Below are 144,179 nucleotides of genomic sequence, written 5' to 3'. Positions count from 1 at the left end.
CCAATGGCACCCGCCTGTACGATGACAGTCTGGAAAATTGAGATATTGTTATCCCATCCTCCCCTGCTTCCACCTCTGTTTCTGGGACCACCACCTCTTCAGACAGACTATTCAAAGTGTGCTCCAGCATGTAGATAATAGGAATAATGATGCTGATGATGGCATCATCAGCGCTAACCATCTTTGTAGACATTTCAAAACTCTGCACAAGGGTGCAGAGGTCCTCCATCTGTATCCACTCCACAAGCATGATTTTCACTATGTTCGGACTGCGTTGGCTCAGGCTATGCAAAAGAACATACCACACCTGTGTTCGTTGCTGCTGCCTAAGTCGCTACATCATGTGCAGAGTGGAATTCCACCATGTCGGAACATCGCTAATCAAATGGTTAACCGGTAGGCCAAAAGACCTCTGGAGTGAGGCAAGTAAATGAGCTGCGGGATGCGATCGTCAGATATGAGAACACAGCAACTCTACTTTCTGCAGCAGCACATCCTGACCGGAATAGTGGAGTAGAAATTGCTGCACCACCAGGTTGAGGATGTGAGCCATGCAAAGCAACTGTGTGAGATCGCAAAGGCATAGGGCCACCACCAGTTTTGCACTGTTATTGAACATGGTCTTCCCTGGCATCAGGTTTTGTAACAGCCAATGCTCTAACTCGACCTGGATATTTCTCCACAACTCTTGAGCTGTCTGACTGTGATCTCCAAGGCATATTAATTTAAACACTGCCTGATTGCGGTGAGCCATGGTTGCACAGTACAGATGTGGGGGGATTCTATCTGCTCTTTTGGAGCACGTGTCAGATTAAGGGAGAGGTTGAGGGCACAGGTGGAGGCACTAGAGGAGGTGGAGGTGGCAGAAGCAATGGAGGAAGTGTTAGATGCAGAGGTTTGGCCCACAAGCCTTGAGGATTCAAAGACTTGTGGAGCAGCCACTTGACCACCTGCCCCCACAGCCACCAAAGTCACTCAGTGCCCAGTCATTGATATGCTGCAACAGCACTCACCGATCCTGGAGTTAGACAGTCCTTTATTCAAGCATGTGAGAAAACATCTTCACGGCTCAGGGGTGTGCAATAATAACAGGAGTGTGCAGGGGTCGAGGATGGCCGTTTCGCGCTGTGAATAGCTGATGGACCCGTAGAAGTGTTATTCACAGCACAAAACGGCCGTCGTTGACCCCTGCACACTCCTGAATAAAGGAATGTCTAACTCCAGGATCGGTGAGTGCTGTTGCAGCTTCTTTGTGATTCACATGCTATTCAACTCCATGTTCCATGCAAGCACCTCTGATCAGCTGTCGGGCATCTGCCGTTGAAGTACACATCCAGATCTCCATGGTTCCTTGGGCTGTGCTGCTCACCTTTTTTATTTTTCTTATTTGCTTTACCAGTCATTGATATGTAATGCCCCTGCCCATGTTTGCTCGTCCAGGTGTCAGTGGACAAATACACCCTGGCAGACATACATTTTTTCAGGGAATGGGTGAAGTTGTCAGCAACATACTGGTGTAGAGAAGGCACAGCTTTCTTTGAGAAGTAATGGTGACTGGGCAACTGGTATTAGGGGACTGTAACTGCCATCAGCTTTCAGAAACCATCTGTATCCATCAGGTGGAAAGACAGCATTGGGGATTTCAAGATTTGCTGTCTACTGACACCTTGGTTTCTAGTGTTTTAGTTCATCATCCCTTAGTGTGTAGTGGTTTAGTTCTCCATCACCTGGTGTGTAGTGGTTTATTTCCCCAAAACTAGGTATTTAGTAGTTTAGTTCTCCAATCCCTGCTGTGTAGTAGTTTAGTTCTCCATCTCCTGTTGTGTAGTGGTTTAGTTATCCAACTCTAAATGTTTAGTACTTTATTTATACAATCCCTGTTGTCTAGTAGTTTAATTCTCCATCTTATAGTGTGTAGTGTTTTAGTTCTCTATCTCCAAGCACCCTGCAAGCCTTGGGGATTTCAAGACTTGTGGATCAGTCCCTTCTCCGCCTGCCCCCAAAGCCACCAGAGTTTCCCAGTGCCATGTCAGCTAAATTTAATGCCCCTGGTCAGAGGTGTAGCTAGGGTTTTGGTTCAGGGGGGCGAAACTTCTGAGTGGGCCCCTAACCAAGTAACCTTGATTACAACTCGGTGACGCTCCCTAACAGTGGACGAGAACCTCAGCAGATGACCGCGCTATTACTGAAGATAATCTCTATATAACGATCAATATGGATATTACCGCCATATGGTCAGTGGTAAATACCAGTCCTACAGAACATATAAGAGATCACAGTACAGTTGCAGAAAGTGTATTACCGCTGACGTTCTTTCTGATGGAATCGTTCACTTTCCCCGTCGTTTCCATCTGGCCCAGACCTACATGACAACTTCTTCCAGCTACAACTCGGCTGCAGAGAATACAACAAAGACACATTTCACTTCTCATATTCCAGCCCGATCACCATCTATCTCCAACCTGCACAAACTCCTCATTTTACTGATACCCCAATACTGAGCCAGTGCTGCAGTAAGTGTCCCTATTACTGGACCTGATACCCCAATACTGAGCCGCTGCTGCCGTATGTGTCCCTATTACTGCACCTGATACCCCAATACTGAGCCGCTGCTGGCGTATGTGTCCCTATTACTGCACCTGATACCCCAATACTGAGCCTCTGCCATATGTGTCCCTATTACGGCACCTGATAACCCAATACTGAGCCGCTGCTGGCGTATGTGTCCCTATTACTGCACCTGATTCCCCAATACTGAGCTGCTGCTGCCGTATGTGACCCTATTACTGCACCTGATACCCCAAAACTGAGCTGCTGCTGCCGTATGTGTCCCTATTACTGCACCTGATACCCCAATACTGAGCCGCTGCTGCCGTATGTGACCCTATTACTGCACCTGATACCCCAATACTGAGCCACTGCTGCTGTATGTGTCCCTATTACTGCACCTTATACCCCAATACTGAGTCACTGCTGCCGTATGTGACCCTATTTCTGCACCTGATACCCCAATACTGAGCCGCTGCTGCCATATGTGTCCCTATTACTGCCCCTGATACCCCAATACTGAGCCGCTGCTGTCGTATGTGACCCTATTACTGCACCTGATACCCCAATACTGAGCCATTGCTGCTGTATGTGTCCCTATTACTGCACCTGATACCCCAATACTGAGCCGCTGCTGCCATATGTGTCCCTATTACTGCACCTGATACCCCAATACTGAGCCGCTGCTGCCATATGTGACCCTATTACTGCACCTGATACCCCAATACTGAGCCATTGCTGCTGTATGTGTCCCTATTACTGCACCTAATACCCCAATACTGAGCCGCTGCTGCCGTATGTGACCCTATTACTGCACCTGATACCCCAATACTGAGCCGCTGCTGCCTTATGTGTCCTTACTACTGCACCTGATACCCCAATACTGAGCCACTGCTGCCGTATGTGTCCCTATTACTGCACCTGATACCCCAATACTGAGCCGCTGCTGCCGTATGTGACCCTATTACTGCACCTGATACCCCAATACCGGTCCGCTGCTGCCGTATGTGTCCCTATTACTGCACCTAATACCCCAATACTGAGCCACTGCTGCCGTATGTGTCCCTATTACTGCACCTGATATCCCAATACTGAGCTGCTGCTGCAGTATGTGTCCCTATTACTGCACCTGATACGCCAATACTGAGCCGCTGCTGCCGTATGTGACCCTATTATTGTCCCTGATACCCCAATACTGAGCCACTGCTGCCGTATGTGTCCCTATTACTGCCCCTGATACCCCAATACTGAGCTGCTGCTGCCGTATGTGACCCTATTACTGCACCTCATACCCCAATACTGAGCCGCTGCTGCCGTATGTGTCCCTATTACTGCACCTAATACCCCAATACTGAGCCACTGATGCCGTATGTGTCCCTATTACTGCCCCTGATACCCCAATACTGAGCTGCTGCTGCCGTATGTGTCCCTATTACTGCACCTGATACGCCAATACTGAGCCGCTGCTGCCGTATGTGACCCTATTATTGTCCCTGATACCCCAATACTGAGCCACTGCTGCCGTATGTGTCCCTATTACTGCCCCTGATACCCCAATACTGAGCCGCTGCTGCCGTATGTGTCCCTATTACTGCCCCTGATACCCCAATACTGATCCGCTGCTGCCGTATGTGTCCCTATTACTGCACCTGATACCGCAATACTGAGCCACTGCTGCCGTATGTGTCCCTATTACTGCCCCTGATACCCCAATACTGAGCCGCTGCTGCCGTATGTGTCCCTATTACTGCCCCTGATACCCCAATACTGATCCGCTGCTGCCGTATGTGTCCCTATTACTGCCCCTGATACCCCAGTACTTATCCGCTGCTGCTTTATGTGTCCCTATTACTGCACCTAATACCCCAATAGCAAGCTGCTGCTGCCGTATGTGCCCCTATTACTCCATCTGATACCCCAATACCGAGCCACTGCTGCCGTATGTGGCCCTTTTACTGCACCTAATACCCCAATATTGAGCCGCTGCTGCCGTATGTGTCCCTATTACTGCACCTGATACCCCAATACTGAGCCGCTGCTGCCGTATGTGACCCTATTACTGCACCTGATACCCCAATACTGAGCTACTGCTGTCGTATGTGTCCCTATTACTGCACCTGATACCCCAATATTGAGCCGCTGCTGCCGTATGTGACCCTATTACTGCACCTGATACCCCAATACTGAGCCGCTGCTGCCGTATGTGTCCCTATTACTGCACCTGATACCCCAATACTGAGCCGCTGCTGCCGTATGTGTCCCTATTACTGCACCTGATATCCCAATACTGAGCCGCTGCTGATGTATGTGTCCCTATTACTGCACCTGATATCCCAATACTGAGCCGCTGCTGCCGTATGTGTCCCTATTACTGCCCCTGATACCCCAATACTGAGCCACTGCTGCCGTATGTGTCCCTATTACTGCACCTGATACCCCAATACTGAGCCGCTGCTGCCGTATGTCCCTATTACTGCACCTGCTGTGTGGTTTTCTGTGCCATCTAAATTCTAAAGAACCCCTCTATAATATAGTTATTCTGGGTGCAAGTGCCCTAGAAAACATTGCCCATATTTTGCCGCCTAGAAAGTAATATTGCCCTGTGTGCCCCTTTGATAGCCATAGTACCCTGAGTTCCCCTATAACAATAAGTGCCCACTTTACATTTAATAATGTCCCGAGTCTCACCATGTACAGCTCCCCTATACACAGCATGATGCTCTCTTATATACAAATATGCGCTTATAGTGTTACTACACATGGTACATACCTAATAATCATAAAATATTTCTGGTACCACAGATAGGACTATATCACACCCTATCATCAAATCTCAAAACAGATGACATACGGTGGCATTAGAGTATAAAACGTAATACTTTATTGATTAAAACATAACAGACCAAAAGGTATGAAGACAATAAAACGAACAAGAAAAGCTGAGTAGTCACAAACACAATGGCAAGAGACAGGCTAGGGGAAGGTCCCAAAATATAATTCAATAATAATAAAGGGGACTGAGTACCCATATAATTTACCACTACAAACGGCAGAGAAAGTGCTCACATGATGTCAGAGGCAGATGGTGAGGACATCGGCACCAGACCCAGCAGCATATGGATTAATGGTCATAGAAATAGTATAAGTGGCCAGAAAATATAAGCCCAAAATAGGTGTGCTGCTGCAGAGTGCACCGACATCAACACCAGCAGCCAGCCCAATGACTGTAACATATACATAGCAAGATCAATAAATAAATAAATCACCGTGAAGCTTACCCACCGCAATGCAGGGACCTTCCATGAGCCTGCCCCACGCCCCTTATGTAAATGTAAATGCGACTTTCAACCCAATTGCTCGAACGATCAGCACGAAACCAATAACTATAAAAATGGGGCATAACTAATGTTTTCGTTAAATCCTATTGGGTGGACAATGTTCAGTGTCCAGATCCACCTGGACTCAATCTGGGCAAGATGTTGAAATGTGCCCCTTCCACGTATTCCCACCTCTAATTGATCAATGCCTCTAACTTTAAGGAGCCTTTTTTTTTTGTCATTTCTGTGGTAGCTGACTGACTCAGCACTCCTCCCATCACCATGTGGTTTTTAATTGCATCTCATCACACTTGGTCCCGGCTAACTCATATGTAGGCTTTGCTGAACAGAAGTGTCCACATTCACCAAGGCATACAGACATTGTCCTTCGGTAAGTGTTCACATTTGGACAGGGGGGTCAGGGACCCATCAGTTTATGAGACCACCTTGACGACGGTTGATGGGCTCACACTATTTGATTATATCAAATTCTGTGCAAAGCGTCTCTTAAATATTTTCCTAATGTTCAAAAGCCATTTTGCTATTCATATTTCATATATTTCACATTAGACATGCTTTTGCACGATAGAGTGCAACCTTTTTTGTATATTTAAGGAGCCTTGCATCACAATTGTGAAATTTTCTGAAATGGCGGGGCAGTGTTTTCAAGAGAGAGACATCATCGGCATCAGCCGCCGCGGTAATGCCCCGTACATGTTATCTAACACGTATTTTTAATAACCTCATGGTCATCCCAATAAAGATTTTGTTACACGGGCACACCGCATAATATATTATGTTCTTACTAATACATGTAATGCTCTTTCTGATTGTAAATTCCCGTGATCCATCTGAGTTAGATAAGACTTGGGTGCGTTCAATGTTGGGGCAAGCCACGCAGTGGCCACATGGACTACATCCCCACCTAGATGGTATAGCATCCAAGAAAGTCGTCACTGGTGTACCAGTACAGTGACTCTGCACTAAAATGTCCCTCAAATTTTTTGCACGTCTCATCGCGATACCCACATTCTCAGGGATAAACCTGGATACCACGGGGTCCGCTTTAAGTACATGCCACGATTTTTCCAAGATCTTACGCATGCGTGGAAATTGGGAGTAATAATTCATCACAAAACGGACGATATCCCTATTGTGCCTATTCTTGGTATCGTATAGAAGGGAATGCCGAGATTAATGTCTAGCTCTATTAAAGGCCCTCTTAATGCTACGATTACTGTAGCCTCGCGCCAATAATCTCCCCTTTAAATCCTCTGCCTGGGCCAAAATGGCCCTCTCCGTGGAACATAATCTTCGCAAACGGAGAAACTGTCCTGTGGGGATAGCTCGTATAACATGCCCTGGATGGGCAGAGGAGGCATGCAACAATGAATTCGTGGACGTGGGCTTATGAAAAATGTCGGTCTGCAATTCACCATAGTCATCCCTCCTGATCATAACATCTAGAAACTCAATAGTATCCCTAGTAAATTTATAGGTCAAAAAGATGTTGAGATAGTTGGTATTCAATGTCGCCATAAAATCCTGCAGACATTTATTGGACCCCTGCCAGATCATCAAAATGTCGTCAATGTACCGCGCCTAAAACAGGACGTGGCCCATTGACGATGGATGATCCGGCAGGGAGAGGTTCCTCTCCCACAGCCGCAGGAACAGATTGGTGTATGCCGGAGCAAACGGCGCACCCATAGCCATCCCCTAGAGCTGCAGGAAAAAGGACCCCTTAAACACAAAGAAATTATGGGTAAGCGCGAATTCCAGTAATTGTAGAATCAAAGTAACAATTCCACTGGGTAGATGGGACATACCCAGAAAAAAATTAACAGCACGCAACCCATCTTGATGTCTTATGTTGGTATACAATGATTCAATGTCAGCAGTGATCAACGTCTCATCCTCTTCCAAATGTATGCTGTCAATCCGTCTCAAAAAGTCCCCCGTATCCTTCAAAAAGGAAGGCAAACTCTCAACCAAAGGCTGCAGTTTGGAATCAATCCACTGATTTACCTTTTCTAGATAATTACCCCTCCCAGAAATTATAGGTCGCCCAGGGGGCATCTGCATGTCCTTATGAATCTTAGGGAGCAAGTAAAATGTAGAGATGGTCGGTTCTGGTACCATTAAAGCCATCGCCAGATCGTTAGTAATTGTGCCATCATCTTTTGCTGCAAGAATAATATCCTTCAATTGACGGGAATAGGCGGACAAGGGGTTAAACGTAAGCTTTTTGTAGCATACTGGATTATTTAACTGGCGATAGGCCTCTTTTTCATATAATATTTTGGGCCAAATCACCACGTTTCCCCCCCTTGTCCGCTGGTTTGAATACCACATCAGGAAGATTCCTAAGGACATGCAAACGCCCCCTTTCCTCCCTTGTGAGATTGTCACTTTGCACAAAACGTGGGATGTTCAAAAATTCCTTAGTTACCAATTGTACAAATAAGTCCACACTCGGGCACGTTGAGAGGGGGGGAAATTTTTAGATTTTGGACGGATAGATAAAGGGATCATACCTCCTTCAGGAGTATTATGCTCGATGGCAAGTTCCTCCAGTGTACGTAACGCTACTTGTTCTTCCTCTGTACAGAATAACGCAGCTAGATTACCATCGAAAAAATGTTTTTTAAACACCAAAGCCCTAGCAAAGAGATGGAGGTCCTTCACCGCACCAAAAGTATCAAAAGGTGCCGACGGGGAGAATGATAGACCCTTTTCTAATAACACCAAATCCACCTCGGTGAAGTCATGTGAACTCAGGTTAATTACATTGTTATTACGTTTCTGTTGTGAATTCTGTGGCTGAGTTCACTTCTGTGGTCACAAGTGGTATTGCAGTCTCTGGGCTTCCTCCTTCAGGTGTTTTGGTGAGCTCGTTGGCTGCCTTGCTATTTAGCTCCACCTGAGTCTGTCTTCCTTGCTCCTTGTCAATGTTCCAGTGTTGGATCTGAGCTACTGCATCTTTCCTTGGGCCTGCTGCTCTGCTAGATAAGTGCTTCTAGTTGTTTTCTGTTTTTTCTGTCCAGCTTGCTATTAACTTTTGCTGGAAGCTCTGAGAAGCAAAGGGGTGCACCGCCGTGCTGTTAGTTCGGCACGGTGGGTCTTTTTGCCCCTTTGCGTGGTTTTCGTTTTAGGGTTTTTTGTAGACTGCATAGTTCTCTTTGCTATCCTCGCTCTGTCTAGAATATCGGGCCTCACTTTGCTGAATCTATTTCATTCCTACGTTTGTCTTTTCATCTTGCTAACAGTCATTATATGTGGGGGGCTGCCTATTCCTTTGGGGTATTTCTCTGAGGTAAGTCAGGCTTGTATTTCTATCTTCAGGCTAGTCAGCTCCTCAGGCAGTGCCGAGTTGCATAGGTAGTGATAGGCGCAATCCACTGCTGCTTATAGTTGTGTGAGGATAGATCAGGTACTGCAGTCTACAGAGATTCCACGTCTCAGAGCTCGTCCTATTGTTTTTGGTTATTGCCAGATCTCTGTATGTGCGCTGATTACTGCACGCTGTGTTGCCTGTTTGCCAGCCAGAACAGTACAAGGAGCCTCACCAATGATTCCCAATAGAGGGAAAAAAGAAATCCTGACATCATTTTTTTTTCTTAGCTCTGTCTTCAGTCTTTTTTTTTTCCCTAGACATTAGAGTGCTTCAGGACACAGCTGTGGACATGGATATTCAGGCTCTGTGCTCCTCAATGGATAATCTCGTTGTAAATGTACAAAAGATTCAAGATACTATTGATCAGAAATCGATGCTAGAACCAAGAATTCCGATTCCTGATTTGTTTTTTGGTGACAGAACTAAGTTCCTGAGCTTCAGAAATAATTGTAAGCTATTTTTGGCCTTGCAACCTCATTCTTCTGGTAATCCTATTCAACAGGTTTTGATTATTATTTCTTTTTTGCGCGGCGACCCACAGGACTGGGCGTTTTCTCTTGCACCAGGAGATTCTGCATTGAGTAATGTTGATGCATTTTTCCAGGCGCTGGGATTGCTTTACGATGAGCCTAATTCAGTGGATCAGGCTGAGAAAAATCTGCTGGCTTTATGCCAGGGTCAGGATGATGTAGAAGTATATTGTCAGAAATTTAGGAAGTGGTCAGTACTCACTCTGTGGAATGAATCTGCACTAGCGGCTTTGTTCAGAAAGGGTCTCTCTGAAGCTCTTAAGGATGTAATGGTGGGATTTCCTATGCCTGCTGGTTTGAATGAGTCTATGTCCTTGGCCATTCAGATCGGTCGTCGCTTGCGCGAGCGTAAATCTGTGCACCATCTGGCGGTATTGTCTGAGAGTAAACCTGAGCCTATGCAGTGCGACAGGACTATGACTAAAGTAGAACGGCAAGAACACAGACGTCTGAACAGACTGTGTTTCTATTGTGGTGATTCTACTCATGCTATTTCTAATTGTCCTAAACGCACTAGGCGGTTCGATAGCTCTGCCGTTATTGGTACTGTACAGTCCAAATTCCTTTTGTCCATTACCTTAATGTGCTCTTTGTCATCGTATTCTGTCATGGCGTTTGTGGATTCAGGCGCTGCCCTGAATCTGATGGATTTGGATTATGCTAAACGTTGTGGATTTTTCTTGGAGCCTTTGCGGTGTCCTATTCCGTTGAGAGGAATTGATGCTACACCTTTGGCCAAGAATAAGCCTCAGTACTGGGCCCAGCTGACCATGTGCATGGCTCCTGCACATCAGGAAGTTATTCGCTTTCTGGTACTGCATAATTTGCATGATGTGGTCGTGTTGGGGTTGCCATGGCTACAAACCCATAATCCAGTATTGGATTGGAACTCTATGTCGGTAACCAGCTGGGGTTGTCAGGGAGTACATGGTGATGTTCCATTTTTGTCTATTTCGTCATCCATTCCTTCTGACATCCCAGAGTTCTTGTCGGACTTTCAGGATGTATTTGAAGAGTCCAAGTCTGATGCTCTACCTCCGCATAGGAATTGTGATTGTGCTATCGATTTGATTCCTGGTAGTAAATTCCCTAAGGGTCGTTTATTTAATTTGTCCGTACCTGAACACACCGCTATGCGCAGTTATGTGAAGGAGTCCCTGGAGAAGGGACATATTCGCCCATCGTCGTCACCATTGGGAGCAGGGTTCTTTTTTGTAGCCAAGAAGGATGGTTCGCTAAGACCGTGTATTGATTACCGCCTTCTTAATAAGATCACTGTTAAGTTTCAGTATCCCTTGCCATTGATTTCTGACTTGTTCGCTCGGATTAAGGGGGCTAGTTGGTTTACTAAGATTGATCTTCGTGGTGCGTATAATCTGGTGAGAATCAGGCAGGGAGATGAATGGAAAACGGCATTTAATACGCCCGAGGGTCATTTTGAGTATCTGGTGATGCCGTTCGGACTTGCCAATGCTCCATCTGTTTTTCAGTCTTTTATGCATGACATTTTCCGTGAGTATCTGGATAAATTCTTGATTGTTTACTTGGATGACATTTTGAGCTTCTCAGATGATTGGGAGTCTCATGTGAAGCAGGTCAGAATGGTTTTCCAGGTACTGCGTGCTAATTCCTTGTTCGTGAAGGGATCAAAGTATCTCTTCGGTGTGCAGAAAGTTTCATTTTTGGGGTTCATCTTTTCCCCTTCTACTATCGAGATGGATCCGGTTAAGGTTCAGGCCATCCAGGATTGGACTCAGCCGACATCTCTAAAAAGTCTGCAGAAATTCCTGGGCTTTGCTAATTTTTATCGTCGCTTCATCTGTAATTTTTCTAGCATTGCCAGACCATTGACCGATTTGACCAAGAAGGGTGCTGATTTGGTTAATTGGTCTTCTGCTGCCGTGGAAGCTTTTCAGGAGTTGAAGCGTCGTTTTTGCTGTGCCCCTGTGTTGTGTCAACCTGATGTTTCTCTTCCGTTCCAGGTCGAGGTTGATGCTTCTGAGATTGGTGCAGGGGCGGTTTTGTCACAGAGAGGTTCTGGTTGCTCAGTGTTCAAACCATGTGCTTTCTTTTCCAGGAAATTTTCTGCTGCTGAGCGTAATTATGATGTGGGCAACCGAGAGTTGCTGGCCATGAAGTGGGCATTCGAGGAGTGGCGTCATTGGCTTGAGGGTGCTAAGCATCGCGTGGTGGTTTTGACTGATCATAAGAACCTTACTTATCTTGAGTCTGCCAAGCGCTTGAATCCTAGACAGGCCCGTTGGTCGTTATTTTTTGCTCGTTTTGATTTTGTGATTTCATACCTTCCGGGCTCTAAAAATGTGAAGGCGGATGCTCTGTCTAGGAGTTTTGTGCCCGACTCTCCGGGGTTATCTGAGCCGGCGAGTATCCTCAAGGAAGGAGTCATTGTGTCTGCCATCTCCCCTGATTTGCGGAGAGTGTTGCAGAAATTTCAGGCTAATAAACCTGATCATTGTCCGGCCGAGAAACTGTTCGTCCCTGATAGGTGGACTAGTAAGGTTATCTCTGAACTTCATTGTTCGGTGCTGGCCGGTCATCCAGGAATCTTTGGTAGCAGGGAGTTGGTTGCTAGATCCTTCTGGTGGCCATCTCTGTCACGGGATGTGCGTGCTTTTGTGCAGTCCTGTGGAATTTGTGCTAGGGCTAAGCCCTGCTGTTCACGTGCCAGTGGGTTGCTTTTGCCCTTGCCGGTCCCGAAGAGGCCTTGGACACATATTTCGATGGATTTCATTTCTGACCTTCCCGTTTCTCAAAAAATGTCGGTCATTTGGGTGGTCTGTGATCGCTTTTCTAAAATGGTCCATCTGGTGCCCTTGGTTAAATTGCCTTCCTCCTCTGATTTGGTGCCTTTGTTCTTCCAGCATGTGGTTCGTTTACATGGCATTCCTGAGAATATTGTTTCTGACAGAGGTTCCCAGTTTGTCTCGAGGTTCTGGCGAGCCTTTTGTGGTAGGATGGGCATTGACCTATCTTTCTCCTCGGCCTTCCATCCTCAGACTAATGGCCAGACCAAACGAACCAATCAGACCTTGGAAACATATCTGAGATGTTTTGTTTCCGCTGACCAGGATGATTGGGTGTCACTTTTGCCGTTGGCTGAGTTCGCCCTTAATAATCGGGCCAGCTCGGCTACCTTGGTCTCTCCATTTTTCTGCAATTCTGGGTTCCATCCTCGTTTCTCTTCAGGACAGGTTGAGTCTTCGGACTGTCCTGGTGTGGATTCTGTGGTGGACAGGTTGCAGCAGATCTGGACTCAGGTAGTGGACAATTTGACCTTGTCCCAGGAGAAGGCTCAGCTTTTCGCTAATCGCAGACGCCGTGTGGGACCCCGACTTCGTGTTGGGGATCTGGTTTGGTTATCTTCTCGTCATATTCCTATGAAGGTTTCCTCTCCTAAATTTAAACCTCGTTTTATTGGTCCGTATAGGATTTCTGAGATTCTCAATCCGGTGTCTTTTCGTCTGACCCTCCCAGACTCCTTTTCCATACATAATGTATTCCATAGGTCGTTGTTGAGGAGATACGTGGCACCTATTGTTCCATCTGTGGAGCCTCCTGCCCCTGTTTTGGTGGAGGGGGAATTGGAGTATATTGTGGAGAAGATTTTGGATTCTCGTGTCTCTAGACGGAAACTCCAGTATCTGGTCAAATGGAAGGGTTATGCTCAGGAAGATAATTCCTGGGTTTTTGCCTCTGATGTCCATGCCCCAGATCTTGTTCGTGCCTTTCATGTGGCTCATCCTGGTCGGCCTGGGGGTTCTGGTGAGGGTTCGGTGACCCCTCCTCAAGGGGGGGGTACTGTTGTGAATTCTGTGGCTGAGTTCACTTCTGTGGTCACAAGTGGTATTGCAGTCTCTGGGCTTCCTCCCTCAGGTGTTTTGGTGAGCTCGTTGGCTGCCTTGCTATTTAGCTCCACCTGAGTCTGTCTTCCTTGCTCCTTGTCAATGTTCCAGTGTTGGATCTGAGCTACTGCATCTTTCCTTGGGCCTGCTGCTCTGCTAGATAAGTGCTTCTACTTGTTTTCTGTTTTTTCTGTCCAGCTTGCTATTAACTTTTGCTGGAAGCTCTGAGAAGCAAAGGGGTGCACCGCCGTGCTGTTAGTTCGGCACGGTGGGTCTTTTTGCCCCTTTGCGTGGTTTTCGTTTTAGGGTTTTTTGTAGACTGCATAGTTCTCTTTGCTATCCTCGCTCTGTCTAGAATATCGGGCCTCACTTTGCTGAATCTATTTCATTCCTACGTTTGTCTTTTCATCTTGCTAACAGTCATTATATGTGGGGGGCTGCCTATTCCTTTGGGGTATTTCTCTGAGGTAAGTCAGGCTTGTATTTCTATCTTCAGGCTAGTCAGCTCCTCAGGCAGTGCCGAGTTGCATAGGTAGTGATAGGCGCAATCCACTGCTGCTTATAGTTGTGTGAGGATAGATCAGGTACTGCAGTCTACAGAGATTCCACGTCTCAGAGCTCGTCCTATTGTTTTTGGTTATTGCCAGATCTCTGTATGTGCGCTGATTACTGCACGCTGTGTTGCCTGATTGCCAGCCATAACACGTTTCCTTGACTCCACCGAAAATTCATCTCGTCTATATGGATGGAATACAAACTCCCTCTGATTACGTGTAGACATAACCGATCTAGTAGACATGGAAGAACCTGATCTCTCTGAAATATCACTGGCCGATGAGATAGAAGTCTGTGAAGGTGTACGTCTGATAGGGTCTCCTTGCTGTCCACCCTTCCTCCACTAATACACTTTCTTGCCATCATAATCCCGTAAATCTCTATTGAGCTTGGTGGATTGGGGATTTGGACTCATTAGACCAAAGCACAGATTTCCACTGGTCTAATGTCCATTCCTTGTGTTCTTTAGCCCAAACAAGTCTCTTTTGCTTGTTGCCTGACCTTAGCAGTGGTTTCCTAGCAGCTATTTTACCATGAAGACCTGCTGCACAAAGTCTCCTCTTAACAGTTGTTGTAGAGATGTGTCTGCTGCTAGAACTCTGTGTGGCATTGACCTGGTCTCTTATCTGAGCTGCTGTTAACCTGCAATTTCTGAGGCTGGTGACTCGGATAAACTTATCCTCAGAAGCAGAGGAGACTCTTCCTCTTCCTTTCCTGGGGTGGTCCTCATGTGAGACAGTTTCTTTGTGGCGCTTGATGGTTTTTGCCACTGCAATTGGAGACACTTTGAAAGTTTTCCCAATTTTTCAGACTGACTGACCTTCATTTTCTAAAGTAATGATGGCCACTCATTTTTCTTTACTTAGCTGCTTTTTTCTTGCCATAATACAGTCTATTCAGTAGGACTATCAGCTGTGTATCCACCAGACTTCTGCGCAACACAACTGATGGTCCCAACACCATTTATAAGGCAAGAAATCCCAATTATTAAACCTGACAAGGCACACCTAACATAGTAACATAGTTAATAAGGCCGAAAAAGGACATTTGTCCATCCAGTTCAGCGTATATTCCATCATAATAAATCCCCAGATCTACGTCCTTCTACAGAACCTAATAATTGATAGTAACATAGTTAGTAAGGCCGAAAAAAGACATTTGTGAGGTGAAAACCATTTCCAGTGACTACCTCTTGAAGCTCGCCAAGAGTATGCAAAGCAGTCATCAAAGCAAAAGGTAGCTACTTTGAAGAACCTAGAATATAAGACATATTTTAAGTTGTTTCACACTTTTTTGTTAAGTATATAATTTCGCATGTGTTACTTCATAGTTTTGATGCCTTCAGTGTGAATTTACAATTTTCATAGTCATGAAAATACAGAAAAATCTTTAAATGAGAAGGTGTGTCCAAACTTTTGGTCTGTACTGTATATGTATATTTCATAGAGCATTAGGTAGCAGAATAGACAATAATTCAATTATTCAAGGGATATGAGACATGGTTTACATACACTAAACCATTGCATATCCGTTATATTTTTATATGTCCCTCACTAATAATGTTAGCAGTGTGTGTGTGTAAAATTTTGAAGCTGTAGGTGTTAAGTTAAAAGATTAATTCATGGAAAAACTGGCGTGGGCTCCCGCGCAATTTTTTCTGCCATAGAGGGAAAGCCAGGGACTGAGGGCAGATATTAATAGCCTAGAGAGGTACCATGGTTATTGGCCTCCCTGGCTAAAAACATCTGCCCCCAGCCACCCCAGAAAAGGTGCATCTGTAAGATGTGCCTATTCCGGCACTTAGCCTCTCTCTTCCCATTGCCCTGTGGTGGTGGCATATGGGGTAATAAGAGGTTAATGTCACCTTGCTACTGTAAGGTGACATTAAGCCTGGCTGATAATGTAGAGGTGTCAATAAGGCACCTATCCATTATTATCTCCAATAGAATGAACGGGTTAAAAATACACACACATTAAGAATAAAGTCTTTTAATGAAATAATGAAACACACAGTTTTACCATCCTTATTACACTCTCAATACAAGCAAAACCCTTGTTCTTCTGTAAAAAATAAAAAAGCAACAATAACCCATACCTGTCCACTGTACAGTCAAGTCCCACGCTGCAATCCAACTCAAGGGGTTAAATAGTTTACAACCCAAAGCAATGCTAATACTACCGGCCTGGCTGTAAACCACGAATGAATGAATGAAAAGCTGCCTGCGCAGCCTCCCCGCCTGACCGGACATGAACTCATTAGCGTGGGAAAGTTTCTGAACAGTTTTCCACGCTGTCAGTTCACCTCATGTCAGGCAGGGCCGACTACCACTGACGTCACCACAATGTCCAGCACAGCTCAGATCCGGTAGTGTGACCGCCCTGTACAAATCCTCAGTTACTGTGAGGACAGTGGTTGTGGGAAAGCAGCGATACCCCTCAGTATGACGACAACATCTACTCAGACGTAAGATGGTGCCGGAATTTTAATGTGATCAATGCGACCTCGCTCGCTGTGTCGCATTTAAAAATTACATAATAATCTGTCCCTGTTCAGATAGGCCCAGGGCACAGGGATGTACTATTACGACAAATATCAGAAAGGAGTAAAATTTAACAAATATATGTCAAATGCTTTGATTGCTAAAATCTCCGCAATGTAGAGACTAAAATATATGAATAATAAAAAAAAATTCTGCTCTGCAGCTACGATTACATTGTGTTTTCATCTTAACATGAAAAATTTGGTGAGATGTCCTCTTTAAACAGGCTCTTTGCCATCACTGGTGGTCTAGTTACTATTATATGTCAATTAGTCAAATACATTGAGGACTCTGTGGCCTTTGAAATGATCAAGTACAGTATACATAAATAGTTGCCTTTTGGAATGTGATAGCTACATTTCTTCATGATGGAGGATAAAGTATTGTATGTTTCTCTATGAGAATCTACTACCTTTCTTTTGGCTTAGATACACTGTCTTTAGCAGCAAAATATAGCTGGAAAAGAACCTTGAATTTGAAAGAATTTACATTGCTACTTTATAAACTTTTTAAAGCTTCCACCTTTTCATCTCGCATTCCTGGGAGGTCAGATGGAATAGCCAGATGTTTTTGCACACAGAGACTTTTAAGAGTTCCAGGGTCACATACTTGACCCCAATCAATCACAAAAGTAATTTGTGAATTTTAATTTTATGGCTGCAATAGAAAGTGCTTCCTTCTTCCTAAAATCACATTTGAAGACACAAAGTGACACCTTTCCAAAAGTCTACCTTTTTAAGACCACCCCTGGATCTTAAACAGATTTTCAGTGACACACATATTAGCCATAACAATAAAACCACTTTCCTAATATATTGTAGTTTCCTCTTTTTCTGGCCTAACATCTCTTAACATTTTAACATTTGCAGAACAGACTACACAAGAACCTGCTCTGTCATATCTGGCACAAAGACTTTAGTAGTGTATTATTTAGGTCTTGTAAGCTATGAGGTGAGGTTTTCCCAGCACATCTTACACATGTTTGATGATATTGACATCTGGAGTATTTGAAGGCCTTGTCAACATTTTAAATTTTTTAACATCTTCCCCAAAAGATTCCTGAACAATCTTTGCAGTATATGAGCATTAGGCCGGGGTCTCACTTGCGTGTGCAATAATAGAAACTCGCACGAGTCTCTCTCATCAATACCCAGCACTGCCGCCGGCACTCGGGACCGGAGCGTTCAGCTACATAGAAATACATGCAGCCGCACACTCCAGTCCCGAGTGCCGGTGACAGTACCAGGTATTGATGCGAGAGACTCATACGAGTTTCTCGCATTGCACGAGCAAGTGTGACCCCAGTTTAGGGAATTCTAAATTAGGGAATATAGTTGTCTAGAAGGAGCGAAGACATAAGCAAACCTTTCATGGTTCTTTTTGGATTTGCTGAACAGACCTCCATTCGCCGAACAATTCGATGAACATACTTAAATGCCACTAATTCAATGGGAGGCAAAAAGAAAATGCATAGACAACACCTTATGGGGTGACAAAAAGCTTCACAAACAGGTTAAATTAGGGGCAGTCACTAGCAAAAGTGGCATCAATTCACATACAGTAGAAATTTGCAAATGGCAAAGCAGCAGTCAGCCCAGGGCCATGCATGAGATATCAGGGTCTGGGCCAAAATTTACAGCTGGGAAGTAAAGTTTTAATGAAGAGCTGGTGGTTAAGGGTAAAGTATAAGCCTTCTTAGCTGGGAGACCTCACATTTCATGCAACAACTACAACTTTTTTTTTTTATTATTCCAGCCACACTCAGATGGTGCAAACATCGGTTTTATAGAGCACTATTGATAGAAAAATATAAGAATAGTAACATAGGTAGTTGACTGATCATAACATAGGTAGTTGACTGATCAATTGACCCAGAGTACAACCTGTTATAATGGCACACGCAGTCAGCCAAGTGTAATGCATGAGGTATCGGGCTCTGACCCAGAATTTGCAGCTTGGAATGGAAGTTTTAATGAGGATCTGGTGGTTAAGAGAGTGATGTAAGCTTTCTTAGCTGGGAAACCTCACACCTCATGCAACACCTCCAATTTTTTTTTATTACAGCCACACTCAGATGGCCAAAACATCAGTTTTAGAGACTGCTATTGATAGAAAAAAGTAAGAATGTTAACACAGGTAGTTTACTAATCAATTGACCCACAGTAGAACCTGCTATAATGGCACACAAGCAGTTAGTCAAGGGCCATGTATAGTGATGGGCAAATCCCCCGATGATTGGGATCGGCGGGTTCGCACAAGTTTTTTTTGTAAAGTTCGAGATTGGAGCCAGAGATGACGCAAACTTGCGTCTGAACCCTGAACTTGGATTTTACAGAGATGGGATGGGGCTGTAAAAAAAAGAATAAAAATAATAATAAACGTTATAATTATACTTACCTGTCCAGCGACGTGTCCTCCCGTCCCACTGTCTAAAGGCCGCATCTGCTTCCTGGGCCGCTCATTACCTTCCGAAACCGCTGCACAACCTGCCCTACCCTCTCCTAGTGTTTCATCACCCTTCCCCTGCAGACTGTGAGCCCTTGCGGGCAGGGTCTTCCCTCCTTATGTACCCGTGTGCCTTATTTGCTCATGTTTAATGTACTTGTCTATATTTGCCCCGTATTCACATGTAAAGCGCCATGGAATAAATGGCGCTATAAAAATGTATAATAATAATAATAATAATAATAATATTCACTGCACTCGGCAATCTTTGGCTTTTTCTGGCAGAGTTCATTCGGTGATCATGGGTCATCCATGACTTTTTAACATATACAATTATATTTTACTTTTAACCGTGTGTGCACCTGTATGTATGGTGTTACCACTTACCAAGCTTTAACCCCTTCCCGACCTTTGATGCACCATATGCGTCATGAAAACCTGTGCCATTCCGACCTGTGACGCAGCATATGCGTCATGGCCGGATTGGGCTCCTGCAGGCCGGGTGAAAGGGTTAACTCCAATTTCACCCGGCCTGCAGGGACAGGAGGAGTTATACTTTAGCCCAGGGGGGGTGGCTTCACCCCCCGTGGCTACGATCGCTCTGATTGGCTGTTGAAAGTGAAACTGCCAATCGGAGCGATTTGTAATATTTCACCTAAAAAACTGGTGAAATATTACAATCCAGCCATGGCCGATGCTGCAATATAATCGGCCATGGCTGGAAACACTGATGTGCCCCCCCCACCCCACCGATCGCCCCCCCAGCCCTCCGATCTGTTGTCCGCTCCCCTCTGTCCTGTGCTCCGCTCCCCCCATCCTGTGCTCCGCTCCCCCGTCCTCCTGTCCGCTCCCCCCGTGCTCCAATCCCCCCCCTGTGCTCCAATCCCACCCCCCTGCAGTCCGATCCACCCCCCCATGCTCCAATCCCACCCCCCTGCAGTCCGATCCACTCCTCGCACTCCGATCCACCCCCCCGCATTGCGATCCACCCCCCCGCACTGCGATCCACCCCCCCATGCTCCGATCCACCCCCCTGTGCTCGTCCCCACCCCATCATACTTACTGAGCATCCCGGGGTCCGTCCGTCTTCTTTCCTGGGCGCCGCCATCTTCCAAAATGGCGGGCGCATGCGCAGTGCGCCCGCCGAATCTGCCAACCGGCAGATTCGTTTCAAGTGCATTTTGATCACTGTGATAAAACCTCACAGTGATCAAAATAAAAAAAATACTAAATGACCCCCCCCTTTGTCACCCCCATTAGGCAGGGACAATAATAGAATAAAGAAATTTTTTTTTCTTCCACTAAGGTTGGGATTAGGGTTAGGGTTAGGGTTAGGGTTAGGGTTAGGGCTAGGGTTAGGGCTAGGGTTAGGGTTTCGGTATGTGCACACGTATTCTGGTCCTCTGCGGATTTTTCCTCAGCGGTTTAGCACTGCGGATTTATCAAATCCGCTGCGGAAAAATCCGCAGAGGACCAGGATTTATCGCGGATTTACCGCGGTTTTTCTGCGCATTTCACTGCGGTTTTACAACTGCGGTTTACTATTGGAGCAGTTGTAAAACCGCTGCGGAATCCGCAGAAAGAAGTGACATGCTGCGGAATGTAAACCCCTGCATTTCCGTGCAGTTTTTCTGCAGCATGTATACAGCGATTTTTGTTTCCCATAGGTTTACATTGAACTGTAAACCGCAGCATTTTCCGCAGCATGTGCACATACCTTTAGAATTAGGCTACGTGCACACGGTGCGGATTTGGCTGCGGATCCGCAGCGGATTGGCCGCTGCGGATTTGTAGCAGTTTTCCATCAGGTTTACAGTAACAAGTAAACCTATGGAAAACCAAATCCGCTGTGCCCATGGTGCGGAAAATACAGCACGGAAACGCTGCGTTGTATTTTCCGCAGCATGTCAATTCTTTGTGCGGATTCCGCAGCGTTTTACACCTGTTCCTCAATAGGAATCCACAGGTGAAATCCGCACAAAAAACACTGGAAATCCGCGGTAAATCCACAGGTAAAATGCAGTGCCTTTTACCCGCGGATTTTTCAAAAATGGTGCGGAAAAATCTCACACAAATCCGCAACGTGGGCACATAGCCTTAGGGTTAGGGTTGGAATTAGGGTTGTGATTAGGGTTATGGCTACAGTTGGGATTAGGGTTAGGGGTGTGGGGGGGTTAGTGTTGGAGGTAGAATTGAGGGGTTTCCACTGTTTAGGCACATCAGGGGTCTCCAAACGCAACATGGTGCCACCATTGATTCCAGCCAATCTTGTATTCAAAAAGTCAAATGGTGCTCCCTCACTTCCGAGCCCCGACGTGTGCCAAAACAGTGGTTTACCCTCACATATGGGGTACCAGCATACTCAGGATAAACTGCGCAACAATTATTGGGGTCCCATTTCTCCTGCTACCCTTGTGAAAATAAAAAATTGCTTGCTAACACATCATTTTTGAGGAAAGAAAAATTATTTTCTATTTTCACAGCTCTGCGTTGTAAACGTCTGTGAAGCACTTGGGGGTTCAAAGTGCTCACCACATAACTAGATAAGTTCCTTGGGGGGTCTAGTTTCCAAAATGGGGTCACTTGTGGGGGGTTTCTACTGTTTAGGCACATCAGGGGCTCTGCAAACGCAATGTGACTCCCGCAGACCATTCCATCAAAGTCTGCATTTCAAAAGTCACTACTTCCCTTCTGAGCCCCGACGTGTGCCCAAACAGTGGTTTACCCCCACACATGGGGTATCAGCGTACTCAGGAGAAACTGGACAACAACTTTTGCAGTCCAATTTCTCCTTTAACCCTTGGGAAAATAAAACAATTCTGGGCCAAATAATTATTTTTGAGGAAAGAAAATGTATTTATTATTTTCACGGCTCTGCGTTATAAACTTCTGTGAAGCACTTGGGGGTTCAAAGTGCTCACCACACATCTAGATAAGTTCCTTTGGGGGTCTAGTTTCTAAAATGGGGTCACTTGTTGGGGGTTTCTACTATTTAGCCACATCAGGGTCTCTGCAAACGCAACGTGACGCCCACAGAGCATTCCATCAAAGTCTGCATTTCAAAACGTCACTACTTCACTTCCGAGCCCCGGCATGTGCCCAAACAGTGGTTTACCCCCACATATGGGGTATCACCGTACTCAGAAGAAACTGGAAAACAACTATTGGGGTTAAATTTCTCCTGTTACCCTTGGGAAAATTAAAAAATTCTGGGCTAATAAATTATTTTTGAGGAAAGAAAACGTATTTATTATTTTCACTGCTCTGCGTTATAAACTTCTGTGAAGCACTTGGGGGTTCAAAGTGCTCACCACACATCTAGATAAGTTCCTTTGGGGGTCTAGTTTCCAAAATGGGGTCACTTTTGGGGGGTTTCTACTGTTTAGCCACATCAGGGGCTCTGCAAACGCAACGTGACGCCCGCAGAACATTCCATCAAAGTCTGCATTTCAAAACATCACTACTTCCCTTCCAAACCCCGACGTGTGCCCAAACAGTGGTTTACCCCCAAATATGGGGTATCAGCGTACTCAGGAGAAACTGGACAACAACTTTTGGGGTCAAATTTCTCCTGTTACTCTTGGGAAAATAAAAAATTGCGGGCTAAAAATCATTTTTGAGAAAAGAATTTTTTTTTTAAATTTTCATGGTTCTGCGTTATAAACTTCTGTGAAGCACTTGGGGGTTCAAAGTGCTCACCACACATCTAGATTAGTTCCTTTGGGGGTCTAGTTTCCAAAATGGGGTCATTTGTGGGGGATCTGCAATGTTTAGGCACACAGGGGCTCTCCAAACGCAACATGGCGTCCGCTAATGATTTGTTGTGAATTCTGTGGCTGAGTTCACTTCTGTGGTCACAAGTGGTATTGCAGTCTCTGGGCTTCCTCCCTCAGGTGTTTTGGTGAGCTCGTTGGCTGCCTTGCTATTTAGCTCCACCTGAGTCTGTCTTCCTTGCTCCTTGTCAATGTTCCAGTGTTGGATCTGAGCTACTGCATCTTTCCTTGGGCCTGCTGCTCTGCTAGATAAGTGCTTCTAGTTTGTTTTCTGTTTTTTCTGTCCAGCTTGCTATTAACTTTTGCTGGAAGCTCTGAGAAGCAAAGGGGTGCACCGCCGTGCTGTTTGTTCGGCACGGTGGGTCTTTTTGCCCCTTTGCGTGGTTTTCGTTTTAGGGTTTTTTGTAGACTGCATAGTTCTCTTTGCTATCCTCGCTCTGTCTAGAATATCGGGCCTCACTTTGCTGAATCTATTTCATTCCTACGTTTGTCTTTTCATCTTGCTAACAGTCATTATATGTGGGGGGCTGCCTATTCCTTTGGGGTATTTCTCCGAGGTAAGTCAGGCTTGTATTTCTATCTTCAGGCTAGTCAGCTCCTCAGGCAGTGCCGAGTTGCATAGGTAGTTGATAGGCGCAATCCACTGCTGCTTATAGTTGTGTGAGGATAGATCAGGTACTGCAGTCTACAGAGATTCCACGTCTCAGAGCTCGTCCTATTGTTTTTGGTTATTGCCAGATCTCTGTATGTGCGCTGATTACTGCACGCTGTGTTGCCTGATTGCCAGCCATAACAGTACAAGGAGCCCTTCAATGATTTCCAATAGAGGGAAAAAAGAAATCCTGACATCATTTTTTTTTCTTAGCTCTGTCTTCAGTCTTTTTTTTCCCCTAGACATTAGAGTGCTTCAGGACACAGCTGTGGACATGGATATTCAGGCTCTGTGCTCCTCAATGGATAATCTCGTTGTAAATGTACAAAAGATTCAAGATACTATTGATCAGAAATCGATGCTAGAACCAAGAATTCCGATTCCTGATTTGTTTTTTGGTGACAGAACTAAGTTCCTGAGCTTCAGAAATAATTGTAAGCTATTTTTGGCCTTGAAACCTCATTCTTCTGGTAATCCTATTCAACAGGTTTTGATTATTATTTCTTTTTTGCGCGGCGACCCACAGGACTGGGCGTTTTCTCTTGCACCAGGAGATTCTGCATTGAGTAATGTTGATGCATTTTTCCAGGCGCTGGGATTGCTTTACGATGAGCCTAATTCAGTGGATCAAGCTGAGAAAAATCTGCTGGCTTTATGCCAGGGTCAGGATGATGTAGAAGTATATTGTCAGAAATTTAGGAAATGGTCAGTACTCACTCTGTGGAATGAATCTGCACTAGCGGCTTTGTTCAGAAAGGGTCTCTCTGAAGCTCTTAAGGATGTAATGGTGGGATTTCCTATGCCTGCTGGTTTGAATGAGTCTATGTCCTTGGCCATTCAGATCGGTCGTCGCTTGCGCGAGCGTAAATCTGTGCACCATCTGGCGGTATTGTCTGAGAGTAAGCCTGAGCCTATGCAGTGCGACAGGACTATGACTAAAGTAGAACGGCACGAACACAGACGTCTGAACAGACTGTGTTTCTATTGTGGTGATTCTACTCATGCTATTTCTAATTGTCCTAAACGCACTAGGCGGTTCGATAGCTCTGCCGTTATTGGTACTGTACAGTCCAAATTCCTTTTGTCCATTACCTTAATGTGCTCTTTGTCATCATATTCTGTCATGGCGTTTGTGGATTCAGGCGCTGCCCTGAATCTGATGGATTTGGATTATGCTAAACGTTGTGGATTTTTCTTGGAGCCTTTGCGGTGTCCTATTCCGTTGAGAGGAATTGATGCTACACCTTTGGCCAAGAATAAGCCTCAGTACTGGGCCCAGCTGACCATGTGCATGGCTCCTGCACATCAGGAAGTTATTCGCTTTTTGGTACTGCATAATTTGCATGATGTGGTCGTGTTGGGGTTGCCATGGCTACAAACCCATAATCCAGTATTGGATTGGAACTCTATGTCGGTAACCAGCTGGGGTTGTCAGGGAGTACATGGTGATGTTCCATTTTTGTCTATTTCGTCATCCATTCCTTCTGACATCCCAGAGTTCTTGTCGGACTTTCAGGATGTATTTGAAGAGTCCAAGTCTGATGCCCTACCTCCGCATAGGAATTGTGATTGTGCTATCGATTTGATTCCTGGTAGTAAATTCCCTAAGGGTCGTTTATTTAATTTGTCCGTACCTGAGCATACCGCTATGCGCAGTTATGTGAAGGAGTCCCTGGAGAAGGGACATATTCGTCCATCGTCGTCACCATTGGGAGCAGGGTTCTTTTTTGTAGCCAAGAAGGATGGTTCGCTAAGACCGTGTATTGATTACCGCCTTCTTAATAAGATCACTGTTAAGTTTCAGTATCCCTTGCCATTGATTTCTGACTTGTTTGTTCGGATTAAGGGGGCTAGTTGGTTTACTAAGATTGATCTTCGTGGTGCGTATAATCTGGTGAGAATCAGGCAGGGAGATGAATGGAAAACGGCATTTAATACGCCCGAGGGTCATTTTGAGTATCTGGTGATGCCGTTCGGACTTGCCAATGCTCCATCTGTTTTTCAGTCTTTTATGCATGACATTTTCCGTGAGTATCTGGATAAATTCTTGATTGTTTACTTGGATGACATTTTGATCTTCTCAGATGATTGGGAGTCTCATGTGAAGCAAGTCAGAATGGTTTTCCAGGTACTGCGTGCTAATTCCTTGTTCGTGAAGGGATCAAAGTGTCTCTTCGGTGTGCAGAAAGTTTCATTTTTGGGGTTCATCTTTTCCCCTTCTACTATCGAGATGGATCCGGTTAAGGTTCAGGCCATCCAGGATTGGACTCAGCCGACATCTCTAAAAAGTCTGCAGAAATTCCTGGGCTTTGCTAATTTTTATCGTCGCTTCATCTGTAATTTTTCTAGCATTGCCAGACCATTGACCGATTTGACCAAGAAGGGTGCTGATTTGGTTAATTGGTCTTCTGCTGCCGTGGAAGCTTTTCAGGAGTTGAAGCGTCGTTTTTGCTGTGCCCCTGTGTTGTGTCAACCTGATGTTTCTCTTCCGTTCCAGGTCGAGGTTGATGCTTCTGAGATTGGTGCAGGGGCGGTTTTGTCACAGAGAGGTTCTGGTTGCTCAGTGTTCAAACCATGTGCTTTCTTTTCCAGGAAATTTTCTGCTGCTGAGCGTAATTTTGATGTGGGCAACCGAGAGTTGCTGGCCATGAAGTGGGCATTCGAGGAGTGGCGTCATTGGCTTGAGGGTGCTAAGCATCGCGTGGTGGTTTTGACTGATCATAAGAACCTTACTTATCTTGAGTCTGCCAAGCGCTTGAATCCTAGACAGGCCCGTTGGTCGTTATTTTTTGCTCGTTTTGATTTTGTGATTTCATACCTTCCGGGCTCTAAAAATGTGAAGGCGGATGCTCTGTCTAGGAGTTTTGTGCCCGACTCTCCGGGGTTATCTGAGCCGGCGAGTATCCTCAAGGAAGGAGTCATTGTGTCTGCCATCTCCCCTGATTTGCGGAGAGTGTTGCAGAAATTTCAGGCTAATAAACCTGATCGTTGTCCGGCCGAGAAACTGTTCGTCCCTGATAGGTGGACTAGTAAAGTTATCTCTGAACTTCATTGTTCGGTGCTGGCCGGTCATCCAGGAATCTTTGGTACCAGGGAGTTGGTTGCTAGATCCTTCTGGTGGCCATCTCTGTCACGGGATGTGCGTGCTTTTGTGCAGTCCTGTGGAATTTGTGCTAGGGCTAAGCCCTGCTGTTCACGTGCCAGTGGGTTGCTTTTGCCCTTGCCGGTCCCGAAGAGGCCTTGGACACATATTTCGATGGATTTCATTTCTGACCTTCCCGTTTCTCAAAAAATGTCGGTCATTTGGGTGGTCTCTGATCGCTTTTCTAAAATGGTCCATCTGGTGCCCTTGGTTAAATTGCCTTCCTCCTCTGATTTGGTGCCTTTGTTCTTCCAGCATGTGGTTCGTTTACATGGCATTCCTGAGAATATTGTTTCTGATAGAGGTTCCCAGTTTGTCTCGAGGTTCTGGCGAGCCTTTTGTGGTAGGATGGGCATTGACCTATCTTTTTCCTCGGCCTTCCATCCTCAGACTAATGGCCAGACCGAACGAACCAATCAGACCTTGGAAACATATCTGAGATGTTTTGTTTCCGCTGACCAGGATGATTGGGTGTCATTTTTGCCGTTGGCTGAGTTCGCCCTTAATAATCGGGCCAGCTCGGCTACCTTGGTCTCTCCATTTTTCTGCAATTCTGGGTTCCATCCTCGTTTCTCTTCAGGATAGGTTGAGTCTTCGGACTGTCCTGGTGTGGATTATGTGGTGGACAGGTTGCAGCAGATCTGGACTCAGGTAGTGGACAATTTGACCTTGTCCCAGGAGAAGGCTCAGCTTTTCGCTAATCGCAGACGCCGTGTGGGACCCCGACTTCGTGTTGGGGATCTGGTTTGGTTATCTTCTCGTCATATACCTATGAAGGTTTCCTCTCCTAAATTTAAACCTCGTTTTATTGGTCCGTATAGGATTTCTGAGATTCTCAATCCGGTGTCTTTTCGTCTGACCCTCCCAGACTCCTTTTCCATACATAATGTATTCCATAGGTCGTTGTTGAGGAGATACGTGGCACCTATGGTTCCATCTGTGGAGCCTCCTGCCCCTGTTTTGGTGGAGGGGGAATTGGAGTATATTGTGGAGAAGATTTTGGATTCTCGTGTCTCTAGACGGAAACTCCAGTATCTGGTCAAATGGAAGGGTTATGCTCAGGAAGATAATTCCTGGGTTTTTGCCTCTGATGTCCATGCCCCAGATCTTGTTCGTGCCTTTCATGTGGCTCATCCTGGTCGGCCTGGGGGTTCTGGTGAGGGTTCGGTGACCCCTCCTCAAGGGGGGGGTACTGTTGTGAATTCTGTGGCTGAGTTCACTTCTGTGGTCACAAGTGGTATTGCAGTCTCTGGGCTTCCTCCCTCAGGTGTTTTGGTGAGCTCGTTGGCTGCCTTGCTATTTAGCTCCACCTGAGTCTGTCTTCCTTGCTCCTTGTCAATGTTCCAGTGTTGGATCTGAGCTACTGCATCTTTCCTTGGGCCTGCTGCTCTGCTAGATAAGTGCTTCTAGTTTGTTTTCTGTTTTTTCTGTCCAGCTTGCTATTAACTTTTGCTGGAAGCTCTGAGAAGCAAAGGGGTGCACCGCCGTGCTGTTTGTTCGGCACGGTGGGTCTTTTTGCCCCTTTGCGTGGTTTTCGTTTTAGGGTTTTTCGTAGACTGCATAGTTCTCTTTGCTATCCTCGCTCTGTCTAGAATATCGGGCCTCACTTTGCTGAATCTATTTCATTCCTACGTTTGTCTTTTCATCTTGCTAACAGTCATTATATGTGGGGGGCTGCCTATTCCTTTGGGGTATTTCTCCGAGGTAAGTCAGGCTTGTATTTCTATCTTCAGGCTAGTCAGCTCCTCAGGCAGTGCCGAGTTGCATAGGTAGTTGATAGGCGCAATCCACTGCTGCTTATAGTTGTGTGAGGATAGATCAGGTACTGCAGTCTACAGAGATTCCACGTCTCAGAGCTCGTCCTATTGTTTTTGGTTATTGCCAGATCTCTGTATGTGCGCTGATTACTGCACGCTGTGTTGCCTGATTGCCAGCCATAACATGATTGGAGCTAATTTTCCATTTAAAAAGCCAAATGGCGTGCCTTCCCTTCCGAGCCCTGCCGTGCGCCAAAACAGTGGTTTACCCCCACATATGGGGTATCAGCATACTCAGGACAAACTGGAAAACAACATTTGGCGTCCAATTTCTCCTATTACCCTTGGCAAAATAGGAATTTCCAGGCTAAAAAATAATTTTTGAGGAAAGAAAAATTATTTTTTATTTTCATGGCTCTGCGTTATAAACTTCTGTGAAGCACCTGGGGGTTTAAAGTGCTCAATATGCATCTAGATAAGTTCCTTGGGGGATCTAGTTTCCAAAATGGGGTCACTTGTGGGGGAGCTCCAATGTTTAGGCACACAAGGGCTCTCCAAACGCGACATGGTGTCCGCTAACAATTGGAGCTAATTTTCCATTCAAAAAGTCAAATGGCGCTCCTTGCCTTCCGAGCCTTGCCGTGTGCCCAAACAGTGGTTTACCCCCACATGTGAGATATCAGCGTACTCGGGAGAAATTGCCCAACAAATTTTATGATCCATTTTATCCTATTGCCCATGTGAAAATGAAAAAATTGATGCGAAAAAATTTTTTTTGTGAAAAAAAAGTAATTTTCATTTTACGGATCAATTTGTGAAGCACTTGAGGGTTTAAAGTGCTCACTATTCATCTAGATAAGTTCCTTGGGGCATCTAGTTTCCAAAATGGGGTCACTTGTGGCACACGGGGCTCTCCAAACACGACATGGTGTCCGCTAAAGAGTGCAGCCAATTTTTCATTCAAAAAGTCAAATGGCGCTCCTTCCCTTCCAAGCCCTGCCGTGCGCCCAAACAGTGGTTTACCCCCACTTATGAGGTATCAACGTACTCAGGACAAATTGGACAACAACTTTCGTGGTTCAGTTTCTCCTTTTACCATTGGGAAAATAAAAAAATTGTTGCTAAAAGATCATTTTTGTGACTAAAAAGTTAAATGTTCATTTTTTCCTTCCATGTTGCTTCTGCTGCTGTGAAGCACTTGAAGGGTTAATAAACTTCTTGAATGTGGTTTTGTGCACCTTGAGGGGTGCAGTTTTTAGAATGGTGTCACTTTTGGGTATTTTCAGCCTTATAGACACCTCAAACTGACTTCAAATGTGAGGTGGTCCCTAAATAAAATGGTTTTGTAAATTTCGTTGTAAAAATGAGAAATCGCTGGTCAAATTTTAACCCTTATAACAAAAAATTTTGTTTCCAAAATTGTGCTGATGTAAAGTAGACATGTGGGAAATGTTATTTATTAACTATTTTGTGTCACATAACTCTCTGGTTTAACAGAATAAAAATTCAAAATGTGAAAATTGTGAAATTTTAAAATTTTTCCCCAAATTTCCATTTTTATCACAAATAAACGCCGAATTTATTGACCTAAATTTACCACTAACATGAAGCCCAATATGTCACGAAAAAATAATCTCAGAACCGCTAGGATCCGTTGAAGCTTTCCTGAGTTATTACCTCATAAAGGGACACTGGTCAGAATTGCAAAAAACGGCCAGGTCTTTAAGATCAAAATAGGCTGGGTCATGAAGGGGTTAATAAAGGTATTTTACTTTTATGATTGTTCCTATTCTTGCAGCACGGTGGCACAATCTGCTGTTTCACAACATTTGTCCCACAGTCACCTGTCACTAAATGAACAATCACTATTTATTTTCTTAGATACTGTGCCTGAACAACACTGTTATGCCTGTTGATTTTTAAGTGGAAATAGAGCCTTCTGATTTGCAACTGATACACAGTTTTAGAACAAACAATTTGGAGTAGGTAATTGTGCCTAGTGGCTGCACCACTATATTATCGGCGGTGCCGCAGGTGAAGCGAGATGTCTCCGATCCGGTCCCGCAGAAGGGCGATGCACTGTCTCATTGCGATGACGAATCCTTCGGGTCCTTCGGCACGTGATCTCCTGATCCGGGCACACGATTGGGTAGAGATGAAGGTCGGTCGGCACAGTGGAAGAAGCAGAAAGTTCAGTAGACAAGGCCACAGGGAAGCACACAGTCCAGTGGACACAGCCACGGGCATGAGCCAGTGCTTGGCAGGCACCGCAAGGATGGGACTAAGTGGGGCCTCCACAGTGGTGAGCGGAGTCAAGGTATGCACTCTATACTGGTCACTACCTGGTGCTGATGTCTCTCTGGGCTGAGGGTAGAACATGTCGGCAGTCTTGCTAGCTGGGAATACTGGCGAAGCTAGCTGGCATGGGTCCGTCGAGAGAGAGTCAACTGTCTCACTGCTCACAAGCTTGTCTCCTGTAAAGTGTCCCGTCTCACACTGCTATTTATGTTGGACCCACCCCCACCAGTCAGGTGTTCAGAACTGTGGCAGTCAGGAACCTCTTCCCCCTGGAATATTTGTGACAGTCCCGTCAGTTCCAACCCTGACACGCAAGAGGGACCACTGACTCGGTACACCTCCCTACATAGACACACCCCCATCTCTCATCAAATTCATCACCCCAGTCCCCCACTCATTATACAGCACCACTATCATTGCCAAAGTAATAACAAAAGCATTAGTGGAAACTCAATGATTTACAGTGACTGACTTTTGACAATTTTGAGTAAAAATGCTTGTGAAAGTGAACACGAATAAGAATGTTCTACGTTCTTGTGAGTTTGAGATTGGCAAACGTTTTCTGGACAGGTTCACTGATCTCTGATGTAGTGTACTTTGTTTTCATCAATGATCACATAGGTGATATTGCTATGTTTCAAAATAACAACTTCATGAATTTAACATTCCAATAATTTTTTAAACAAGTTTTTAGAGGGTTATATAGCAACAAAATGTACTTACGAAAAAGTTATACTGTGAGGATAATCAATATAATACCGATACATTTTTGACAAATTTTTCAGAGGCTTTTATAGGACCAAAATGTACCCAACATCAAGGCATACTATATGGATGGGCACTATAATACCTATACATTTTTAACAGGTTTTTTGAGGGTTATTTACCACTGAAATGTACCCAAGTACACATTATACTCTGTGGAGGAGCAATACCAATGCCAATACATTTTTGAATAATTTTTTTGAGGGTTATATACTACCGAAATGTACTCAAGAACACGTAATACTGTGTGAGTTAGCAATATAATACCAATACATGTTTAACAAGATTTTTGAGGCTTTTAGAGAAACAAAAAATATGCCCAAGAGGATGTAATACCCTATGGATGAGCAATATAATACAGATACAATTTTTAACAAGTTTTTTTGAGGCTTTTATAGCATTAAAATGTGCCCAAGAAAACAATACCCTAAGAGTGAGCTACTTAGTACTGATACAAGTTTTTAGAGGCTTTTATAGCAACAAAATGTACCCAAAAACATGTTATACTGTGTGGATGAGCAATGTAATACCAGTGCATTTTTTAACAAGTTTTTTAGGCTATTATAGCAGCAAAATGTACCAAAGAAGATGTAATACACTATGGATAAGCAATATAATGCGATACATTTATTAACAATTTTTTGTAGCCTTAGATTCCTCTGAAATGTACCCAATAACATGTAATACTCTATAAGCGAGTAATATAATACCTATACATTTTTAAACATGGTTTTTGAGGGTTATATAACAACAAAATGTACCCAAGAACATGTAATATTCTATGGATCAGCAATATATTAATGATAAATTTGTGAACAATTTTTTGGAGGGTTATATTCCACCGAAATGCAACTAAAAAGAAGTAATAAACTGTGGATGAGCAATATAATACCAATAAATTTGTTACAAATTTTGGGGGGTTATATATATGCTAAACGTACTCAAGAACATGTAATACTGCATTGATTGGCAATATGATTCCGATAAATTTTTCAACAAGTTTTTGAGGTTTATATACGAATGAAATGTACCCAAGAACACTTGATAGTGTATGGGTGAGCAATATAATACATTTTATGAACAATTTTTTTGAGAGTTAGATTCCACCGAAATGTACCCAATAACATGTAATACTTTATCGATGACAAATTTAAAAAATGAAGAATCCAGCTCAACGAGATAGTGAAAAAATCGCTTCTTTATTCACTTGGAAAATGTGCTCAGTGGAGGATAAAAACATCAGCAATAACAGAGGGTAAAATGCAATATCAACACGTTTCTGGTGCCCAAGCACCCTTAGACACCAAGCACATTTTACAAGTGAATAAAGAAAAGATTTTTCACTCTCTTGTTGAGCTAAATTCTTCATTTTTTTAATTCCTCCATGCCCTGACACAGCGGTTCGAGCTTCCAAGGATGTTGATTATGGTGAGCTGGACTTTGTTTCATGACAAATTTAACCCTGTAAATGTTTTAAATGTTTTTGTTGAGTGCTACATTTTCACTCCAGAACACAGAATAGTGTATGATTAATAAATTGAATCAATGAAAGTTTTTTAACGATTTTTGAAGCGTTATACAACACAAAAAAGTAAAACAAATCACGTAATACTCAATGGATCAAAATATATAATTTTTTTCAGCCCGCACCTCCCAAAAAATGCATCTATAAATTTAACAACTGACTGTAGAGTCTTACTCCCTGTCTACTGATTGGATTCAGTCACTCTCTCTGCTCCTACGACTCTCTCTCACTCCCTAGGATAAATGCAGATTATATGTGATACAAACAGCAAAGTTAATGCTTAGTCCTTAGAAGAGCTGTTAATATGATGGCTCCGCTTCAGCAACTACAGGCCTCTGATTTGTTATACTTTGCACACACAGGACTAGACAAGCACTCTCTCCCTCCAATATGAAGTGTCACAGAGCTGTGCATTAGCGTCAGTGTGTGAGTAGGTGGCGCCTGTTCTTTAATAACCCCTCATGATCTCAACCAGCCAGCCAATCACAATAATGCCACAATCAAGATGGCTATGGCATTATAGTGATGCACAGACAATGCTTATTAGCTGTGTAACAGGTGCCAAACATACAGGGTAGGGATTCGAGTTTACATAAAGCACCGCCCAATACTCACCAAGTAATGTGCACATCCGAATACCATGATACTTCAGTGATGACTGAGTATCATTGAGCACATTAGCTCATCCCTGTCATCCATAGACCTCTGAAAGCACGGAATACTCTATGGGTGAGTAATTGAATCCAGCAATTTTTTTTTACTCTTTTTTGGAGTGTTATACAGTGGGTACGGAAAGTATTCAGACCCTTTTAAATTTTTCACTCTTTCATTGCAGCCTTTTGGTAAATTCATAAAAGTTAATTTTTTTCACATTAATGTACATTCTGCACTCGATCTTGACTGAAAAAAAACAGGAATGTGGATTTTTTTAGAATTTAATAAAAAAGAAAAACTGAAATATCAAATGGTCATAAGTATTCAGACTCTTTGCTCAGATACTCATATTTAAGTCACATGTTGCCCATTTCCTTGTGATCCTCCTTGAGATGGTTCTACTCCTTCATTGGAGGCCAGCTGTGTTTAACTAAACTTATAGGACTTGATTTGGAAAGGCACACACCTGTCTATATTAGACCTCACAGCTCACAGTGCATGTCAGACCAAATGATTATCATGAGGTCAAGGGAACTGGCCAAGGAGCTCAGAGACAGACTTGTGGCAAGGCACAGAACTGGCCAAGGTTACAACACAATTTCTGCAGTACTCAAGGTTTCTAAGAGCACAGTAGCCTCCAAAATCCTTAAATGGAAGAAATTTGGGACCACCAGAAGTCTTCCTAGACCTGGAGTCCAGCCAAGCTGAGCAATCATGGGAGAAGAGCCTTGGTGAGATAGGTAAAGAAGAACCCCAAGATCACTGTGACTGAGCTCCAGAGATGCAGTAGGGAGATCGGAGAAAGTTCCACAAAGTCAACTATCACTGCAGCCCTCCACCAGTCGGGCCTTTTTGACAGAGTGGCCCGACGGAAGCCTCTCCCCAGTGCAAATATAAAAATATATATAAAAAATATGTAAAAAAAACTGATCATTACATCCAAGCATAAATCAGGTCTGAACAGATGCTCACCTAGAGTCGCCAACCTATATACAATAGCATGCAAACATAAAATATGAAATCTGAATTGTATTACTGCACTAGAAATATGAAAAATTGGGAATGCTTAGCACATAAATTGGCCAATTCATGTGTACCTGACAGCCACGTTAAGGCATTTCTCATTCCCAGGACCTAATGCCAATCCTCTCTTAGACAGTCTACATTTCTCTGGGAATCTAATTTGAATCCTTTCTTGGACTTAAGTCTATATCTCTGTGGAGGGGTAGAATACTGCTGCAACAAAAAACACTTAAGGCTAAATGGCGGAGTGCTCAGTCAGAAGACTAATACAAATATCAAAAAAACTGACCGTCACATCCAAACATAAATCAGATCTAAACAGGTGCTTACCTAGAGTCATCAACCCATATACAATAAAAAAAAAACTAAAAACCTATAAGGCAGCACTCTGTGGCGCTATAGCATGCAAACATAAAATATGAAAATTGATTTGCATTACTGCACTAGAAATATGAAAAATTGAGAATGCTTAGAGCATAAATTGGCCAATTCATGTGTAACTGGCAGCCACAATAAGGTGTCTCTCGTTGCCAGGAGCTGATGTCAATCCTCTCTAAGGCTAGTTTCACACTAGCGTTTCCCTGATGTGCGGCGGGCTGCGAACTTCCTCGGTGAAGCCCTGCCCTCGGCCGCACCTCCGCTGCTAGCTCCGCCTACATCTGCATGCGGCCCGCATACGGCCTGCATACCTATATTTAATAGAGCAAAAGAAACAAAGTAACTGAACAGCTCTGTCCAAAAGCTTATTTTTCATGAAGCCGGTATGTGAATCTTAGTCCAAAACAGCCATAATGAAGGAGATCACGGGTGCAACTCCATTGTGAATATAGTGTCCCATAAGGCAAAAAAAGAAAAAAACTGGAATGCACTCACCAATCTTCTATGAGTAGCAGCTTTATTTAGTCCTTCATGAATAAAAATTCATTAACGGGGGAAGAGGAGTGGGGCTCGAATGAGCATTATCCCGTCTCCCGTTGCCAGACAAGTTTGCTGGTGACAATAAGCTGTGTGGGGGATTCGTGAGCCAGTGTGCTATACATCTTGAGCTCCTGGCTGCACGTTTTCCCACGGAGCGGTCTAAGGTGGGATTTTTGATATCCCTCCTGTTGGACAGGGCATTGGTGTGGGCTATGCCGCTGTGGGAACGCGACGATCATGTGGTGCAGAGTGCTCAGCGGTTCTTGAGAATTCTGAAGCAGGTATTATTGGGACCTTGTGTCACCCATGATACGGCGCTCCAACTGCTGGCATTGACACAGGGTTCAACCATGGTCAGCCATTTTGCTGTCCATATCGGACTTTAGCATCTGAGCTGGAGTGGCCGGATAAAGACCTCATCCCTGTATTCTGTAGTGGACTAGCTGACCATGTGAAGGATGCCTTGGCCACTAGGGAGATTCCTGTCACACTGGAGGAGCTAACAGCAATATCTACCCACATCTACCTTCATTTTAATGAGTGAAGATTGGAGCGAGCCCAGTGTAGACAGAGGTTTCGGCTGGCTCCCACCTTCACCAAACATCCAGAATCTCCAGTCCAGGCATCTGAGCCACATGAGACCATGGAGGTGAGATGAGCGGGGTCTAAATCCTGGACTGCTCATGCACTTAAGGTCTGTCCTGTCTGCCAGCAGTTGGGACATTATGCCAGAAAATGTCCCCAGTGGTCGGAAAAACTTCAGCATCTAGTGGTTGTAGGAGGAGGTACACTAGACACAGCATTTTTCTCCAAATTGTCCTTCAAGGGGACAATTACCATAGGCCCATCCACTCATATGGTAGAGCTTTGTGTGGATTCTGGGGCGGAGGGCAACTTCATGTCTTCTGCCTTTGCTCAACGGCACACAATACCCCTTTTGATGCTCGCCAAAGCAGTGACCGTACGAGTGGTGAATGGGTCGACAATGCCCTCACAGATAACAAACCAGACCATCCCATTTACTCTTTTTATGTCACCATCCCATCAGGAGATTATCTCTTTACTTGTGATTCCCAAGGGAATTGATTAGGTCCTGTTAGGGATATCTTGGCAACGGTACCACTCCCCTCATATTGAGTGGTCCACAGGGAGATTTTTGGGATGGAGTGAATCTTGTGAGGGTAGATGTCAGAGGGAGTGCGTTCAGGTTGCTACTACAGAGGTACCTGCATATCTTTCCTCTCTCCCCAAGCACTATTGGCCCTATGTGGACGTGTTCTCCAAGAGGGCTGCGGAGACTCTTATACCTCACCGCCCCTATGACTGTCCTATTGACCTCTTGCCTGGTGCTGAGCCTCCCCGGGGTCGAGTCTATCCATTATCTCTCCCGGAGACAGAGGCAATGTCTCAGTACAACCAGGAGAATCTGGCAAGAGGCTTCAATAGGAAGTCAGAGTCCCCCGCAGGGGTTGGGTTCTTCTTCGTGCAGAAGAAGAACAGAGAATTAGGTCCCCGCATAGATTACAGGGGGTCTTAACGCTGCCACTTACTTCTGAGCTCTTCGATTAGTTGCGGAGGGTGAGGGTATTTACTTAGCTTGATCTGCGGGGTGTTTACAACCTGATTCGCATGCGTGAGGGGGACGAATAGAAGGCGGCATTTAAAACCAGGGATCGGCACTATTAATACCTTGTGATGCCCTTCAGGCTCTGTAATGCTCCTGCCGTTTTCCAAGACTTTGTGAACGATATCTTCCGGGATATGCCCACCATCTCGATTGTAGTCTATCTGGATGATATTCTCATCTATTCTCCAGATATAGACTCCCACCGTAGAGATGTTTGCAAAGTCTTCGACCTCTTACGGTCAAACTCCCTCTATGCCAAGTTGGAGAAGTGGGTGTTTGAATAGGAGTCCTTGCCTTTCCTGGGCTATATCATCTCCGCCTGGGGGTTGGCCATGGATCCTGCCAAGCTACAGGCTGTGATGGACTGGCAGGAACCCCATTCTCTCAAAGCGGCGCAATGGTTTATGGGGTTCAGAAACTATTATCGCCAGTTCATTCCCCACTTCTAAACCTTGGTAGCTCCCCTGGTTTCCCTCACCAAGAAGGGAGCTAATTCCAAATTGTGGTCGGAGGAGGTCTCTAAAGCCTTCCTCTCTATCAAGTCACACTTCGCTAGCGCTCCCATTTTACATCACCCCAATGTTACTAAACCATTTATCGTGGAGGTGGATGCCTCTTCTGTCGGTGCTGGAGCAGTCCTCTTTCAGAATGATGCTCAAGGTCGGAAGCATCCTTGCTTCTGCTTCTCCAAGACCTTCTCACCAGCAGATAATAATTATTCCATAGGGGACAGGGAGTTGCTAGCCATGAAGTTGGCCTTTTCGGAGTGGAGACACCTCCTGGAGGGGGCTCGCTATCCCTTCAAAGTATTCTCTGACCACAAAAATTTGGTATATTTACAAACTGCCCAGTGGCTAAACTCTCACCAGGCCAGATGGTCCCTGTTGTTCTCTCGGTTTCACTTCACCCTCCATTTTTTCTTTCGGGGAGAAGAACACTCATGCCGACGCTCTCTCCTGCTCCTTAGTGTCATCAGAGGAGGAGCCTCGGCTTTTTGTCCCTTCTGAGAGCCTAAGAACTGTGGCCCCAGTTTCACTAGAGTCTGTGCCTCCAGTGAAGACTTTTGTTCCGCCTAATTTGCGACCGGAGGTTCTCTCTTGGGCCCAATCTTCCAGGCTGGGTGGACACTTTGGGACTAAGAGGACATCTGAGCTTCTGGGGAGGACTTACTGGTGGCCGCATATGGCCCGTGACGTCGGAGACTATATTCGGGCTTGTGTCTCCTGCGCCAAGAATAATTCCCCTCAACAACTGCCTGCTGGGTCACTTTAACCCCTGCCGGTGGCGGACAGGCCCTGGGAAATGGTCGGGATGGATTTTGTGTTGGGCTTACCCAAGTCCCATAGCTGCACCATTATTTGTGTAGTCACCGAGCACTTTTCCAAAATGGTGCACTTGGTGCCTCTTCCACTGCTACCTTCTGCAAAGGCCTTGGCGGCGTTGTTTATTAAACTCATTTTCTGCCTACACGGTATGCCAGACAAAATTGTCAGTGACCGGGGTCCCCAGTTTGCATCTCGGTTCTGGAGAGAGCTTTGTCGTCTACTCAGAATCGAGCTAAATCTCTATTCAGCATACCATCCCGAGATGAATGGGTTGATAAAGAGGGCCAACCCGTTCTTGGTCACATTCCTGTGACATTTTGTTTCAGCTAGGCAGGATAACTGGGCATCCTTGCTACCTTGGGCGGAGTTCATGTTGAACAACGCCATAGCCAACTCCACTTCTCTTTAATGATGGCCAGCATTCGCAGATTCCGGTACCCATGCCCGTGTCTATGCCCGTGTCTTTCGCCGACTCCAGGAAGGCAGACTGGGTGGTGGAGGCACGTGACATTTGGGACTGCACACAGGATGCCATCCTGGCCTCCAAGAAGAGAATGAGGGTCTCGGCCGATGCACATCGTCGCCCAGCTCCGACCATTGCTCCTGATGACTTAGTGTGGCTCTCCGCCCGTAATATCAGGCTGCAAGTTGAGTCCACTAAGATTCCGCCTCGTTACTTAGGCCCCTTCAAGGTTTTGGATCAGGATAACCCTTTGGTATATCTTCTGGCCCTTCCTCAACGCCTGGGTATCACTGACTCCTTTCATGTCTCCCTTCTAAAGCTCGTTCACATGTCCCAGTTTTCTGAGTCATCTGCCGGGACATCGGGCTCATTCAACGACAGTTATGAGGTGAACGCTATCATGGGGTGTATGGTGGTATGTGGCCAAAAAGCGAATTTGGTGGATTGGAAGGGTCATGGACCAGAGGACAGGTCCTGGGAGCCTGTTGAGAACATTTGGGCTCCGCAGCTCATTGCTGCCTTCAAGCATAGTGAGACCCTGGGGGGAAGTGTTAGGTGTCAAGTTACCGCCGCTGCAAAGGGGGAATCTCGAACCATGTTTGCTGTAGTCTCCCATTCTTCTCCAGCTGCAGTGGAACCTGCTCAGCAGAGACATCGATCCCAGTGCAGGCTCAAGCTAATACTGTGCATTTGGTTACTGATGCCTTTCCAGGCTCAGCCCTTGTAGCCAGCACTTATCAGTGGTGATCAGACATTTCAGGGACCATGTCCTGCTTTTCCCCTACTGAGCATGCCCACAGGTTGACCTCTCATTGGAGGTTGGGGGTCACATGCTCAGGTCCTGTAGCTGCTCCTATTGGATCACTAGGAAGATCCTGGAGAGCTACAGCTATAAAAGGTTTGCATGGCTGCACGGCCATGCGCTAGTTTAAATCAGTTATTGTGTGTGTGTGGATGTATGCCTGTTCTGGTGAAATCTCCAAATCATACCCATCCTTCGTGATGATTAATACTTGCGAATGTTGGAGCTGTCTAGCGACAGTTAGTGCCATCCAGCACCAGGCACAATCTATTGCATCTATCAGTAGCATTAGCCAGTGCGGCACCGTGCGCAACCAGTGCGCTTACTTGTCCCTAGTTAGGGCGGTTAGTGATGTCCACCAGAGCGACACTGCGCGCACCCAGTGCGCTTAATCTATTTTAAGCTTAGTTTTCCCCTGACACCACTGTAGTGGTCTGCGAATGCATCTCATATAACCTCTTATTTATGTTTGGTGCGTTCCACCAGTCCTAACAACGTGGCAGCCACATTAAGGCGTCACTCGCTGCCAGAACCTAATGCCTATCATCTCTTTGGCCCCTTTCACGTGTCTGTATATTTCCGGTACGGTGAGAAATCCGTGTGTGTACTAAGTGTTGCAATGGTGTGCCACCCATGCGCCGCATCAGTACTACACGGACAGCAGCTGGGGAAGAAGCGCTACACTAAGAGCTGTTCCCGGCGGCTGGTGCAAAAGCCAGCTGTCATCATTCTCCAGTGCTCTGCCAGTTAGCAGAGGTGAATGTTGAGCATTATATTAAAGTCCAAACGACAGCAGGTGGTGGCTTTCGGGACTGTTACCCCTATCATCCGACACCTGCTGTCGCTAATAACAGTGAAAGTAGGTGTGCTGGACAGGGTATTCCACAGCCGCCGGCTGCGATCGTTCAGAAATAAATTAATGAAAAACTCGGTTGGTTCCCTCCTATTTTATTAACCAACCAGACAAAACTCACAGCTGGGGGCTTCAACCCCTAGCTTTCAGCTTCTGCAAGGATGGTTATAAAGAATAGAGGGGTCCCCACGCTGTTTTTTTAAAGTATTGAAATAAATCATTTTAAAAAATGGCATGGGGTCCCCCCACTTTTGACAACCAGTCTTGCTAAAGCTCACAGCTGGGGGCTGCTATTCTCAGACTGGTAAGGGGCCATTGATATAGGCCCCCCTAGCCTAAAAACAGTAGCCCGCAGCTGCCCAGAAAAGGCATATCTATTAGATGTGCCTTTCTGGTGCTTTTCCTGGCTCTTCCCACTTGCCCTGTAGCGGTGGGAAGTGGGTTAATATTTGTGGGGTTGATGTCACTTTTCAGTTGACATCAAGCCCACGGCTTAGTAATGGAGAGGCGTCTATGAGACACCTATAAATTAATAATCCTATAGTTGTAATGTTAAACAAAGACTAGGCCAGAAAAAAAGTATTTCATTTGAAAAAATATCACAGACACCTTTATTGTTCTAAATTAAACCATACTTATTGCAACACCTAATTTCCCAATGCCCTCGATCTCCTGTAATAAATGTAAAATAATAAACCAACAATATACCAAACCTGTCCGTTGTTGTGTCCCACGCTGTAATCCAAGTCTGGGGGCTAAATAGTTTTCAACAAGGACAGTGCCAAGATGTGACCATCCCTGTTGAAAACCGCTGCTGAATAAGCTACAGAGAGCGCAGCATCATTCACCAGCGGTGACATCATCACAGCCAGCCTGAACTGAGGTGACCTCTGGACCATGGGAAAAAGACGATGACAATGTCACTGCTGGTGAATGATGCTGTGCTCTCAGCAGGCTAATTCACCAGTGGTGAATTAGGTGTTGCAGTAAGTATAGTTTAATTTAGAACAATAAAGGTGTCTGTGTAATTTTTTAAAATAAACTTTATTCTGGCCGTGTCTTTATTTAACATTACAACTATAGGATTAGTAATGGATAGGCGTCTTATAGATGCCTCTCTATTACTAAGCCGTGGGCTTGATGTCATCTGATAGGTGACATCAACCCCACAAATATTAGCCCTTTTGCCGCTGCTACAGAACAAGTGGGAAGAGCTGGGCAAAGCAGTAGCTGAGTAGCTGCGGGCTGCTGTTTTTAGGCTGGGGGGGGGGCTATATCAATGGCCCCTTACCAGTCTGAGAATAGCAGCCCCCAGCTGTGAGCTTTAGCAAGGCTGGTTGTCAAAAATGGGGGGACCCATGCCGTTTTTAAAATTGTTTATTTAAATGAACTAAAAAGACATCGTGGGGACCCCTCTATTTTTGATAACCAACCTTGCAGAAGCTGACAGCTGGGGGTTGCAGCCCCCAGCTGTGAGTTTTGTCTGGTTGGTTAATAAAATAGGGGGGACTCACGTCGGGTTTTTCATTCATTTATTTCCGAAAGATCGAAGCCGGCAGCTGTGAAATACCCCCATCCTACGCACTTACAGTCACTGTTATTAGCAACAGCAGGTGTCGGATGATGGGGGTAACAGTCTCAAAAGTCACCACCTGCTGTCGTTAGGACTTTAATATAATGCTCATTATTCTCCTCTTCTCACCTGCAGAGCAGGGGAGAATGATGAGAGCCTGCTTCAGCACCAGACGCGGGGGAACAGCGCTTACAGTAGTGCTTATTCCCCGGCGGCCATCCATATCACACGGAGGACATCAAAGTGTGTTCTCCGTATGCACGTGTATGGGACATTTTGCTTTTTGTGCTGATGACAAAAAACAGACATAACAGCATGTTTTGCCAGTGGACACACAGTCTGTGGAAACACTCATGTGAATATACCCATTCATTTGAATGGGTCTACATGTATGTGTCTCCAGTACATGTGAAAACTTTCATCACACGTACCGGAGCACAGACATGTGAAAGGGGCCTTAGACAGTCTACATTTCTCTGGAAACCTAATGCGAATCCTCTTTTGGACTAAAGTCTATATCTCTGTGGAGGGGTAGAATCCTGCTGCAATTAAAAGCACCTAAGGCTAAGAGGCAGAGTGCTCAGTCAGAAGGCTAATACAAATATAAAAAAACTGACCATCACATCCAAACATAAATCAGGTCTGAACAGGTGCTTACCTATAGTCGCCAACCCATACACAATGAAAAGCAGCAGCTATAGCATGCAAAGTTAAAACAAGAAAATTGAATTGCATTACTGCACTAGAGCCTTGCAATGAGTAATGCCAGCTACAGATTCCATCAGTACCTTCCCAGCAAGAGGGCCAGGTACTGAATTAAACTCTATAAGCTGTGTGAGAGTACCTCAGGGTACCCCCACATGTTTAGAGTTTATGAAGGTAAGGAAATCCGGATTGAACCCCCTGAATGCCCCCCTGTCCTGGGAGTGAGTGGGAAAATTATGTGGGATTTGGTGCACCCAATGATGGATAAAGGTTATCAACTCTACAAGGATAACTTTTATACCAGCATCCCTCTCTTCAAAACCCTCTCTGCGTGAGGTACCGCAGCCTGCGGTACTGTCTGCAAAAATCAGAGAAGCCTCCCAAAACGCAAATTGGGCAGATGCTCAGAAGGGGTGACAGTAGAGCCCAATGTAGCGACCACCTACTGGTGTTCAAGTACAAGCACTAGACGGATGTCTTTTTCTTGACTGCCATATACTGTGATGGCAGCACCCTCGGCCCTGTACGAGGTACCTCTGCACAGGTCAGCAAACTGGACTGTGTACTGGAGTACAACAAAAACATGAGGGGCATTGATACAGTGCTTTGAGAAAGGCTAAGGTATGGTATAAGAAGCTGGCAGTGCACATCGTACATAGGGCAATGCTCAACGCTTTCCTGCTGTCATGATGTGCAAGCTACACAGATGCGGAGCACCTTCAGTTCCCGAAGGCAGTGATCAAGTCCCTGATGTTTGGCACTCAGGAAGGAGAGAGCCCCAGTTCTTCTGGAACTGAAGGTGCTCGTATCGTCGTACCAGGTCAACATTTCCCGGGGGAGGTCCCTCAAACTGGAAAAGAGATAAGTTGCAAAAAATGTGTCAAGTATGTTACGTAAGGGGTAAACACAAGGACACCATTTATCAATGCGTCTCCTGCCCCAATAAACCTGGTTTGTGTATGAAAGAATGCTTCAGACTGTACCACACCTCCATGCTCTACTAAAATCATTTATGACTTACACAACTAACATATGACAGCCTGACAAACACTACACAACAGATTTATGACAACCTGACGAATACTACACAACTGACGTATGACAACCTGACGAACACTACACAACTGACGTATGACAACCTGACGAACACTACTCAACTGACGGCTCTCCTCCTTTAAATTTTGGCACTTTTTATAGCATAAATCAACATGCAGGGATTGTCTGCCATGCACTGTAATACCGCAGACATCTTTGTTGTGGTATTACAGTGATTGGCTGGCTTCACAGCGTCATCAGGTCTAAAAGAGATCTGGCGCCGCCCTGCTCACCGCATTTTGCTCCAGACTCAGCTAGTATAGGGAGAGATGCTGCTGAGTTCAATCCACAAACCCTGATAAACCAACAGTCCTTTTTAGGGCTAATTCGGAGGTACATAGATTGCAGCGCTATGTGGCCAGGGGAGTATTTGTGCACATATCCACATCAGTGCAAGACATGCAGGCACTGTATGTGAGTATATAGATCTCGCTGCATACATCAAAAGGCTCCATTACTGTTTGCTGCTGCGTATTTTATATACATGTAGTTGCAGGTATCTGTGGCTAGGATGTTTTTTTTTGCACCTTATACCTGCTATTTTTTTTACAAAACAACCCATAGCCCCTTATTGTTTTGTCCCATGTATCAGATGAGAGTGCGCAGAAAATTCTAGCCTTTTTTTGTACTATAGTATTTTTTGGAGCGTCTTACAATATTTTTGGACACCATTTTGCTAACCAAAAAATCTGTAGCTGGCCCAAAAATATTTAGCTACAGTTCTTATATTTATCACTGTGATTTGTACGCCACACGCATCGCATATCATTGAGCTAAATATTTTAAAATTTTAGTACTCCAATTTTTTCTTAGTGTCATAGCCTACTTATTGACACAATTTTGGTAGGCCAAAAAAAATCAAAGCCACATTTTGATCAATCCGTTATCTCTGTCTGACGCCTGGTCTATCTGTGGTCTCTAAATACTTGCTTTCCAGGCATACATTCCACTTTTTTGTCTGTCTTCTACCCTTATTCTATACAGTATTTTGTGGTTATTTTTATTTTTTTTTAAATCCAGGCCACAATCTGAAACATTCTGATATCTCAGTCAGACTCCCGGTCTATCTGTGGTCTCCAAATACTTGCTTTTCAGGCATACATTTCACTTTTTTGTCTGTTACCCTTGGTCTATACAGTATTTTGTGGTTAGAAAAAAAAAATCCAGGCCACATATTGAAACATTCTTCTATCTCAGTCAGACTCCTGGTCTGTGGTCTCCAAAGACTTGCTTTCAGGCATACATTCCAGCTTTTTGTCTGTCTGCTACCCTTGTTCTATATAGTATTTAGTTGTTAAATTTTTTTTTTTTTGCATAATCCAGGCCACATACTGAAACAGTCTACTACCCTTGGTCTATACAGTATTTTGTGGTTAAATTTAAAAAAAAAATCTAGGCCACATATTGAAACAGTCTGTTATCTCAGTCACATGCTGTTAGGGCTAGCGGAACACACCAAATTATGAGAGAGATGGTATAAGGTGCGTTCGCAGCCCGAGGTCCACCATGCAGAGATGGAACCTGCTGCTGAGTAATGACGGACTATATGGTGGTACAATGTGGATACACACACGGGTTAACTTCACCCTGTGTGAATGAAGCAAACCCTGTTGCGTCACAGCGCCGCGGTACCACACCAAGAGCGCAAGCAAGGAGTCTCAGGACTCTATCCCAAGACAAAGGGTTAGAGTATGTTCAGACCACTTGCGCTCGACACCGCAACTGGGGTGTCAAAGTAACAGAAAATACAACTTAAAGTACAAAAGTGCATGCTGTGTCGCTTTGGCGGATGCCATTAACCACCCAGATTTGGGATAGGAAAGCGCTCTATAAGTGCATGGTGTCGCACTGGCGGTTACAGCAATAGACGCTGTATCGTGTGTCTTTATGTTGACAGCTTAGTTGGGCGCTAGACAGCAAGCATCCACCTTTTGCGAACAGTCATACTCAAGGGAGGGGATTTTAAAGAATGACTTGCACTCATCAACACACACACAATTCCAAATGTACGGATGCCGTGCGGCCATGCAATCTTTTTATAGCTGCAGCAAGAACAGGACCTTCCCAGAAGGACCAATGGGAGTCAGCCACAGAAGAAAAACACCTTCAGGACTTTCCATAAAGGACCAATGGGATTTGCAGTATCTAAGCATGTGACCCTTGATCTCCAATGTGAGATCTTGCCCTGGGCATGCTCGGAAAGGGAAGAGAAGGACTTAGTCCCAAACACATCTGCTCGCCACTGCCCAGTACTGGCTACAATGGCAGAAGCTGGAAAGGCAGCAGTAATCAGCCGTCCAGTATCAGCCTGAGCTAGACGCTGGGACCGACATCTCTGCTGAGCAGACTCCACTGTGGCTGGAGAAGAATGGGAGACCGCAGCAGAGATGGTTCGAGATTCCCCCTGTGCAGAGGCGGGATCTCGACACCTAACAGATGCCAGGTCTATCTGGGGTCTCAAAATACTTGCTTTTCAGGCATACATTCCACTTTTTGGTCTATACAGTATTTTGTGGCTAAAAAAATAAATAAAAAATCCAAGCCACATATTGAAACATACTGTTATCTCAGTCAGATGCCTTGTCTATCTGTTGTCTCCAAATACTTGCTTTTCAGGCATACATTCCACTTTTTTCTGCTACCCTTGGTCTATACAGTATTTTGTGGTTACAAAAATTGTTAAAAATCCAGGCCACATATTGAAACAGTCTGTTGTCTCAGTCAGATGCCTGGTCTATCTGTGATCTCCAAATCTTGCTTTTCAGGCATACATTCCACTATTTGGTCTGCTAACCTTGGTCTATACAGTATTTTGTGGTTATTTTTTTTTTAATCCAGGCAACATATTGAAACAGTCTGTTTTCTCAGTCTCACACCTGGTCTATCTGTGATCTCCAAATACTTGCTTTTCAGGCATACATTCCCCTTTTTTGCCATTGTGTTAGCCTACTTTGTGAAAGTAATTTTCTTTTCAACAAATAAAAAAAGGCCACATATTGGACATTGTGGTTTTTCTGTCAGATGCCTCCTTTACCTGTGTTTTGAAAACTTTGAGTTGCATTTGAGTGCTCCTTTCAACTGGTTTTGATGTCTCTTACCTTAGTTATTAATAAAATTTATTAAAATAAAAATAAAAAAATTACCAACATTCCACTGAATTAAAAGTGTGCTTTTTTGGCACACTGATCACATATAAAAGTTTTGTCAAAATTAATCCATTTGTTTTGAACTTTTAAAATGTTTCAATAGTCCATTTAAAATGGGTAAGGCAAGGGGCAAGGGACAGGGAAGTGGACGTGATGCTGATGGTGCATGCAGAGGACGAGGCCATGGCCAACTGAAAGTGGGCCACAACAAAGACCCACATCTTCTCGCTCGACCTTCCTGTCCCAGTTTCTAGGTGACCGCAGCACACCACTATTGAATCCAGAGCAGTGTGAAACGGTTGGTTGAATAGCGGACAATGCTTCCAGTCACTTAGCCACCACCACGTATTCCACACAGTCAAGTCTGACTAGCCATGAGTCTGGACCGCATATTACTCACCCTGATCCTCCTTCCTCCCAGCATGCTGAGTGCTCTGAGATAACTGATCCCACACTTGGAAACTCCGAAGAGCTGTTCAGTTTTCCTTTTAAAGATTCCAGACTGTCGGCCAGTCAACTTGAAGTGGGGCAAGATGAGATCGCATGTAGCGATGCCCAAAGTTTGAGCAGCCACAGTCACACGAAGCCAATGGTGGAAAAGTGTCACAAGAGGTGGACGATGAAGAGACACAATTGCCATTAAGTCAGGAGGAGAGGCCGGGTGCGGATGTGGAAGATGAGGTGGTGGATGACATAGTGAATGACCCAACCTGGCAGGAGAACATGCAGAGCGAGGACAGCAGCACACATGGGGAAGGAGGCATAGCACCACAACAGGCAGGAAGAAGCAAAGTGGTGGACACAGACAGAAGGCGTGCATCTGTTCCCCGTAACACCAACTTGACGGAAGTTGTCATTCAACCTGTTAGATCTTCCAGAGTCTGGTTATTTTTTAAAGGCTCTGCAGATAACCCCAAATAGGCCATTTGCAGCATGTGCCATGCCAGCATCAGCAGGGGTTGCAAAACTACCTGCCTGACCTCCACCAGCATGATCAGGCACATAGCAGCAAAGCACCCAACTTTGTGGGCCGAACCCCAGGCTCCAGGAACATTATCTGCAGGTGACACAACTGCTTCTTCCACTGTTTTGCATAGAAGCCAATCCCCAGTCCACGGTGCATGTGAAGATGCCTCGTGCCCTGCACCTGTTGTTGCCCACAGTCACCCAGCACCATCATCAAGCTCGACCACATCCTTGTCCCAGCGCAGCCTTCAGTTGTCTATACCCCAGTCTTTGGAAAGCAAGCAGAAATAAGCAGCCAACGCCCCACAGGCCACAGTACTAAATTCTCACCATTCTCATCTGCTTGTTCTCAAATTGTTGCCTTTTAGGTTCGTTGAGATGGAAGCTTTCTGCAAAATTATGGCAGCAGCCATCCCAAGATACTTGGTCCCCATTCGCCACTATTTCTCCCGGTGTGCCGTACCGGCATTACACCAGAACTTGTCCCACAACATTATACGTGCCCTCAACAATGCTGTTACTGGGAAAGTCCACCTAACCACAGACACGTGGACATGTGCTTGTGGGCAGGGACAGTACATTTCACTGACGGCACACTGAGTTAGCATAGTGTAAGCCAGGACCCAGTTGGACTTAGGGATAGAACACATCCTCCCGACACTGAGGATTGCGGGCCCTACGTCAATCAGGGTTGCCCCCACAGTCTACAGCTCCTGTACCTCCTCCTCTTCAGCCTCCATCTCTGAAATGAGCACATCAGTCAGAAGCTGAAAGCACTGCAGCACTGCCTCAGCCAACCGGCAACAGGCTGTGCTGGAGCTATTCTGCTTAGGTGAAAAACCGCACAATGCTGAAGAGTTGTGGACTGTGCTGAAAGAGCGGTCAGATTTTTGGACGACACCACTGAACCTATAGCCAGGCATGGTCATCTGTAACAATAGCCGGAACCTGGTGGTGGCTCTGAGGCAAGGTGAACTCACACATGTACTTTGCCTGGCCCATGTGCTTAAACATGTCGTTCAACATTTTCTCAAAAGCTAAATAGCCATAGTATATGATGCCACGCTTAGGGATAAATACTCAGAGGTATCAAGATAGAAGATGGACTGGTAGAACTGGTTATGGTTACCTAATCATATAATGAAATGGTGAAGCTGGGTGTTGTTCTTTCAAAAATATGCAATGCAGGGTATAAACAAAAATCACATTGAGACAAATCACCCCTCAGAGTTGCACTGATCTCTGTAGGATCCCTTAGAATAACGTTGTTCATCTGGCTCCGGCTATTAGGGCCGACCCAACATGCTCATTAGGGGATTACTGCAAATACAATGACATAGGCATATGCGGTTTTAACGCTTACCCCAGTGGTGGTGTATGCCCATCTGTGTCATGAGATCTCCGGAGCTTCGCCCGGCTGTGCGGTTTCCAGTATGCAGGGAGTCGAGCATAAGGTTGCTTCTTGCAGATGGTAAGGCAGCAGGGCACACAACAGCTGTGCAGCACCAGAAGAGCCCCTGGATACAGCTGAAAAAATGGCTGCCAGCACCTGCTCATGCATGACGTCACAAAGCTATGGAGCGGCATTTGGCCAAAAAGGCTAACCAACGCGTTTAGAAGGAAAACAACCTTCTTTATCAGGGTTGTTGCCCAGAGTCTGATCTCCTCTATATATACCCTGGCTGTGCTTATGTCCCTGCCTCTGAATCTCTCTGCCCTGCCCTAGCCACAATTGTATATATGTGTATATGTCTTGGTGCAGATGACCATGGTCCTTTGGTATACCGGGCTCTCTATTAGTGCCGGGTTTCTGGGATATATAATTCCTGTTTCAGTGAAATGTGTATGTGTTAATGCAATTTACAGTACCTTATAGGAATACAAGTATATACGTTTGCAACATGTTAAAAAACAATCTGTATATAAAAGAACAAAGTTTATTGATTATTAGATAGTTAAAAAATGTATACTGTTGAAAAGAGTAAACAACATGTACAGTTAGTAAAAATAGTCCTAAAAGAATGAATGCAGGAAAATGAAGCTAAAATACTTCCTGAGAATTAAATATTAAATATTAAATAATAAAAAAAATAATAACAAACCCTTGGGTCATACTGCTAAAATGCAAAAATTACTGTGGTCATAAGATATGAATATGATGGGCACATCATAATTAATAAAAAACCCTTGGGGGTTAAACAGTCCAGAGTGAATATCCACTGTGGCTCAATCGTGGACATCTGTTTCAAGAAATTTCTCCCCCTTGGATTTCACTGAACCTTCTGAATGCCACAAAAATATATGCCTTTAATTGTCCTGCTATGCCTCGCCTTAAAATGGCGTGATAAAGGATGTCCCATATATCCTTTCTGAATATTGATTAGATGTTCCTTGAGCCATACCATAAGTCTCCTTTTAATCCGACCCACGTATAGTTTTTTGCATGGGCATTGGATAAGGTAAACAACTCCTGTAGAGAAACAGGAGATATTATCCTTAATGCTAAATTGCTTGATATCACTTGAGTCTTTAAAAATTAATTGGCGAGTTTTCGTAAATGGTGTGTTTATACACCAGAAGCACCCCACACATGGTGTGAATCCCATATTGGGATAGGAAGGAGCTCTGCAGATAGGTTGTTATGCAACAGAAGCACCCCCACATGGTGTGAATCCCATATTGGGACAGGAAGGTGCTCTGGGGATCGGCACATGTTCTGTTTAGATTCCAGCAGCTAGGGGCCATCTTTTTCTTTATTTCTTGCCAGGCTACTTATTGAGTGAGGAGCGCCAGTGTGATTTAGTATCTTCTGTTTTCTCAAACGTTTCCCCAAGCTACCGGATCTGCCAGTGAAAGTACGCAGCCTGTGGAACGCCCTCCAGGGCCGTGGAGTAGGTTCCGGAACTTAAAGGGGATTTCACGTAGCTGCGACCCGGTCCGCAGCCCTGGGCGCCTAATTAAAGGGGAAGAGTCTTTAAAAAGTTTAATAAAGTTTGTGTTTGTGACGCCACCTGTGGTTCTCAGTCAGAGGGGACCGATGCTGCTTTAAAAGGTGATGTTAATGCATCAAAGATGGTGACGCTTCCCACAGGTGAAGCGGGGTCCCCAGGGCTCCTGGAGTGCTGGGCAGGGATGGTGTATGCCAGCAAATAAATGGAGGACACAGATTTGTAACGTCTTTACCTGGTTTACTGGTGGTAGCAGGCCACAGTCCAGGGTACCAGCAACACGTGGTGATGTGGTCCAGCCGGCCTGGAGGCAATGGTGGATCCCTCTCCCAAATAAGGTCCATAAGCCTTCCTACTCGCGCTCATATGCGAGGTCCCTGCTGTCTGTAGCTTGCTGGCAAAGTCCTCTCTCTCCTGTCCAGGGACAGTTACCTTTATGATGGGCATTGTGAGCCTTTTTATAGGGTCTCTATCATGACCTGGGCTCTTCGTGTACTGCTACACCTTCAGGTGTGGGTACGGGAAATTTCATAAAGTCCTATGCCCTCCGGCTCTGTCTTGTGACCTGGAGTATAACACAGCCTCGGGCTCCAGGTGCCCAGTTCCTGCGCTTCGGCCCAGAGGGTGCCCGGTCACAGTTCCCCTCTAAGCCCTTTCCTTCTCATGTGCTTCTTTCCTATGATGCTCACTACAATCCAATCCTTCAGGTTCTCTTCCTTTCCTGGAGGCGCAGCCCACACGTGGCTGTATGGCCCCACTGTCTGCTCTCAGTCCACACTCTTTCTCTGTCTGCTCCAAACTGAACTCTTTTGTCTCCTTCGACCAACTGATTAACTCCTCCTCCATCCAGAAAACATCAAGCTGGGGAAGCTTCCCTGAATCCGGGTTCAGCGCTCCCCCTTCTGGCCTGGATTCAGAATGTGTTGTATGTAGGTGCGTTACCTGATGAAGAGAATCCTCCTTGCCTCCAAGCATGATATCGCCCACCCCGAAAGGAAGGCAACATCACTGTAACAACCGGTTACCTGGGGTGTTACACCTGTCTGCTTCAGCCGCTCTTGCCATACTTCAGCAGTGTTTGTAGCTTCCGGCTCAACGACTGGTGTGTGATGTCCCCACATGTAAGAAATCTACACTGCTTATGTTGTAAACTATTTGGGAGCAGAAGAGGGCAGTTGTTGACTACCAGCTTTAACAAGGCCATCGTTTGTCAGTTCAGACTCCACACATAAGACCTCAGGAGTGGACATGGAAGTCAGACATAATGTACCATCCTCCAAAACTTTGAGTACTGCACCAAGATGGTGAGCGGCGATGACACCATAATTAGCATCACTATCTCGCTTCTCTACATTCTGAAAACCTCTCTGCTCACAAATAAAGAGGATGCACTGCAGGTGGAGTGCGACGACATGGAGCAAGGAACCATACAGGGTGATTACACTCAGCCCAGCCTCATGTCATCCCAATGTGGATTGGTAGACAATGAGGAGGAGGAGGAGGAAGAACAGGAGCTACTTTCATGCGCTATAGACGGTACTACAAGCACAGCTGTCATACTGTCTGTTCAGCGTGGATAGCCTGAGGGCAGGGAGGAGGACAGCATGGTCAGTTGTCCTGTTGGTGAGGACACAGAAGTCTTGCCTGTTAGCAGTCTGGCACGTGTGGCTGACTTTATGTTGCGCTGCATTTCCTGTGACCCTCGCATTATAAAAATTTTCGGTGACACTCATTATTGGTTGGTGACACTTCTAGACCCACGCTACAAGGATAACTTTCCATCTCTTCTTCCAGAGGCAGACAGGTGTACTAAAATGGTGCAGTACCAGAGGGCACTTGTAGCGGAATTACTAAAAGAATTCCAACCTGAGAACACTGGCAGCAGACGTCAGAGTTTGTTGTACAGCCAAGGAGTACAAGCGAGAGAGACAGTTGAACAATCCAGCAAAAGCAGGGGAACAATGATAAAGTTTTGTGACAGTTTTCTCAGACCCTCCCATCATGCCAGCACAGAGGCAAGGGGTGCTGTCACGAGAAGTGCAATGTTTGGGAAGATGCTGTGGGAGTACCTTGCTGATCGTACAAACATCCTCCGGGAGGATTCCTCTGTGCCTTTTAATTATTGGGTATCCAAGCTGGACATGTGGCATGAACTGGCTCTCTACGCCTTGGAGGTCCTGGCCTGCCCTGCTGCTAGTGTTCTGTCAGAGTGGGTTTTTAGTGCTGCTGGTGGAATTATAACTGATAATCGCATCCGCCTGTCAACTGAAAATGCTGACAGGCTGACTCTTATAAAAATGAACAAGGGCAGGATTGGGCAAGACCTCTGTACACCACTGAAAGAACACAGCGAAACATAACCTCAAATGCATTGTCTTTTTTGTGGCGGTTCATTCTCATGCGCCTCTTCACAACCACACATGGGTATATGCTTCCTGATTTGGTCTATTTGGTGTTATCCTCCTCCTTATCCTCATCCTCGTCATCCACAACCACTAGAACACCAGGGTGAATGTATTCCGTGATGCAAATGTCACTCTATTTTTGTGAAAGGGTGTTTTTATGATGCCCGTTACCAAGTTGAAATCCAAAAAAATTATACACCCCAAGGGAGAAATGTTTGTCAGCCCATACATTTAGTGTATGGGCATTACGAGTCTACTAGACCCGCTCCTTTGCAATTGGACAGATTTTTTTTAGGAGGCCCTCCTCCATGTTTCTTCTAAGGGTAGATTGGGGTGCATGCAAATTTGAGTCAAGGTGGCCCTTGCATTCAATGCATAAGGAAACAGTAGAAGTCCAACTGAAGAATGTGAAGTGGTTTTTCCTGTGGCCATCCAGTACTTGGATTCAAAGGATTCTTGGGGTCCATATGACTTGATAGTAGGGCAGGCCTTTCATTCAATGCATAAGAAAACAGTATGGGAGTACAAAATGAATAAGGTGAAGTGGGTTTTCCTGTAGCCATCCAGTACCTGAGTTCAAATGATTCTTGGGGTGCATATGACTTGATAGCAGGGCAGGCCTTCCATTCAATGCAACATTTTTTCAGGAAGCCCTCCTGTACCTCTCGTGAAAGGTGTATCATAATTCTTGGCAGCCAAGCCACTCACTGCATAGGCAGTACCAGCATAGGAGACCCACTGTTTTATAATGGCCCTTTAAGAATATTAATGCTGCCTGATGCCCCTCTAAAAATAGGCTTTGTGACTTTAACAGTCCCTCCTTCATAAATTAAATAAGATGTGTCTCCTTATGTGTCACACACCACATGGCCAGCTAGGGTTGTTAAATGTAGCAATGATATTTCCCAGTGAATGCATTTGTAATGGTTGAAAGCAATGTTAAAGTTGAAAAATGCATCAAAAACACTGCGTGTGAGCATAGCCCAAGTCATGGAGGAACATTTTGATCTGGGGTTAATTATTTTGCCTTTATACAAGTCATTGCCCTGGAAAGGATGTGCCTTAACATATTTCCCAGCAAAATCCATTTTGGTTTTGTTTTTGTATGTTTTTGGTGCACCTGTAAAAATGGCGTGAAACTCTGACAACATTGCTTACAGCTGTGACCTAGGAGTCAGAAATGCTTCCAGGGGCAATCCCCATGATGTTCCTGTGTCATTTAAGCAGTGTTTCCATCATTTTCAGAAGTTTTTAGACTTTAAAAGGACCCCCAGGAGGATCGTGGTAAAAATGCTCGGGTTTCCCATAGACTTACATTGGGCTCATTGCTCGGTCGAGTACCCAAGTATTCCAATTTGCGCAACCCAAGCAACGAGCACCTGAGCATTTTAGTGCTTGCTCATCACTAATGGCAACCTGATGAACACTACACAACTCAAGAATGCATTACATTATAAAATTTATATAACAGAAAACAGTAGACTAGTTCCAAAAAGGGGGCAATTGTTGGGCATTGCCACTGTTTAGTCAGATCTGGATAAGTTCCTTAAAGGGTCTAGTTTCCAAAATGAGGTCACTTGTTTTTTTTACTGTTTAAGCACATCAGGGGATCTGCAAATGTGACATGACGCCCACAGACCATTCCATCAAAGTCTGCATTCCAAAACTTCACTAATTCCCTTCCGAGTCCCGACATGTGCCAAAACAGTAGTTTACTCCCATATATGGGGTATCAGTGTACTCAGGACAAATTGTACAACAACTTTTGGGGTCAAGTTTTTCCTGTTGCCTTGGAAAAATAAAAAATTGGGGACTAAAAATCATTTTTGTGTGAAAAAAAAAGGATGTTTTATTTTCACGGCCGGGCGTTAAACTTTAGTGAAACACTTGGGGGTTCAAAGTTCCACCACACAACTAGATAAGTTCCTATGGGGGTCTAGTTTCCAAAATGGGGTCACTTGTAGGGCATTTCTACTGTTTAGACACATCTGGGGCTCTCCAAACGCGACATGACGCCCGCAGGCCGTACCATCAAAGTCTGCATTCCAAAATGTCACTACTTCCCTTCCGAGCCCTGACATGTTCCCAAACAGTAGTTTTCTCCCTCATATGGGGTATAAGTGTACTCAATTCAAATTGTACAACAACTTTTTGGGTCCAATTTCTCCTTTTGCCCTGGGAAAATTTAAAATTGGGGACTAAAACATAATTTTTGGGAACAAAAATAGAATTTTTTTTTCACGGCCGGCATTATAAACTTTAGTGAAATACTTGGGGGTTCAAATTTCTCACCACACATCTACATATGTTCCTTGCAGGTTCTAGTTTCCAAAATAGGGTTACACATCAGGGGCTCTGCAAATGTGACATGACGACTACAGACCATTAGATCAAAGTCTGCATTCCAAAACGTCACTGCTTCCCTTCCGAGCTCCGACAGTAGTTTTCTCTCACATATGAGTTATCTGCATACTCAGGACAAATTGTACAACAACTTTTCGGGTCCAATTTCTCCTGATACCCTTGGGAATATTAAAAATTGGGGATGAAAAGATAATTTTTGCAGGAAAAAAATAGGATTTTTTAATTTCACGGTCATGCTTTATTAACTTTAGTGAGACACTTGGGGTTTAAAGTTCTCACCACACATCTAGATAAGTTCCTTGGGCGGTCTAGTTTCCAAAATGTGGTCACTTGTGGGGGGTTTCCACTGTTTAGACACATCATGGGCTCTCCAAACGCAACATGGCGTCCGATCTCAATTTTAGCCAATTTTGGTTTGAAAAAGTCAAATGACGCTCCTTCCCTCCCGAGCTGTGCCATGCACCCAAATAGTGGCTCCCCCTACATATGGGGTATCAGCATACTCAGGTCAAATTGGACAACAACTATTAGGGTCCAATTTCTCCTGTTACCCTGGGGAAAATTTAATATCGGGGACTAAAAGATCATTTTTGTGGAAAAAAATATTTTTTATTTTCATGGCTGGGCATTATAAACTTTAGTGAAACACCTGGGGAATCAAAGTGCTCACCAAGTGTGTTTTACAGGTCTGATCTAGAGGCCACAAAAATTATTCTGTTACTAGTGTCATACAGTAAGGGACCTGACTTTAAAATAGTTTGTAGCATAACTTCTTTGTCATACAGGCCTCATCCACACTCAAACTTTTTTTTCTGTGACTAACATGATACAGCATGCCATATTTCAATTTGGAATTTACTGTTGCTGAAATTCAGCTGTTGCAGAGGTGTTGCAGAGTATAAATTTTAATTTTTTGTCTCTAATACTGTGCTCCTACCACACTATATAAGCAACATGACTGGGAAAAAACGAGGCCATGGTGGAAGGGGAATTAGACTTGTTATTCAAGTTGTACGTGGGGTAAGTGGTAATGTTTGTGAAAGCACTAGTGAAGCAATGTTACTTTCTATGCAAAGACAACTGACAACTTATGTTAATGGACAGGCTACACCAATACCTTTCTTTGGCAGATGCACAGCGGTAAGCCTTATTGATGATGCACAGAAAGAGCATGTACTCAAGTGGATGGCAAGTGCAGCTTCAAGTGGCCTCTCCTCCTCAGCATCACACCCAGTACAGATTACAGATATGGCAACAAAATTGCCCTTGCTTCCCCACATTTCCCAACTGTCCAGTCGTTCAACTGACTGTACGGAACCACAGATGGGTGAGTCAGAAGAGCTGTTCACACATTTTATGCCATGTTCATCAGAAGTGTGCTCAAAAGCTTCACAGAGTCAAGAGGAGGCAATCTGCACTGATGCCCAATTTTTTTTTAGCTTGAATCTGGGGCAGGACGATGTATGGTCTGAACGGTATCCTGACCCTCATCATCAGATGTTAACCCCGGGGTAAAGGGGATCCTGTTGAGACTCAGATATCTGAGGCTCATGCTGAATGTACTGTGTTGTCAGTGCAAGAAGAGGAGGAGGGTTACTCCAATGCCGAGGAATGTGAAAACAAAGAGGATAATGAGGATGAGGTTTTAGATCCCAGTTGGCATGAACATAGAGGCACACAGGTGAGTAGGTCATCTATGGAGGAAGACGAGGAGGTTACGGTGCACCATACATTGCAGACATGTAGTTAGGCAGCCATGACGAGCGATGCATCCTCAGCACAACTGTGCCTCTGACCAGCAGCATCCGTGGGTCTGCAGCTCAAAGGGGTGGCAAGGGTTGCCTAGCCTGGGCCTTTTTTGACACTGCAAAGGATGAGCCAACTCACACAATCAGCCAACTCTGCAAAAAACACTGAGTCGAGGTAAAAAGTCCAATAATTTGACTACTACATGTACAAACCTTCACATGCGCAATCAACATGCTTTACTGTGGAAATCCCACTGCACAAAAATGCAGACCAGCGGACCTCAACAACCATCAGCCACAAAATCAAGCGCATCTGCCGCTTCTTCCTCCTCCTCTGTTACCATGCCAACTATTGAGAACCAGGTCTTCGACTGCAAAACCTCGGGTTCTTTACCCGCTCCAGTCACACTGACTGAGAGGCTGCCTTCAGCTGTAATGGAAGTGGACATGACTGATGTTTTTGACCGATCTCAGAGAAAGATCACACCACAAGTTTCTCAATCCACAGTAACATCTCCGCCTTCACCTCTCTCATGGTCCAGCTCTTTGTCCAGTTCACCGTAGTCCTCCCTCCCACAGCACTGCAGCCAGTGTACGGATCCGCAGTTGTGGTCACATAAAAGATTGTTTCCTCCTATGCATGACAAAGCTAAGAGGTTGAACTCCGCCATCTCCAATCTGTTGGCCACGGAAATGCTGCCTTTCCACCTGATAGATACAGACATTTCCGAAAAGTGAAGCCCATTGCAGTCCCTCAGTACCATTTACCCAGTTGCCATTACTTTTCTAAGAAAGCTGTGCCTGCTCTACACCAGCATGTCGCAGGCAACATCACCCATTCCTTGACAAAATCTCTGTCTGCCAGAGTGTATTTCACCACAGATGCTTTTACGAGTAAGCATGGCCAAGGGCATTACATCTCGCTAACTGGGCACTGGTGATTCTGATGGGTGTGGGTACAGGCACTGCTCCACAAGTTTTGGAATTCCCAAGGCTTACAGGACAAACCTCTACATTTAACACTACCTCCACTGCATCTACCTCCTCTATCTCCTCTAGGGCTTACACCTGCGACCTCAACCTCTGGCTCAACGAGGCACGAGTTCTAACAGTGCTGAGCGAATCCCACCACCTCCCCACAGCGCAGCCAGGGCTCACAGCAATCAGGCAGTTTTAAAATTGATATGCTTTGGAGATCGCACTCATACAGCGGAAGAGTTGTGGACAGCTCTCCAGGCTGAGTTTGATTAATGGCTGTCTCTGCTGAACCTGCATCCAAGGAAGGCTATGTGCCTTGCATGGCTCATTTTCTCAACCTGATGGTTCAGCATTTTCTAAGCCACTATCCTGGCCTGGGTGAGCTGCTCCAGAAAGCACATAAGCTGTGTGCTCATTTCCACCATTCGCACGCCTCTGCTAATCGACTTGGTTAATATGCGATGTGCCGACACGGTGGAATTCCACTCTGCACATGTTGCAGCAACTGTGGCAGAAGCAAGGAGCCCTGACGCAGTATGTCATGTTGCATAGCTTGGGGCAACACAGTATGGACATGTGCATATTGCAGTTACAGTATTAGCCCTGAGTAAGGACCTCTGCACCCTTCTGCACAGCTTTGAATTGGCTAATATGATGGCTAGCGCTGACAATGCAGTAATCAGCATCACTTTTCCAGTCATCTATATGCTGCAGCAGACTATAAGTAGCCTGTGAGAGGAGATGTGGTCCCAGAAGAAGAGGAGGAAGAAGAGGAGGATGTGGAAGGGAGAACATTATCTCTAAGTTCAAGACTATCGTCACATAGATGGGTGCCAATGGAATGTGGATTACTGCGATCGAGCCTGGCTGATGATAGCAGACAAACTGTTAGTGAAGATGCAAGATCCGAGGAACAAATTGAGGAGGAAGAGGTGATGGGCGAGCAACTGTCAGATGAAGAGGATAATCCTCCCCTCTCTATTGTTCGTGGTTGGTGGGAGAGGACAGAGGAAATGAGCCTCATTGTTACCCAGCCAAAAACACAGCATGGGATTGGCCTCATGGTAGAGCCACATATATGAGTGCCTTTTGCTGCACTATCTGCAACATGATCTCCGTATAGTTATGATTAGGAATAATGCTGACTACTGGGTTGTCACTTTATTTTATCCACGTTATAAAGCCAAGTTTTGCCACATGATTCCCGCCCTAGAAAGGAACCCGCGAATGCCGAAGTATCGAAACACGCTACTACAAAACCTTAAGAGAGCTTTCCCCAAGACAGCAGTGAAGCACAAAGTTGCATCGCAGCTGTAGACTTCCTACCTCCGGCACATCAATTTGTCAATGCCAAATCATTAGCAGCAGCAACAGCAGTGGTGGAAGTGGAAGAAGAAATTTCTGTGAGTCCTTTGACACTTTTCTTAGACCAACCCATATACCAGCACAAAAGAGTCCAAGTCTTACACGTGGTGAACGAATGGAGAGGATGTGCAGTAGTATCTAGAACTAAATATCAATACCATCAGGAAGGGCTTGGACCCTTTCACATTATGGTCTTCCAAAATTGATGAGTGGTCTGTGCTCGCCTCACAAGCTTTGGAGGTTTTATCGTGCCCTACAGCCAGCGTTCTATCAGAACGTGTCTTCAGCGTTGCTGGTGGTGTCCTGATGGATAAGCGAAGCTGGCTGTCCCTTGAAAGTGTAAACTTTCATCAAGATGAACAAGTCATGGATCTCCAAGGACTTTTGCACCCTAATCGCAGACTGTACAGACTAGGTGATATTGTATTTTTTTAGTGTGATGCAGTAATGTCACGTAACTGCTCTGTGATATAATTAGTGTGGCTTCTCTGCCTGCTGTGGCTGCTACTGCTGATGCTGTTAACACAAATTAGTTGAAATATGAACAGTCATGGTTGGTCTACATCTACAGGGTTAGATGTATTGGAAGACATCTCGGTCCCAATTATGCTATTTCTATTCTCGTGACAGTTATTTGACTTTGTTGGTGTCAGGCACTCAGTTTTCAAAATGTGAACACTCCTGGTTGGGTGTCCATCTGCTGTATTGGGAGTAGTGGAAGACCTGTCGGTCCTTATTATACTATTTCTACTGTGGTGAAATTCATGCCACTTTGGTGGTTTAAGGCCCTCATTTCAATAAGATCGCCGCAATCTTTTTCATGGTTCTAGCAGTAAGGTCACCGCAGTTTATTGTCCTGTCTCGCAGTGAAGTGTGCCTGAGTACGCACCTTCAGTAACCGTTGGTTACCCCTATGACTTAATCCTCATCCCTGAAGCTGTGCTTGTTACCTCGTTGTATCCTGATTTTTAGCCTTGACGGTCTCATCATGGCACTGTTCAGGTTGTAAAGCAGTTATGGCAGAGATGGATTATGAAATGGGTCAGTATTGCTAATCTTCAGATTGAACAGGTGAGGGATAAGGTTTTTTAATATTTTATTTTTTTAAAGGAGACAAGGATTTCAATGAATTAGGCATAAGGTTGTTTATTATTTTCTGACTTTTACATGGGACAAGGACTTTAATGGAATAGGCATAAGGTGAGTATAACTGTTCTTTTTATTTTTATTTCAAATAAAGGTGTCTCTCTCTTTCAATTAAAGGACTTTATTCTGAATGTGTCTTTTAACAATCTAACTATAGGGTTAGTAATGGGAGCATGAAAGGAGATGCGACACTCACGCAAATGATGTAAAAACCGGAGTCCTTTATTCTACCATAATGCGGTTAAAAAACAAGGTCCATGGGAATAGCAGGTGTGTGTCGGTGTGTGGGGAGGGAAAGACAGACGACAGCCATTTCACGCAACAAGCGCTTCAACGGGTCCAGATGCTTGGTGAATGTGCAGTCCTTCCTTTTGGCAAAGGTGATTGTAATTAGCAGGAGACTGTAAAGAAAGGAGTCTAGCCTATTTCTGTTCCCACTGGAGAGCTTGAGGAAGGTGAGCTTCAATGCTCCTTTCATTTGGCGTGGGTGCTGTGTGGGTTGCTGTGGTTTTGTGCTGGTGGGAGGCATGATCTGGAGTCATGGGGGCTCAGTCTTGCAACATGGGCGCTGAGAGGCACCTGGCCATTCGCCCTGCCAGTGCATTGTCATTACATGACATGACAGTGGGCTTCATACAGTTTGATCAAAATGTTAAACTAAGAACCTCATGTTCAGTTATATATATATATATATATATATATACATATATATATATGTATATATATATATATATATATATATATATATATATATATATATATACTAGCTGAAGAGCCCGGCGTTGCCTGGGCATAGTAAATATCTGTGGTTAGTTATAGCACCTCACTTCTCTTATTTTCCCATCACGCCTCTCATTTTCCCCCTCACATCTCTCATTTTCTCCATTACACCTCTCATTTTCCCCCTCACTCCTCTTATTTTCCCCCTCACTCCTCTTATTTTCCCCCTCACTCCTCTCATTCCCCCCTAACTCTTGTCATTTCGACCTCACATCTGTCATTTTCCGATCACTCCACTATTTTCCCTCACTCCTCTCATTTTGCACTCACACCTTTTCATTTTCACCTCTCACCCCTCATTTTCACCTCACACCTCTCATTTTCCCCTCAGTATATACATGGTTGTCATCTCCCTTATATATAGTATACACCTGTATGTTGTCTCCTGTATATAGTATATACTTGTATGTCATCTCCCCTGTGAATAGTATATACATGCTGTATGTCATCTCCTGTATATTGTATATACCTATGTGTCATCTCCTCCTGTATATAGTATATACCTGTATGTCATCTCCCCTGTGAATAGTATATACATGCTGTATGTCATCTCCTCCTGTATATTGTATATACCTATGTGTCATCTCCTTCTGTATATAGTATATACCTGTGTGTCATCTGCTCCTGTATATAGTATATACCTGTGTGTCTCATCTCCTGTATATAGTATGTAGCTGTATGTCATCTCCGCCTGCATATAGTATATACCTGTGTGTCATCTCTTCCTGTATATAGTATATACCTGTGTCATCTGCTCCTGTATATAGTATATATCTGTTTGTCACCTCCTCCTGTATATAGTATATACATGTCTCATCTGTGTGTCATCTCCCCTGTATATAGTATATAACTGTGTGTCATCTCCCGTGTATATAGTATATACCAGTGTGTCATCTCCTCCTGTATATAGTATATACCTGTGTGTCATCTCCCCTGTATATAGTATATATGTGTGTGTCATCTCCTCCTGTATATAGTATATACCCGTATGTCATCTCCTCCTGTATATAGTATATAACTGTGTGTCATCTCCCCTGTGTATAGTATATATGTGTGTGTCATCTCCCCTGTATATACTGTAGTATATACCTGTGTGTCATCTCCTCCTGTATATAGTATATACCTGTGTGTCATCTCCCCTGTGTATAGTATATATGTGTGTGTCATCTCCCCTGTATATACTGTAGTATATACCTTTGTGTCATCTCCTCCTGTATATAGCATATACCTGTGTGTCATCTCCTCCTGTATATAGTATATACCTGTGTGTCATTTCCTCTGTATATAGTATATATCTGTGTGTCATCTCCCCTGTATATAGTATATACCTGTGTGTCATCTCTTCCTGTATATAGTATATACCTGTGTCATCTGCTCCTGTATATAGTATATATCTGTGTGTCACCTCCTCCTGTATATAGTATATACATGTCTCATCTGTGTGTCATCTCCCCTGTATATAGTATATAACTGTGTGTCATCTCCCCTGTATATAGTATATACCAGTGTGTCATCTCCTCCTGTATATAGTATATACCTGTGTGTCATCTCCCCTGTATATAGTATATATGTGTGTGTCATCTCCTCCTGTATATAGTATATACCCGTATGTCATCTCCTCCTGTATATAGTATATAACTGTGTGTCATCTCCCCTGTGTATAGTATATATGTGTGTGTCATCTCCCCTGTATATACTGTAGTATATACCTGTGTGTCATCTCCTCCTGTATATAGTATATACCTGTGTGTCATCTCCTCCTGTATACAGTATATACCTGTGTGTCATCTCCTCTGTATATAGTATATACCTGTGTGTCATCTCCCCTGTATATAGTATATACCTGTGTGTCATCTCCACTGTATATAGTATGTACCTGTATGTCATCTCCCCTGTATATAGTATATATTAGTGTGTCACCTCCTCCTGTATATAGTATATACCTGTGTGTCATCTCTCCTGTATATAGTATATATTTGTGTGTCATCTCCCCTGTATATAGTATATATCTGTATGTCATCTCCTCCTGTATTAGACCGCGTTCACACGTTATTTGCTCAGTATTTTTACCTCAGTATTTGCAAGCTAAATTGGCAGCCTGATATATCCCCAGCCAAAAGGAAGCCCTCCCCCCTGGCAGTAAATATTAGCTCACACATACACATAATAGACAGGTCATGTGACTGACAGCTGCCGTATTTCGTATATGGTACATTTGTTGCTCTTGTAGTTTGTCTGCTTATTAGATTTTTATTTTTGGACTTGTGTGTGTTTTAGGGCGAGTTTCATGTGTCAAGTTGTTTATGTTGAGTAGCATGTGGCTACATGCATGTAGCGACTTTTGTGAGATAAGTTTTGTGTGGCGACATGAATGTCACAACTTTTTGTGTGTCGAGTTGCATGTGACAGGTTAGTGTAGCAAGTTGTGTGCAGCAAGTTTTGCGCATGGCGAGTTTTGCCCGTGGCGAGTTTTAGGTGTGGTGCGTTTTGAGTATGTGCACATTTTGTGTGAGGCAACTTTTGCATTTGTTGCAACTTTTGTGCATGTGGCAATTTTTCCACGTGTGCAAGTTTTGCGTGTGGCAAGTTTTCCATGAGGTGAGTTTTGCACGTGTGGAGAGTTTTGCGTGAGCCTAGTTTTGCGTGAGCCTAGTTTTGCATGTGGCGAGTTTTGCGCATGGCGAGTTTTGAGTGGCGACTTTTGTGTTTCGACTTTTATGCGGCGAGGTTGGTGCATGTGTGTTGAAATGTGTGCTGAGGGTGGTACATGTGTTCAAGCACGTGGTAGTGTGTGGCGCATTTTATGTGTGTGTTCATATCCCCATGTGTGGTGAGTATCCCATGTTAGGGCCCCACCTTAGCAACTGTACGGTATATACTCTTTGGCACCATCGCTCCCACTCTTTAAGTCCCCCTTGTTCACATCTGGCAGCTGTCAATTTGCCTCCAACACTTTTCCTTTCACTTTTTCCCCATTATTTAGGTGGGGGAAAATTGGTGAATTGGAACGCGCAGTGTTAAAATTTCGCCTCACAACATAGCCTATGACGCTCTCGGGGTCCAGACGTGTGACTGTGCAAAATTTTGTGGCTGTAGCTGCGACGGTGCAGATGCCAATCCCGGACATACACACATACACACACACATTCATCTTTATATATTAGACTAGCTGAAGAGCCCGGCGTTGCCTGGGCATAGTAAATATCTGTGGTTAGTTATAGCACGTCACTTCTCCTATTTTCCCATCACGCCTCTCATTTTCCCAATCACATCTTTAATTTTCCCCCTCACATCTCTCATTTTCTCCCTCACATCTCTCATTTTCTCCCTCACTTCTCTCATTCCCCCCTAACACTTGTCATTTCGACCTCACATCTGTCATTTTCCGATCACTCCACTATTTTCCCTCACTCCTCTCATTTTGAACTCACACCTTTTCATTTTCACCTCATACCTCTCATTTTCACCTCAGTATATACATGTTTGTCATCTCCCTTATATATAGTATACACCTGTATGTCATCTCCTGTATATAGTATATACCTGTATGTCATCTCACCTGTATATAGTATATACAGTGGGGCAAAAAAGTATTTAGTCAGTCAGCAATAGTGCAAGTTCCACCACTTAAAAAGATGAGAGGTGTCTGTAATTTACATCATAGGTAGACCTCAACTATGGGAGACAAACTGAGAAAAAAAAATCCAGAAAATCACATTGTCTGTTTTTTTTAACATTTTATTTGCATATTATGGTGGAAAATAAGTATTTGGTCAGAAACAAAATTTAATCTCAATACTTTGTAATATATCCTTTGTTGGCAATGACAGAGGTCAAACGTTTTCTGTAAGTCTGCCACACACTGTTGTTGGTATGTTGGCCCATTCCTCCATGCAGATCTCCTCTAGAGCAGTGATGTTTTTGGCTTTTCGCTTGGCAACACGGACTTTCAACTCCCTCCAAAGGTTTTCTATAGGGTTGAGATCTGGAGACTGGCTAGGCCACTCCAGGACCTTGAAATGCTTCTTACGAAGCCACTCCTTCATTGCCCTGGTGGTGTGCTTTGGATCATTGTCATGTTGAAAGTCCAAGCCACGTTTCCACCACCATGCTTTACAGTAGGTATGGTGTTTGATGGATGCAACTCAGTATTCTTTTTCCTCCAAACACGACAAGTTGTGTTTCTACCAAACAGTTCCAGTTTGGTTTCATCAGACCATAGGACATTCTCCCAAAACTCCTCTGGATCATCCAAATGCTCTCTAGCAAACTTCAGATGGGCCCGGACATGTACTGGCTTAAGCAGTGGGACACGTCTGGCACTGCAGGATCTGAGTTCATGGTGGCGTAGTGTGTTACTTATGGTAGGCCTTGTTACATTGGTCCCAGCTCTCTGCAGTTCATTCACTAGGTCCCCCCGCGTGGTTCTGGGATTTTTGCTCACCGTTCTTGTGATCATTCTGACCCCACGGGGTGGGATTTTGCGTGGAGCCCCAGATCGAGGGAGATTATCAGTGGTCTTGTATGTCTTCCATTTTCTAATTATTGCTCCCACTGTTGATTTCTTCACTCCAAGCTGGTTGGCTATTGCAGATTCAGTCTTCCCAGCCTGGTGCAGGGCTACAATTTTGTTTCTGGTGTCCTTTGACAGCTCTTTGGTCTTCACCATAGTGGAGTTTGGAGTCAGACTGTTTGAGGGTGTGCACAGGTGTCTTTTTATACTGATAACAAGTTTAAACAGGTGCTATTACTACAGGTAATGAGTGGAGGAAAGAGGAGACTCTTAAAGAAGAAGTTACAGGTCTGTGAGAGCCAGAAATCTTGATTGTTTGTTTCTGACCAAATACTTATTTTCCACCATAATATGCAAAAAAAATGATAAAAAAACAGACAATGTGATTTTCTGGATTTTTTTTTCTCAGTTTGTCTCCCATAGTTGAGGTCTACCTATGATGTAAATTACAGACGCCTCTCATCTTTTTAAGTGGTGGAACTTGCACTATTGCTGACTGACTAAATACTTTTTTGCCCCACTGTACCTGCTGTGTGTCATCTCCCCTGTATATAGTATATACCTGTATGTCATCTCCTCCTATATATAGTATATACCTGTATGTCATCTCCTCCTATATATAGTATATACGTGTATGTCATCCCTCCTATATATAGTATATACCTGTATGTCATCTCCTTCTATATATAGTATATACCTGTATGTCATCTCCTCCTGTATATAGTATATACTTGTGTGTCATCTCCCCTGTATATAGTATATATCTGTGTGTCATCTCCCCTGTATATAGTATATATCTGTGTGTCATCTCCTCCTGTATATAGTATATACCTGTATGTCATCTTCTATATATAGCATATACCTGTATGTCATCTCCTCCTGTATATAGTATATACCTGTAGATAATCTGCTCCTGTATATAGTATATACCTGTGTGTCATCTCCTCCTGTATATAGTATATACCTGTATGTCATCTCCTCCTGTATATAGTATGTACCTGTATGTCATCTCCTCCTCTATATAGTATATACCTGTGTGTCATCTCTCCTGTATATAGTATATATCTGTGTGTCATCTTCCCTGTATATAGTATATACCTGTGTGATCTCCTGTATTAGACCTCGTTAACACGTTATTTGCTCAGTATTTTTACCTCAGTATTTGTAAGATAAATTGGCAGCCTGATAAATCCCCAGCCAACAGGAAGCCCTCCCCCTGGCAGTATATATTAGCTCACACATACACATAATAGACAGGTCATGTGACTGACAGCTGCTGTATTTCCTATATGGTACATTTGTTGCTCTTGTAGTTTGTCTGCTTATTAATCAGATTTTTATTTTTGAAGGCTAATACCAGACTCGTGTGTGTTTTAGGGCGAGTTTCGTTTGTCAAGTTGTGTGTGTTGAGTTGTGTGTGGCGACATGCATGTAGCGACTTTTGTGAGATGAGTTTTGTTTGGCAACATGCGTGTAGCAACTTTTTGTGTGTCGAGTTGCATGTGACAGGTTAGTGTAGCAAGTTGTGTGCAGCAAGTTTTGCACATGGCGAGTTTTGCGCGTGGTGAGTTTTATGTCTGGTGCCTTTTGAGTAAGTGCAAGTTTTGTGTGAGGCAACTTTTGCATGTGTTGCAAATTTTGTGCATGTGGCAATTTTTCAGCGTGTGCAAGTTTTGCGTGTGGCGAGTTTTCCATGAGGTGAGTTTTGCACTTGTGGCGAGTTTTGCGTGAGCCTAGTTTTTACATGTGGCGAGTTTTGCGCGTGGCGAGTTTTGAGCGGCGACTTTTGTGTTTCGACTTTTATGTGGCGAGGTTGGTGTATGTGTGGTGAAATGTGTGCTGAGGGTGGTATATGTGTTCAAGCACGTGGTAGTGTGTGGCGCATTTTGTGTGTGTTCATATCCCCGTGTATGGTGAGTATCCCATGTCGGGGCCCCACCTTAGCAACTGATCGGTATATACTCTTTGGCGCCATCGCTCTCATTCTTTAAGTCCCCCTTGTTCACATCTGGCAGCTGTCAATTTGCCTCCAACACTTTTCCTTTCACTTTTCCCCATTATGTAGATAAGGGAAAAATAGTTTGGTGAATTGGAAAGCGCGGAGTTAAAATTTCACCTCACAACATAGCCTATGACGCTCTCAGGGTCCAGACGTGTGACTGTGCAAAATTTTGTGGCTGTAGCTGCGACGCCTCCAACACTTTTCCTTTCACTTTTTTCCCCATTATGTAGATGGGGGCAAAATTGTTTGGTGAATTGGAAAGCGCGGGGTTAAAATTTCACCTCACAACATAGCCTATGACGCTCTCAGGGTCCAGACGTGTGACTGTGCAAAATGTTGTTGCTGTAGCTGCGACGCTTCCAACACTTTTCCTTTCACTTTTTTCCCCTTATGTAGATAGGGGCAAAATTGTTTGGACTGTGCAAAATTTTGTGGCTGTAGCTGCGACGGTGCAGATGCCAATCCCGGACATACACACATACACACACACATACACACATTCAGCTTTATATAGTAGACTAGCAGCATTAGATCAATGTATGATTTTTGGTGGGGATGTATGTCCATTCTCTTTCCAGCATATTGTAAGGTCAGTATATCTGTGCTTTTTATTTTTATTTCAAATACCGGAGTCTGTCTCTTTCAATCAAAGGACTTTACTCTGGCTGTCTTTTTACAATCTAACTATTAGGTTAGTAATGGGGGCATTTTATAGACATGTCTTCTTTACTACCCTGTGGGCTTGATCTCAGCGGCCATAAAACAGCTAACATCAACCCCACAACCATTAACTCATTTGCCATCACAACAGGGCAAGTGGGAAGAGCTGAGCAAAGTGCCAGAATTGGCACATCTAATAGATGCACCTTTCCTGGGGTGGCTGTGGGCTGCTATTTTTAGGCTGAGGGGCCATTATCCATGGCCCCTTACCAGCCTGAGAATGTCTGCTTTATTTTGGTTGGTTTTAAAAAATGGAGGGGAGCAAATGCAATTTTTTAAATTACTTATTTAAATAATAAAAAAATGGCATGGGGACCCCTCTATTCTTGATTACCAGTCATAATAAAGCTGACAACTGTGGGTTTTCAAAAATAGAAAAGACCTGACCTCATTTTTTAAAACAAATATTTATTTATGGCACAGTTGCCATCCTGATGAATACTCTCATCAGTGGCGCTTGCTTTTGCTGTTTTCAGCAGGCGTAGGCTGATAGGAGTGGTACTCTCTCATCATCTGATACCTGTAACCAGTGGTTTACTTTTTACCACTGGCCACAGCTGCTTGTTCACACTGTCTGACAGCTTGGGAACTCCAGATCTCTTACTGGCAGTAAGTTTATCAGAGCTGCTGGTGTTTTTCCCACTGTCATGCAGATGACAGCAAGTAACAGTAATTTGGAAATCCTGGAGAAGGTTTGCCCATCGCTATTCATCAGTTCTGTTTTGTCTATGGAAGTCTATATAAGTCCAATTAGCATATGACAAAGTGTGGTTTTGGGCAAGAAATTGTTGGACGTATAAATTTGTCTGGGCCCTCATGAGATTCACAAAATCCTCAGAGAAAAAGACTAGTGTAAAATAGTGCTTAGCGTAAACTTTTGTTTTTAATTAATTATATTTAAAAGAAAGTAAAAGAAAAAAAAGAAGAGAAATAACAGAAAAGAATTCTAGAAAACAGAACAGAAAAAAAAACAGAAGAAAAGAATATAGAAATGAAAAGATAAAAGTAAAAATAATATAAAAATTTGCTAAAGTAAATAAGCTTACTAAACGGACAACACTAAAATAATGGGTCTGTGCACATAATTCTATACAGTAGAAAAAACTAGAAACACATGGGCTACTTGCACATTGAACATGTCTGTAGGAACCTGTTCACACACCACCAAGAAACTTGAAGACACAAAAGAGCACAGTGAGGTCAAAAATACTCTGTTGTAAAAAAAAATCACAGTAATAAGCAAGTGCTAGTCAAAAGATGGAAACAACAGGGTATTTAGTTGATACTTTTTTTTTGCAAAAAAAATGTATACTAAGCTGCTCCACCAATCGTCAAGGTATACCCATATAGAGCAGTCCTATCTAATGTATATAATCCCTATCTGATGTATTTAAAAACCTGATCATCTGTATAGTGCCTGTATAAGCAGGGTTCAGAGACGGAATATCCATGTGGACATGCTGGATGGAACAGCTTTGATGCAAATGACCCATAAGGAGTGGTGGACTCCCCAGTCTTGTAGAAACAAGAGAACAACCATAGAACCAGAAACACATGGGCTACTTGCACATTGAACAAGTCTGTATACATTTTCTGCTTAGTATACATTTTTTTGCAAAAAAAGTATCAACTAAATACCCTGTTTTTTTCCATCTTTTGACTAGCACTTTGTTATTACTGTGATTTTTTTTTACAACAGAGTATTTTTGAACTCACTGTCCTCTTTTGTGTCTTACAGTAGAAAAAAACTGTAGTATAAGTACTAAAAGAATTTTCCTCTCAAATTCTGATGCTACAAGTACTAAATGGATGTCAGTAAAAAATAATTCCTGAGCTCCCTCAACTATCTGATGCGGATTTTGATTCTAAATTTTAGTAGTGGATAACTATAATTGCAAAACGGACATCAGTAAAAACAATTACTGAGTGCCCAGAACTATCTGACGTTAATTGTGAGTATATTTTAGTAAAAATAAACTGAAGTATGTGAATTAAGTGAATTACTACAGCATATTTTTACTGTGGATTACAGTGTCCCTAATCTAGCTCTATCAGCTAACTTAAATTATACAGTGATGTGTGTAACTTATCAGCGGCTGCAGGGTACACGCACAGAGATGGTTAAAAGGAGGGGTGGACAGGAAAAAAGTTTTAATCCAAAAGCGAACAGGGATGCCGATCAGTGATGTTCATCACTGATCAGTGCTCATTGACTGCACGACACATGCAAGGAGATGGTGCAAAAGAAAAAAACTGCCAAAAATGTAGTGATTAAGTATTCATCAGCACTCAGTGGCAAAAGGGCGGTTGGGGAATGGGTTAGGGAGAGAAGGAAAGATGGGAAAGAGGGATTGGGTTGGATTAGAAAAAAATCGGGGGGACAGCCACAGGATAGGAACAGATCAGGAAGGTCTTCTATCTTCGGTTCCTCTGGTCTTCAATCAACAGCAGTAGCATCAGCAGAAGAGGTGGCACATGCTAGAATCTTCTGTGACACCACAAGGCTCAGCAGATCCGCAGCAAAACAATACAGTAACCGCTCTGCACACGTCTCCAAGCTATCATATTATTCTTATTATTCACAGACCACAACTACTGTCATCAATGCTGCATTCAACATTTTTGCAGAATTTTTTTTAAATGTTTGAATCTGATCTGTGAGCTCTGACATCTGCTCACTATCCTAAAATTTCAAAATAAAATGGCTTCAGCATTCCCTGCTCGAGCTATTATATTCCTTCTGATTTGCTTCCGATATGATGTCGCGAGATAAATGTAATATATTTTCATGAAGTCTGCACAGTTGTGTATGCAGCAGTCATTTCAGCCTTCTGCGACTGATGCAGTCTTTTACAATGTGCAAAAAAGCAGTGGGCATGTTTTGATTTGGTTAAATTATTCAAATTCACAAGACCTGTAAATTTCATAAAATCAATTCTCATCAAAATAATTTGAACATCTTTAGCCTTGATATATGACTCATATTATCAGTCAAGCCAGAAAACATCAAAAGAAGTCGCAAGGCAGACAGTTTTCATCCTTGTGATGGTGATCTATTTTGCATCTTTTGTTTCCCATGAAGAATTTCCTAAAAGATTTCTTAAAACCATACCAAAGTTCCCTCTGTATAACAGAGCACCACTGTGAGGTATTGCAGCTGTGTGTGTGTGTGTGTGTGTCACTGGCAAAGGTATCAATGTCATTGGCTTTGGGGGATGACTGAACATTGGTGTGTTTAGTAGCTGGCGAAAATCGAAATATAAGATTTGGAATCCAAAATGTAGAAATGCAAATTATCATAAAAGTCATAGTCCTGTATTTTTCAAAAATGGAAATTAGTCTGAACCAGTCACAGTTGAACTGAAAATATCATAATTTCCAGATCAGACTTCTCTTCGTGGTGGTCTGATGAATGTTGTATACCGTATGATATCTTCCAAATGTTTCAAATCCACAGATACTACATGACACATAAAAAGACACACATATTCCTTTCTATTTTTCCTTTTCACTGTTGGGATTACTCAGCTTAAAATGAGCTTAGCTGGAAATGATCATTGACTATTTATGTAACATTTCGCTGGGAGTGGGATAGCATAGTCAACAGTTAAAACCGTAAAATAAACTATATTGAATTAATGATCCGTTAAGCTTTCAACAAGGATGCTCAGATATGTTTACACTTGTGTATCTGGGAAAGCTATCAATGAAAAAATAAAATTTCCATCAGGATTAAACTGGCAAAGAAATTCAAGTTAAGTCATGATGAGATGAGTGTATGCTTTTTGAATGGTATCCACATAGCAGTAATAGGAAGCAATAGGAAGCAAAAGCATGTAGGCAACGTGAATTTTAACCTTTGCTCTTGGCACACCTCTCTCAAAGCAACTGATTCATTATTGTATTTCCACCAGTTTTTATACATGATTGAATAGCTCTCAATTAATGACTTTTTCATTTTGACAAAATCATCAAACAATTTGCGCCTTTTTTCAAACCGTATGTTAAGGTTTAATTAATTGATTTTTATGTCAATGTGATTTTTCTAGATGTTTTTGACTGATTCATGAAATTTTGAAAAAAAAGGTTGCAAAATTTAGCGCAACTCTACTGCAATTTCTGCCCACCTGGAGTGATTATTATATTATATAGAGTGGTGGAAATAAGTATTTGATTCCTTGCTGATTTTGTAAATTTGTCCACTGACAAAGACATGAGCAGTCTATAATTTTAAGGGTAGGTTAATTTTAACATTGAGAGATAAAATATCAAAAATAAAATCCAGAAAATCACATTGTATAAATTATATAAATTTGTTTGAATTTTGCTGTGAGAAATAAGTATTTGATCCCCTACCAACCACTAAGACTTCTGGCTCCATATTTGGCTTTGCACAATATGTATTTATCATGTGTGCCATTTTGATGAATTTTGGCAAAAAACAACAGCAAAAACGACAAGTAAAAGAAAAAGACTTAAAAAAAACACCCTGGAAATGTTGAGTCAGTCCTTAACCCCTTAATCCCATATGACGTACTATCCCGTTGAAGTGGGGTGGGCTTTAATTCCCACCGATGGGATAGTACGTCATAGGCGATCGGCCGCGCTCACGGGGGGAGCGCGGTCGATCGCGGCCGGGTGTCCCCTGCCTATCACAGCTGACATCCGGCACTATGTGCCAGGAGCGGTCACGGGCCGCCCCCGGCACATTAACCCCCGGCACACCGCGATCAAACATGATCGCGATGTGCCGGCGGTATAGGGAAGCATCGCGCAGGGAGGGGGCTCCCTGCGGGCTTCCCTGAGCCCCCCGCAGCAACGCGATGTGATCACGTTGCTGCGAGGGTCTCCTACCTCCCTCCTCCTTGCTGGACCCGGATCCAAGATGGCCGCGGATCCGGGTCCTGCAGGGAGGGAGGTGCCTTACCAAGTGCCTGCTCTGTTGTGAATTCTGTTGTCAAGCTCCCTCCTGTGGTCAGGAATGGTACTTCGGCTAGTTCTGTCCATGAACTTCCTTTGGTGGTGGTGAGTGGTGCTGCTGCTTCTGAGTTTCCTTTCACAGGTGACGAGGCTAATTCGTTGACTGGCTGCTCTATTTAACTCCACTTAGTTCATTGCTCCATGCCACCTGTCAATGTTTCAGTATTGGTCTAGTCCGCTCCAGGATCTTGCTGGTGACCTGTCTACTCTATCAGAAGCTAAGTTCCTGCTTGAATTTTACTGTTTGCTATATTCCTGTCCAGCTTGCTATTTGATTTTTGTCCTGCTTGCTGGAAGCTCTGGGATGCCGAGGGGGCGCCTTCGCCCCGTGAGTCTGTGCAGAGGTCTTGCACCCTCGGCGTGGTTTTTTGTAGGGTTTTGTGTTGACCGCAAAGTTACCTTTCCTATCCTCTCTCTGTTCAGTAAGTCGGGCCTCTCTTTGCTAAATCTATTTCATCTCTGTGTTTGTGATTTTCATCTTGTTTCACAGTCAATATATGTGGGGGGCTGCCTTTTCCTTTGGGGAATTTTCTCTGAGGCAAGGTAGGCTTTGTTTTCCTCCTTTAGGGCTAGCTAGTTCTTAGGCTGTGCCGAGTTGCATAGGGAGCGTTAGGCGCAATCCACAGCTATTTCTAATGTGTGCGATAGGATTAGGGATTGCGGTCAGCAGAGTTTCCACTTCCCAGAGCTTGTCCTGTATTTTTGTCACTATCAGGTTTTTTCTGTGTGCTCTTAACCACCAGGTCCATTGTTGTCCTAACCACCAGGTCATAACAGTACAGGTGGCCAAAAGTACTAATGCATCTCAATAGAGGGATAAGAGAAGTTCTGAGACCATTTTTTTTTCTTTGCAGTGTGTTTTGTTTCTCTTTTCCCCTTTACATCTGGGTGGTTCAGAACACAGGTGTAGACATGGACATTCAAGGTCTGTCCTCTTTGATGGATAATCTCACTATAAGTGTACAAAACATTCAAGATTTTGTGGTTCAGAATCCGATGTCAGAGCCTAGGATTCCAATTCCTGATTTGTTTTTTGGTTATAGATCTAAGTTCTTGAATTTCAAAAATAATTGTAAATTGTTTCTTGCCTTGAAACCTCGCTCCTCAGGTGACCCTGTTCAACAAGTAAAGATCATTATTTATTTGTTATGCGGTGACCCTCAAGACTGGGCATTTTCCCTTGCGCCAGGAGATCCGGCATTGCGTGATGTTGATGCATTTTTCCTGGCACTTGGATTGCTTTATGACGAACCTAATTCAGTGGATCAGGTAGAGAAAATCTTGCTGGCTCTGTGTCAGGGTCAGGATGAAGCGGAGATATATTGTCAGAAGTTTAGAAAGTGGTCTGTGCTCACTCAGTGGAATGAATGTGCCCTGGTAGCAATCTTCAGAAAGGGTCTCTCTGAAGCCCTTAATGATGTCATGGTGGGATTCCCCATGCCTGCTGGTCTGAATGAGTCTATGTCTTTGGCCATTCAGATCGATCGACGCTTGCGTGAGCGTAAAGCTGTGCACCATTTGGCGGTACTATCTGAGCATGGGCCTGAGCCTATGCAATGTGATAGGACTTTGACCAGAGCTGAACGGCAAGAACACAGACGTCGGAATGGGCTGTTTTTACTGTGGTGATTCCACTCATGCTATCTCTGATTGTCCTAAGCGCACTAAGCGGTTCGCTAGGTCTGACACCATTGGTACGGTACAGTCTAAATTTCTATTGTCCGTTACTCTGATTTGCTCTCTGTCGTCCTATTCTGTAATGGCATTTGTGGATTCAGGCGCTGCCCTGAATTTGATGGACTTGGAGTTTGCTAGGCGCTGTGGTTTTTCCTTGGAGCCCTTGCAGTATCCTATTCCATTGAGAGGAATTGATGCTACGCCTTTGGCCAAGAATAAGCCTCAGTACTGGACCCAATTGACCATGTGCATGGCTCCTGCACATCAGGAAGATATTCGCTTTTTGGTGTTGCATAATCTGCATGATGTAGTCGTTTTGGGGTTGCCATGGCTACAGGTCCATAATCCAGTATTGGATTGGAAGTCTATGTCTGTGTCCAGCTGGGGTTGTCAGGGGGTAGATGGTGATGTTCCCTTTTTGTCAATTTCGTCTTCCACTTCTTCTGAAGTTCCGGAGTTTTTGTCGGATTACCGGGATGTATTTGATGAGCCTAAGTCCAGTGCTCTACCTCCTCATAGGGACTGTGATTGTGCCATTAATTTGATTCCTGGTAGTAAGTTTCCTAAAGGCCATTTGTTCAATTTATCTGTGCCAGAACACGCCGCTATGCGGAGTTATATAAAGGAATCCTTGGAGAAAGGTCATATTCGCCCGTCGTCGTCACCGTTGGGAGCAGGGTTCTTTTTTGTGGGCAAGAAGGATGGTTCTTTGAGACCTTGCATTGATTACCGCCTTCTTAATAAAATTACAGTTAAATTTCAGTACCCCTTGCCACTGCTCTCTGATTTTTTTGCTCGTATCAAAGGGGCTAGTTGGTTCACCAAGATAGATCTTCGAGGGGCGTATAATCTTGTGCGCATTAAACAGGGCGATGAATGGAAAACCGCATTTAATACGCCCGAGGGCCATTTTGAGTACCTGGTCATGCCTTTCAGGCTTTCCAATGCTCCATCAGTATTTCAGTCCTTTATGCATGACATCTTCCGAGAGTATCTGGATAAATTCCTGATTGTATATTTGGATGACATTTTGGTCTTTTCGGATGATTGGGAGTCTCATGTGAAGCAGGTCAGAATGGTGTTTCAGGTCCTTCGTGCTAATTCCTTGTTTGTGAAGGGGTCAAAGTGTCTCTTTGGTGTTCAGAAAGTTTCATTTTTGGGTTTCATTTTTTCCCCTTCTACTATCGAGATGGACCCTGTTAAAGTCCAGGCCATTCATGATTGGACTCAGCCGACGTCTGTGAAGAGCCTGCAAAAGTTCCTGGGCTTTGCTAATTTTTACCGTCGCTTCATCGCTAATTATTCCAGTATTGCTAAACCGTTGACTGATTTGACTAAGAAGGGTGCTGATGTTGTCAATTGGTCTTCTGTGGCTGTGGAAGCTTTTCAGGAGTTGAAGCGTCGTTTTTCTTCTGCTCCTGTGTTGTGCCAGCCAGATGTTTTGCTTCCGTTTCAGGTTGAGGTTGATGCTTCTGAGATTGGAGCAGGGGCTGTTTTGTCACAAAGAAGTTCTGACGGTTCGGTGATGAAACCATGTGCTATTTTTTCAAGGAAGTTTTCGCCTGCTGAGCGCAATTATGATGTTGGCAATAGAGAGTTGTTGGCCATGAAGTGGTCATTTGAGGAGTGGCGTCATTGACTGGAGGGAGCCAAGCATCGCGTGGTGGTCTTGACGGATCACAAAAATTTGACTTATCTCGAGTCTGCCAAACGGTTGAATCCTAGACAGGCTCGATGGTCGCTATTTTTCTCCCGTTTTGATTTTGTGGTTTCATACCTTCCGGGCTCTAAGAATGTGAAGGCTGATGCCCTGTCTAGGAGTTTTGTGCCTGACTCTCCGGGTGTTTCTGAGCCGGCGGGTATTCTCAAAGAGGGGGTAATTTTGTCTGCCATCTCCCCTGATTTGCGACGGGTGCTGCAAAAATTTCAGGCTGATAGACCTGACCGTTGCCCAGCGGAGAAACTGTTTGTCCCTGATAAATGGACTAGTAGAGTTATCTCTGAGGTTCATTGTTCGGTGCTGGCTGGGCATCCTGGAATCTTTGGTACTAGAGATTCGGTGGCTAGATCCTTTTGGTGACCGTCTTTGTCACGGGATGTGCGTTCTTTTGTGCAGTCCTGTGGGACTTGTGCTCAGGCTAAGCCCTGCTGTTCTCGTGCCAGTGGGTTGCTTTTGCCCTTGCCGGTCCCGAAGAGCCCCTGGACGCATATCTCTATGGATTTTATTTCGGATCTCCCTGTCTCTCAAAAGATGTCGGTCATTTGGGTGGTTTGTGATCGTTTTTCGAAGATGGTCCATTTGGTACCCTTGTCTAAATTGCCTTCCTCCTCTGATTTGGTGCCATTGTTTTTCCAGCATGTGGTTCGTTTGCATGGCATTCCGGAGAACATCGTTTCTGACAGAGGTTCCCAGTTTGTTTCGAGGTTTTGGCGATCCTTTTGTGCAAGGATGGGCATTGATTTGTCTTTTTCCTCGGCTTTCCATCCTCAGACAAATGGCCAAACCGAACGAACTAATCAGACTTTGGAAACATATCTGAGATGCTTTGTTTCTGCTGATCAGGATGATTGGGTGTCCTTTTTGCCGTTGGCTGAGTTCGCCCTTAATAATCGGGCCAGCTCGGCTACTTTGGTTTTGCCATTTTTCTGCAATTCTGGTTTCCATCCTCGTTTCTCTTCAGGGCAGGTTGAGTCTTCGGACTGTCCTGGTGTAGATACTGTGGTGGACAGGTTGCAGCAGATTTGGACTCATGTGGTGGACAATTTGACATTGTCCCAGGAGAAGGCTCAACGTTTCGCTAACCGCCGGCGCTGTGTGGGTCCCCGACTTCATGTTGGGGATTTGGTTTGGTTGTCATCTCGTTATGTTCCTATGACGGTTTCCGCTCCTAAGTTTAAGCCTCGTTTCATTGGTCCGTATAAGATTTCTGAGATTCTTAATCCTGTGTCATTTCGTTTGGCTCTTCCAGCTTCCTTTGCCATCCATAATGTGTTCCATAAATCATTGCTGCGGACATACGTGGCGCCTGTGGTTCCATCCGTTGATCCTCCTGCCCCGGTGTTGGTTGGGGGGGAGTTGGAGTATGTGGTGGAGAAGATTTTGGATTCCCGTATTTCGAGACGGAAACTCCAGTACCTGGTCAAGTGAAAGGGTTATGGTCAGGAAGATAATTCCTGGGTTTTTGCCTCTGACGTTCATGCTGCCGATCTGGTTCGTGCCTTTCATTTGGCTCATCCTGGTCGGCTTGGGGGCTCTGGTGAGGGTTCGGTGACCCCTCCTCAAGGGGGGGTACTGTTGTGAATTCTGTTGTCAAGCTCCCTCCTGTGGTCAGGAATGGTACTTCGGCTAGTTCTGTCCATGAACTTCCTTTGGTGGCGGTGAGTGGTGCTGCTGCTTCTGACTTTCCTTTCACAGGTGACGAGGCTAATTCGTTGACTGGCTGCTCTATTTAACTCCACTTAGTTCATTGCTCCATGCCACCTGTCAATGTTTCAGTATTGGTCTAGTCCGCTCCAGGATCTTGCTGGTGACCTGTCTACTCTATCAGAAGCTAAGTTCCTGCTTGAATTTTACTGTTTGCTATTTTCCTGTCCAGCTTGCTATTTGATTTTTGTCCTGCTTGCTGGAAGCTCTGGGACGCCGAGGGGGCGCCTTCGCCCCGTGAGTCGGTGCGGAGGTCTTGCACCCTCGGCGTGGTTTTTTCTAGGGTTTTGTGTTGACCGCAAAGTTACCTTTCCTATCCTCTCTCTGTTCAGTAAGTCGGGCCTCTCTTTGCTAAATCTATTTCATCTCTGTGTTTGTGATTTTCATCTTGTTTCACAGTCAATATATGTGGGGGGCTGCCTTTTCCTTTGGGGAATTTTCTCTGAGGCAAGGTAGGCTTTGTTTTCCTCCTTTAGGGCTAGCTAGTTCTTAGGCTGTGCCGAGTTGCATAGGGAGCGTTAGGCGCAATCCACAGCTATTTCTAGTGTGTGCGATAGGATTAGGGATTGCGGTCAGCAGAGTTTCCACTTCCCAGAGCTTGTCCTGTATTTTTGTCACTATCGGGTTTTTTCTGTGTGCTCTTAACCACCAGGTCCATTGTTGTCCTAACCACCAGGTCATAACACTGCTCAGAGCAGGCACTTGGTAACGCTGCAGCGCTGTTTGAAAGATCGGTGATCTGTCAGAGTGCTGTGCAAACTGTCAGATCACCGATCTGTATTGTCTTCCCCTGGGACAAAGTAAAAAAGTTAAAAAAATTTTTTTCCAAATGTGTAAAAAAAAATAAAAAAAATATTCCTAAATAATGAAAAAAAATATATTATTCCCATAAATACATTTCTTTATCTAAATAATAAAAAACAAACAATAAAAGTAAACATATTTAGTATCGCCGCGTACGTAACGACCCGACCTATAAAACTGGCCCACTAATTAACCCCTTTAGTAAACACCGTAAGAAAAAAAAACGAGGCAAAAAACAACGCTTTATTATCATACCGCCGAACAAAAAGTGGAATAACACGCGATCAAAAAGACAGATATAAATAACCATGGTACCGCTGAAAGCGACATCTTGTCCCGCAAAAAACGAGCCACCATACAGCATCATCAGCAAAAACATAAAAAAGTTAAAGTCCTGAGAATAAAGCGATGCAAAAATAATTATTTTTTCTATAAAATAGTTTTTATCGTATAAAAGCGCCACAACATAAAAAAATGATTTAAATGAGGTATCGCTGTAATCGTACTGACCCGAAGAATAAAACTGCTTTATCAATTTTACCAAACGCGGAACGGTATAAACGCCTCCCTCAAATGAAATTCATGAATAGCTGGTTTTTGGTCATTCTGCCTCACAAAAATTGTAATAAAAAGCGATCTAAAAATGTCACATGCCTGAAAATGTCACCAATAAAAACGTCAACTCATCCCGCAAAAAACAAGACCTCACATGACTCTGTGGACCAAAATATGGAAAAATTATAGCTCTCAAAATGTGGTAACGCAAAAAATATTTTTTTGCAATAAAAAGCGTCTTTCAGTGTGTGACGGCTGCCAATCATAAAAATCCGCTAAAAAACCCGCTATAAAAGTAAATCAAACCGCCCTTCATCACCCCCTTAGTTAGGGAAAAATTAAAAAAAATGTATTTATTTCCATTTTCCCATTACGGTTAGGGTTAGGGCTAGGGTTAGGGTTAGGGCTAGGGTTAGGGTTAGGGCTAGGGTTAGGGCTAGGGCAAGGGCTAGGGTTAGGGCTAGGGTTAGGGTTAGGGATAGGGTTAGGGTTAGGGCTAGGGTTAGGGTTAGGGCTAGGGTTAAGGTTGGGGCCACAGTTAGGGTTGGGGCCACAGTTAGGGTTGGGGCTAAAGTTAGTGTTAGGGTTGGGGCTAAAGTGACGGTTAGGGTTTAGATTACATTTACAGTTGGGAATAGGGTTGGGATTAGGTTTAGGGGTGTGTCAGGGTTAGAGGTGTGGTTAGGGTTACTGTTGGGATTAGGGTTAGGGGTGTGTTTGGATTAGGGTTTCAGTTATAATTGAGGGGTTTTCACTGTTTAGGCACATCAGGGGCTCTCCAAACGTGACATGGCGTCCGATCTCAATTCCAGCCAATTCTGCGTTGAAAAAGTAAAACAGTGCTCCTTCCCTTCCGAGCTCTTCCGTGTGCCCAAACAGGGGTTTACCCCAACATATGGGGTATCAGCGTACTCAGGACAAATAGGACAACATCTTTTGGGGTTCAATTTCTCCTGTTACCCTCGGGAAAATACAAAACTGGGGGCTAAAAAATATTTTTTGTGGGAAAAAAAAGATTTTTTATTTTCAAGGCTCTGCGTTATAAACTGTAGTGAAACACTTGGGGGTTCAAAGTTCTCACAACACATCTAGATGAGTTCACTGGGGGGTCTAGTTTCCAATATGGGGTCACTTGTGGGGGATTTATACTGTTTAGGTACATTAGGGGCTCTGCAAACGCAATGTGACACCTGCAGACCATTCCATCTAAGTCTGCATTCCAAATGGTGCTCCTTCCCTTCCGAGCCCTCCCATGCGGCCAAACAGTGGTTCCCCCCACATATGGGGTATCAGCGCACTCAGGACAAATTGGACAACAATTTTTTGGGTGGAATTTCTCCTCTTACCCTCGGGAAAATACAAAACTGGGGGCTAAAAAATAATTTTTTGGGGAAAATTTTTTTTGTTTATTTTCACGGCTCTGCGTTACAAACTGTAGTGAAACACTTGGGGGCTCAAAGCTCTCACAACACATCTAGATGAGTTCCTTTGGGGGTCTACTTTCCAAAATGGTGTCACTTGTGGGGGTTTGTACTGTTTAGGTACATTAGGGGCTCTGCAAACGCAATGTGACACCTGCAGACCATTCCATCTAAGTCTGCATTCCAAATGGCGCTCCTTCCCTTCCGAGCCCTCCCATGCAGCCAAACAGTGGTTTACCCCCACAAATGGGGTATCAGCGTACTCAGGACAAATTGTACAACAACTGTTGGGGTCCAATTTCTTCTCTTACCCTTGGGAAAATAAAAAAATTGGGGGCGAAAAGATAATTTTTGTGAAATAATATGATTTTTTATTTTTACGGTTCTGCATTATAAACTTCTGTGAAACACTTGGTGGGTCAAAGTGCTCACCACACCTCTAGATAAGTTCCTTAGGGGGTCTACTTTCCAAAATGGTGTCACTTGTGGGGGGTTTCAATGTTTAGGCACATCAGTGGCTCTCCAAACACAACATGGTGTCCCATCTCAATTCCTGTCAATTTTGCATTGAAAAGTCAAACGGCGCTCCTTCCCTTCGGAGATCTCCCATTCGCCCAAACAGTGGTTTACCCCCACATATGGGGTATCAGCTTACTCAGGACAAATTGTACAACAACTTTTGGGGTCCAATTTCTTCTCTTACCCTAGGGAAAATAAAAAATTGGGGGCAAAAATATAATTTTTGTGAAAAAATATGATTTTTTATTTTTACGGTTCTGCATTATAAACTTCTGTGAAGCACTTGGTGGGTCAAAGTGCTCACCACACCTCTAGATAAGTTCCTTAGGGGGTCTACTTTCCAAAATGGTGTCACTTGTGGGGGGTTTCAATGTTTAGGCACATCAGGGGCTCTTCAAACGCAACATGGTGTCCCATCTCGATTCCAGTCAATTTTGCATTGAAAAGTCAAATGGCGCTCCTTCGCTTCCGAGCTCTGTCATGCGCCCAAACAGTGGTTTACCCCCACATATGGGGTATTGGTGTACTTAGGACAAATTGTACCACAACTTTTGGGGTCCATTTTCTCCTGTTACCCTTGGTAAAATAAAACAAATTGGAGCTGAAATAAATTTTTTGTGAAAAAAAGTTAAATGTTCATTTTTATTTAAACATTCCAAAAATTCCTGTGAAGCACCAGAAGGGTTAATAAACTTCTTGAATGTGGTTTTGAGCACCTTGAGGGGTGCAGTTTTTAGAATGGTGTCACACTTGGGTATTTTCTATCAAATAGACCCCTCAAAATGACTTCAAATGAGATGTGGTCCCTAAAAAAAAAATGGTGTTGTAAAAATCAGAAATTGCTGGTCAACTTTTAACCCTTATAACTCCCTAACAAAAAAAAATTTTGGTTCAAAAATTGTGCTGATGTAAAGTAATCATGTGGAAAATGTTACTTTTTAAGTATTTTGTGTGATATATCTCTGTGGTTTAATTGCATAAAAATTCAAAGTTGGAAAATTGCGAAATTTTTATAATTTTCGCCAAATTTCCATTTTTTTCACAAACAAACGCAGGTACTATCAAAGAATTTTTACCACTATCATGAAGTACAATATATCCCAAGAAATCAATGTCAGAATCACTGGGATCTGTTGAAGCGTTCCAGAGTTCTAACCTCATAAAGAGACAGTGGTCAGAATTGTAAAAATTGGCCCGGTCATTAACGTGCAAACCACCCTCGGGGCTTAAGGGGTTAAAGGGAATCTGTCACCAGGCTTTTGTTATGTAATCTGAGCGCAGGATAATACAGGAGCAAAGTTTCTGATTTCAGCAATGTGTAGCTGGTCTTCATCCTGCCATTTTAATACAATGACTATTTTATCTTCTGCAGATCTTGCAGTATTCAGATTGTTGAGTTCTGCATAGCCCCACCCACAGCATTGATTGGCTGCTGTTTTTGTGTGCACTGTATTTTGACATAAAGCGGTGTCTTCGGGTTTACACAGAGCAGTTGATTAGGACACACAAGATACCTAATTCTGCAGTGAAAATCTCCTGCTGATAAAATACTTATTGTATTGAAACAATAATACACAGTCTAGTAAGTGACACACCCCTGTAATTAAGCTATCTGCCCCTACATCATGACGTTCTAGGCTTACACAGAAAAAAGCTGCTAGAATATTCCCTTAAGTGTCTGTTTTCCTACTAGTACACAATTATTGCTAATATTTGTCTCTTCTCTATCTGAAAAAAAAATTGTAAATAGTAACCTGAAGAACAGATCTGTCTTCCGTGAATTCAAGAAAAAACAATCCGATTATGCAAATCAACCTCTGATCAGGGTCGAATCCTATATACTTGTAGGTGTTAAAAATAAAGTTTCTCCACCTTCTCCATTAAGTTAGTCCATGAAAATCGGAGCACACTTGGATGTAATTTTTTTACACGGACCCATAGACTTGAATGGGCGAATGCTATCCGATTCTCAGAAGCAAATTGTGCATGCTGCAATTTTTTTCTTCGGACCATTCGGTACCAGGAAAAAATCGGAAATGTGCACACCTCCCTGGAATAACATGGGTAGGAGTGCTATCCGGGAAAACCATGGATAGTACTTGTCCAACTTCAACGATCATTTGCAAGAGCCCATAGGCCAGGAAAAAAATCAGTTATGTCACAGCCCCATGGAACAACATGCATACGAGTGCTATCCATCAGAACCATGGATAGTACTTTCCCAATTTAAATGGTCATGTGCAACTCCATTGCTGCGATGCTGTGGTCTCCGGGAAAATGGCCGCTGGGAGCGATGCATGCTCAGATTAAGATCTCGTCTCCCAAGATCTCAGGATGAGATCTGAATCTGAGCATGCGCCACCCCTAGCGGCCATTTTCCTGGAGGCCACCGCATCGCAGCAATGGAGCTGCTGGTGCCTCCGGGCTTTGAGGAAATGCCGGAGGAGCCCCGACGCAGCACGAAGATACGCCGCAGCCACCCCACAGCACTGAGCACCCACGTGGCACAAAGAGGAGCCGCCGCTGCTCACCAGAACAGAAACCCCACGCTGCCACAATGAGGTAATAGGGGTATACTCCACTCACACTTTCCTGTGAGACGCCCCCTCTCTTCGTCATCGGGACCACTCTCCCCCACCCACCATATGCACATTGGTCTGCACTACGACCCCCAACTTTTAAGAAGATTTTCAGGGGTTAAAAAGTCATCTTATACGCCGTAAAATACGGTAGTTGTGAATAATTTTAAAACAAAAGGTTTGACTTTTTTTTTCATTTTTAGATATTAGATTTAGATGTTAAAAAGATACTGAAAGACAACATATTACCCAAAAAGGGCGGTCTCTTTGATCATCTGTTTACATTTTTTTTGCAGTTACTAATCTTCATAAAGAGAGGGAACATATATTTTTTTAGTGACTGATGTGAGAATTTTTTTAAATCTGCTTTTAATTCATTGTTTATATTTTAGAGACAAGTAATCAGGTGTGCAACTTTTCTAGTTCAAGGTTCACTTTCTCATATTTAACAATATCTAAGGGCAGCAATAAAATTTAAAGTGGTATGACCTTTTATGAGGTTTATGGCATATCTTATGGAATATCATAACTAAGTGCCATAAATGACTAATAGAAACAGGTTCCACTACCAGGACTTTCACATATCTGGCGAATGGGGTGCTCTTTTCCCCCAATCAGAAGAGAGAATGAGACTGTAGACTTGTGTAGCTTGAAGACTGGTTTTTGAAGTAGTAGAATAGTAATAGCGGCATGCATAACCAAATAAAAATTATAATGACCAATGTTTGCAACCATCGGAATTGAGGATTGATAGAATGACCTGGTGTCATGCTGCTACAAAGCTAGTGTCACGCCATTCTGTCTGTATCTGTTTTTCGGCATGACAATGCATGTCTTCGCTTTAACCCTTTGCTCCTTTCCCCCTAATTGAGCTGGGATACTGTTGGCTGTTACCTGTATGGAGCCTGCTTAATTCCCTGCTCTGCTGTGTAGCCGTACATGGGTGGTTAGGTCTTTGATCTGCTGCATCACCATCCCCATGTGCGGTCCCTGGATGCCGCTGTGGAAGCTGTCGGCCAGTTGAGGTCATTTGCAGCTGGTGCATGACTTTCCACGTGTGTCTGGGCATGCAGCCACTGCCAGGTGCCTTGAGCCTCAGTTCCTGCACTGATTGTGCTGTAATGGTTTCTGTTTGTGCTAAGGGCGTGCACGGGCACACCTCCCCTGCTTTTATCAGGGTCAGTGTGTGTACATGAAATGCTGTGCCAAGCCTATTGCTGAGGGGCAGCTCCTATATATATTTCCCCTGCCCTATGGGTGGCGCCTGAGCTACTCACAAAGCTCCTGAACTTTGCTATGTGTGTTTTGTGTTCCTGCACCTCACCTGTCTATGTTTTGGTACCAAAGTCCTGGCCTTGATTCCTGTTATGTCCTGGCACCTGTCCTGGAGGTGGTATATCCAGGCCTGAATCCTTGATCATGTACCTGTCCCTGTCTGAACTGTGTCTGCTGTGTTATATTCCTGGAATCCCTCTGCATCTACAGCCTCGCACCCAGTGACTTTGAGTCTATTGTAACTGGTGTTTCTGCTGAGCATCTACTTCTCTGTGCTCTGGCTACCATGCAGTGCTAGCTCCTGGCAGACCCAGCAATCCTGCTGTTCTAGCACCATCCCGATTGAGTTCCTTCCTAGGTCTGATGCCCGAAGCCTGACGACCGCATTCTGGAACCTGATGACCTGATGTACCCTGATGTCCTGATGACCTGAGGAACCCTGATGTCCTGATGACCATATACACCCTGATATCCTGACGTCCTTGTGTACCCTGATGTTTTGCCTGCATCCTGATGACCTTGTGTACCCTGATGTCCTGCCTGTGTCCTGATGTCTCGATGACCCGCCTATGTGTACCTCAGTGATCTGTTGGTGCCTTGGGGTCCACTGGGAGTACCCTTCTGGGAGGTGTGAAATCGAGAGCCTGGCATAGTCATGTTTGGTATATGTATTGTGCGACTTTAATTTAGTAAACTTTACTTTCTCTAAACCTGAAGTTGTGCGGTGTCCTACGTGTCCTACGTGTCTCTTTCCTTGTCCACATGCTCAGCCGCCACAGAACCCCGGTCTCTGCCCTCCCCTAGTTCGGGTAGGATGCGGTCACACTCTGTAGTTAAAGGGTCCGTATTGCGTCCCCGGGGGATGCACGCCCCACGCCATCATGTTCAGCTGTTGTGGGGACACCTATGGGCTGGGCCCCATCAGCAGCTGCAGCTTACCGTGATAGCAGGTAGGTGCAGGCTTCACTAGATGGCAGTAAAGAGGAAGCAAGTCACCTAAAAAGAGCTAACCTGCAAAGCAGCAGTGAGACTACCACAGGTGGCAGCAGAATAGTCAAAATGAGTCAAGTCAAATCCTAGAATGTAGCGCAGCACCAAAGGAATAAGCAAACTCGCAATCAGAGACAAGCCAGGGAGCCAATAATGGTCAGGAGCGGATAAGCCAAAAGACAAAGGACAGAAACAGGTCAGGAAACCATCCAAGTCAAACCAGGGAGTCTGCACACTAAAGAGAAACACTGAGCCAAGATGGGAACAGGGGAAATCAGAGACATGGGTTCAGACAGCAAACGCAGCAGGACAAATTGGAGCAGAGTCAGCTACAGCAGCACTAGGCAGATACTATAACTGACATGATCTGCAGGACACAACGGGGCTAAATAGCAAACCTGAGACAAGACTGGGGCTGAGAAAAGTTAACGCCTGATATGATCAGACCATGAAAAAAGAAGACAGGACTCAAAACCTGGTCTGGATCATGATAGTACCCTCTTCTCAAGGGGGGGGCACTAGTCCCCCAGGTTTCCCAAGGTTTCCCAGGATAACACATATTAAACACCAGAACCAATCGGTCAACATAGACAGATCGCACCGGGACCTAAGATCGATCCTCAGGACCGTAACCCCTCCAATGGACCAAATACTGAAATGAATTGCAGACCATGTGAGAATCCACAATCAGTTCCAGTTCATACTTAGCCTGGCCGTCCACAGAGACAGGAGGCGGAGGGGATGGAGACCCAGCAGAGGAAGGTACAAATGTCTTAAGAAGTGACTTATGGAACACATTTGGTATCCGAAGCGATGGAGGTAGTCGTAAGTGGAAGGCAACTGGATTGACAACCTCAACGATCTCATAAGAACTAGTGATGAGCGAGTGCACGCTCGGGTGACTTCCAAGTATTTATGAATGGTCTGAGATTTAGTTTTCATTGCGGCAGCTGAATGATTTACAGCTATTAGCCAGGCTGAGTACATCTGGGGGTTGCCTGGCTGCTAGGGAATCCCCACATGTAATCAAGCTGGCTAGTAGCTGGAAATCATTCAGCTGAGGTGATGAAAACTAAATCTCCAAGCAGTCATAAATGCTCAGAGGCCACTCAAGCGTGCTCGGGAAAACCGGAGCAACGAGTACACTCGCTCATCACTAAGGCCGGTTTCACATTTTCAGTTGTGTCAGCAGCATTTCTTCCGCATATATCCGCATGCGTTGTGTATTCCTATATTTAATATTAGGGACGCATGCGTCTGCGATCGTTTGTTTTTGGACGCGTTTGACGACGCATGCATCGTTTCGTCGTCTGCGGTTTTGCATGGAAATGCAACATGTAGTAATTTTAAAGAGGCGTCAATTTGCCGCCTTTAAACGGATACATCGATTGCGTAAGGAATGCGCCAAAAAAACGCATTGCTGTCTATGTGAACGCATGCATTCACAAGCACATGCGTTTGCTTGCGTTCGTAAAAGCATGCATTGCACAGAGAAAAACATGTCTAGACACTGATAAGCCTCCCCCACATACCAGGTGATAAAGCAGAGGCGTAGCTAGAGCTTTTGCCGCCCGGGGCTGTTCCCGAGTTTGGCGCCCCCCCCCCCAGCTCAATACACACAAAGGTTACCAAAAATGGTTTTCCTGTTTTGTAGAACTTAAACTGGGCCTAATGGTGTCACCCCCACATGCCACACCTGTGACTTAATACCACCACACCATGACCAGGCCACATAGTGACCGAATAATACTACATACAAGGGACAAATACCACCGCACCATTTCCAGACCACATATTACCACCACATAGTGACTGAATACTACAATACTGATCAGTAATAAAAAAAAACCCACAATACTATCACCATAAGTGCCAGTATTCACAGGAGATCTGTACTTAGTATGCAGTGTCTGTGTAGAGGTAATACAGAGATCACTGGTGACATTATACACAGGACCTCTATATAGTATACAGTGTATAGTGTCAGTGTATAGGTAACACTGACTCACCAGTGACGTCTCTAGGTGAAGTCCTTCATCTTTCATCCAGCACAGACCGCCATCATTCCTTCCAGCCAGGACTCGTTTCTGCAGGAAATAACACAGTTATCTCGAGCTCCGCTTGCAGAACACATTACTTAATTTTTCACAACTTCTACATTACACCACATGAAGAAAAAAAGGTGATATAGTGTCACTCTGCACAGTAACAGGACCGCCCCCCCATTTAAAACAGTATACTCAAAAAATAAAATAAATACATCACTGCAGTAACAATATCCCTTAATTATCCCCTATGGTAATAATATTCCCCACCCTGGCCCCGTTTATCTCATTCCTGGCTCCAGCCATATGTTGTCGTATCCTGCCCTCATGAGTATCCATTCTACACCATATGATCTCCACATCCTGCCCCACCAGCCTCCATCGTATCCGTCCTGCCCCATGATCCAATCCTGCCCCGTGTCTCCAATCATGCCCCGTATCTACATTCTGCCCATGCCTCAAGTCCTGCCCCTAGTGTGTCCAGCATATTACCCCCATGTTGTCCAGCAATCTGCCCCAGTGTGTCCAGCATATTACCCCCAGTGTGTCCAGCAATCTGCCCCAGTATGTCCAGCATATTACCCCCAGTGTGTCCAGCAATCTGCCCTCAGTGTGTCCAGCAATCTGCCCCAGTGTCCAGCCTTTCCCCAGAGTGTCCAGCAGTCTGCCACAGTGTGTCCAGCATATTACCCCCAGTGTCCAGCATTGCCCCAGTGTGTCCAGTATATTACCCCCAGTGTGTCCAGCAATCTGCCCCAGTGTCCAGCATTGCCCCAGTGTGTCCAGAAGTCTGCCCCAGGGTCTCCAGCATTGCCTCAATGTGTCCAGAAATCTGCCCCAGGGTCTCCAGTATTGCCCCAGTGTGTCCAGCAATCTGCCCCAGGGTCTCCAGTATTGCCCCAGTGTGTCCAGCAATCTGCCCCATGGTCTCCTGTATTGCCCCAGTGTGTCCAGCATTCTGCCCCATGGTCTCCAGTATTGCCCCGGTGTGTCCAGCAATCTGCCCCATGGTCTCCAGTATTGCCCCAGTATGTCCAGAAGTCTGCCCCAGGGTCTCCAGCATTGCCTCAATGTGTCCTGAAATCTGCCCCATGGTCTCCAGTATTCAGTGTGTCCAGCATTCTGCCCCATAGTCTCCTGTACTGCCCCAGTGTGTCCAGCATTCTGCCCCATGGTCTCCAGTATTGCCCCAGTGTGTCCAGCATTCTGCCCCATGGTCTCCAGTATTGCCCCAGTGTGTCCAGCATTCTGCCCCATGGTCTCCAGTATTGCCCCAGTGTGTCCAGCATTCTGCCCCATGGTCTCCTGTATTGCCCCAGTGTGTCCAGCAATCTGCCCCATAGTCTCCTGTATTGCCCCAGTGTGTCCAGCAATCTGCCCCATGGTCTCCTGTATTGCCCCAGTGTGTCCAGCAATCTGCCCCATGGTCTCCTGTATTGCCCCAGTGTGTCCAGCAATCTGCCCCATAGTCTCCTGTATTGCCCCAGTGTGTCCAGCAATCTGCCCCATGGTCTCCTGTATTGCCCCAGTGTGTCCAGCATTCTGCCCCATGGTCTCCAGTACTGCCCCAGTGTGTCCAGCAATCTGCCCCATGGTCTCCAGCATTGCCCCAGCCCCAGACAGTCAGACATAAAGAAAAAAAAAAAAAAAGTAAAATCCTCATCTCTCCCGTTCCCAGCGCAGGTCCGGTGCAGTCAGCGTCTTTCCGGCTCTGCGACGCTCAGGACAGAGAGGCAGAGCGGCGCGCACAGTAGTGACGTCATCGCGCCCTCTGCTCTGAGACGTCGCAGAGTCAGAGGACGCTGAAGCCGCAGGAACCAGGAGAGGTGAGTATTAGAGCGGGGGCGGGGGCGGGACCCGGGGGTGGGGGGAGCTGGCCCTGGTCGTGGCGGCGGACGGCGCCGCCCGAAGATTTAAAGGGGCGTCTTTTTTTTTTTTTTTTTTTTATCTTCTTCTCCTGCAGCGCCGGCCGCCCCCAGCATTGTGCCGCCCGGGGCGGACCGCCCCCCCCGCACCCCCCTTCCTACGCCACTGTGATAAAGGGAAGTAGTGGATATTTGCAGGTCACTACTCAGCAGACAGCCAAGCAGAGCATACAGACCACAGCACCTTTGAGAAAACAAGCCTCTGAACAATGTGAATATATCCTAGCCAATGCCTTTATTTTCGATTTTCTGTCTCTACATGTCCTAATTTCTGCCATTTCTTTCTTTGTGCATGCATCAGAATGTCTTCCCTTCTGATGAAGAGCAACGTCCTGGGCCTTCCGAAGTAGAACATGTCAGTGAAGTGAGTACTCACCTCCTCAGATTGGTAAGTATTCACTGTCAAATCTACACATTTGACAATTTTTTGTTTTTCGTTTTTTTAGAACACTTCTTCTACTGCGGCAGAGACTGGGCAGGAGCAGCGGAGTCACAGTCGGGTGGCAAGGCGGCAGCGTGTACGTATACAAGGCTGACTGCTGTATCCTCACTGTTGTATTCCTTAATCTTCTTGTCTGTACTTTACTCTTTCTTTTAATTCTCTTCTGGACTACTTTTGTATCTTGACTTTCCTTTTTCATGCCATTTATCCGCCTCTGTTATCTTTCTTTTCCTTATGTTAATGTATCCAACATTAATGTCTTTATTTAATTTTTAGGTTCCAGAACGGGATGGACACCTCATAAAAAATGACCTCCTCATCTCCCTGGTCCTGGAGCGAGTTCCGTTGTGGGACACCCGGGATCCACTGCACTCAAACAACGTAACGATCCGGCGCCTATGGAATGAGGTGGCCAAAGCGATGTGGGATGGCTGGGACAACGCCCCGACTCAGGTCCGAAATGCATTTGGTAAGTATTGCACTGCATTGTGAAGCAGCAGAGACCTTGGCCGTGCTCACTCAACTGTGTGAGATGAAAGAAACTCTGAGGAGTTTCTCTCATCACACACAGTTGTGTGAGCACGGGCAAAAGTCCATTTTCTGACCATTATGTTTTGTTTTTTTAACAGTGGCCAAAGTCAAAACACGTTGGTGTTCGATGAAGGACCGCTTCAACAAGGACCTGCGTCAAGAGAGCCGTGTTCCCAGTGGTTCAGGAGCAAGGATCCGAAAGTACAAATACCATCGTGTTCTGGCATTTTTAAGACCGGTCCTTGCCCAGAGAACGTAAGTATTTATCCCGTGCATTAGGTTGTGTTGTATTGCCATAATCTGTATGTTTCTATTCCACAGGAGTTGTCGTCTGTTTAATTTTTGGTATTAATTTTTTTTTCCCTTTTTTCACAGCACATGGAGCACTACTATTGGCCCAGGTTCTGGAGCAGTCCTTCATCAAACAGCCACAGACCCGTCCCAGCCATCCAGCAGCGCTGCAGCAAGTGGGCCTGCCACACAAACTGGAGACCAGGAAGCTGGTCCATCAGGTCTTCCCCTTTCCCATTCCTCTGCCACTGCCCCTTATTTTTGGGCTCCTCCCAGCAGCAAATATCTTTATCACTAAAGGGAATGTACCATGGATACTATGTAACTGATATGCATATCTCTCCTTTGTACTGTTTGCATGATATATACAAGGAGGCGAGTACTGTATGACATCTGAATACACTATCTTTATCAATCTGTGTATCTTAGAACTATTACCAGCCTACACTATATGCCAGAGTTAATTGATTATAAGCTCACTGGTGCTATCTTTGCACCACTAGCCAGCATTAGCAGCACTCAAGTGTATATTATCACACTTTTTTTCTTTTTTGTGGTGTGTTTTTTGGTGGTGGCTTTTGGTAGGGATACCTGCTAGGGTCTTTAGGGTCAGTCTATGTTGAGCGGGGGCGCCATATTGTATCCTAGGGTGCCAACGTCCGCTGTCAGGATGGGAATTTTTTAGGGAAAGGCACTTCTATCCTCCCTAGTCCTTTCTTGTATGTATTCTGGTATCATACATCTGAGACCATAGATCCTCATGTGCAGGTTCTCTACTATTGGTATATATTTTTATATGTTTACTTATATGGTTCCTAGTTTTAATCATTTATATTAAAGCTTATTTTTTTAGGTCTTTGTTAGCTCTATTTTGGTTTTTTTCTGTGAATATATTAGACCTTAGTTACTTGTATGTTGGTTTTCTCCTCCCAGCAGCGGCAGAGGGCATCGGACAGGTCCCTCATGCCCGAGTTTTTGCACTTGAGCTCGGTTCTTCACGAAGGACTCAAGGCTTTGGGTGACCGAATGGATATTTCCCTTAGCCACATGAATACACGTATCCAGGAGGTCACCAAAAGCCTTGACCAAGTAAAAGCCGACCTCCAGAGGCCTGCACATCATTTTTTTAACCAAATTGAGCAGGGCATGTCGGAACACCTTACTCCTGATCTCCAGCTTAGTGTCATGCAGGCCTGCAATGCTGCTTACATGCAGGCTATGCAGCAGAGTCGGTATTTTCAGCAGACAGTGGCGGCATATCCACCTGTGCCTTCACTGTCATGATTAACCTCAATGCCGACCTCTGCTGCATACCACTGCACGGCCACCTCTATTCCTAGCACTGCCGGACACCACTACAGCACCACCACCATGCCAAGTGCTGATGGACAGCCCACCGCCACCATCATGACAACCGCTGCTCCTGCTTGAACCTCCTCCACTGACACCACGATGCAGCAGGACCCTGGCATGGCCTTCCGTACCGCCACCACCACGATGCAGCAGGACCCTGGCATGGCCTTCCGTACCGCCACCACCACGATGCAGCAGGACCCTGGCATGGCTTTCCGCTCTACAAGCACTATGGACTTGGCATGGCTGCACGCTCTAAGAGCACTATGGACTCTGGCATGGCTGCACGCTCTACGAGCACTATGGACTCTGGCATGGCTGCACGCTCTACGAGCACTATGGACTCTGGCATGGCTGCACGCTCTGCGAGCACTATTTACTCTGGCACAGTGCAGCCGGACCCTAACAGGTCACCCACCATGACCATGCAATGACAAATGAGTCCTCCGAGGCTTCCCAGAACCCGGCAATCCCAGAAAGGAAAACAAAAACTTCGGACTCTTACTATTCCTTCCCCTTCACCTCACCAAAACAGCTTAGCAATGGCTTTCTGGGTGGCTGAGATCCCAGGGTGTACACTAAGAGCAGAATCATGGAACTCCAGGAGAACCCTCAACCAGTACTGAACCGGGACAAAGAGCTTATTATCAGGCAACGAGGGAGGAGCAAGAGACTGAGCCTCGGATCAAAACTGCGAGATAAGGCATCCGCCTTGACATTCTTGGAACCAGGCCAAAAGGTAATAGAAAAATGAAAATGAAAAAAAAAAAGTGACCACCTCGCTCGCCTAGGAGTTATCCACTTGGCAGACTTAATGTAAGACAGGTTCTTGTGGTCTGTAATCAAGGTGATCCGATGAACCGCCCCCTCCAAAAATTGCCTCCATTCTTCAAAAGCCAATTTTATGGCCAATAACTCCCAGTTACCAACATCATAATTCCTCTCCGCAGAAGAATAGTTCCTAGAGAAAAAGGCACATGGTCTTAAATTGGTCAAAGTAGCAGGTCCCTGAGACAACACCGCCACCACTCCCACCTCCGATGTGTTCGCCTCTAAAATGAACGGATCTGAAGGATTGGGCTGAACCAATACCAAAACAGACAAAAACACTTCTTTAAAGTAGAGAATGTTTCAACCGTCAAGGGTGACCAGTATTTGAGATCAGCCCCCTTGCGAATGAGATCAGTGATTGGCTTGACCACCTGAGAAAACCCCTTGATGAATTTTCGATAATAATTGTTGAAACCCTGAAAATGTTGCATACCCTTGAGGTCTCTGGGTTGCACCCAATCAACAATGGCCTTTTCCTTCCCGGGATCCATCCGAAACCCATTGGCAGAAAGGATGATCCCCAGAAAGGAAAGCTCCTGGACACAAAACAAACATTTCTCGGGTTTAGCGAACAGAGAATTTCCCCGTAACCTATGAGGAATAGCACGCAAATAACCAATGTGCGATTCCTTGTCAGGCAAGAAAGCAAGGATATAATCCAGGTACACAACCATAAAGTGCCCCATAAAATCAGAAAAAACATAATTCATGAAGTTCTGAAACTCCGTGGGCGCGTTTGTGAGACTGAAGGACATGACCAAATTTTCAAACAGACCCTCGAATGTGAGAAATGCCGATTTCCACTCATCCCCTTCCCGAATGCGGATAAGGTTATATGCTCCCCTGAGATCGCGTTTGGAAAACCACTTAGCCCCAGAAAATTGGTTAAAAAAGATCTGGAATGAATGGGAGATGGTAAATATTTCTCACCGTAATTTTATTTAGTTACTGGAAATTGAGGCACAGGCGTAAACCACCATCTTTTTTCTTAACAAAAAAGAATCCAGCAGCCACAGGTGAAACAGAAGGACGCATGTGACCTTTGCATAGACTATCAGAAATATAGTTTTTCATAGCGGTCTGTTCTGGGCCAGAAAGTGTTAGGGCTAGCAGAACGCACCAAATAATTAGAAATATGGTTTAAGGTGCGTTCACAGCCCGGGGTCCTCCGTGCAGAGATGGAACCTGCTGCTGAGTAATGAAGGACTATATGGTGGTATAATATGGATACACACATGGTTTAACTTCACCCAGTATTAAGGAAGCAAACCCTGTTATGTCACAAGGCCGCGATACCGCAGAAAGAGCATAAGCAAGGGGACACAAAACTCTGTCCCAAGACTCAGGGAAAGAGTTCCTTTAGACCTCTTGCACTTATACCGCTACTGGGGTGTCAGAGTTTAACAGAAATAATAATAATTCAATACACAAGAGTGCGTGCAGTGCTGCTCTGGCGGACGCCCCTAACCACCCAGACTTGGGCCAGGAAAGTGCTCTATTAGCGCATGGTGCCGCACTGTCGGTCACTGCAATCAGATGCTGTTTTGTGTGCTAGGGGTGCGAGTAGCACTGTCGGGCGCTAGATAGCAAGCATCCACCATTCACGAGCAGTCAACAACACTAGGAAGGCGGATGATGAAAGAACAAAAGTCACACATCTACACACTGATGTTTTCAAGTATACACTAGCGCATGGCCGAGCAGCCATGCCAACCTTTTATAGCAGCAGTACTATGGGACCTTCCAGATGATCCAATAGGAGCAACAACAGGACCTGAGCATGTGACCCCCGACCTCCAATGGGAGGTCGTCCCATGGGCATGCTCAGCATGGGAAAAGCAGGACTTAGTCCCAGAAAGACCTGCTCGCTGTTGATCAGTGCTGGCTACAAAGGCAGAGCCTGGAAGGGCAGCAGTAACCAGTCACGCAGTATCAGCCTGAGCCAGATGCTGGGACTGACGTCTCCGCTGAGCAGGCTCCACTGCGGCTTGAGAAGAATGGGAGACCACAGTGGAGATGGTTCCAGATTCCCCCTGTGCAGAGGTGGGAACTCGACAACTAACCGAAAGATTGTACAATCGGGCTTTGGGCAATTTAGAACCCGGAATAAGATTAACTGTACAATCATATGGATGATGTGGTGGCAAGACTTCCGCCTCTTTTTCTGAGAAAACAGAAAATCCTTCTGGTACTACGGAATACCTCGAGATTAATAGCAGACACAAAACAGAAGAAGAAAGACAACCATTGAAACAATTAGGACCCCATTTAACAATATCACGAGATCCCCAGTCTATAACAGGATTATGCCTCTGAAACCAGGGGAATCCTAACACCAGTGCCGCAGGAAGATTATTCATAACACAATATGAGATTTGTTCCTGGTGCAAGGAACCCATCTTGAGGAGGAACTCCTCAGAGACAAACTTAATAACATTTTGAGCCAACGGTGTCTTATCAATGGCAATGATATGGATGGGAGTCTCTAGCCTAACTGTCCCTAACTTTAACTTGGACACCAGACTAGAGTCAATGAAGTTCATGGAAGATTCACAATCCACAAAAGCTGAAGTGTATACGTAACCCCCTCCATAACACAGTTCCACCTCTAACAAAACTTTTTGAAATTATGAAAATGGTACCTGAGAGTCTGGGTGACCTCCACAACAATAACCCAGAATCTCCACAATAAAAACATAAATTCCCATCATGTCGCCACTTCCTCTCCTTCTCCTTGGAGTTGGCGGCCCCCACCTCCATAGGTTCAGACAGTGGCAAAACAACAGGATTAGCAGGGAGCAATGGAACCTCTGGCTGTGTAACACCTCTTTCCCGCAGCCTCTGATCCATACCGATAGGCTGAGTCATAGCCTCCTCCAATGAGCTGTGTGGTGGATGGAGAGCCACAGCATCCTTTAGGTGATCTGATAGTCCTCTCCTGAACTGACATCTCAACGCAGAGTCCTCCCAGCCAGACTGAGAAGAAGATCCATGAAAAGATCTTATTGTGTCAGAAAGCTCTCTTTGCACGTTGTTATGGGACATGGTCAAGGTCCTATGTTCCATAGACAGATCCTGCATCATTTGTGTCAAACTAGCCATTTGATCCACCAAAGTATGGAGCGGATCCATAGAAAGCAGAGAAAAAAACTGTCTGTTTCTGGTCAGTAAGGCTACGTTCACATTGGCGTTCCGCCAATGTGCGTCGCTGTTGCGCCGGCGACGCAGTGGCGACGCGCCCCTATGTTTAACATAGGGGACGCGTGCGTCGTTTTGGTGGCGTTTTTCGCCACGTGCGTCGTTTCCGACGCTAGCGTCGGACGCAAGAAAACGCTACATGTAGCATTTTCTGTGCGTCCGATTTTCGTCGGAAAACGACGCACGCGTCGCAAAACGCGCGCGTTTTTGCGCGCGTTTGCGCGCGTTTTAGCGTGCGTCGCGCGTTGCGTCGCCGACGCACGGCGGCGCAACGCTAATGTGAACGTAGCCTTATAATGTCATGCTGCTGCAATGCTGGTAGGTGCAGGCTTCACTAGATGGCAGTAGAGAAGAAGAAGGTCAGCACCTAAACAGAGCTAACCTGCAGTGCAGCAGTGAAACTATCACAGGTGGCAGCAGAATAGTCAAAACTAGCCGGTCAAATCCTAGACTGTAGCGCAGTGCTAAAGGAATAAGCAAACTCGCGATCAGAGACAAGCCAGGGGGCCAATAATGGTCAGAAGTGGATAATCCAAATGACAAAGGACAGCAACAGGTCAGGATACCAGCCAAGTCGAACCAAGGAGTCTGCACATTAAAGGGAAACACTGAGTCAAGACAGGAACAGGGGAAAACAGAGACACGGGATCAGCAGCAAACACAGCAGGACAAATCGGAGCAATCAGAGTCAGTTACAGCAGCACTAGGCAGAAACTATAACTGACATGATCTGCAGGACACAGTGGGACTAAATAGCAGACTTGAGACCAGATAAGGCTGAGAAAAGTTAACCCCTGACATGATCAGACCGGGAAAAGGAAAGACAGGACTCAAAACCCGGTCTGAATCATGACACCAGGATAGGAAAAGTTGCATAAAATGGTGCAAGTAGGGACTGTTTTTAAGAAGAGAACAGGGATTATTAGAGGACTCTCTAATGTTTTGGGTGCAAAATACAATTTCCTCAATTTTGTCAGATTTCAATGATTTTTTTTTGTAGTGGCCCAAGAGCCACTTCTTTTGCTGCAACCCCCAGACCCACCCCATCATGATTATCAATAATATCTGAGATCTTTTCAAAGGACCCTTTCAATGGTGAGCTCTGGCTCAAAGAAGCCCAATCTGACAACAAAAACATACATGCATCCAAGGTGCTACAGACCATTGTCAAATACTGATATAAGTGCATATTCAATTTCAATATTTAAAATTATACTCTTGAAAATACATTTCTATAATCCTAAAACTCTGATGTTTAACCTGGAGTTTTGAAATTTCATGTGGTCACAGAAGAATTGACTTTAGAATATTCCAATATTTCTCAATCAGAGAAGAACAATGGATTATGAAAAGCACACAAGCAGAAAATGTTGGCAAATATATCAACTCTGGTCGAACATAGTTGTCACTGTTTATGTTTTTACTGGCAATAAATGTTAAGAATGTACAACGTAATTATAAATGCAGATAGAAAACGTAACCCTCAAAATTAGGACAGGTAAATACATATAAAGCTGTTGAGTAAACTGTACTACACTCTCATATGTTTTTAGAGCAATTTTTGATTCAGTTTTTCTGACAAATCCAAAAATGTACTGAAAAAGTATAGAGGAAAGTCTAATATATCTCTTTTACTCGTTTCTGTATTTAGACATTTAAACGAGGACAAAATTTGCATGTGTGATTTTTTTCTTGACATCACAAAGGACACCAATGAGCTGGGAAACTTACCTTAAGAATTGTTTTCACTAAAAAATGTTTTTCCTTTGTACTTTGAGAAAAACAAAACAGGAAAATGAAGGTAAGAACCACTTTATTTTAAGATATCGAAAGCCCATATGGTTCGGTTGTTAATAAATGACTCCAAACAAATACAGACCAATGTATTGTATAACATGGCATATTTATCTACAATTTCTATAATGTAGAATGATAATCATGAGCGAATATGACAAAATTAAAATTAGACAGTACACCCGGATTTAGGAAAAGGAATTTTAATTTGCACCTAAATTACGGTATTCATATCAACTGTAAATGTTTTGGTGCATAACAAATACTAAGATAAAAAATAATACTCATCTTGCCACTCACCTGTCACCCTGCATCACCCATACTTCTTTACTTATTTACCTAGTGCAACATCCTCTTTCTAAATTTTCAATCTGTGCCAAGTGCAGAGTAGGCCTTTGACAATATGACATGTAGTACCCAAGGACTGGGCCTTGAGCGAAGAAAGTCATGATATTGTAATGTCAGAGGCCTACTTGGCACCAAAAACGTCAGTGCACAGTGAAGGTGGTGCAGTAGTAAAGTAGAACCTGGACTGTGCACATAACCAAACAGGAGGAGGAGAAGTATTTATTTTTTTTCACCCATTTCCCAGCTTTCAACATAATAAGAAAATTGCATCTGGCCATTTTTTGCTACTCCTCTGCTCCCCCCTCTGCAAATCTCTTCACTGGCTCCCATTCTCTCAGCATATCCAGTTGAAATGACTAATACTGACCTACAAAGCCATCCATAACCTGTCTCCATATATCTCTGAACTAATCTTCCGGTATCTTTCCTCACGTAAACTCTGGTCCTCCCAAGACCTCCTTCTCTCCTCCACACTTATTTGTTCCTCACCCAACTGCCTCCAAGACTTCTCCCGAATATCCCCCATCCTCTGGAATTCTTTGCCCCAACACGTCCGACTATCAACCACATTTGGATCCTTCAGACGGAACCTGAAAACCCACCTCTTCAGGAAAGCTGACAGCCTGCAATGACCCCGCTGCCTCCTCATCACTACCGGAGCTATCGCCTCATCAACACCAGAGCTGCTGCAACCCTCAACCTATTGTCTCCTTCCCCACCATCCTGTAGAATGTAAGCCCACAAGGGCAGGGTCCTCTCCCCTCTGTATCAGTCTGTAATTGTTAGTCTGCTTACTGTAAGTGATATTTGTATGTAGCCCCTTCTCATGTACAGCACCATGGAATCAATGGTGCTATATAAATAAATAAAAATAAATAATAATAATAATAAATTTGAACAAAACAAATCACAAAAAAATTGTATTAAGGGAAACTCTATATTTTTTGTACTCCCCTTAGTCAAAGAGGATATTTTGACATTAATGACCAGACCAAATTTTTTAAATCTAACCAGTATTACTTTATGAGGTAATAACTCTGGAATACGCCAATGTATCCCAGTGATTCTGTGAATTAAATTTTGGGACACATTGTACTTTTTGCTAGTAGTAAATTTAGATTACTATTCTTTGAGTTTATTTGTGAAAATATTGAAACATTTCCCATATGGCTATTTTACATCTGCATCATTTTTGAAATTTTATTTTATTTTGTTAGGATGCTATGAGGATTAAAAATTTGGCAACAATTTGTCTTCTTTTTAAATTTTTTTCTCAATTTTTCATGTACACCACAATTTATTACCCACTTACTTCTGAGTGCACTGATACAAAATAGCAAGGCTAGGAACGGAAGGATAACCATTTGAATTTTGGAGCACAAATTTGGCTGAAATAGATAGCAGGCACCATGTCGCATTTGCAAGTCCCCTAAAGTGTCTAAACCATAGAAACCCACACATCTGAAACCAATTTCGAAATTACTTTCCTCAAGGATTTAATCCAGGGGTTTAGTGGGCATTTTGAACCCACGAGCATTATGCAAAATTGATAACATTAGCTCATAACATGGACATTTTAATTTCTTTCACAAAAATTTAGCTTTAGCCACAAATATTTCTTATTTGCAAAAGGTAATGAAAAAGTTTGTTATATCAGTTTGTTACAAGCTTTCTTCTGAGTGTGGCTATACCACATATGTAGTCAAAAAATTCTGTTTTGACAAATGACAGGTCTCAGAAGGGAAGAGGAAACATTTGCTATTTAGAATGTAAGTTTCGCTAGGAATACATTGCAGACATCATGTCTAATTTGCAGATTCCCTGAGGTACCAAAGCAGCAGAAACCCCCACAAATGACCCTGTCTTGGAAATTAGACCCTTCAAGGAATTCATCAAGTGTCTGTTGTGCAATTTTAACCCATATGTATTTTGCAGGACTTTATAAAATATGGATGTGAATCCGAAAATTGTGTGTGTGTGTGGGGGGGGGGGGGTTCTACTAAAATCTTGTCTTAGTCTCAAATTTCTAATTTTTACTGTGGTTAATAGGAACAAACAAACCCAATCATTTTTCATGTAATTTCTCCTGAGCACATGGCAGGGCTTAGAAAGTAAAGAGCACTGTTTGGTTATTGGAGCTTAAATTTGGACTACATTATGAATGCCATTTTGAATTTGCAGTGCCGCTAACATGACAAAGCACCAAAAACAAACATGAGTGGCCATATTTTGGAAATTAGACTCTTTAATGAGTTCTACGGGTTTACAGAGAATTTGCAACCTTCAGGTGATTCACATAACTTTATAAGTGTGACGTGGTGGGTGTGGATCCACTACCTCAATGGCCTGGCTTGTCCAGCAGGGGTATGACTAAGTAGCTACCTGGTCTTCACTAGAGCCCCTCATGGTGAGGTTAGGCTTGGGCTATGAGGGTAGTCACCAGGCGTCTGCCACTCCAGTGCATTGCCCGCTCCTGCAGCAGCTGACCAACAGGTCAAGCCAGGGACACAAGATACAGAGAGTATAGGCAGAGACATAGTTTGAGATCGGGGATGGCAGCACAGATTCAAATATGTAGCCGGGGTCAGGAGTGGAGAGATCAGACAAGATGTGAGAGCAAGCCAGGTCAGTATCGGGAGAGATTAACAACAATGCATCGTGACTGGGAATTTGATGAAAACTGCAAACTAAGACCAAAGAGCAGGCAAGGAGTGGAAAGTGGATCTGTCTAAAATATCGCCTGCTGGCAGCTAAACTTTGCAGGGCATTCCTGTTACAGTCATGCATAGACCGACTACGCCTTCCTATAGCCAGGTGGAAACAGCAGGAAAATGCAGCAGTGCGGAAAGTGGTGACCACAGTGAGTAGGATGGCGAGTTACCAATGAGACAACAACATTTAGATGTAAATACGAAAAATTTAATTTTTTTCCACTAAGATACTTGTTTAGCATCAAATTTATCATTTCCTCAAGGGTTAATGGGAGAAAACGGACCATATATTTTGTTATGCAATTTTTACTAAATGTGTCAATACTCCATATGTGGTTGCACAGTTCTGTTTATGCACACAGCAAGCATTGGTTTGGAAAGAGCGTTACTTAGCTTTTATGACTTAGATTACATTTCAATTGATTGTGAGCTCCATTGGTGGAGCCTGCAAGGTGCCAAAAAAGCAGAAACCACCACAAGTGACCCACATTGGAAACTTCACTATTAAGAATCTAGGGGTTTTGCGAGAATTTTGAACCCACAGTTACCCACAGAATTTTAAAACATTGGAAAATATAAAATTTTAGTGGGTAAATTAGATTTTTTTTTATCAGTTGCAAATCTTTAAAAAGCACAATGATTAATAGGTGAAACTGGACCCCACAATATATTGCACAATTTCGCTCGAACATGGTGATGCCCTATATGTCCTCAGAAACTTTTGATTGGCCATGTCATGGGTGTGTCAGAGGCGGGAGATCATCGCTCTGCATCTGACTCCAGATGGTCTCAGCAGTTTGCTTTGCAGACTTCTTCTTGGTCCTTCTGACTCTAGGACCCAGTGGCAGCCTTCCCCCGGCTCTAGTTGACACACCTGGACCAGGGTATTTATAACTCCCTGCCTGCTGCTGGAAGTTGCCAGTGATATCTCCATTTTGAGGCTTGGCGCTATAGCTGTCAGCTATCTTCCTCCTTGATGTTTGGAGGACATCTGTGTTTCTCTCTGAGTCTACTCAAGCTAAATGTTCCCCTTGTTTGTGTATCTTATCTGTCTTTAGTGGTAGTGGGGATTAACTAGTGCTTATCCTGTCCTACCCTATGCAGGGCTTACTGACAGGGCGACAGGTGCAGAACCTATATAGGGGCGTTAAGGCAGACAGGATGACGTTAGACCTGCCTAGGGTTCTCCACTCTCCCCTTCCCTAGTGTTGGGTTCCTTTCCCATTATCAATTTGTTTTGCACTTAGTCTTTCTACACTGTGCGTAACATTATCATCAGCTTTTCACGTGTTTTTTCGTTGTGGTTTATTTCCTTTTTGCTGGGTTCATGGATCCCGCTTCTGTTCTGACACAGCAGCTACAGAAGTTTTCAATTGAGGTGATTGACCTTCGTTCTGGCTTCCAGCGGCAATGGCAGCGGCTGCAGGCTCCTTTTGTGAGGGATGATGCGGCTTGCCCCCCCCCCGGACAGGTTTTCTGGGGTTAGGGACAAGTTTTTTGTGTTTAAGGAGGCATGCAAATTGTACTTTACACGTCATCCTTAATCCTCTGCAGACGATAAGCAATGAGTAGGAATTGTTATTTTTATGTTGTAGGGGAAACCTCAGTCCTGTGCTTTTTCTCTACCACAGTATTCTATGTGTCTCCAGTGTGTGGATGAGTTTTTCAGGGTCCTTAGGGAAAACAGGGTAATGTTAGATCTGCCTAGGGGTCTCTACTCCCCCATTGCCTAGTGTTGGGTTCCCTTCCCCTTATCCCTTAGTGTTGCACTTATTCTTTCCTATACTGCGTGACAGGCTAGGAAAAAGAAAGAAAAAGCACTATTTTGATTTAGAGCCCTAGAATAGCTTTTAGAGAACAAATGAAGAGCTCCCAAGCTGGCAGAATAGCAAATAAAACCCCAAACTGACCCCATTGTATAAATTGCATCAATTAATCATCTACAGCTGCAGTGACTATTTTTTAACATCCATGCCATGCTTTTTTGTTGGAGAATTTCAAATATGTCAGTTTAGTGCCCATACATTGTATAGATACAGTGTAGTGCCCCCATATATTGCAGGGCCCACATACAATGTGCCCAGCTTTTGATTCTGGAGACACGCACCCTGTAAATTGTTAAGTGCGCCACAATAATGTCAAACGTGGCCACTTACTGAGGTGTAAGCACAGTGGAGCTCAGAAGGAGGGTCACTTGGATTTGGGAGTGCAGATTTAACTCAATTTTAATTTAGGGGCTGAGAGCTTTTGTTGTACCAGTAACATGGGACCCTCCTATTTTTCCAATGAGAGATGACAGACCTGAATGAGGGATTATATTGAACAGAATAAATTAGGGATTATATTGGCAACATTATGGGTACATAATATTATCACTTCCAGTATAAGGCTGGGATCACATTCTTGTGATCTTTGCTGAGCACTTATATCGGGGTTTTAGAGTAAATTGTCCATAAATAAAATTCAGATCAAACCCATGACGTAGCCTCTCACTATAGTGAGGCAGAGGGAGACACTTTGGAGTCCGTTTGCCATCCCTTCTGGTGGTATTCATCTTTTTAGGCATTTACAGAACTGTGGTTGACCATACTTGCAAACTAAAAAGATGCTTAACCCCTTAGCGACCGCCGATACGCCTTTTAACGGCGGCCGCTAAGGGTACTTAAACCACAGCGCCGTTACTTAACGGCGCTGTGGAAAAAGTAAATAGCGCCCCCCAGAGTCGGATTTTCTCCGGGGTCTCGGCTGCCGGGGGTAGCCGAGACCCCAGAGAGCATGATTCGGGGGGTTTTTAACCCACCCCGCATTTGCGATCGCCGGTAATCAATCGTTTACCGGCGATCGCAAAAAAAAAAAATGCAATCTCTTTTTAATTTCTCTATCCTCCGATGTGATCGCACATCGGAGGATAGAGAAAAGGGGTCCTAGGTAGCCTTCCAATACTTACCTATCTCCCCCGATGCTCCTCGTGGCTCCCGGTGGGCGCCGCCATCTTGAAAATAGCGGGCGCATGCGCAGTGCGCCCGCCGGCCGGCCCCGCGAGAATCTTTAGGGTCTCGGCTGCCGGGGGTAGCCGAGACCCCAAAGAGCATGATCGGGGGTCGGTTTTAGCGACCCCTGTTTTGCGATCGCCGGTAATTAACTGTTTACCAGCGACCGCAAAAAAAAAAAAAAAAGCTAAGTGTAATTCTCTGTCCTCTGATGTGATCGCACATCAGAGGACAGAGAAATAGGGGGATTCGGGGACCCTGCCATACTCACCTGTGTCCCTGGATCCTCCTGCTGCTCCTCCTGGCCGCCGGCATCTTCTGGGCAAAAGAAAATGGCGGGCGCATGTGCAGTGCGCCCGCCATCTGTCTCCATCTGCCGGCCGGCAGGAGAAGAGCAGTTGGTGCTAAAATTAGGGTTAGGGTTAGGGGTAGGGTTAGGGGTAGGGGTAGGGTTAGAGGTATGGTTAGGGGTAGGGTTAGGGGTAGGGCTAGGGTTAGGGCTAGGGGTAGGGTTAGAGGTAGGGTTAGGAGTAGGGTTAGGGGTAGGGTTAGGGGTAGGGTTAGGGTTAGGGGTAGGATTAGGGCTAGGGTTAGGGGTAGGGTTAGGGGTAGGGTTAGGGGTAGGGTTAGGGGTAGGGTTAGGGCTAGGGGTAGGGTTAGAGGTAGGGTTAGGGCTAGGGTTAGGGGTAGGGTTAGGGGTAGGGTTAGGGCTAGGGTTAGGGGTAGGGTTAGGGCTAGGGGTAGGGTTAGGGCTAGGGTTAGGGGTAGGGCTAGGGTTAGGGCTAGAGTTAGGGTTAGGGCTAAATTTAGGGTTAGGGTTGGGGCTAAATTTAGAGTTAGGGTTGGCGCTAAATTTAGGGTTAGGCTTCTATCACACTTACGTCAGTACGGGGCCGTCGCAATGCATCGGCCCGACATACCGACGCACGTTGTGAAAATTGTGCACAACGTGGGCAGCGGATGTAGTTTTTCAACGCATCCGCTGCCCAATCTATGTCCTGGGGAGGAGGGGGCGGAGTTACGGCCACGCATGCGCGGTCAGAAATGGCGGATGCGACATACAAAAAAACGTTACATTGAATGTTTTTTTGTGCTGACAGTCCGCCAAAACACTGATCCAGTGCACTACGGACGCGACGTGTGGCCATCCGTCACGATCCGTCGGCAATACAAGTCTATGGGCAAAAAACGCATCCTGCGGGCACATTTGCAGGATCCGTTTCTTGTCCAAAATGACGGATTGCGACGGATGCCAAACGACACAAGTGTGAAAGTAGCCTTAGGGCTAGGGTTAGGGTTGGGGCTAAAGTTAGGGTTAGAGTTGGGATTAGGGTTAGGGTTTGGATTAGGGTTGGTATTAGGGTTAGGGTTGGCATTAGGGTTACGCTTGGGATTAGGGTTAGGTTTGGGATTAGGGTTAAGGTTAGGGTTGTGATTAGGGTTAGGGTTAGGGTTGTGATTAGGGGTGTATTGGGATTAGGGTTAGGTTTGAGGTTAGTGTTGAGATTAGAATTAGGGGTGTGTTGGATTTAGGGTTTTGATTAGGGTTATGGTTAGGGTTCACATTAGGGTTGTTTTGGGGTAAGGGTTGGGATTATCGTTAGGGTTAGTGATTAGGATTATGGATCGGGTTGGGATTAGGGTTAGGGGTGTGTTGGAGTTGGGTTGGAGCTAGAATTGGGGGGTTTCCACTGTTTAGGTACATCAGGGGGTCTCCAGACACGACAGCCAATTTTGCGCTCAAAAAGTCAAATGGTGCTCCCTCCCTTCTGAGCTCTGCCGTGCGCCCAAACAGTGGGTTACCCCCACATATTTGGCATCAGCATACTCGGGATAAATTGGACAACAACTTCTGGGGTCCAATTTCTCTTGTTACCCTTGTGAAAATAAAAACTTGGGGGTACAAAATCCTTTTTGTGGAAAAATATATATATTTTTTTTATGACTCTGCATTATAAACTTCTGTGAAGCACTTGGGCATTCAAAGTTCTCACCACACATCTATATAAGTTCCTTGGGGGGTCTAGTTTCCAAAACGGGGTCACTTGTGGGGGGTTACTACAGTTTAGGTACATCAGGGGCTCTGCAAACGCAACATAACGCCCACAGACCATTCTATCTAAGTCTGCATTCCAAAACGGCGCTCCTTCCCTTCCGAGCTCTGCCGTGCGCCCAAACAGTGGTTTACACACCCACATATGGGGCATCAGCATACTCAGGATAAATTGGACAACAACTTTAGTGGTCCAATTTCTCCTGTTACCCTTGTGAAAATAAAAACTTGGGGGCTAAAAAAAATTTTTGTGGAAAATTTTTTTTTTTTTAATTTTCACGACTCTGCATTATAAACTTCTGTGAAGCACTTGGGCATTCAAAGTTCTCACCACACATCTAGATAAGTTCCATGGGGGATCTAGTTTCCAAAATGGGGTCACTTGTGGGGGATTTCTACTGTTTAGGCACATCACGGGCTCTCCAAACGCGACATGGCGTCCAATCTCAATTCCAGCCAATTCTACATTGAAAAAGTAAAACGGCACTCCTTCTCTTCCAAGCTCTGCGGTGCGCCCAAACAGTGGTTTACCCCCACATATTGGGTATCAGCGTACTCAGGAGAAATTGCACAACAACTTTTGTGGTCTAATTTTTCCTGTTACCCTTGTGAAAATAAACATTTGTGGGCAAAAAGATCATTTTTGTAGAAAAAATGCGATTTTTTTTTTTCACGGCTCTACATTATAAACTTCTGTGAAGCACATGGGGGTTCAAAGTGCTCACCACACATCTAGATAAGTTCCTTAAGGGGTCTAGTTTCCAAAATGGGGTCACTTGTGGGGGATTTCTACTGTTTAGGCACATCAGGGGCTCTCCAAACGCGACATGGCGTCCAATCTCAATTCCAGCCAATTCTACATTGAAAAAGTAAAACGGCGCTCCTTCACTTCCTAGCTCTGCGGTGCGCCCAAACAGTGGTTTACCCTCACATATGGGGTATCGACGTATTCAGGAGAAATCGCACAACAACTTTTGTGGTCTAATTTCTCCTGTTACCCTTTTGAAAATAAGAATTTGTGGGCGAAAAGATCATTTTTGTGTAAACAAAAGCGATTTTTTATTTTCACGGCTCTACGTTATAAACTTCTGTGAAGCACTTGGGGGTTCAAAGTGCTCACCACACATCTAGATAAGTTCCTTAAGGGGTCTAGTTTCCAAAATGGTGTCACTTGTGGGGGTTTTCCACTGTTTAGGCACATCAGGGGCTCTCTAAACGTGACATGGTGTCCGATCTCAATTCCAGCCAATTCTGCATTGAAAAAGTCAAACGGCGCTCCTTCACTTCTAAGTTCTGCGGTGCGCCCAAAAAGTGGTTTACCCCCACATATGGGGTATTGGCATATTCAGGAGAAATTGCATAACAAAATTTATGGTTACATTTCTGTTTTTACACTTGTGAAAATAAAAAAAATAGTTCTGAATTAAGATGTTTGCAAACAAAAGTTAAATGTTCATTTTTTCCTTCCACATTGTTTCAGTTCCTGTGAAGCACGTAAAGGGTTAATAAACTTCTTGAATGTGGTTTTGAGAACCTTGAGGGGTGTAGTTTTAGAATGGTGTCACATTTCATTATTTTCTATCATATAGACCCCTCAAAATGACTTCAAATGTGATGTGGTCCCTAAAAAAAATGGTGTTGTAAAAATGAGAAATTGCTGGTCAACTTTTAACCTTTATAACTCCCTAACAAAAAAAAAATTTGTTTCCAAAATTGTGCTGATGTAAAGTAGACATGTGGGAAATGTTATTTATTAACTATTTTTCGTGACATATCTCTCTGATTTAAGGGCATAAAAATACAAATTTTGAAAATTGCAAAATTTTAAAAATTTTCGCCATATTTCCATTTTTTTCATAAATAATCGCAAGTAATATCGAAGAAATGTTACCACTAACATGAAGTACAATATGTCACGAAAAAAACATCTCAGAATCAGCTGGATCCATTGAAGCGTTCCAGAGTTATAACCTCATAAAGTGACAGTGGTCAGAATTGCAAAAATTGGCCTGGTCAATAAGTACCAAATTGGCTCTGTCACTAAGGGGTTAAAATAACATCACACCACCGGAACAGAGACCAGACTGAGTATAAAACGACTCCATGAGCCTCATTATAGTGACTAGTTCCATCGAGATTTTGTCTCAATGGCATTTTGGGGGATTTACACAGAAATCCTGACATTAGTGCTCAGCAAAGAGCAAAGGATAAATGTGAATTCCAAATTTTGGGAGAGATAATGAACAAAAAGAGATCAGTACAAGAATAGTTTTTATTTATAGTTTTAGGTGGTTCACTGTGTGGTATTAGTGATGGCATTAATCTTCGGGTCCATGCGATTACAGCGATGCCAGATTTGTATAATTTTTTTTCTGGTTTGCTACTATCACACACTAAAAATGCTTTTTTTTTTAATAAAAATCAAATCGTTTTTTCACCTCCATATTGTGAAAGCTGTAGCCTTTTTATTTTTTGATGAATGGAGATGTTTGGGGGCTTTTTTGCACAATGAGTTGAAGGTTTTTTGGTAACATTTTGGGCAGCATAACATTTTTTTATCCTGAATGAGCCATATTAGGGCTTATTTGTGGACAGTTGGCATGTTCATTTATACTATTTTCTACATATGGCTTTTTCATCGCTAGTTATTCATTTTTTGGTGTTTCAGCATGATGAAAAAGTTACATTTTTGGCTTTTTTTTTACAAATTTTTCATGATGTTCACCTTACGGAATATATAACGTGACAGTTTTATAGATCATTTTGTTCAAGACGTGTTGATACCAGTTAAGTATACTTTTTTGTTTATTCTTGTTTTAATGCAAAAGCGGCGTTTTTGTAATTTGTATACACTTTTGTGTGTGTGTTTTTTTTTTACTTTTTACACATTTTAGTTTAGTATTTTCACTTTTTCACTTAAGCCCCCGTCACACACAGCGAGATCGCTAGCGAGATCGCTGCTGAGTCACAAGTTTTGTGACGCAACAGCGATCTCAGTAGCGATCTCGCTGTGTGTGACACGTAGCAGCGATCAGGCCCCTGCTGTGAGATCGCTGGTCGTGTCGGAATGGCCTGGGCCATTTTTTGATCGTTGAGGTCCTGCTGGGTAGCACACATCGCTGTGTTTCACACCTTACCAACGACCTCGCTGACAGGACGTCCCATTGAATCATCATGAAATAGCATCGTTCTACAGGTCGCTACAGGTCGCTACAGTTCGCCGCATCGCTGCTGCGTCGTTGGGGAGATCGCACTGTGTGACATCTCACCAGCGACCACATAGCGACGCTTGAGCGATCCCTGACAGGTCGTATCGTTGTCGGAATCGCTCAAGCGTCGCTATGTGTGACGGGGCCTTAAGTCCCACTGTGGGACATGAACAATTTTTGCCTTGATCTCGGGTCTCATTCATTGCAGCCTGTTAGACTCTGCTTATAACCTGATGGGGAAGGTAAAAACTGGCTTTGTCATAAAGACATTAAATGCTCTGTAAATGTGAGTAAACAAATAAGTAAAACACATATAAAAACCATGATAAAAAAGTTTACTGCAATGCTACTGAAACCATACCCAGAGTAACTACCACATGTAGTAAAAATATTTGAAATTAGGGACACATAAATGCTTCAAAAAGTGCATGAATCAGGGGTTTCTCCCAACCAAATAATAGCAACCGACAAATATAAATTGTAAATAAAGTACACAAAATTCATACAGACCATGTAAATGATGACTGTACAGATGACGACCTACGATTAATCGTCATTTTATCTTATTATACAGTAAGTACTGTTTAATACATGGGTATGGTTAACGTAACATTGTAGCAACATTCTTTAATCTCTGTTTTTGTATGTGTTTTATATATGGATGTAATAAATACAGCGTGTTGATATAAATGACTTCTGTGAGTCTTTTTTTGTAGAAGACATCTTCTTTGAGAGGAACACGGTTCTGGAAATTGTTAAATATAATTTTTTTGGGGGGTTGTCTTCTCAAAGAGATTTCAGTGTATCAAGAACGTATTTTCATTAATGAAAAATGGTCAGTTGGCTCTCTTGCATATCTGATTGTAGATACCAAATATCCAAAGATATCCAAAGATATAATCTTTGGATATGATTGTCACACTCAGTATAGCATTGAGTAAAATGTTAGCTCTATAGATTTGAGAAATATATAATGGCTACCTATTATGCTAAGTATTTTTCTTGAGTCCAGCAATCATTGCTACATCTGTATATACTTTGCAGGTTTTAGTTTTATTGCAGTGTCTAATCAAAGCACAGAGGAAGTCACATCTGTATTCGATGCATAAAAGCCTTTATATTGCTTTGCATGCTGAAGGACAATAGCCCTTTAGCAGTCAAACAGATGATCCTTTATGTACTTCTACTGACTTTAGTAAATCCTCTAATAGAAATGAATGTTTGTGAGCAGCAAATGCTAATAGGGAACATCTTTCAGAGGTACAGAAGGTCTTCCTAGAAGGTGGTCTGGCATTCTGCTCTTGGGATATTTGTGTTCTGTTTTATCAATTAAAAGATAATTAATTTAGAGGTGCACAGGGAGTAAATGAACTTACAAATGACTGCGGAATCATTCAAAAGAAGTTTGCCAAACAGAAAACTTAGTTGCAGATGGGGAAATGTTTTGATTTGAAGAAATTGAACATGCATTTTTTTTTTCAAATTAGCTATCCTATTAGTTAACTGTTATTCTAAACCTATGTGACAAAAAGCATAAGGTTACCTGAATATCACCCCTTTATATGCGGTTTAGACAACCTATTGTAAACACATGAGAATAAATCCAGACGTGAAACCCTTTTGTGGCTACTGCAACCTCAAATTTTATTTCCACAACTTTTTGGAGTGTGTCTGTAAAAATTTGCTCCCATTCAGGTATATATAAGTATTAGTAGTAGTAGCAGGTAGCGTATACTATATGTATACATATATATATATATATATATATGTGTATATATATATATATATATATATATAGTTGATTTTGTAAGTTTGCCTACTGACAAAGATATGAACAGTCTATAATTTTATGGGTAAGTTAATTTTAACATTGAGAGATGCTAGAAAACCACTGCTAAGGACAGGCAACAGGCAGAAGAGACTTGTTTTGGCTAAAGAACACAAGGAATGGACATTAGACCAGTGGAAATCTGTGCTTTGATCTGATGAGTTCAAATGTGAGATCTTTGGTTCCAACCACCGTGTCTTTGTGTGATGCAGAAAAGGTGAACGGATGGACTCTACATGCCTGGTTCCCACCATGAAGCATGGAGGAGGAGGTGTGATGGTGTGGGGGTGCTTTGCTGCTGACACTGTTGGGGATTTATTCAAAATTGAAGGCATACTGAACCAGCATGGCTACCACAGCATCTTGCAGCGGCATGCTATTCCATCCGGTTTGCGTTTAGTTGGACCATCATTTATTTTTCAACAGGACAATGACCCCAAACACCCCTCCAGGCTGTGTAAGGGCTATTTGACCAAGAAGGAGAGTGATGGGGTGCTACGCCAGATGACCTGGCCTCCACAGTCACCAGACCTGAACCCAATCAAGATGGTTTGGGGTGAGCTGGACCACAGAGGGAAGGCAAAGGGGCAAACAAGTGTTAAGCATCTCTGGGAAGATTGTTGGAAGACCATTCCCAGTGACTACCTCTTGAAGCTCATCAAGAGAATGCCAAGAGTATGCAAAGCAGTCATCAAAGCAAAAGGTGGCTACTTTGAAGAACCTAAAACAGAAGACATAATTTCAGTTGTTTCACACTTTTTTGTTAAGAATATAATTCCACATGTCTTAATTCATAGTTTTGATGCCTTCAGTGTGAATGTACAATTTTCATAGTCATGAATATACAGAAAAATCTTTAAATGAGAAGGTGTGTCCAAACTTTTGGTCTGTACTGTGTATATATATATATATATATATATATATATATATATATATATATATATGTATATATTAAAAAAAAAAACAGATTAATCTATCAGACTCATAGTGGTGCATGCTTGATATTGCATATGGTAATTTTAGGCTGGGGTATTGCATTTCAACTGTGAAACCCCATTATTAGTAGGTTATTTTTTCTCCAGATAGCTAAGCACCATATTTCTTAAAATCAGAGAACGCTTCCTTCAAAATGTAAACCTAAGTCATATCTAAATGTAACTATTAGGCTGCAGTCAAAATAGCAGTATTCGGTCAGTATTTTACATCAGTATTTGTAAGCCAAAACCAGGAGTGGGTGATAAATACAGAAGTGGTGCATATGTTTCTATTATACTTTTCCTCTAATTGTTCCACTCCTGGTTTTGGCTTACAAATACTGATGTAAAATACTGACCAAATACTGCTAGTGTGACAGCAGCCTAATACAGTATATACACTGATAATAGTGATAATGTAAGCAAAAGACGCCTCAAAATACATTTCAAAATGTTCTAGGTATCACATATAAACTATTCATTTTTTGCAAAGGATAATTTTTAAACTTTGCCAAGAAGATTTTTCTTCTTTGTCCTTATTTATACCTTGGGATTCCTCTTTGTATCCCAGGAGAGTACTGTAAAGTTACATTTAATTATAAAGTGTCCACCTATTAGCTGGCTCGTTAAAGGGTCAACATTGACTCTTAAGGTATCGTCACACTCAGCAACTTTGCACAGAGAACGACAACAATCCGTGACGTTTCAGTGTCCTGGATAGCGATCTCGTTGTGTTTGAGATGCAGCAGCGATCTGGATCCCGCTGTGCCATCGCTGGTCGGAGCTAGAAGTCCAGAACTTTATTTTGTCGCCAGGTCGGCGTGTATTGTCATGTTTGACATCAAAAGCAACGACGCCAGCAACGAGCATAGGGCCCCTAGATGTGTGTCGGATCGGTACACTCTGGCTGTTTGACATGGAGCTAACAACCAGCGAGAACGAGAAGTGAGTCGCTGTTACGTCACTGGATCGCTCCTGCATTGTTCTGGAGTTGCTGTGTTTGACGTCTCTACAGCGACCTAAACAGCGACGCTCCAGCGATCTAGTTTAGGCCGGTTCGTTGTCTATATCACTGCAGCGTCGCTGAGTGTGACGGTACCTTTAGGATTGCTACTTCCAATAGGTGGCACTATAGTACTAGTCCTCTTCCTCTCTGAATAGACAATTTGCACCTTTTAGCTAGGATTAATGAATAATCTAGTTCTAATAAAGTGTCTCAAATCAAAACTCCAGTTTCTACCACATTCTAACATTATATACAAGCAATATTTTAATTATTATAGAATAGATCGCCATGAAGTTAACACACAAATACATTAAGCTCAAAGAAAATGTCTGAGAAATATCAGATTTCCAAATGTATTTAAGTCAGTTCATTTTGGAGTCGAAGAATATTTGAAAGGGAATATGTCATCAGAAAATGACCTATAGTTTAAATCATGTTTTTGTGTCAAATGTACTTTTTTAAATGCCAATGTTTTATTTCCCATATCACAATCTGTATTCGCAATTAAAAAAATAAATCTTGCAATTTTCATATAGGCTATTGTGCATGCATGCTTCCTGTTGATTCAGGAAATCCATATGTACTTTAGCAGCAATAGATCCTGTCATTTGTATTGATGCATTCAATAAGCATGTGCATGCAAAATCATTTTGAATAGTCCCCCAAGGGGCAGAAATGACATCACTTATTATGAACCTTGTGTAATCAGATGTGTATTAAGGTGTTACTTGTAATTATAGTCTGGGTTCTGATGCTAATGAGTCTAATGTAGTATGAGTCTAATATAGTTACACTGCGTAAGGTGAAAATTGACATTTTTTTAATGCTGATTGATTAATAAACATAAAGCCATATGTTAAGTTGAGAATTTTAGATTGTGGTAGATTTTTCCTAATTGTGGTTCAGCAGTTTGATTTTTCTTTAATATAAATTAAAATCAAGTTTTTGATGCTTTGTCTTTCTAGTTCGCTGGTGATTGGCTTATGTTTTAATACAGAAGGCAATCTGAAGAAGGTGAGTAGTATTGTAAGCCAATTTTTTACAATCTTAGTAGTAGCTCCGTAGTAGTTCACAGCTATTCTTAAGGCACAGTTCAAATTTGAGCTGATATCACTTTTTTGTATTTGTAATTCCCTGCGGTAATATTGCTATAAAGATGTTCAAGTTCAAAAGTTTTAGAAGTAAAACAAGCACAGTAAGCAATTCTGTAAAGATTTAAAATGAAGTAATATTGTAATTTTGATATCAGTAAAAAAGAGAACCTTTAATGGCTTTCTGTGGCATCTGTAATATATACTATGTATTTAAACTTCAACTTTGGATAAACAAGTTTGCTCTTTAACCCCTTAATGACCGGAGCTTTTTTCGGTTTTGCGTTTTCGTTTTTCGCTCCCCTTCTTCCCAGAGCCATAACTTTTTTATTTTCCCGTCAATGTGGCCATGTGAGGGCTTATTTTTTGTGGCATAAGTTGTACTTTTGAATGACTCCATTGGTTTTACCATATCGTTTACTAGAAAAAGGGCAAAAATATTCCAAATGTGGTGAAATTGCAAAAACAATGCAATCCCACGCTGTTTTTTTTGTTTGGCTTTTTTGTTGGGTTCACTAAATGCTAAAACTGACCTGCCATTATGATTCTCCAGGTCATTACGAGTTCATAGACACCTAACATGTCTAGATTATTTTTTATCTAAGTGATAAAAAAAATCAAAACTTTGTTACAAAATTGTGCAATTTCTGCTACCCATAGTGTCTCCATTTTTCGTGATCTCAGGTTGGTTGGGGCATATTTTTTGCGCGCTGAGCTGATGTTTTTAATGATACCATTTTGGTGCAGATACGTTATTTTGATCGCTTGTTATTGCATTTTAATGCAATGTCGAAGCGACCAAAAAAAAGGTAATTCTGGCGTTTTGAATTGTTTTCTCGCTACGCCATTTAGCAATCAGGTTAATCCTTTTTTATTGATAGATCGGGCGATTCTGAATGCAGTGATACCAAATATGTGTATGTTTCTGTTTTTATTGTTTTATTTTGAATGGGGCGAAAGGGGGGTGATTTGACCTTTTATATTTTAATTTTTTTTTCACATTTAAAAATTTTTTTTTTTTCCTTTTTCCATGCTTTAATAGCCTCCATGGGAGGTTAGAAGCTGGCATAGCCTGATCGGCTCTGTTACATAGGAGTGATACTCAGATCTCCCCTATGTAGCAAAATTATTGCATTGCTATGAGCGCCGACCACTGGGTGGTGCTCACAGCAATCCGGCATCAACAACCATGGAGGTCTGCTGGAGACCTCTGGTTGTTATGCCGACAAACCGATGACCCCCGATCATGTGACGGGTCAGCAGTGCATGCATTTCCGGCCGGATGGCAAGAAGCGCTTGATAAATGCTGCTGTCAGAGTTTGACAGTGGCATTTAACTAGTAAATAGGCGCGGGCGGATTGCGATTCTGCCCACACCTATTGCGAGCACGTCAGATGTTCAAAACAGCTGAATGTAAGTCCACAAGGACAAGGTCCTCTCCCTTCTGTATCAGTCTATCATTTTAAATTTGTTTACTGTGCACGATATCGATAACTCTGTACGTAACCCCTTCTCATAAGTAAATAGTAATAAAAATAATAATAATAACAGCTGACATGTCCCAGTTTTGATGCGGGCTCACCGCCGGAGCCCACATCAAAGCCGGGGTTCTGCCATCGGACGTACTATTCCGTCCGATGGCAGAAAGGGGTTAAATTAGTTGTTACAACATGGTGTGGTGTCGAGAGATTGCTATGATGTTCACAGGTGGATATTTGCTTAATTTTTAGTTTCATGATATGATTATGGTAAAACTCCTTGACGTATACAAAATAACTTAGATTCTTTCCTCGTACTGTATACAAAATATTTCTGCATTAGAAACAGGAGTCTTTACCATTTCATTACTTACCCTCTAGCAAGCAGCAAATAGTAACTTCTGACAGACTGCCAAAAAACTTAAATTACTTGGTCGCACTGCATATTAGTCGTTCTTTAACTGATTGTAGAGAGTCATTGCATGAGAGTCAGTAGCTGCATGAAAATCACGCAACTTAAGAGGCGTGGTAGACTATTACAAGCTCTGCCCTTTCCTGATTATGCTGCCAGATATGACTGAACTCCCCATAGTCAAGGTAGACTATTACAAGCTCTGCCCTTTCCTGATTACTGTATAAATATTACTAAATGAGGACGGTGTACATAGTTCAGGAAGAGGAAACAGAGCTTCATTCTTTCATCGATCATGTAATAATCTGACCCAAATTAGCTATCAAGAGGATACATTTACCTTGTACCTGGGGATTATATGCCATCCCCAGATACAGGGGAAATCAGCAATAAAGAATGCATTTCAATGTCCACAAATGATCTTTTATGACGTTATGAGATACAAAATGTGTGAAATTAAGGAGAAAAATGAATATGAGTCACAAAAAGTAGGGATAACAAGCAAAATAAAAAAAAATGCAGTCATTTCCAGACAATTTGCTGTATGTAGCCCTGCTAATTGTCCAATATATACAAATAATTGTAACTTTAAGAGAAACACAGTTTTTAGTGGTAAAAAAAAATAAATCAATAAAACAAACTCCTATTACAGCATAACATAAAAGATTAACTGAATGAGAAAAAATGTTAATCTTTTAAAACTGCCAATGCCTGGTCATGATTGGGGGGTGGCCTGAGAAGGAGGAAAATGGTTTTATAAAGAACAACATTGCTATGGAATAATGAAAAACAAAAATTATAATTTGTTCACTGTGCAAATTTATGTTAAATAAGTTATTTAATTCATATTATAAATCATTTAACTTTTATACTTGACATGTTTCTATCACATCATGTTATACAGCATGTTTTTGTTAAACGAAAAACAATCTTTGCCAAACATACAGATGTTATTTTAACATGCAATCCTTTAACTATGTCATGATGCAAAAAGTATCTTAACCCCTTAGTGACAGAGTCAATTTGGTACATAATGACCGAGCTAATTTTTATAATTCTTACCACTGTCAATTTATGAGGTTATAACTCTAGAACACTTTAACGAATCCCGCTGATTCTGAAAAAAAATGTTTGTGACATATTGTACTTCATGATAGTGCTAACCTTTCTTCGATGTTACTTGCAATTATTTATGAAGAAAACGGAAATATGGCGAAAATTTTTAAAATTTTGCAATTTTCAAACATTGAATTTTTATGCCATTAAATCAGAGGGATATGTCACGCAAAATAGTTAATAAATAACATTTCTCACATATCTACTTTACATCAGCACAATTTTGGAAACAACATTTTTTTGTTAGGAAGTTATAAGGGTTAAAAGTTGACCAACAATTTCTCATTTTTACAACAAAATTTACAAAACCATTTTTTTAGGGACCATCTCACATTTAAAGTAACTTTGAGAGGTGTACATGACAAAAAATACCAAAACTTGACACCATTCCAAAAAATACACCCCTCAAGGTGCTCAAAACCACATTCAAGAAGTTTATTAACCCTTGACGTGCTTCACAGCAACTGAAACAATGTGGAAGGAAAAAATGAACATTTAACTTTTTTTTTGCAAACATTTTACTACAGAACCAATTTTTTTTATTTTCACAAGGGTAAAAAGAGAAAATGAACCACAAAATTTGTTGTGCAATTTCTCCTGAATATGCCGATACCCCCCCCCCCCCATATGTGGGGGTAAACGACTGTTTGGGTGCACGGCAGGGCTTCGAAGAGAAGGAGCTCCGTTTGACTTTTTCAATGCAGAATTGTCTGGAATTAAGATTGGATGCCATGTTTGGAGAGCCCCTGAGGTGCCTAAACAGTAGAAACCCCAATATATGACACCATTTTGGAAACTAGACCCCTTAAGGAACTTATCTAGATGTGTGGTGAGCACTTTGAACCCCCAAGTGCTTCACAGAAGTTTATAACGTAGAGCCGTGAAAATTAAAAAATTTCATATTTTAGACAAAAATGATCTTGCCTGCAAATTTTTATTTTCACAAGGGTAACAGGAGAATTTAGACCATGAAAGTTGTTTTGCAATTTCTCCTGAGTATGTCGATACCCCATATGTGGGGGTAAACTGCTGTTTGGGCACACAGCAGAGCTTGGAAGAGAAGGAGCACCATTTGACTTTTTCAATGCAGAATTCGCTGGAATTGAGATCGGACGCCATGTCTCGTTTGGAGAGCCCCTGATGTGCCTAAACAGTAGAAACCCCCCACAAGTGACACCATTTTGGAAACTAGACAGCCGGCAGCCGAGACCCCAAAGATCTGCCAGGTGCCGGCCGGCCGGTGCACTGCGCATGCGCCCACCATTTTTTCCCCGGAAAAAGATGGCGGCGCCTATCGGGAGCCACAGGGAGCATCGGGGGAGACGGATGAGTATCGGGGGCTATCGGGGACCCCATTTCTCTGTCCTCTGATGTGCGATCACATCAGAGGACAGAGAAATTAAATGGGAAATCGCGTTTTTGTTTTTTTTGCGGTAAATGGTAAATGGTTAATTACCAGCGGTCGCAACCCAGGAGTCAGTAAACCCCCCCCCCCGAATCATGCTCTCTGGGTTCTCTACCCTCGGCAACCGAGACTCCAGAGAAAATCCGACTCTGGGGGCGCTATTCACTTTTTTCACAGCGCCGTTAATTAACAGCGCTGTGGTTTAAGTACCCTTAACTGCCACCGTTAAAAGGCGTATCGGCGGTCGTTAAGAGGTTAAAGCAGAAAACTATCATTTGAACACATAACACTTAGTCAGGGAGTTGAACATGGCAAGTTAGGCGTCAAGTTACAGTTTTCTGCATGAAATAGTATGTGTGACAAATTAGGAAATGCTACATCTGTATGCAAACAAAAGATCTGTTTGACTAATATTTCCATATGTCAAATACCTTTGACAGCCTGCCATGTATGTTAGATCCTGTAGCTTCCATCACCTGTGAGCCACTGAATTTGTAATTTGTGCTTATGGCTAGCCTACTGCTGTTTCGATCAGAAAAAATCTTTTAGAAATTATAAATGAGCAAATTGATTAAATGCTACTGGAATTCATGCTGTATTTTATGAAATTTGCACATCCAGGCTCACATGATCTTAGGTGTAGTTGCTCTGACTAGTCCTGATGAAGAAGTCGGATGACTTTGAAATGTGAAATAAACCGCTCAGAAAAATCTTCAGTCTCCTGGATACTTTCTTCTGGTTATCTACTGCAGCATATTTAACCAATTTCTTTCCCATTTATTATTTATGGTCTCAGGCATGATATGACTGACTTCTCTGTAATGTGTTGACACCATCACATCACGTGGTGCAGTGCAGCCAATCAAAAGGGACTATCATTACAGGAATAAAAGCTGAGACAGGGAATGTAGCAGTCATTTTAGGATGATTTAGGAAAGAGAGAGGACATCAGAGCAAATTTCTAAATAGAGAGAAATTTCTAAACTATTGGACTAATACTCCAGCCAATAATGTGCAGAACAACCACAGCACTGGAGAATATGAGTGTTGCAATCTGCAAATACTACTGAGATTCAACTGGAGATACATATATAGGAGAGGTGCTAGATTCATAAATAATACTCCGTGTGATTGATTAGCGATATGGTGTAGCTGGCATATGTCCTACTGAATTTAAATTACACATATTTTTATGTTCAGTCTTAAGACAATAATTAGTGGCAGGAAAGCAGAATAATATTTAATGCAGAAAAAAAATCTGAAATCAGTGTCAAATGCAGTGTGTTTGTTTGTCATAAGGGATTACACAGAGTTTTAGCATTTCTTGTGCAATCTTTTTGGTGAAAGGGGATCAATTTGTTGTTTTTTTAATGCAAAATAGAATTCTCCAAAATTCAGACATTTAAACTGAACTGTTCACCTCATAAAGTGTGCATTGTGAAAACAATTTTTTTGGCGCATCTGTTTTTTAGCCAAATTTTAACTATGTACATGACACATCAATATAGTGCTCCATTGCAGATGTTGAATTCTGAATGTGTGCCCATTTATAATTACTTATTACTACATTTTTGGGAAGGAGATTGAATTTTGTTAAAAGTAATAACTGAAAAAAAATTAACTGTGCATATTTATTTTGCACAACTTTTCTATAGCCCAATTTGACAACTGAACACGACACACCTACAGTATATTACAGCCTAATAACATATTTTGGTTTTCATACATTGTACCTACCTACCCAGCATTTTTTCCGATGTCCTATTTGGCAAGATTTGAATAAATGAGGTTGAAAAGACTGAATTTAAAGTGGCAATGGTAAGGGGCATGGTATCCTAAGCTGCAAAAAAACATATCATTACTAAAATGTAGGAGCTGCTAGATGCAGCAGTAGCATAACATGACTAGTGGTACCAGCTGTCCAGGCAGTAGTGCTACAAAATGTAATACACAATTGACCTCTTTTTCTCCAGCAAGCACATTAGTGAGGAAGCAAAAGAGGGCATTAAGCATTATATTGCATATCCCTTGTCTCAATAGCAGCAGGTCAATGTTACTTCTCACAGCTACACCATTAGTTAAAATAGTCTGACTAATCAGAGGTGCCTAAGAGTTAGAGTTGGGCAAGTTAATTTGATTAAGTTTTCAAAAATCGGCATTCTCCAGATTTTTTTGTAATTCTTTCTTCTCAAATTCAGAAAAATGTCTGGCCTCCGTAGAAGTCCGGCAAAAGGGAAAAAAATAATAAAAGAAATACCCATTTGACTGCTCAGTGCTGAAACATTTGGTCTCTTCGCACTAGCCAAGGACTTCAGGATGGGCACTGCAACTTTTCGACAAGAACTATAGGCCAGAACATCCAGCTGCGACTATGCTTAAGATGTCTCTGCGCAAATTTGAAAATACTTGAGAAGGCAATGTTAAGAAGACGCACAGAGGACTTTATGGAGGAAAAGGAATAGTAAAGATGAAGGGCATATTGATTGTCCTTTTTTTCAACATCTTGCATAAAATCTGGCAGATGTGGTGAAATTGAATCTAAATGGATCCACTCTCTACCTATCTTCTATCTATCATCTCTGCTTCTTAGAAAAGCAAATTTTTTTGATTGGAATTGAATTTGATTTAAATGTGCAAAAAATCCACATTTTAAAGCATACAATTTTTTGTAAATTTGTTTTGCTCGGATTCAGCAAAATGATGGTTGGCAGGCAGCCATTTTGCTAAGTCATAAATGACTGGCAAATGTTAAAAAAAATATTACATTCACCTCACTGCTCATGTGTCCAACCCCTCTTCTGATTACTGACCATTCTCCAATCCTCAGCCATTGTTTCCCTAATTACGAAGACCTTATCTATTATTCGTGACCACGCCTAGGTCACTGTGCATTGCACATTGTGATGTCATACAAGTTTGACATGCTGTGACCTCTGAGGCCTGGTCATGGCCAGAAGTTCTGGTCTAGAGTGAAGAGGTTCCCTTTTTTTATAATCTGCCAAGCAAAACTGACAGCTCGGGGCTGAAAACCTCAGTTGTCAGTTTTAGCAAGGTTGGTTATCAAGAATGCTGTTTTTTTAATTATTTAAATAAATAATTAAAAAAAATCGGCTTGGGGTCCCCCTCCATTTTTGACAACTAGCCTTGCTCAAGCAGACAGCTGGGGGCTGGTATTCTCAGGCTGGTAAGGGGCCATAGATATTGGCCCCCTTCAGCCTAAATATCACATTAGATGGGCTAATTGTGGCTCATGTCTGGCTCTTCTCACTTGCCCTGTAGCAGTGGCAAGTGGGTAATATTTTTGGGGTTGATGTCATCTTTGTATTGTCAGGTGACATCAACACCATGAATTAGTAATGGAGAGGCGTCTGTAAGACACCTATACAGTACTTATCCTATAGTTATATTCGGAGTAAACACACTGTTAAGGACTGGCGGAACGCACCAAGTATAGATGATATGAAACTACGTGCGTTCGCAGTCCGAGGTCCACCGTGCAGGTAAAAACCCTGCTGCTAGTAAGACGGACTATATGGCGGGACTATAAGTATACACGCACGGGTTAACTTCACCCTGCGTGAAGGAAGCGATCCTGTTGTGTCACAGGACCGCGGCACCGCACATAGAGCGCGAGCAAGAAGTCAGCGAACACAACCCCAACACAGGATTGAAGTCCGATTAGACCACTTGCTGGCACAACACCGCAACTGGGTGTGTAAGGAAACTATAAAAATAGTATATAAAGGCACGAGAGTGCATGCAGTGCCGCACTGACGGACGCCACTAACCACCCAGGCTTGGGTAAGGAAAGCGCAGAGGAAGCGCACGGCGCCGTACAGGCGGTCACAGCAACTAGAAGCTGTTATGTGTGTAACGTGCTGTTGGATAAGTCGGGCGCTAGATAGCAAACATACACCTTCCGCGAACAGTCATCCAATAGGGAGGGTATTTTAAAGAGCGACTTTCACTCACAACACACACACATATTATCAAGACAATACTAGCGCATGGCCGTGCGGTCATGCGCAGTTTATATAGTTGCAGCACAGGAAACTGCTACTGAAGTTTTGCCCTTTCAGGACCTTCCTGGAGGACCAATGGAATGTGCTGCAGTACCTGAGCATGTGACCCTCGAACTCCAACGGGAGATCTTGCCCTGGGCATGGTCAGTGTGTGCAAATAAGGACTTAGTCCCAGAGAAGCTCGCTCGCCGCAGATCAGTGCAGGGTACAACAGGAGAGCCAGAAAAGGCAACAGTAACCCTTTGCACAGAATCAGTCCCAGCAAGACGCTGGGAGCGACGCCTCTGCTGAGCAGGCCCCACTGCGGCCGGTACAGAATGGGAGACCGCAGCAGACAGGGATCGAGATTCCCCCTGTGCAGCAGAGGAAACTCGACTCCTAACACACACAGCCAGAATAAAGTCCTTTATATGAAATAAAAGCAAAACACACTCCTCCTTTTTCAATTTAAAAATAACAAAAACAGTTATACTCACCTAACGCCCATTCCATTGAATTCCTCATCTCCTGTAATAAAACAAAAATAAAAACAACAATATCCTTCACCTGTCAAACGTTCTGTCCTATGCCATAATCCATGTCTGGGGATAAATAGTTTTCAACCTGGACGGTGCAAAGATGCGACCGTCCAGATTGAGAACCACTGATGAATGAGCTGCTGCGAGAGCAGCATCAGTGAGCAGCGGTGACAACATTGAGTTTGCTGCAGGTCACTGAGGGTGATTCCCAGTCAGACCAATGAACTGCAATGACCTCCCTCTGGTGAGATCACTGCTAGCACAGAGAGAAAAAGTCTCACGGTGCAGAGGTGAGTTCACCGCAGTTCAAATTCACCGCAGTGAAATTCTCCCGGTGAACTGCGGATTCTAGTGAATATAGATTGTGAGCCCAAATGGGGACAGTGATGATAATGTCTGTAAAGTGCTGTGGAATTAATTGCACTGTATAATTGAGTTAAATAACTAAAAAAAATATTTTTGTCTCAATCAAATAAAAAAAAGCCAAAACACACAGAAAAAGATGACAAACAAAAACAAAATCAGTATTTTAACCTCTTTCCAACATGTGCCGAAATAATACGCACATGTCGCTGAGTCCGCACCTTTCCGGGCACATGACAGCGGATCTATACAGCTGACATGTGCCCACAACAGCTGCTGGTTCAATCGTGATCCACACGCGGCTGTTAACGAGTTAAATGCCACTGTCAATTTCAGACAGCACCATTTAACTCGTGCTTACAGGAAGCGAGTTACTGGCTCCGCCCATCCGTAACCTCTTCACATGATCGCGGGTCACTGATAGGTCGGCAAGTCAACCAGAGGTCTGCAGCAGACCTCTGTAGTTTTCATTGCCATATTGCTATGAGTGCCGCCACATGATTAGCGCTCATAGGAAGTGAGCATTTCTGCTACACACAGGTGATCTAATCATCACCTGTGTGTTGCAGAGGAGATCAAAGTATTGCAGCTTCTAGTCTCCCATGGAGACTATTGAAGCATGCAAAAAGTAAAGAAAAATGTTTTTATAAATATTAAAAGAATAGAAAAATATATAAGTGAATCACCTCCGTTCGCCCCATTCAAAATAAAACAATAAAAAAAAATTCAAATATATACGTTTGGAACCGCCGCATTCAGAATCACCTGATTTATCAATACAATAAGAATTAACCTGATCGCTAAACGGCGTAATGAGAAAATAATTAAAAACGCCAGAATTGCATTTTTTGATAGCCGCTACATTGCAATAAAATGCAATGTTGTGCGATCAAAACATTGTATCTACACCAAAATTAAATCAGTAAAAATGTCAGCTTGGTGCTCAAAAAATGCCAGCCTCAGATAATGAAAAATGGAGATGCTACGGGTCTCGGAAAATGGCGCCATTTTTTTTTTTTTTTTTTGAAAATTTTGGAATTTTTTTTCACCACTGAAATAAAAGAAACCCTATACATGTTTGTTGTCTGTGATCTTGTAATGATCTGTAGAATCATAATGGCAAGTCAGTTTTAGCATTTAGTGAACATAGTAACAAAAAAATCAACTGCAGAATTGCACTTTTTTTGCAATTTCACTGCACTTTAATTTTTTTTCACGTTTTCCAGCACACGATATGCTAAAACCAATGGTGTTGTTCAAAAGTACAACTTGCTCCACAATAGACAAGCCATCACATGTCCATATAAACAGAAAATAAAAAAGTTATGACTCTAGGAAGAAGGGGAGCAAAAAACGAAAACTCAATAACGGAACATGGCCGTGGGGGTTAAGGGGTTAATATGAAAGGTGTTATAGACCATTTGCAATCACAGGGAAACACATCAATAAATCTTGCAACAGGTCACGTCAAATCACCCCAGAAATGCCAGTTGAATTGTAGGTAAAACCTTTGAGTTATTTTCATTTCAATCAGTGCTAGTTTCTGGAGAAGCCCAACTTGGAATGCAATCTTTACAGAACAAATTATACATTGCACTTGTCCTTTATATAACTACAGCACTGGTTTAGCTATATTGGTTGGCTTAGTTATTGCCATATAGGTATACAGTGTTAAGAAAACAAAATGTAAAATTGGACATTAATGTAGATTCACTTTAAATTTAACTAAATATTTTTCTCATGCCGATTCAACAAGAGAAAACAATCACAGCATACTGCGAGTGTAACCGATATTTGGATCACGCACACCCATACAAGTCTATTGGTGTGTTTGAAAAATCAGACTGCACTCTGATATCCGAGTGCAGTGCAATGTATGCACACAGAGACCTTGAAGAAGTTCTTCATCTTCCCCACACCTGTGCTGCAATTCTCTCATGCTAGAGATTCAGATCACAGTAAGATCACACTTTCCTAAACCTCTGACCTGGACTGGCATCAGGACCCGGCACACCTGGGCAAGTGCCAGGACCCTGAGCAGGTGGGGGGCCCACTCGCCGTCAGGGACACCGGCATGCTATAGGGGCCCGGTGTCTGTGCCAGTGCCAGCATCCATGAGTATGGTCCCCTGCTTGCTCTGGGCCCCGGCACTTGCAGTACTTACCTCTCCCTATTCCACCGCTGTGCAGTCTGCCATGTCCTCTGACTGTGACGTTCAGGTGAGGGGGCGCGATGATGTGACTAGTGTGCGCCCTTTGCCTGAGCAGTCACAGTACAGAGAGCCAGAAGATTACGATGCTGAGGAGTCCAGAGCAGAACAGAGGCCAATGAGTAGAGGTCAGTATTTCATTTTTTTATTTTTATTGTTTAAAGCATCTTATGGGCCAATTATATATCGAGCAATCTTATGGCGCCAATTACATATGGAGCAGTATATGGGCCAATTACATATGGGGCCAATAATATATGGAGCATTATATGTGATTAATTACATATGGAGCAGTATATGGGGCCAATTACCTATGGAGCAGTATATGGGGCTAATTACATATGGAGCACCTTTTGGGGCCAATTATATATGGAGCATTATATGGGGCTAATTACATATGGGGCCAATAATATATGGAGCATTATATGTGGCTAATTACATATGGAGCAGTATATGGGGCCAATTACCTATGGAGCAGTATATGGGGCTAATTACATATGGAGCACCTTTTGGGGCCAATTATATATGGAGCATTATATGGGGCCAATTATATTTGGAGCATCTTATGGGGCAAATTACATATGGAGCATCTTAAAGGGCCAATTATATATGTAGCATTATATCATTATATGGGACTCAAGCTGTTTGGAGCAATAAATGGGGCTCATCATATACTGTATGGAGCATTATATGTGGCTCATTATACAGTATGGAGCATTTTATGGGGCTCATTATACTTTATGGAGCAATATATGGTGCTCATTATTCAGTATGTAGCATTATATGGGATCCACTATTCTGTATGGAGCAATATATGGAGCTCATTATTCTGTATAGAGCATTATATGGGGTCCATTATTCTGTATGGAACAATATAGGGGGCTCATTATTCTGTATGGAGCAATATGTGGTGCACATAATACTGTATGGAGCAATATATGGGGCACATTTTTATGTATGGAGCACTATGTGGTGCATATAATACTGTATGGAGGATTTTACTGTCTGGTTTCTGAGCTATTGATATCACTCATGTCCCACTGAGACTCTTTTGCCCAAGCCCCACGAAAACCAGAAGCCGACCCTGCCTCTGACATTCTTAGTTAATAAAGAGTCTGTTTGCAAGTTGACAGATCCTATCTAAGTGTCATTCAAATTTCTAAATATTCCATTAATTCACTTCTGCAAGAATATATTCAGTCTTCATAAAGAGCGGTAGTGTTGTCTAAGTGGGAATTATGTTTTAAAAGTATGAACGGGGTATGACAACAAGAAATTAAAAATGCAAAATATTATGCATCACCTTAGCAATAATGCTGCCCAAATAACATGTAAGGTCATCTTTTAACAAGATTAGAAGGTTTGAAACAAAGTAATCTGTGCGTCATGTTCCCCTTATTACAGGAATAGTTGGCAGAATCTTATCTCTCATTTTTGCAGTTTTAGACAATTTTAATCTTGAAAAAAGTGAGTTGCTAAAGTAACTGCTTGGATACTGTAATTATTATTCATATTTCAGCACTGGTTACTGTACAACTTTTTAACATGAATCATACTGCCAGGATTTATTGCACCAATTGTAATAGAATGTCCACTGAGGTTTATGACCAAAAATGGTTACAAGGCAAAAAAGTCTAGAAAATAGCAGAGGTAACACAAGCTAGTATGATAGTCTCTGATTAGTAATTGATGAGCAAACTAATAACATTTTCTTGACATTTGAACCATTCATCTCAGTGTTATTTTATTTTCCTGTTACTCATTTTCAATATATTTAGAGCAATGTCCATATAAAATATTCATTCATATTAACTATTTCTGCTTTCAGTGGGGTACATATTGTAATTACATGATCTAAAGGTCTACTAAAGTACTAAAGATGAGTGAATACTTAAATGCTTGAATGCTTATTGCTTAAACCAATCAATTCCTAATACTTGGATGCTTGTTTCGAGTAACAAGCGTAATTAGAGTCAATGGGATATTCAAACATTTTTCCTGCAGACCCCACAAGGAGGTCTAAGAGCAGTGAAAATGCTGAAATTGATGGAAAAACTGTTGAATGGAAGTAGAACAGCATGAGGAAAAACCCTAGTAGCATCTCTGACTCCCGGATTGCTGCTTAAAACAATGTTGTTACACTGCCTTCACTTTTAGGACTGATAATAAGACATTCAAAATTGATGAGAAATTGGAGCTTACAGGAAAAAATGTTACAAAATATTCCTTCCTGTAGAATGACTTGTATATAAGACAAAATTGAAAAACCATTTAAAAATAATAATTTAACTAAATCAAAATTAAAATTTTTATTAAAACATTGGAAACTTCAGTGCAATTTATGAAGAAAGAAAGAACTGCCAAGATATGATGGAAGAGGGACTAAGATACACCCTGTATCAGAAATAAAGGAGGGCCTTATACACATTTTTTTCAAATTGTCATGTAGTGGCAGTCCTAGGCTCATAAAGGCTATGCACTAAGTAGAAAGCCTGCCAAAAACAAGTAGGGTAATTCATTACATGCTTGAAGGCACCAACTGTCGTACCTCAATCAAGTATTGTGAACAAATTGTAATTGTGGTACTTTATACTCATAAAATCTCTGCACACAGTGCTAAGCATGCCAAAAATGATAAGCAGGGCCATCTATACATACTTGAAGGTACCAACTGGAGTGCATCATAAAAAATTAAGAAAGTGCAGCTGTGGCACTTTTACACTCATACAAGCTTTGCTAACAGTGCAAAGCCAGAAAAAAAATATAAGGAGAGTCATCTATGTAGCCTTGAAGGCAACAACTTGCAAGCCTCATTAAAATATTTTGAAAATGTAGTTGCACTTCTACACTCATAAAGGCTTTCCACAAAGTGCAAAGGCAAGAAAAAAATTATAAGTAGGGTCAACCACTCATCCATCCTGGTGAGTCTCATTCAAATATTTAAGGTTAAGAACACTGTGAGGGATCTCACAAGGGAAGGGGGGCATCGACTTCGCTCACATCGGGGGTGGGGACAGAAGGACCCAGCAGGGATTGGCTCTCTGGTGCCACCATTTGCCTCAGGTCAGTCAGGGAACTGCACTGCGGGCAAATAGTCACTGGAAAGGGAAATGCTTCCCTTATAGTAGGTACGAGTTAGTGAGATGCTCCCAATAAGGGGGGATATATATCATCAGTCCAGCCTGGGGATATATATCTAAACCTCCCTGCCATCACTGCAAGAGCTCCTCACTAAAACAGTATGGTATTCTGCCACCAGTTCCTCATTTAAAATAAGCTCTGTCTGACAGCAGGCTTATATAGGGTCAGGAACCAACCCTGGGGTAGCATATAATAACCATCAGAGAGTGCAGACGTGGGGATTCGTGGATCGAGATAAAAGAGCAGCCCAAGATTAATTTTATATTTAATCGCAGAGGAGGCACACTGGAAAATACAGCTATACATACAAGAGCAAATATATACAGTCAGGAGTGTAGTACAAGGATTGGGTATAGATAGGTTGCAATTACTGTGGTATGTAGCATGTGACCACAGGGAGGTGCTGATGAATCACAGGTCCAAATCTTAATTACAGGATTTCCGGGCTGCGTCAGCAAATGTATCCTCCGGCCATCAGAAAACTCAGCCCAAAATGAGGGGCTGCCTTATGGCTGCTAGGCTGCTACCTCACACATCTGGTCCCACCCCTGGGTGGTGCAGCCTCTCTCCTCCCATGTCTGAGAATATGATTTTCTGCCTACACCTGTGGCTGGCCCATAAATTTGCACCCAAAGATCTGAATGGGTTGGTTGTACCACCACTGGATTCCACTGGATTTTATCTGCGCATAGAGACTAAATATGCCTACCGTATGTAATTCCTGGTAGCTATGCTTTATAACTCCCTAATCTTAGACTACTACAGGTGCTAAATAATATGGGTGCATGTGGAAAGGAACGCCAATTCGGAATATGTGCCCAGCTAGTTTTAGAGATATTGCATTCCGTTATTATAGGTCATTTTCCAGATTCCATACCTCAGTCAGCTGTGACTTATTGTACCTTGTGCTTAGTTACAGAAAGAGATTCAGGTTGCTATAGCTGCAGAAGAGTTTGCACCCTTGTGTTAAGAGCTTCGAAAAGCTTAAATTAATTAAAGGTAAACACTGCATTGCATTTTATGGCCTTGGAGGACGCCAAGGGAGGGGGCACATTTCAGGAGTGGGAAGGAGATGTCGTAAACTTAAAATCCAAAATGCATTCTCCATTTTCTCTTACAAACACTATATGTGTCCAAGCTTTGTTCATTTTTATCAGAATGAACCACACAGAAAAGATGCTAGTGGTAGCCCAACACAACACCCCCAAGGCATAGAGAGACAGCTCATGCCTGTTGTCCAGCTTTGACAGCTTTGAGATTCAATAGCAGAGGAATTAGGGAGTATTGTGGTGATCTTCAAACACTTTTCCCTAATTGTAAAAGATATCCAATCACCAGGGCCTGGATGCTGGGTGGGTGTCATGAAATTGGCCCAGGCTTTTGACAGTGTACCCCTGACTTTGCTGTGTGTGGTGTGTCTCTCCTCTCCTCCTTGGTTGGGTAAGGAAGCTTGCCAGAAGGAACATAAACCAGCTCACCCGTGATTCAGCAACCAAACCTCGGGAGCACGGACCCGCTGTGTCCAGGCGTACAAGATCCAAAAAAAGAAAGAAATGTCCAGCTTCACCGAGTCCGTAAAAAAGCGTTTTCTTTATTCACAAACTTTAAACATGGAGGATACAGACTTCAGCACAACCATATGGGTAAGCATCTCAACGCGTTTCTGGAGACTAGGCTCCCTTAATCATGATTAAGGGAGCTTAGTCTCCAGAAACACATTGAGATGCTTACCCATATGGTTGTGCTGAAGTCTGTATCCTCCATGTTTAAAGTTTGTGAATAAAGAAAACGCTTTTTTACGGACTCGGTGAAGCTGGACATTTCTTTCTTTTTAAGGAAGCTTGCCGCCTGATGCTAGCGCTGTCTGATGGGAATTTTTTCAACATATTTTCCACATTCACCTTCTGCTGTAGCACCATTTTAGTATGCCTCGCCTTCTTAGGATGGAAAGATGCAAGATTATTCTTCTAGCATGAGTCTAGCAGTGTGAATAACAAGTACTCTTTTTTGGACAAGATGAATGTAACCCAAGGAATACAGGGAAGGCATAAAGTCGGCCATATCTATCAAGGTCCCTACAGCCAACGCTTCACTGTCTCAACCTTGATGACTATTCTCCATCTGCTTCTCTTACTCTTCCTCCTCATTCTCAGCCTATCCACATAGGAGAGATGGAATGAAGCTTGTGTTGGTACATGCCTATTCAGCCAGCTCCTGGTCCTCTTCCTCAGCCTCCAACTCCTCATTATTACTAAAATTCGGACTGAGAAGATGAGATGAGGCTGGGCTGGGAAGTCTCTCCCTCTCTCATGTCTTCTACCATCTCCACCTGGTCTGCATGCATAGCTTCATGTCTAATTCTCAGCAGCAACTGTTAAAGTAAGCACAGACGTGCGATGATTGCTTTTATTATGTTGTGATCTCCACTCACCATCTTTGTGGCAAATGTCAGATATTCATGCCCACTCTTCAGTTGTTATGTGGGGAGGCTGACCAGAATAGCGATGGGTGTGTTGGAGCTGGTATTCCACAACTGGCCTCTGCTGCTCACAAAGTCTTGCCAGCATGTGCAGTATGGAGTTTCAGTGAGTGGTGATGTTGCACACCAGTCATTGAGCTGGCCCTTGCATGAGCTGCTGCTGCAGTACCAGAGATGACTTGTGGGAATAACCGCTGATGTGGCATACCTTGACCAGAAACTCCTGAAAATCTGAGAAGGTTTTCAGAAACTATTGAACTACCAAGTTGAGCTCATGGCCACAGCATGTAAGAATAGTAACACGGGTAGTTGACTCAATGAAACAGGAATGTTCACATTTCCAAAAATTAGTGCCAGACACCAACAAAATGGCATCAATTTAATTACAGTAGAAATAGTATAATAGGGACCGACAGGTCGTCCAGTACACCCAATCCAGCAGATGGACAGTTGGGCAACCAACCAGGTGTGCTCACATTTTAAACAATTAGTGGCAGACACCACCAAAGTGGCATCAATTTCACCAGAGTAAAAATATTAATTAATGGGGAGCGACATCATATCCACTACAGCCAACCAACCTGATGTACACCCAACCACGAGTGCACACATTTTCAAAAATTAGTTAGAGACACCAACAAAGTGGCATCAATTTCAAGAGAGTAGAAATAGTATAATAGGGACCTAGGCATCTTCCACTACAGCTAAGCCAGCAAATGAACACCAAAACTAGAGTGTACACATTTACAAAAATTAGTGGCAGACACCAATAAAGTGGCATCAATTTCACCACCCCATTTAGACCTCAAAACACCAAGCCCAATCCCCCTTCCACCACGACCTTGTTTTTTCCCAGTCATGTTGCTCAGGTGGTGTGCTATGAACACAGTATTATCAATTAAAAATTAGATTTTTTTACTCTGCACCACCTTAGCACAGCTGAATTTCAGTGGCACTAAATGAGAAGGTAAAATATGACGTGCTGAATCGAATTAGTCACAGAAAAAAAATTACGTGTGGATTAGGCATGTGCTCCAAATAATTTAAAAGTGTCATGTCCTCTGCTATAAGACGTTAGTAACAGAAGAATTTTTTGAGCCTGTTTATAAGGCCTGCATAATATTGAGTGGATGCTCAAAACAGTTTAAAAGAGACATGACCCCTACTGTATGACGTTAGTAACAGAAGAATTTGGGGGGCCTGTCGATATGGCTTGTATGTGATTGAGTGGATTCGCCAAACATTTTAAAAGTGACATATCTCCTGCTATATGACGTTAGTAACAAATAATTTTTTAGGGCCTGTCATTAAGGCCTGTATAAGATTGAGTGGATACTCAAAACAGTTTAAAAGAGACATTTCCCCTACTGTATGATGTTAGTAACAGAAGAATCTTTGGGGGACGGGAATGGGAACGTAAAACAGGATCAATAACAGGGTGGCTATATGAATTACAAGATCCAGGATCCGGCCTACAACTAGTACTTATCTACCCAACACCAATTACCAGAGAGCATTTGATGTTCGTCAGATGTGTGTCTCAAGCTAGGTATAAAAGATGCCCATGAGAAATTAGATGCCAAAAAAACACATAATCTAGAACATAGACTCAAAACAATTTCAAACTCAGATCTCGCCTGCTGTATCATGTTTGTTAAAAAAAAGTAAAATAGATTCATTTTAATGTGCAACAGCTCTGCACACAGAACTATTTCAGCGCCACTAACTGAAAAGTTTGCATATAGTGGGCTGTATCGCGTTCATCAAGAGAAAATATTAGAATTTTTTTGTAATGTGCGTTAGGTCTGCAGACAGGTTCATATCACCGCCACAACATGACAATGTGGGATATGGCAAGTTGTTTCAAATTTAGCAACAGAAAAAAATTCTACTTTTTTAATGTGCCAAAGGGCTGCAGTTTCATATCACCACTGCAATAAATGACAAGGTGTGATACAGCAGACTTTTTCACATTTGGCTATTGAAAAAATATTATTTAGAATGCTATACTTGTGCATGGAGCACAATAGAAGCAGTGCACAACACTGCTGGCTTTGTCAATGAACCTCAGTAATGGCCCCCAAAAAATCTGGAAGGTAAACTTTACAGCCACCCTGGACACTATCTAGCTACACTATCTGACTGATATACAACCACATAATTAACTAGATAAAATGTGGGATACAGCAGGCTTTTTCACATTTTGCTACTGAAAAAATATTATTTAGAATGCTATACTCCTGCATGGAGCACTATAAAAGCAGTGCACAACACACCTGTAGGACATGTGCCCTGCTGGCTTTGTCTGAGAACCTCAGTTATGCCCCCCCAAAACACCCAAGGTAAATTTTACAGCCACATTGGATAATATGTAGCTACACTATCTGACTGATATACAACCGTCTAACTAAATATCTGAAATCTTGATGCAAACATTGGCAGCGTCAGGAGTAGCCTCTCTGCACTGTATCAGTGTCAAAATGGCGCTAAAACAACATGTCACTATTTATATGCAGATAGACATGTGATTTCAGCAGCCAATGACACAAGCCGTTGTGTCAAGACATTGTGGGTGTTTCCTGTACTCTGATTGGCTAGCTGCAATGTGCACACATAAAGTTAGGAAAAAATAAATGACTGCTGTGCTGTGCTTCCAAAAACGCTGCGCCTCTGAGCTCTGCAAACCCCCTCCCTTCATCAAACTTGTGCCAAATGCTCATGATACACCACCATTATCATTACTAAAGTGCGGGAAATATTTTGCTGGCAGCGCAAATATTTTCCCACACTTTTACCGAATGTTACAGATTTTTTACCGATTTTATGAAATTTGTAAAGCGCTGCGGAATATGTTGGCGCTATATAAATAAAAATTATTATTATTATTATTATTATTATTATTATTATTATAAATTTTGCTCAGATATACGATCACAAATCCGAATGTGCAATATTCGTGCTTAATTTATGTTTGACGATTGTTTTCCAAACATATTCACTCACCTCCAGTCATGAGGTATCAGGGCTCCCAGCAAAGAAACTTACACTAGTCCCTTACCCACCACATCTTAATTGAAGCTTCAATTCAAAGCCGTAAATGCTGGCCCAAACCCTGATACCATATGCATGGACCATGGCTGATTGCTTCTGTGCCATTATAAAATGTTCTACTGTGGGGTAATTGATCAGTCAACTACCTATGTTACTTTCATTACATTTTTCTACCAATAATACTGTATGAAACTCATGTTTGTGCCACCTGTGTGTAGCTGGGGAAAAAAAAGCTGTTACATGAGGTATCAGGGTTCCCAGCAAAGAAGGCTTACACCGCTCCCTTACTCACCACATCTTAATGGGAACTTCAATGCAAAGCTGTAAATGCTGTCCCAAATCCGGAAGTCACATGCATGGACCATGGCTGACTGCTGCTGGGCCATTAGCAAATTTCTACTGTGGGTCAATAGGTGCCACTTTTTATGATGTCTGCCCCTAATTTTAGCTTTTTGGGAAGCTTTTGGTCACCCCTTAAGGTGTTGTGTATACGTTTGGTTTATCCTCCCATTCAATTCAATGGGTTTTGGGTATATTTGATGAACTGTTCGCCGTACGCGAAAGGACTTGAAAGGTTCGCTCATCTTTAGTGACTTTCAGATCACCCAACAAACACTGGAGCGATCCGGCAGGTTACAAACTGCTAGAGACTGTCCAGAGAAGTGCTGACAAAAGGTGAAGATAGTGGTTGGTAAGTATGAGACTAGGTGCAGGCAATTTAGATTAGTAGCATCACTTCAGTCCTGCAATGAAAACACATGCTGAAATGCTGAAATCCTACCTTTGGGTCATCAGTCAGCCAACACATTTTAAAAATGGTTTTCTGCATTCATTACAACATATTTGGTCATATTTGAAATAATGATGTTGGCTGTAACTATGTGGGATTGTGCAAATAGCAAACCATAAGTGGCAATTAGTATGTGTAGCAGTTCAACATAAATAATACACATTAAGCTTTTATGTTCCATTTCATAGCCTTTTATTGAAGCCATAAAAATAAAATAAGGAAAAAAGTAGCAATGCCACTTTAAACTCTATTCATGAGCTGAGGAGACTGTTTTGGCAAGCAAACTAAATATTTTGTGGATTTATGATGCACATAATATGCAGAGCACTTTTGGAAGAAGATCCTTTTGTTGGCCTATGAAGACTTTCATCTACGTTGTTAAATAGCATTTTGTTACCAGTAAGATTTGTATTTATAATTAAAACTGCTGTCTGAATCATAAAGCTTAGCTACTATAAATTATGTATAGCGATGAATGAATACATTTGACACTACTTGTTACTCGCACGAATAGTACGCTCTTCGCTAGTCGGCAAGTAATTAGGTATTCACCTCGGTATATTAGAGTGACCCCCCAGCATATTTGGCGCTTTATTTGCAGCCAATGAGCATGCTGGGCTGGTTTGCCAATCAAAGTATTGCCGGCGCCATCTCGGGTGAGGCATTATTGTGTATGGTTGACCTTATGGCATCATAGGAGATATTTAAAGGCTGCCGGTAACATCTTTGGCACTTTTTAGCTGGAAATAGTGTAGGGAGAGTGTAGTGTGAGCATAGAGAGAGTGATTGGTTAGTATAGGGAGCGTTATTCATTCTAAAAAGCTCGTTTAAAGGGACTCTGTCCCCTGAATTTGGAGGGAACAATTTTCAGCCATGGGGGCGGGGTTTTTTGGTGTTTGATTCACCCTTTCCTTACCCGCTGGCTGCATGCTGGCTGCAATATTGGATTGAAGTTCATTCTCTGTCCTTCGAAGTACATGCCTGCACAAGGCAATCTTGCCTTGTGCAGGCGTGTACTATGGAGGACAGAGAATGAACTTCAATCCAATATTGCAGCCAGCATGCAGCCAGCGGGTAAGGAAAGGGTGAATCAAACACCAAAAACCCCACCCCTATGGCTGAAAATTGTTCCCTCCAAATTGAGGTGACAGAGTCACTTTAAGAGCTGAACATTATGAAGATTAGGTCTTTGTTATGTGGGGATAGCGTAGTGAGAGATTTAATAGGAGGGAGTGTAAAATGTAGGCACCTGGGTGTTCTCATCATCGCAAGTACATTCTGCAGATCTCTGCTATTTTCCTTTGTGTGGTATAGTTTAGTATTATGAACAGACTGTGGGATTAGGGTGAAATAAGAAGGGTTTCATCCACTACCAAGATATATAAGTCAGCTATTTTTAGAGGCAAATAATATTAGGTAGTACCAGCATTAGTGTTGAGCGATACCGTCCGATACTTGAAAGTATCGGTATCGGATAGTATCGGCCGATACCCAAAAAATATCGGATATCGCCGATACCGATATCCGATACCAATACAAGTCAATGGGACATCAAGTATCGGAAGGTATTCTCATGGTTCCCAGGGTCTGAAGGAGAGGAAACTCTCCTTCAGGCCCTGGGATCCATAGGGATGTGTAAAATAAAGAATTAAAATAAAAAATATTGATATATTTACCTCTCCGGCGGCCCCTGAACTCAGCGCGGGTAACCGGCAGGCTTCTTTGTTCAAAATCAGCGCTTTTAGGACCTGAGAATCACGTCCCGGCTTCTGATTGGTCGCGGGCCGCCCATGTGACCGCCACGCGACCAATCACAAGCCGCGACGTCACCGCAAGCTATTAGCGCGCTCATTTTTGAAAAATGAGCGCGTTAATGACTTTCAAAGACGTAGCGGCTTGTGATTGGTCGCGGCCACGCGACCAATCACAAGCCGCGACGTCACCGCAAGCTATTAACGCGCTCATTTTTAAAAATGAGCGCGTTAATGGCTTTCAAAGATGTAGCGGGTTGTGATTGGTCGCGGCCACGCGACCAATCACAAGCCGCTACGTCTTTGAAAGCCATTAACGCGCTCATTTTTAAAAATGAGCGCGTTAATAGCTTGCGGTGACGTCGCGGCTAGTGATTGGTCGCGGCCACGCGACCAATCACAAGCCGCTACGTCTTTGAAAGTCATTAACGCGCTCATTTTTAAAAATGAGCGCGTTAATAGCTTGCGGTGACGTCGCGGCTTGTGATTGGTCGCGGCCACGCGACCAATCACAAGCCGCTACGTCTTTGAAAGCCATTAACGCGCTCATTTTTAAAAATGAGCGCGTTAATAGCTTGCGGTGACGTCGCGGCTTGTGATTGGTCGCGGCCGCGACCAATCACAACCCGCTACGTCTTTGAAAGCCATTAACGCGCTCATTTTTAAAAATGAGCGCGTTAATAGCTTGCGGTGACGTCGCGGCTAGTGATTGGTCGCGGCCACGCGACCAATCACAAGCCGCTACGTCTTTGAAAGTCATTAACGCGCTCATTTTTAAAAATGAGCGCGTTAATAGCTTGCGGTGACGTCGCGGCTTGTGATTGGTCGCGGCCGCGACCAATCACTAGCCGCGACATCACCGCAAGCTATTAACGCGCTCATTTTTAAAAATGAGCGCGTTAATAGCTTGCGGTGATGTCGCGGCTAGTGATTGGTCGCGGCCACGCGACCAATCACAAGCCGCTACGTCTTTGAAAGTCATTAACGCGCTCATTTTTCAAAAATGAGCGCGCTAATAGCTTGCGGTGACGTCGCGGCTTGTGATTGGTCGCGTGGCGGTCACATGGGCGGCCCGCGACCAATCAGAAGCCGGGACGTGATTCTCAGGTCCTAAAAGCGCTGATTTTGAACAACGAAGCCTGCCGGTTACCCGCGGACTCACCAGGGGCCGCCGGAGAGGTAAATATATCAATATTTTTTATTTTAATTCTTTATTTTACACATCTCTATGTATCCGATACCGATACCCGATACCACAAAAGTATCGGATCTCGGTATCGGAATTCCGATACCGCAAGTATCGGCCGATACCCGATACTTGCGGTATCGGAATGCTCAACACTAACCAGCATATACAAAACCATTTTTTTGGAGCTACATAATATTCCTGTGTAGCAGCCTATAAATTATATTTCTACTGCAAAATAATGGCAGTATATGGTAACATCCATTTTAATAGCTAATTGCTAAATAACATACCTCATTTATTGCTTAATACCTAATAATTCTCTTGCAGTTGTGCAGCTGGCGCAAAAACTCGACTACTGTAGTGTGTCAGCAAGGCAATATAAAAAAAGTAATTTTCTATTGGTTTAATAAATAGTGTATTTTTATCTAGCAGTTGTGCAACTGGCGCAATCCGGGCAGAAGCAATAATTTTCATTACTCCACTGTTGCAGTGTGTCAGCAAGGCATTCTAAAAAGCCCCCATAATTTTCTATTGGTTTAATAAATAGAGTATCTTTATCTAGCAGTTGTGTGACTGGCGCCAAGCCTGCAGACATATGCAAACGTGACTATGTACCTGTAATTTACATCAGTCTGCTGTTCCTGTGTTTAATAAAGCTGAAATCTGAAAAAAAATAGCCACACTCCATTGTGTTAACAAGCAGCACCACAAAGTCTTCCACACGGTCCAGTCTCAGCAGTCTCAGTAGCCAAGAGGCTGGGCCTCTGAATCCTCAATCTGGTCCTCCTTCCTCCCACCATCAAGAGTCCCAGGAGACATATGACCCCAACGCTGGCCACTCTGAGGAACTGTTTACATTCCCTTGTAATTTGTCAGGTCTCTCAATGTGCACCATTAAAGAGGGTCATGAGGAGGTGGAGTGCAATGATGCCCAAACATCTGAGCACCCATGGCCAGGAGAAAGGCATGTTGGGGAAGAGTAATTTGTGTCTGAAGAGGTGGAGGATAATCATGATGCACAGTTGCCATCAGATCTGTGACTATAGACTATAGCAAATTCCCCAGCCTGTCAGCTACGACTGTATTTCGCACGTGCGCAGGCTTCACAAGCAGATACAAAATCTTTAATATCATTATTGGTGATGGGCGAGCACTGAAATGCTCGGGTGCTCGTTGGTCAGGTCAATCAAATTGGGAATGCTCAGGTGTTTGACCCGAGCAACGAGCTCAATGTAAGTCTATGGGAAACGCTAGCATTTTTCCAGCGGTTCCCCCGGCAGTCTGCAAACGGACTAGAAATTGCAGAAATCGTTAGGAACAGTGCACAAATGACATGAGAACAGCATGGGGAAGATGCCTGGAACCATTTCTGACTCCCAGGTCACTGCTGTGAACAATGTTGTCAGAGTCTTACGCCACTTTTAAAGACTAAAAATAAAACATATTAAAAAGAAACCAAAATTCAATTTCCTGGGAAATATGTAAAGGAACATCCTTCCAGGGTACTACCTTGTATATAAGGCAAAATAAATAACCAAAAACAATAATGCTCCTCCACACCTTGGGCTATGTTCGCACGTAGCATTTTTAATAAGTTTTTGAACTTTAGCATTGCTTTCAACCAAGACAAATGCATTCACTGGGAAATGTCATTTTAACATTTTACAACCTTATTTGACCATGTGGTGTGTGACAATTCATCAGACAGATCCAGTTTCATTTATGAAGAAGAGACTCTGAAAGTCACAAAGCCTGCTTTTATAGGGCCATCAGGTGGCCGTTAGTATTCTTAAATGGCCAGCAGTCGGCCATCACTATTCTTAGAGAGCCATATGCTGGCTATGCTTTGTTGTTCCCATTATTAATCAGTGTGTCTCCTATACTATTTTTGCGTATGCAGTGAGTGGCAGGGCTGCCCAAAATTTGGACGCACCACAATACCCCTTTGAAGAGACCTACAGGAGGGCCTCCTGAATACAATGCTCCCATTATTAGGAAGTGGGTCTCCCATACTGTTTGCCTATGCAGTGAATGCAAGGGGTGCCAAAAATTTGGAGGCACTTTGAGCAGACGTAGAGGAGGGCATCATGAAAAAAATGTTCCCATTATTAGGAAGTGGGTCTCCCATAGTGTTTGCCTATGCAGTGAAGCATCGGCTGCCAAAAATTTGGAGGAACTCCAATACCCCTTGGAAGAGACATAGAGGTCAGAGGGCCTCCTGAAAGCAATGTTCCCATTATTAGGAAGTGAGTCTTCCATAGTGTTTACCTATGTAGTGATGTAACGGCTGCCAAATATTTGGAGGAATTCCAATGCCCCTTGGAAGAGATGTAGAGGTGAACATTGTTTTCAGGAGGCCCTCTGACCTTTACGTCTGTTCCAAGGGGCATTGGAGTTCCTCCAAATTTGTAGCAGCCCTTGCATTCACTGGTTATTTTGGAGATCGAGGCTGAAGAGGAGGAGTAGGAAGAGGATGAGGTGCAGGAGCTGTAGACTTTGGGAGCAACCCTGATTGACCTAGTGTCCGCAATCTTTGGCTTTGGGAGGATGTGTTCCATCTCAAGGTCCGACTGGGACCCAGCTTCCACCATGTGGCTCACAAGCACTTGTCGACATGTCCGTGGTTAGGTGGACTTTTCCACTAACTGCATTGTTGAAGGCACAGCTAATGTTGTGGGACACATGCCTGTGCAATGCAGGAGTGGCAAACCGGGAGAAATAGTGGCAGCTGGGGACCGAGTACCGAGGTTGGCCACCGCCATCACGTTGCGGAAAGCTACCATCTCCACGAGCCTAAAAGGCAACATTTCAACCAACAATTTTTTTTACACTGGAGGGGTTAAAATAGTGGTATGCTATAGTCCCCTAGTTAGGTAGGTCCGGCGAGAAGATGTGGGTGTTTGGTGTGGCACAATTTCAGCTTGCCCACAGCCACGGCCTCTGCATGCACCATCACCATTACGTCCAATTCCCCATCTCGAGCCACACGCCTTGGTCATTTTAAAAGCAGGACAATATTTTCCACGTTCACTACAAATGGCTGAATTTGGAGCAAACTGATATGTGATCCGTGTGATGGAAAAATCACAGTTTAAATAGTTGGCCTGTAGATAACTATTTTTACTAGCAAACTGGTGTCAATAACTTCGCTAACACACTGCATCATAATTTAAATGGAGGCCAGAAATGGCAGAATTGTGAGCGCAATTATATGTGATCCGTTTGATGGACAAACCGCAGTTTTAAATAGCTGGCTTGTAGGTAACTAATTTTACCAACAAAATGGTGTCAATTCTTTGCTAACAAACTGCAACAAAATTTAAATGGAGGCGAGAAATGGCAGAATTTTGAGCACAATTATATATATGTGATCTGTGTGACGGACAAACCACAGTTTTAAATAGCTGTCCTGTAGGTAACTATTTTTACCAGCAAATTGGTTTCAATAACCACGCTAGCACACTGCAACAAAATTTAAATGGAAGCCAAAAATGGCAGAATTTTGAGCGCAATTATATGTGATCCGTGTGACGGACAAACCACAGTTTTAAATAGATGGCCTGTAGGTAACTATTTTTACCAGAAAACTGGTGGCAATATCTTCGCTAACACACTGCAACAAAATTGAAATAGAGGCCAGAAATGGTAGAATTTTGAGCAAAATTCTAAGTGATCCATGTGACGAACAAACCACAGTTTTAAAAAGATGGATTTGTAGCGCTGTAATATGGACAGGATCTGGCTGTATTCTGCAATGCCATCAAGAAAATGAGCAGGAAAATGGTGTTCTCTGGATTGCTTTTAAAGCAAATAGCCAGTATTAAGATCCAAAATAAATATTACTGGCCCCTGAGACCTGAGACTATGTCTAGAAATATCTGTCAAAACAGCAGCAGCAGACAAAACTGGAATGGACCCTCTTGCTATATGCACTGCAGTCTGCCACATACACTGACTGCCAGCCTAGCACTGATATCTATGTAGCTGGATTAGTCCTCAGAAGTAGGGTTGAGCGAAACGGATCGGACAATTTCAAAAGTCGTCGACTTTTGGCAAAGTAGGGTTTCATGAAACCCGACCCGATCCTAGTGTGGGATCGGCCAAATATTACAACAACCTGTGTGTTTATTTCATTAAAATACTTTGCAATATTGTGTGTGTGTTTTTTTAACCATTTCATACTATT

At 43.5% G+C, this 144,179-nt stretch overlaps 1 protein-coding gene across 1 annotated transcript; it reads left to right on the top strand.

Annotated features, from left to right (window-relative positions):
• The first annotated feature begins 39,093 nt into the window (after nt 1-39,093).
• LOC138671581 (uncharacterized) lies at nt 39,094-93,449 on the top strand. The gene is made up of 7 exons (XM_069759760.1): nt 39,094-39,646; nt 57,548-57,654; nt 91,721-91,783; nt 91,866-91,937; nt 92,138-92,330; nt 92,491-92,647; nt 92,768-93,449. Exons 1-7 carry the CDS (start codon nt 39,094-39,096, stop codon nt 92,979-92,981), a joined length of 1,359 nt encoding a protein of 452 aa, XP_069615861.1. The 3' UTR covers nt 92,982-93,449.
• The last annotated feature ends 50,730 nt before the right edge of the window (nt 93,450-144,179 follow it).

This window comes from Ranitomeya imitator, chromosome 3, assembly GCF_032444005.1.
Source record: "Ranitomeya imitator isolate aRanImi1 chromosome 3, aRanImi1.pri, whole genome shotgun sequence".
NCBI classification, from domain to species: Eukaryota; Metazoa; Chordata; class Amphibia; order Anura; family Dendrobatidae; genus Ranitomeya; species Ranitomeya imitator.
Note: the sequence above shows the minus strand (reverse complement) of the source record. Positions and strands in the feature narration are given on the sequence as shown.

Coding starts and splice junctions, on each gene's coding strand:
- LOC138671581 (XM_069759760.1), top strand. CDS start 39,094: ATGCCCGTGTCTATGCCCGTGTCTTTCGCCGACTCCAGGAAGGCAGAC. Junction 91,938..92,137: donor GGGTGGCAAGGCGGCAGCGT/GTACGTATACAA, acceptor TTTAATTTTTAG/GTTCCAGAACGGGATGGACA. Junction 92,648..92,767: donor CCGGTCCTTGCCCAGAGAAC/GTAAGTATTTAT, acceptor CTTTTTTCACAG/CACATGGAGCACTACTATTG.